This window comes from Artibeus jamaicensis, unplaced genomic scaffold (assembly GCF_021234435.1).
Source record: "Artibeus jamaicensis isolate MK-2021 breed Jamaican fruit bat unplaced genomic scaffold, CSHL_Jam_final scaffold_286, whole genome shotgun sequence".
Lineage (NCBI taxonomy): Eukaryota > Metazoa > Chordata > Mammalia > Chiroptera > Phyllostomidae > Artibeus > Artibeus jamaicensis.
In genome coordinates, this window is record NW_026522034.1 from 3,927,669 (window position 1) to 4,069,453 (window position 141,785).

At 50.1% G+C, this 141,785-nt stretch overlaps 4 protein-coding genes and 1 non-coding gene across 5 annotated transcripts in view; 2 read left to right on the plus strand and 3 right to left on the minus strand.

Moving 5' to 3' along the window:
* Positions 1-442: 442 nt before the first annotated feature.
* Positions 443-47,242, minus strand: PML (PML nuclear body scaffold). Its single transcript, XM_053656810.1, is given in 9 exon segments — positions 443-3,746; positions 4,532-4,682; positions 12,688-12,737; positions 13,728-13,980; positions 19,173-19,243; positions 21,298-21,845; positions 45,203-45,669; positions 46,836-47,101; positions 47,104-47,242. Coding segments are annotated over 9 exon segments (2,724 nt in total). The 3' UTR covers positions 443-2,967.
* Positions 33,990-34,112, plus strand: LOC119041333 (small nucleolar RNA SNORA19). The gene has a single exon (XR_005081025.2). It is a non-coding gene; the product is annotated as a small nucleolar RNA SNORA19 (small nucleolar RNA).
* Positions 47,243-49,181: 1,939 nt separating the features above from the next.
* On the plus strand, positions 49,182-63,456 carry STOML1 (stomatin like 1). Its single transcript, XM_037134534.2, is given in 9 exon segments — positions 49,182-49,365; positions 51,073-51,179; positions 52,419-52,548; positions 52,551-52,567; positions 52,874-53,077; positions 60,727-60,841; positions 60,844-60,897; positions 61,342-61,523; positions 61,526-63,456. Coding segments are annotated over 9 exon segments (1,077 nt in total). The 5' UTR covers positions 49,182-49,232; the 3' UTR covers positions 61,661-63,456.
* Positions 63,457-75,698: 12,242 nt separating this feature from the next.
* LOXL1 (lysyl oxidase like 1) lies at positions 75,699-100,198 on the minus strand. The gene is made up of 7 exons (XM_037134558.2): positions 98,734-100,198; positions 83,887-83,995; positions 81,066-81,203; positions 80,421-80,577; positions 79,732-79,827; positions 78,026-78,141; positions 75,699-76,040 (listed from the first exon to the last, which is right to left on the minus strand). The coding sequence occupies exons 1-7, from the start codon at positions 99,869-99,871 to the stop codon at positions 76,034-76,036; spliced, it is 1,761 nt and encodes a 586-aa protein (XP_036990453.2). The 5' UTR covers positions 99,872-100,198; the 3' UTR covers positions 75,699-76,033.
* Positions 100,199-139,729: 39,531 nt separating this feature from the next.
* The window catches only part of TBC1D21 (TBC1 domain family member 21), a 21,062-nt gene continuing 19,006 nt past the window's right edge, over positions 139,730-141,785 (minus strand). The window contains exons 9-11 of the mRNA XM_037134519.2: positions 141,098-141,214; positions 140,135-140,218; positions 139,730-139,762 (exon numbers count right to left, since the gene is read on the minus strand). Of these exons, the coding sequence (XP_036990414.1) occupies positions 139,730-139,762; positions 140,135-140,218; positions 141,098-141,214 (234 nt within the window). The remainder of the gene's footprint in view (positions 139,763-140,134; positions 140,219-141,097; positions 141,215-141,785) is intronic.

A 141,785-nucleotide genomic window follows, 5' to 3' on the forward strand; every position in this document is an offset into this window, starting at 1 on the left:
GATGGCTCTAGTAGCGCTTAGTTGTTTTTAACTTCTCGTGAAACAATTGTTAGACTGTACTGTGACAGCTGTCCTATCAGCCTGCATTTAAAAAAAAATCAAAATTGGTGAAGTTTTGTGTAGCCATTTTAATATTGAAGATTGAAGAAAATACAGAACATATTTGGCATAATATGCTTTATTATTTCATGGAAGGTGAAAACACAACTGAAACACAAAGATCTGTGCAGCTCATGGAGAAGGTGCTGTGACTGATGGAACGTGTCAAAGTGGTTTGTGAAGTTTTGTGCTGAAGATTTCTTACTGGATGATGCTCCATGATTGGGTAGACAAATGGAAGTTGATAGTGATCGAGACATTAACTGACAAAAATCAATGTTATACCATATAGGAGATAGCCAACATACTGAAGTATCCAAATCGATGAAGTTATTGGTAAGAATGAAAAATGTGTCTTTTATTTTATGGAAAAAAAAACCATCCGGGCTTCTTAACAAATCCAGTATTTTCCCAGACACTTTATCCTCACTGGCTCATGCAGTGTCCTACGAGGTAAGAATGGCCCTCATCCCGCTCAGTCAGAGCCTGAGCCTGGAGCACCAGGCTGGTAGCAGGCCCAGCTCTCACGGTTGGATGGTGCGGGTATTCCTGACAGCATTCAAAGAAGAAGCACAAGTAACACATCTGGACTTGCTCTTGGAGACTGAAAACTCCAGGACTAGAATTTGGGCACCTGGGACAGGGCGATGGGGTTATGGGTGGTGGCAGTGGGCAAATCCTGTTAACTGGCTGTTCGCCCAGGCCAGGGTGGGCCACCTAGTCTGGGCCACAGGAATCCCTGCAGGCACTAGTGTGAACTTCAACTGTGACATCCAAGACAGCAACACATTAGCCACACATCGCTAATAGCCTGGGCCTCCCCTACCTGTCTGGTTAAGGGTCTCGCCACCTGTGGCTTCGGGACACAGACAGGGTACGAGATGACCCATCAGAGGACAGAAGTGAAGTTCCTGCAGACCTGGTGTCTGGCTCCCGTCTCCCTCTGGGGTAATCCTTGAAGCTGGCGCTTCCTTCCCTCCGCATGGTCCTCCCCTTTGGCCTCCAGGCCCACCCTCATTTCCCCACCTGGAATGGGGCGGGAGCGGTTTATATCCCGGAGGCCCTCAGCAGTGGGCCATGAGGGGCTTTTTGCTCAGCCAAGTCCTGGAAGGTACCCACGAAGAATAGCTCGCCATGGCCTGGAAGCGCCCCCTTCACTAGACTGCTTATGGCTCTAGGCAGGTGGCATCAGGTTTTGAAGACTCATGACTTTATTAAAGGCTGTGAAAGTAGAGAGAGGGCAGAACAGCGTTTAAAAGCTTTGATGAACTACATCAGAAGGCGGTAGGCACTGTGGAGCTGGGCTTGAGCTGGGACCACTAGGTGCTGCTCAGTCCAGGCCGGGCCGCCTTGTAGCTGCTAAGACGATGGCCGCCACAGCCCAGCCGAGGCCCCAGTAGCCCTTCTCCGCATCGGCCTATTCCCACCAGGCTTCAGAGGTGGCACCTCCTTTAAGTTGGAACCCTGCTTTAAATGCACTTGAGTTCACTGCTAGAGCTGGCACTCCCACCATAGTAGCAAGATCCTATGTAATCCCTTAGAGGGTTTTCAGGGAGCCCACTGAATGGAGGCTGAGGTGGGGGCACACAGACTTTGCTCCGGTGACAGGTGAGCCCGTAGAGGCTGGGGGTCTGGGCTGCATCCCAGTAGCAACGACCAAGGAACAGGGATGGGAGGAAGGGGTGACTCTGCTATAGTTGGAAGGGTGGCCCTGGCCTGCCAGTGTCCTACTGCTGGCTAGGCCAGGGCTCAAGAATGAAACCTTCTTGTCCACTCCCTCATTGGCCTGTTGTCTGGGTTTTTTTTAAAAGATATTATTTATGTCTTAGAGAGAAGGGAGGGAGAAAGACAGGGAGAGAAACATCAATGTGTGGTTGCCTCTTGTCCCCCCCCCCCACTGGTGACCTGGCCAGCAACCCAGGCATGTGCCCTGACTGGGAATCAAACCCGTGACCCTTTGGTTCATAGGCCAGCACTCAGTCCACTGAGCCACACCAGCCAGGGCCTGTTTGTTGTCTACTCCTAAAACCCTGGAATGGCACAGCTGGGCGGGACTCTGAGATCATCCCTGCCAACCAGCCATTCTATAGGTGGGGACAAGGGGGCTCAGGAAGGGGCCTTTCCCTAGGTCACCTCCGATGCGCAGAGTCGGGGTGAGGCCAGGATTTGCTCTGCTGCTCCGTCCTGCTTCTCCTTTGAGCAGCCATCTACAGGGCAGTGGTTCTGGAGCTCAGCAGACACCAGCATCACCCTGACAGCCTGATGAACTCAGCGGCTTGCTGGGGCCCACCCCCACGAGTCAGATACTGGGTGGAGGCGATGGGGAAGACCAAGGTGTGAGTCCCCGCGCTGCACAGAGCAGCACTGGGCACGAGGACATTCTGTGACAGGGTAGAGGAGGGCAGCGCAGACACAGTGACGGGCCGTGCAGAGAGGAGTCAGTGGCCTGAGGCCCAAAGTGCAAAGCCTTGACTATGGGGAGGTGTTTGTGTGGCCAGGAGGGAGGAAGCAAGTGTGGAGGGCAGTGGGGACAGGCCTGGCGCAGCAGGTTCTGTCCCTGCAGATAGGATGCCCTTCAGAGTTGCAAAGGGTCCAGAGGGAAATGAACAGAGAGCGAGCCTCCAGGGAGGCAGAGGCTGGGGGAACCCCAAGTCATGAGGGGCAGTTTGGTTCGAAAGGCACTTTGGGTAGCTGTGGGGCCTTAGAGAAGGAGAATTTGGTCCTAGAGAAGGAGAACTAGTCTAGACCAAACAAATGCCAGCTGAATATTAGGGACCAGGATCTCGGAATGTCGTGACGGGCAGGCCTGGCTGAGGGACGCCATCCCTCCCTGTCCCCCAGAGATGCCAAGTCAGTCATCCCCTCCTCTCAGCTCTGCTGGGAGGCCCCTTGGGCCAAGCTGTGGCTAGCCAGAGGGCTAGCGACGCCCTCTGCCTGGGCCAAGGCTGGCTCCTCCAACAGGCCTTTGAAGTAGGTGTTCAGAGCTTGCAGGTTGAGAGCAGACTGGGCATGGGGCGATGAGGTGGACTTCAGGTACCGGCTGTACTTCTTCAGGCCCCCCTGTGGATCTTGGCGGTGTGTGGTCAGCAACTCCATGAAGCTCACGTTGCGGAGGGCCAGGAGGCGGGCCTCGGCCCGGGACAGGACGGCCGCCTGCACCAGAGGCTGCAGGGACCCGAAGCACTGCAGGCTGCTGAAGAAGTAGACATGCTGGGCTAGCTGGGGGCCCGGGGAGACCTCGAGGAGGCGGCACAGGTCGCGCATGGCCAGCACGGCGGCCAGGGCACTATGTTCACTCATGTTTCTTGCCAGGTAGGTTTTGGCCAGACTCTTGAGTTTGAAGCTGCTGGCCTGGGGCACACGCTCCTGGATGAGAGGCAGGGTGGCCAGGAAGCCAGAGATGGTCTCCTGGAACTCCCACAGCTTGTTCATGCCCTCTAGGGCCCGGAAGAAGGTGGGGAGGCTGGGCCCCCACAGCTTATAGCAGGCCAGGATGGGGCGGTGCATGGACCTCAGGAAGCGGAGGAAGTGCTGTAGCCCCACCTCCAGGGAGACCGCCTTGGAGTAGATGCTGAAGGCCTCGGGCTGGATGAGCACACGGAACTTGCTCTCCTGGTTCACAGCTGCCAGCTGCCTAATCTCCTGGGCTAGGCAGGAGAGAAGGGTAGGGTAAGGCCCAGGGTCATGGGAGGCACTGGGTAGGATTGGGTGATCTCTAGGGCTGCCAACCCACTAGCCAGAGACTCCACCTTGGGGCCCTCACAGTTTCTACCTAGCCTTCCACTTCCTGCCCTTGGCCTCTAGTACCATCAATCACTTAGCTACAGCTAAGGCTCCCAGCCAGCTGGAGCCTGGGACAGCATACCTGCCCAATCTACTGTGGCCCAGAGCCTACTGTGAGGTCTGCAAGTGACTTCCCTGTCCTGCAGGAATACCTGCTGCTTCTGGCTGGCTGGGCTAGCCCCGAGCCGAGTCTCTGCCACAGGCAGGGCCAGGGAGACTGTTGCTCTCCCTGTGCAGCCCCTTGTGGGTTGGGCCTTGTACTCGGAAACGTGCAGTCACAGCCCAAGGCCTGGCTGAGCTGCTGCTCTCACAGCAACCTCCTGCCCGCTCTGGGTTTCTGTTTGGAGGCATCTCCACATGAGAGAAGTGCCCGTCAGAGGTGAGCTCATCGGGGCTCTGGGCTCATGTTTTCAGGCGCTGGTCAAGGCAGCTGTCCTTATTCAACCAAGCCGTACACCTGGGAGTCCCAGAGGAGACACAGTCCTCTGTCTGCCTCTTTTCCTCTCCTCCCGCCCCCCTGCCCCCCAGGTGCAGTCACTGGCCAGAGGTCAGGGATTTCCTGGGCCTTGCAGATGGCTCTGCCTGCTCTTATCTTGGGGACTTAGAGACCAAGCTAGAAAGGGGCAGGGATGGTCATCAGAGAACCCACTTTCGCTGTCAATCTTGAGGTCAAAGAAAACCAGGGGTCTGTCTTCTGACCGGAGGTCTGAGAAGCTGTCATCCAGGGCCCCGAGGGAGCTGGGGCCCTCCAGCTGCAGGTCACTGGACTCACTGCTGCTGTCGTCTGGCTCCCGGAAGGACTGCAACACAGAAAACCAGCCGGTCAGAGGCCGGAGGTCAAGCGTGTGCTGGCACGTCGTCACGTGTGTGGGAACACGAGCAAGCTGGTATGGCCCGGGCGTCTGCAGGCACACGCCCAAGGGCGTGCTCTTAGGGAAGGAAGGTGCATGTACAGGTCAGTGCACGTGCACAAGGGTGTGTGTACATGTGCACTTGTGCAGGCCGTGTTCCAGACAGTGCACATGCATTAGTGAGGAGGGGTGAAGGGATAAGATCACGTGGGCAAGTGTGTGTGTGCATCTGGGTATGCAAGGGGAGGTGTGAATTTGTGAACCTGTGTTGCCACAAGTGTGCTACCTGCAAGCACACACTTATGAGTGAGTGTGCACAGGGGTGAGTAGCGCTGGGTGTGGAGGCTTGGGGGAGGGGCAGCGCTGTGGAGGGGAAGGCTGGCGGGCCTGCCCTCACTTCATGTCTGAGCATGCTCAGAAGAAACATGAACTGGGGCAGAAGGACAGTCTCAGCTAGAACCCCGTATGTTTCACTGGAAGGGACCAGGAGCCTGGCTTTTGCTGACCCCAAGGCCAGACAAGGTCCCAGTGTCCTACACGAAGGGGAGGGGGCGGTTGCACGGCCTCCAGGACCCACACTGAGGTGGACACAGAGCCCGGCCTGGAAGCAGTGGAGGGGTAGCGCTCGGAGGCCGCCATGCAGCAACCGGAGCCGGCTGCTTAGGAAGCCTGAGGCTCCTCCAGGCTGAGCACCAAGGCAAGAACGATCTGAAAGGCCTCTGCTGTGGGGGAAGGGCCCCAGCCCCCAGGGGGCTGGGCCTACAGAGGCAGATGCAGCCTCTCATAATACAGAGACAGCTGCCAAACCCACATGTCGTCTTTGGTGGCCTGCTCAGAACCTCCTGTGCTTGACACCGGTGAGTATTAGCCAGACACCGGGAAGGAGGGAGGGGCATGGCCTGAGTCCCAGGGCTGGCTGGGACACCACTGGGACACAGCCCAGGGCAGTCCAGTCTTTCCTCCTATGGACTGCTTCTGACTGTTTGATGGCGTTGGTCTCACCTGTCCCTGGACTGGGAGATAAATAGCATATTTTCCTAGGCGCTTCTATTCTCCAGGTGAAACAGTTAATGAACAAAACTTCAGCCCACAGTTAAGTCATTACTAACCACAGATAAAATGTGCTGGATTTTCCTAGGAGTAGCTGAATTTTACGTAGTTTGCATTTCAAAGCCCCAGCTCAGGCTCACCAAGTTCCTCCCAGTCATTGATAGAAACATTCACTAGAAACCCACCTAGAGCTGGTTTAACTCAGACAGGCCTGTGGGCTCCAGGACTTTAGATAGAAGGCCCTAATAAAAGACTTTCTCAAATGCCTTGTGTATCAGCACCCTTGAGCTGGCCATGCCTCCAAGGCTGTTTGCATAACGGGCTCTGACTCTGCTGTGCTGTCCTGGCTTCCTTCCCTGCCTTGAAAGGAGTCTTTTAGAGCATCTTCCTTGAAGTCGACAGCTGGCGCCCCAGAGACTCCACCTTCCCCTGTGGGAGAACCCAGGGCCTCTCTCTGCAGCCGTCCAGAGCTTGTTCCATTCACAAGGCAGCGGTGCTCCCACACTTGGTCTCGTGGAGAGCCGGCTCCCCTTGCTGCGTGCTTGCCTGGGCCTCAGCTCTCTCTCATCAGTGGCCCAAGAGTCATTCCAGTGGCTGAATCCTCTCTGCCACCCACTGACATGGTGCACTGGGCTTTCCAGTCTTCCATCTTCTTTCTGCTCCAAGCCCAAGTGCAAGAGCCCTTGCAGCGGCCCCGGGGGTTCCACCTGTGTCCTTCCTTCTGCGTGTTTCTTTAGGCCTTAGAGCCAGAATCTTCTTTTAGGATAATCTTTTCCACATTACCTCCCTGGAGAGCGGCACAACTGCATCTTCCGGCCAGCCTCCCATCTTTATGCTGGGGTCATTTATGACGGTCACCAGAACTTAGAGCTTCCCATTGTCCTGGGTCATTTTCTTTTATGGTCATGGAAGTGTCCTCTGCCCCATACTTACTGAAGACTGTGGAGGCTCGCTTCATGCAAGGGCACTGCTCCCTTCCCGCTGAGCTTCCCCGCGGAGGGAAGCCACGTCTCCCAGCCCCGATTCCTCATCCTCCCATGTTCCTCTCACCCCTGGGGACTTCCACAAAGTACGGCGTCACTGTGGGGCTGGTCTCACAGGACCATCCTCCACTGAAACCCAGCCACCTGCAACTCGATTTCCTCACCCCGGAAAGTACTGGCACATTAAAAAAAAAGAAGAAGAAGAGGAAGAGAGAAAAAAGAAAAAAAGACTTTTCTAAAGATTTCATTAAAAAAAAAAAAAAAGAAAAGGTTAACAGAAGGGCGATCAGCACACAGAGGGTCTGAAGGATACCTGCACCAAAGCGGTTGTCCTCTGTCCTCTGGAGCGAAACACCCCCCCACCCCGCTCACTGAGGGAAACCCTCCTGTCCCGCCCGCCCCTCCACACCTCAGCTGACTCCACAGTCTGGGTCACCAAGGGGGCAGAGGAGCAGAGGGGGACGGTGCAAGAAACCACAACCCAAGAAGCCAGGAAAGGGCCTTTCCTTGGAAAAACCTGAGGCCTGCCTGGCTGGGAAAGGGGTGGGGGCAGAGGTGGCGTGGGGACAGGTGGGAGTCCCCGTGTGAGGACGGGAGAGCGAGCATCGGGGATGCATTCTGAGGACCTGGGGGAGCCGAAAGCGAGAGAGGAAATTAAGAAGTGCTGCTGAGTTATGAGTTGGGTCCCTTTGAAAGATGCAAGTAACTACTGGAATGTATTTCTTTTCATTATACTTGGCCAATGGACCGTGTTTCTCAGACCCATCAGCGAGGGGATCCAGGACCTTTTTCGGAACACACAGCCGTCTGGCTCACGGGCTGTTTCACTGATTTTCATCACAGGTCGGCTGCATCCCAGCTCAGCCCAGCAGGCCTACCGGCTATGCCAAAGGTCTAGGTGGCGCATCTAGGAAGACCCAGTTCTCTCCTTCCCCTCTGGGCGATATCCCAGGAGGTACGTGTTGCCTCTGTTCAAGGCTAATGCACACGTCTGAGCACCACACCTCTGACACGCCTGTGCCACCGAATCCCTCCAGTTCCTTCAAGGTTCTCTCCTCTGGCTCAGCATGAGTAGCTTGAAGAAGTCGTGATGCCCGGCCCCCACCCCAGACCAATCCAGTTAGGGTCTCTGTGGGTGGGACCTCAGAATCTGCTGTTGGTAAAACCCCAAATGACCGATGTCAGGCAGGGTTGAGACAGACTGACCTAATACTGAGTTAGTCGGTGTTCGGTCATCGGCCGGTCAGAGAGGAGCCCCAAACCTTTGATATTCGGCATCCAGTCACCAGAAGGTCTGTACCTAGTGTCTGACACTATTGCTTACCAAGAGTCCCCAGCTCCTAAGGGACTTTCTCAGCATCTAAGCTTCGGCAACAGCTGGGATCAGTTGGGTTAGATACACACGTTGCTGGGTTTTGCAGATACAAAACCCCAGTGCTTGCTAAGTCTGGAAAGCCCCAGGGATATCTCACCTGTACCTGTGACCAGGCCTGACCTATATCTGTGCACCCGTGGCCCCCCTGCCCCTCTGCAGGTTGCCGCCGCCCTCGGGAGACCCAGCTCCTGTCTTCCCAGCAAGGCACCTTTTTGTCTGACACGCTCGCCAGCATCACTGTCCCTCCCCTGGATCAGCTGCTCCCCACAGGCCTCCCTTCCACTTGTCACCACCGCCACTCTGTCACACCCCCTTGCTAGGCCCCCTCTGCTTGCACTTGGCCTTCCTGCTGCCAGGCCCTGAGGCCAATCATCTGCGGAAAGAGTGGCGAGAACACCTAGTTTTTCCCGCCTTGGGTCCTCACACATGGCCCGCAGCAGACGCACTGCTGACTGCAGGTGTCCACTGCCTGGTCGGGGTCTTGCCTCTCCACTCAGCTACTGCCTCATCGGCTGGGGCCGGAGGTCCCTTACAGAGTGCCCCTCAGGCTCACAGTGTCTCTTCCTGGTCCAGCAGGTCTGCACCAGAGACCCCAGACCGTCTACTTTCCAGCAACTGGCACACCTGCGGCCCCAGCAGGAGGTGGGGGTGCTGTGTGTGCTGGTGCCCTCAGAAAGCACAGGACAGTGTTCTCCAGCTGTCGCCATCGCCGGGAGGTCCGAGAAAGGCCCCAGAGAGGGGAGGACACGGCAATGCCCCCCCTCCCTCCAAGCTGCTTTGAATGCTCCAGGAGCACCTGGGGGACTCGTTTACTTTTAAATTTTTTTTCGGAAAGTTTGGGAGTCTTGTAATCGTTAATTTAAAAATGGTGGGTCTGGAGAATACCTACACAAAAACAGTTGTCCTCTGGCTCTCTCCTGCAGACCTGGTCTCAAACAGGAGCAGCCATTTCTAAATGTTTAACTCTTCATGACCTTCTCACTCCTTCCCTGGTTAACCCCAGGCACCACCTAGCTCTTTGCTGACAGCCAAGCATTAGACGGACCCTCTCACCACCCACCCACACACGGCGGTCAGTTCCTGTGCTTGGCTCTCAGGAAGTCTGGTGGGACCAGTGGTATCCAGTCATTTTCCTTCCCAGGCCTCTACCTCCACTGGGCTAAGTTTTCATTTTATCAAGGTTACGACATGGAAACAGGTGCCCAGATTTCTGAGGAATTCAGAACATGGATAGAAAGGGGGGTGTGTCCTGGGAGGCTCCAAGGTGTCAGCTTGTAGAACTGCACAGATAATGCAGTTCACCAAACACAGCGAGAGCTGAGTCTGAAGTCTCTGTGGGGCATCGGAATGCAGCTGTGGGAGGGCGGCTGGACGGTAAGTGGACACAGGCCTGGCTGAGACCACGGGAGAGTGTCCAGACTGAGGGGGAAGAGGGCCCAGGACCAACACTGCAACGTTTAAGGAACAGAGGCCTTGAAGGAGAGGAGCGGTGCAGGCTGCAGGAGGGAGCCCTCCTGAACCAGGGGAAGCAGCCTCTCAGGAGCGTGAGGTCCTGGTCAAGAGTAACGACGGCAGGTGACCGACTGGAGGCAGGGAGGGTTCACTGGCACAGTGGGGGCGGGAGGGCAGCGAAGTGTGGGGAGCAAGGAGCAGCCAAGGCTGGAATGAACACACAGGGAGGAGAGGAAAAGGCGGCCCTGAGATGGCAACACTTCCTTCAGCATGCTTAGATGCGCCTCCTATGGAAGTGGAGGGATTTGAGGATGCAGATGAGGATGGGGAGACCGGGCAAGCCCCCGCGTGAGCAGGCATGGTGCCGGGGCCAGGACCTGCTGGGGCCGGGACGAGGAGGAGTCCCAGCAGGAGGTGGCTGTCCCTCCACCCTGACAGGACAGGGTGAGTGTGAGGGAGTCAGGTTCATCTGGATGTCAAGATGTCGATAGCTCACTTGTCATCTGAGAGTTCCCACTGTCTACCTAGGACAGAGGGTGCGATAACTGCCAAGAGTGTGGGTGGGGATGAGGACCCAACGCGCAGGCTGTGGAGGTGCAGTGAGCTGGGATGCAGGCTGGGAGTGTGCCTCAGACTGGCTCCAGGTAGCAGTACAGAGGGAAGCTACTGAATCCCTCCAGGGCTTTTTTTTTGAGGGCAGGCTGTTAACAGGAGGCCAGGAGGAGGCAGGGTGCTGAAATCCTGATGAAAGACTGGCTAAAATGGTGGACAGACCTTGCCAGCTGGAGGTGAAGGTGGGAGGAGCTGGGTGGGAGAAAGTGGAGGTCCTGGTCAGTCTTGAGTGGGCCAGTTTAGAAATATGGACAGTTGTAGTGAGGTGAGGGCCCCAGGGTGGCCTTGTGGTGAAGGCCCTTGAGAGGTCAAGGATAAGAGAGGACAGGGTGGTGGATGCTTTATTGTCCCAGGGAGAAGGGAGAGGAACCTTAGGAGGCAGGCGCATGAGTCATCCCTAGGTGGAGTCTGATATGAGCTGGGGAAAGTGGAGTTCACCTCAAAGGCACAGGAGATCTTACCAGACGGTGGGACTGAACCAGCCCATCTGGTAGGCACAGAGGGTGTTGACCGCACCTCCTGCCTCTGACACTCACAGAGTGTGGGGGGAACAGGACATTGTGACCCCACAGGAGAACCGAATTTCAGTGTAGGGAGGTGATAAAAGCCACCTGCAGGAAAGAGCTAAGTCCAGCAGGGAATCTGTTGGTCATGGAGGAAGGGTTTACAAGTGTGGTCTTTCAATAAACATTTATTGAACAGCCATTCACGCCAGGTCCTGGGACTGACACAGTCCCTGCCCTCATGGTCTTAGACCCTGGCAGAGGCCCAGTGGAAAAGCATGGGGTAGACAGGTGGGGCCGTGGGAGGTGCACAGGGCAGGAGAAGCTTCCTTTCCTTGAGCAGAGGCCCAGGTGTGTGAGCAGTGGTGACCTGAACATGCCATGTCCTCTTGGCTGAAGGGGATTGGAGTCTCCCTGCCCAGAGTCAATGCAGTCATTCCTTCCTTGGTTTACACCTTGACCAAGAGATATGAATGCCTACTGTGTGTAGGGTCTTTAGGTGTTTGGGCTGGGCTGGGCAGCAGGAGGGAGAGGGGGCAGTGGAAGCAGGACACGAGTGTCGACCACAAGATGACAAGATGGCCAGCACCTGCACAGGGAGGCACTCGGGGCTCTCAGAGGCTTGTCTGAGGGAGGTCCGGGCTGGTGGAGGGCCGTTCTGGGGAGGGGAGAGGTGGGGATGCATTTTGAAGTGCTTCTGGTATGACCTGGATTTGGGGACTTTCCACAGGGGTCCCGTCAGACTCCTGGGGGGAGACTCCTGCCCCAAGAGTCTGGGATGCCTGGCCTTCTGCCCTTCCCCGCGTGAGAGAGGTGTTAAGCTGGGGAGCCACAGAGGGGAGAGGAAAAGCAAATTTGCTGAGCCACTGAGCTACAGGCAAGGACCCCCGGAGGAAGTGGCCAAGAGACCGCCCTACCCTTCTCGCCAGTCGGGGTTGGCGGACGGCCCTTTGGAAGCAAGCGAGACGCTTCTGGGGACTGGCAGGATGGTTGGGAGGCTCTGTGATGGCCAGGGTGGTGGCCTGGACCATGGGAGAAGCACATGTCCATGTGGGAGCGCAATACACTTTGAATGGCAAGCGGAAGACGTGGTGAAGGCGGGTGGCTCTCCGTGTTCTCCGAGATGGGTAGCTGATCCCACGGTGGACGGCAGCACGCTCCTGTTGTCCAGCTGGCTGGCTGGGAGCCTTGGCATCGAGAGTGGCAGCTCCCTTGGTGGGGTTGTGGGGAGTTCGAATTAGGCGGCAGCGTATGCCTCGGGATACATGGAAGGCCCGGCAGGTGTAGGATGCTCCTGGTGCTCTCAGCGGGGGCTGGGCTGGCAGGGAGTGTGGTGCTGTGGTCTCCATGGGCTCCATGCACTTTCCAATACAGAACCTCAGACTGAGGGCTGGAAGCAACTCACGGGCTACCCAGTCCAACCTTTCACTCTGTTCAGATCCCCTTTGCCTCTGGAGAGGTGACTGCCCAGCCGCCATTAACAAACCTCAGGGACAGAAGGGTCATAACCCACAAGCCACTGTTCCATCATAGCAGTTCTTTCTTACCAAGAGTGAACCTTGCTTGTGTGGGCCCTACGGACTGCTGCCCTGTGCCTTTGCACCCTGCACTGGCCCTCACTGGCGTCTACCTCCCCTGTTGAGGACTTAAGAGGACAGAAAGGCTTAGGGAACTCCCCACAAAGGCAATGGCTAGTCCAGAAAAATAGACAGAGCTCTGGAAGGAAGCACTCTATCAGCATTTCAAAAGAGAATATTCCATTACGGAAGGGCCCTCACCTGGAGGGAGGGCTGGAGCAGTCCCAGCCCACAGCTGGCATTAGGAAACTGTCTTCAGGACAGGCAGCTCAGGACTTACTGCCTTGCTAGAAAATACCCTAGGGGCAAGGCAGGTCTGAAAGTCACCTGCTGTGACTGTGTCCCCTGGGACCTGGAATTGGGGGAGGCACGAGTCCCGGGCCAAACTTCTGGGCCACTCACCGAGTTTTCGACATCTGATTCATCTGAGCTGATCACCACAATGCGCTCCTCTGAAACGAGGCGGGGGAGGCAGCATCAGGCCCTGCTGGGAGTGCCCACTCCCCCCCCAACCAGCGCTCCCACAGAAACCCGTGCATTCCAGTGGCCTGGGTGGGTGACATGTGGCCTGCAAGCGAGGGTGTCAACACTGACCGTGTGTGCCTACATGGACTGTCTGACTACGCACACTGCCTTTCCATGACTGCCTGCCGGGCCTTCTGTGAAAACCTCCTTCAGCTGCTGGGCCCAAGGGCGGAATCTGCACCTGGCAGTGCCACCCGACAAGCACCAGCTGGTCCGGGACCTTGTGCAATGCTAGAGAAGCTCACTGGTGTGCCCCGGTTCTCAGCCCTGTGAGCTGAGATGTTCAAGAGACCCTATTATCTAGGTAGAACGTTTTGATTTACCAATAGCATTTGTGAGTGAGAAATAACAGTTAGGCCTGGTGTGTGAGCAGGGTCAGGGCTCAGGCTAGAGCCTAGAATGAGAACAAACCTGGACTGTCACGAACATTCCAGGATTCTATGGGTTGATCTCAAGTCATGCCCAAGGACTCCCTATCTGACAGTGTCCATAAAAGATGTCTAGGACAAATGAGGTCTTTGAAGAAAAATCTGAGAACTGATGGGTGTGGGTGGTACTCAAGTCCTCTCTGGGAGCATGGTAGGCACCCACCAAACAAACATGTCCTGGGGAGACCCACGCTGTGCAGAGGCATGTTGCTGGGTTCTGTAAGAGTGTGCTGGGGAAGGAGCCACGGAAGTGTGGGCTTCAGCCCCTCCTGCTCCCTGCGCTGGAATTCTAGCAAAGCTGCCATTCTCACCACCCAGGCAAAGTGTGGGCTCTCCCTTGCCCCATCTGGTGGCGGCTGAGAGCAGGACTCAGGGAATGCTGTTGGCTTTGGGCTCCCTGGGTAGGGTCAGAAAGCAGAGGAGGGGCCACACCCAACCCCTGGCGGACAGCATGTAGGCCTCAGCCTCTGTGGCCCCAAACCTCCCTACCTGCCTCTTCAGAGTCACCAGTCTCGTGGTTGCTGTTGAGCAGTAATTCCTCATTTCCTGTGGTGCGGCTCTCATGGGTCCCCTCCTGGGCAGGCGGTGAGACTGCCTTGGAGGTGCTGGGCCTGGGCTGCTCGGGGGAGCCCTGGGCCGACCTGGTCTCCTTCTCTTCCTCAGACTCCATCTTGATAACCTTCCTGGGGCACTCGGTCTGGCAGGACTTCCTCTTCTGTGCTGTGGCTGTGGTGGAGACCTCCTATGCATAGAAGAGTCACAGCACCAGGTCAGGAGCCTCCATGGGCCCCAAGGTGATAGGCAGAGACCCAGAACTGCATGGCAGGGGCCGGTGGCCATCCCCTCTGCTCTCTCCCCATAGAAGGCCCTCCCAGGCTGCCATGCACATTGGCCCTGCCTATTAACCACTGGCCTCTGCAGCCTCTGCCTCCCCTGCACGGGCTCGTAGCTTAGAGCAGAGGGGAACTTCCTGACAAGGCAGCCAAGGGCAAGGAAGAGCATAAAGCAGGTGCCCATTTAGATCTGCATTCTCACCCAGCTCTACCTCTTACTGCCTGGTAGAATCTGAGATCTCAGGATGGGAGGCAGAGACTGGGGAGAACTTACCTGCCTGCAGGAGGGGTCCTTGATGGAGTAGGCATACACTGGCACAGGGTATGTCCCAGGCACTGACTGTACCACGGCCACACGCTGAGCGTCAGCCAGCCCCGGGGCCTGCGCCTGAGCGATCTGTGGCCCCTCTGGCTGCAAAGTCAGGAAAGGAGAATCGGAAATGACTGGGCAGCAGGATAAGGGCTGGGAACCCAGGCTCAGGGTCAGCCCAATCCCCAGGGCCTCACTCAGTCACAGGTACAAGCTGCCAGGTCCAAAGCTCAGAGTTCTTAGGGACCAGGCATCTTCCCCACAACCCAGTGGCTTCACCTCATGACCCCGAGGTGCTGGCATCCTGGAACCACTGCCCAACAACTCCTCAGGGCTTGCCCGGCGTCTAGCCTGCACAGCTCCAGGGACAAGTGCCCGCTGCTGTCAGGACCAGCTCCTCTACAGCAGTGAGGCTGTAACCAGAAGGACACCCTCCCACTGAGCTGCAGCTGGCCTCCCTGCGGCCTTCACTCTGCCTGGGTCCAAATGGCCTTTACGCACCTTAGACAAACCACTTAAAGCTCCTGGGGCCTCTCAGTCCCTCTCTGTACGTGGAAATAATCACATTGTCTAACTCACAGGGCAGTGTGGACGAAGTTCAGTACTAGGTAAAATGCTAGGAAGAGCACCTGGCACTTAGCACCCGATGGTGATGACTGTTTTTATTATTGCTCTGCACCAGGTGCAGTGCCGAGTGCTTCATGTACCCATCCCAGAAATGAAGCAAGAACAGTTCTCCAAAAAGTTACAGAATTTTCATGTGATTCAACAATTCTACTCCTAAGTATGTGCCCAAAGGAACAGAAAACAAGATGTTCAAACCCAAACTTGCACATGAATCTTCACAGCAACACGATTCACAACAGCCAAAAATTGTTTAGCAATAAATGTGCGCACCCATCCAGGGGAGTATTATGCAGCCATAAAAAGGACTGACATTCTGATACGCGCGCGCGCACACACACACACACACACACACACACGGATGAGCCTTGAGCACATGGTGCTGAGTGAAACAAGCTGGCCCTGCCCCGGCCTGGAGGCTCAGTTGGTTGGAGCGTCGTCCCTGCACCGAGGGGTCACGGGTGTGATTCCCAGTCAGTGGCTCGTACAGGGAGGCGGCTGAGCAATGCTTCTCTCGCATTGGTGTTTCTCTCCCTCTCCCCCCCCCCCACTTCCTCTCTCTCTAAATCATCAATAAACATATCCTTGGGTGAGGATTTAAAAAAAGCAAAACAAAACCAATACAACCATAGAAAGAGCCAGCCACAAAAAATGCATACCGTATGTTTCCATTTATGTGAAATAACCCAGAATAACTAGATGCAGAGGCAGACGGCAGTCCGGGGGCTGCCGGGGGCGGGGTGGGCATGAAGGAGAGGGGATGCTTCGTGGGCGCAGGGCTGGTTCCCTCGGGGGTAACGGACACATTCCAAACCGGACAGGTGGGGGGGTGGTACCAGACTGGGAGTGTGCCAAATGTCACCGGCTTTGACATTGTAGTATCATTAAAATAGTGCAAGGGAATAGCCCGGTGACCCACTGCGAGAGGACGAGGCCAGGGATCCGCTGTCCTTATCAGGGCAAGACCTGCCCCTCCTGTGTGGGCAAGGACTTGGTCAGGCCACGCCTGGGCTGGGCTAAGCAGGGAAGGCCCAGCGAGACGGGGCTGTGTGCGGGGTGCGGGGCTCCTTTCCGGGTTCAGTGTTCCGAGCTGGGCTGCGGGCTCCCCCACAGTCTGCCATCATGGACTGATTTCCTTCTTCCCTCCTGCATTCCTCGGTTTCTTTTGCTCAACATCTTTATAAAAAGGGAGGAGAGCTGTCCTGGGATCAGAGAATGAAGCCTGTCTGGGGGCAGGGGAGAGAACTAGAACTCTGACTCCGGACAGCGCGGCCCCACTGAGCGCGCCACACCAGTGGTTTTCACACTGCACACACCGGACCCGTTAGAGCGGGAGAGCAACCAAGCGTGTCGTGACCTGCGTTTTTATGTTACAGAGAACAGAAAACATTAGTGTAATCCCATGTAATAAGTATAATTTGTTCTGCAAAACTGCTATTTTAGCTAGAGGCACGTGTGTGTCCATAGGGCATGGGCTAGATGTAAATACTTTTTTTTTTAACAATGAGTGGTGGTCAAAAAAGTTTAAACGACCTATTTTTAAAAAGTATGGGTGGGAATGTGGAAAAAACTGGAAATCTTGTGTACTGTTGGTAAGAATGTAGAATGGTACGTCCGCTGTGGGACACTGGAGGGCGGTTCCTCCACAAACTAAAAACAGAATCACCATATAATCCAGCAACTCCACTTATAGGTAAACTTTATGTTTACATGTATTTTATCACCATTAAAATTTTTTTTCAGTTGAAAAGCTCCTGTTCTATTCTTTCCTGTCTGGCTCTGCGGCTGTGGGTGTGTGGAAGACTTCACCCTGTGGGCAATGAGCTCCCCAAAGACAGGCCTCGGTTTCTCTGCTTCTCTGCCCTGCCTGACACCCACCCCCAATGTTAATGGGGTCGGGGGGGAGGGTGCGTGGAGGCTCCGTAAAGGGAAAAGTACCATGATGGCTGATTTATAGTTGTTTTATAGCTTAAAATTTTTTTTCATTGAAGTACTGAAACATTATTCTACCCTTGTAGAACCCTAGAACAAAGGAGGGAGAATCTCCAAGCTGCCCCCACACCCACAGCAGCCCTGGGGGAGCCCGTGGGCATGTTTCGTCCTCTCCACCTGAGTGCACGGTTGTAATGAAAGTTAACCGATGGTTTCGACCGGGATGAGTGTTGGTCCCAGAAGCCCAGCTCCTGCCATCTAAGGCAGAGACATGGGTCCAGGAGTTGCCTCCCTCTGGGCTGATGGACTTGGCTCTCCTGGGACGGCCAGCCCATGCCTGCTCACTAGAGCTGCCACATCTGTCCTCTGCACTCAGACTGTTACCCACTTCCTTGCCCCCAGCTCCACCACCTCCTGCCCACCCCCCCACTCCCAGCCTGTTACTTAAACACCACAAAAGGCTCTGCAAAAAAAGCACTTTTCTGATATTCCAATTTCAAACGACTTAGTAGTGGGTAGTGAGAGGTCGTCTCAAGATAAGACCCAGCAAAAGACCTAAACTGTACGTGGACTGCATGGGCTTTCTCGTTGTTCATCAACCAATACCTGGCACCCAGACACAGCTGAGATCTGCGGACCCAGGGCACCTTCCGTTCTTATTCATATGATTTCTTTGGGGACAATTTTCATTCTAGTACTGCATGTAATATGAAATCACTTAAATGTGCATCGACTGAGAATTGGCTAAATAAAGCACACTGTAATCACTCAACAGACTACTATGTAGATGCAAAAATGCACCAGGAAGGAATATTTATTGGGTGAACAATCCAACATTATGAATATGTGGTACCATACTACCTAAATGCAAAAAAACAAGAAAAAGCAAATATCTATAATTGCATTTAATTGTAATTGCATAAAGAAATTCTAGAAGGATATGTAATAAGTTAATAGATAGGTGTGTGGGCATGAGAACTGACAGATGAGGAGTGAAGGTGAGAGTGAGCATTTATCTCTACGTTTTTATTTCTAATCATATATTACCGATCCAAAAATTAAAATGCCACTTTTTAACTTTTGAAGCTAGGTATATGGGGATGCAACACCTCACCCAGAAGTTGGCTTCCAGTCTGGTCCCTCGCTCACCCGGTGGCCGCAGGTGAAGCCACACCCTCTCTCTGGACCTCAGCTTCATCCTCTGTAAAGGATGACTCCGTGCTATCTCCTAGTTCTGAAACTCTCAGATCCAGAATCCTGTGTCCTCCAGGAAGCCTTTCCTGGTTCCTCAGCCTTCAGCAACCTCCCACTCCTATGGGCTATGCCGCAGCCAAGCTGGGAAGGCTTGCCACCCTGACTACCCCCATCAGAAGACCTCCTTTCCATGGATGTCTGATCCTTTCTGGGCCCAGACCCTAGACAGGCAGACACATGCAAACCTGGATGAGCAGGATGGGAAGGAGACCAGATGCCGGGTTCCAGAAAGAACTGAAGAAGCTGACCCTGGTGGAGAGTGCCATGCAGGCAAGCTCCCACGAGGGCAAGTCAGAGGTGTGCCATTGCATGTTTACCCAGGGAAACACTAAGTCAGAGCAGTCCAGAGACGGGAGTGACTGCCTCTGAGAATGAATGAGCTTCCTGATCTAGGAGGTACATGGATGAAAGCGGAACTGCAACTGGTCAGGGGCACTGCAGAGGGAATGCCCACACCCTTCCAACCCTGAGAAACTCTGGTTCTTGGATCTGTGCTGGCCCTGAAATCACACCGATAGAACCCAGGCTTCTGGGTGGAGGCCCCACTCTCCATTCCTCTCCAAGAACCATGTGTGAGGGAAGAAGAGGGAAAGGTCCACGTGTTGACCCCAGGGAAAGTCTCAAATATCTGGGGTGGGGTGCAAGGAAGGGCGAGGTCACCAGGGGCACCTATCAGTGACCACCTCCTTCACCTCCTGTCCACCTCCAAGTCTAACTGGTCCTGAATCCACCAAGAGCTCTTGTCCCATCAAGAGCTACTGTGGCATACAGGAACCCAGAGCAAGCCAGCCCCTTCCTTCCTCCCTCCCACTGAAAGCTCCAGTCCAGTCCCTTGCTATCCATTCCTCAGGCACTCTTGCTGCTCTACTGCCTACATACACAGGACAGCAAGACTCGGTTTCCTTTCTGACACGGGCACTCCCAACCTGCCTGACCCGCTGGACTGTACTGCCTCCCCATCGGCCCTCAAACCCATCTCACCAGATTAATGTCAGAAGGCTTCCTGGGAGTGCTGGTAGCCTCTGGGTTGCTTCTCCTGGGGACAGCTGCATCTGGAGAACACAGAGAAAGGTGTAAGCAGGTCAGGGACATCCCTGGTAAGAGGTGCCCTGGCCTGGGACAGTGGCAGAGAGAAAGGGAGTGTCCCTGTTGCTTTTCCTAGAGACCCATTCCCCAGGGTCTCACCCAGCACTGGAGCAGCTCCACAGAGGGGCTGGCAGTTGGAAGAAAAGCCCCCTGACAGCAGCGGCCTGGCCCCACCCAGATGGGAGAAAGGGGCGGGGCATCAGCGCGCCCTTGCCTGTGGCCCCACACAACAAGTGCACCTCTCGCCACCTCTGGGCCAACGCCAAAGCAAAGTGTGAACAATGCTACAGTGTGTTACTGCTCACTGACTTCTCCGCATACAGTGAGAATTCCATGATACTCTTCTGACCCACAGCCTGGTTTTTATTAAGTCTAGCATAACTCTTTCATGCTTTAGATGAAAACATGTAACTCCTTTCTTTGCCACTGCCCAGTTCCAACACCCTAGGCAAGCTGTTTAAAAGTCTGCGGGGTCATTTCCTGTGTATGGGGTAACATCCACTGCCTAGGTAGAGGAGGGACAAGTCCATGCCCACTCTAGGACTGTACTTTTATGAACCCATGTCCATCAGCTCCAAGGGCAGGAGGGAGGAGTCCTCTGCCACTGACACCTGTCTTGGGGCCTTCAGATTCTTAGCCTCCCTCCCCCTTTTCACACCAGCTGTCTAGAGCTCAGATTCCAGCCTGGAGGTTTCATCAAAAAGCCATCAAAGTCTCCTCACCCTGGAGGTCCTCTTGTGCACGCCCACCCCTCGAAAGTCTCTTTTCAGTCCCCCTGGCGTTTCCAGCTCCGTGGAGCTGCTACAACTCCTGAATTTGGACTGCAGAGCCAAGCACTGTCTCTTTCTCCAGCTACGTGATAGGCCCCCACTTTGCCTTCCCGTTGGAGGGGAGAACTTGAGGTGAGGGACTGGAGGGTGGTTCCCCACCTCCCAAGTGCTCAGTACCAGGCAAGGCCCACACGGCGGCACACATGGCGGGCCACTCTAGGGACAAATGATCTTCTTCACTGAGCCACTGTAAACTTCTGGGAAAGCACCCTAGCACCCCAGGGGGTTTTGTCAGCCCCGTTCTGTACTAACTTCATTTTCTAGTTCACTTTTCTGTTGCTAAATATAGGTAGATGGCTTAAGAGAACTTCCTGGAGTCGTTGGTTCTTCTGGGGCTAAGATGGCATCGGTCTAGTTCTCAGCTTTGTAGCTCCTTAACTTCCCCAAGGGTTGCAAGATCACAGCTAATCCACAGGGTCTTGTAAATTATTGGGTTGGCCAAAAAGTACATTTAGTTTTTTTTTCCCCAAAAGATGCATTTTTCATTTTCACCAATAACTTCATTGATTTGGATATTTTAAGCATGTTGGCTGTCTCCCGCTATTGGCTTCTAGTGGGTAGAGGCCTGGATGCTGCCAAACATCTTTCCATGCATAAGACAGCCCCAGAGCAAAGAATCATTTGGTCAAGAAACTTTATAAACCACTTTTGACAGGTTTGATCAATCACAGAACCTTCTCCATACACTGCACAAATCTTTGTGTGTTTCAATTGTTTTTACTTTTTGTGAAATTTTAATAAAGCATAACATGCCAAAAATGTTGCATATTTTCTTCTATCTTCAATATTAAAATTGCTACACAAAAATTCACAAATTTTGATTTTCTTTGAAATGCATGCTGCTACAACAACTGTTACAATACTATCTAACAAAATTGTTTCAAATGAAGTGAAAGACGAGGAAGCACTACTAGCGCCATTGTACAGAAAACAACAAACGAACTTTTTGGCCAGTCCAAAAGTAGAACATGACCCCTCTGGGTGGCTGCAGCCCCATGTCAGGGCCTCCTTTCCCCCTTATCCTGCACATATTGGAACCTATGATGTGATCGCACCAAAGAGACAATTTTTAAAGCCCCGTTTCCTTTTCTGTCATAAGGAAATGGTATTTTCGCCCCCACCTTCCTCAGAGAGCTGCAGCAAGGCGCAACTCTTAAATGGTGAACAGACCACCCATGCGGGTTGCTCACCTGTGCCCTGGATGATGCAAGAGACAAGGTCCTGCACGCGCACCTTGAAGTCGTTGAAGCTGTCAACGTGCACTGTAGCTTTCAGGCTCTGGGGCTCCTCCCTGCGCAGTGCGTCCAGTGCATTGCGAAGGAAACTGTGCATGTCCAGCACCTCCTGGTCCGAGGCGTAGCGCTTCATCCTCTGCACCAGCACGCTGCCTGTGCGGATGCGCTGCAGTACAGTGTCCAGACGGCTTACCTGGACCTTAATCTTCTCGGACTCACGCTGGAACCGCGTCTTCACCGCCTCCAGCAGCTGGTTCATACCTGCGCGGATCACCTCCTCTGTGTCAGTGCGCATGTTCTCCAGCTGGCTCATGGTTGAACGCATCTGCTCCAGCGCCGAGCCGAAGACGTGGTCCTGCTTCTGCAACACTTGGGTCATGGAGTCCAGCTCTTCCTGCCTCTGGCGGATCTCCTCAGTGATGTCACACTTGAGCTGGCCGTGACTGCTGTCCAGGAGGGCACACGTGCAGCACAGTGGCCTGGCGCACCCTCGGCAGTAGATGCTGCAGACATACAGGGCAGGCCTGAGTTAGGGTTCTCCTGCCTTTTCCCCTTTAAGTTTTTATGAACATCCTCCTAAATAACTGTAAAACTTTGATTCATGGTATGTGTCCAGGTTTGTGCTTTCTCCAGTTCAGTGTTTGTCGTTATGGTGACAGCATCCAAACTAACAGTAAATCATTAGAATATTAAAAAGCTACTGAAGAAACAATGGCTACCCTCCAGCCATGAAACACTGCAAAGATTTTTTTTTTTAAATCAGTCATCTCTTCCCACCACTTCTGAATTTCCTTTCTCCACATCTGCGGTAACCCAGTGACCATCCTTCTTCCACACCCCTCTCCACACAAAGCACCCTCCACAAACACCCAGACTAGGCAGCTGCTTACAGGATCCTAAGGACCTGACACACTTTGTCCTCCCTAGAGCTGGTGAGGGGCGAGTGGCTGTTATCCTCATTTCACAGAAGAAGAGGTTTAAAAATTGGCTCAAGTAAATACAGCAATTTGGTGGTTGATGCTTGTACTTTAATAAAAACCGAGATCATGCTACACCATTACTTTGTAATCCTCCTCTAACTTAACCTTCATTCAGGACATTGTCATACGCCTTTTAAGTATGGAGGTAATGTGTTTTCTTTAATAGCCCATTGTATTACACATGGACCACAACCAATTCAGGCCTTCTCCTGTTAATAGACATTACCGTGATTTCCTCTTTATGCAATTTTTCTCTTTTTTCTTCTTTCTGTTCCTTTTTTGGCCAATATGGACAATGCTTTATGTAGCCAAAGGCATAGATGCTTTTGCTTCTATGAACTACATTACAAAAAGTAAAGTATTGCCAGATCAAAGAATGTGTACCTTTTTACTTAATAGATTTCAGCTAACAATTTCATAGCATTTACTATGTTAGACACTATCATAAACATGACAAACATTAACTCATTGAATCCTCTCCAAAATCCTGTGGAGCAGAAACTCTTATGCCCATTTTAAGGATGGGGAAACTGGACTTCTGGCCAAGACGGAGGTGTAGGTGGAAATACCGTACCTCCTCGCACAACCAAATTTAAGGATAACGAAGATTTAGAAACAAAAACACAACCAAAAGAGACAGAAAATTGAACTGTACCCGAAGTCCGACAACAATGAACCATTCATCCAGACCCGTAAGAGGGGCGGAGTTGGCGGCGGAAGGAGAGCAGTTGTGGCAGGAAAAAGTGGTGGTTACCGGACCCGGTGGGCGGGGGATGAAAACCCAGTGAGGCTGGAAAGGCTGCTGGCGGACCTCGGACACACATTCGCGAGCAGATAAACCAGGCGGGTTGAAAAACAGTGAGACAGACCTCGCAACCCAGGGCCCCAGCAATAGGAAATAAAGCCTAAAAGCACCGATTGGAAAAGCTTTCAGGGGTTGAGGTGCCGGGAGAGGCTCCCAGCCTCACAGGAGAGTTTGCTGGAGAGACCCACAGGGTCCTAGGATGTACACAGGCCTACACACCCGGGAACCATCACCAGAAGGGCCCAATTTGCTTGTGGGAAGTGGCAGAGCGGACCAAAATCCAAGAGAGAGCGGAACAAACCCCTTTGTTCCCTCTCTGATCCTGCCCCCAGTCACAACTCAGCGACTGGGTAGACCCGCCCTGGTGAACACATACACCTCCACCCCTCATACATAACAGGTGAGACCAGACCAAAACATTATGGCTCAAGTAGAAGAACAGTTCAAAGCCCCAGAGCCAATACTTCTAAGCGACAAAGAGATAGCCAACCTATCAGATGCACAGTTCAAAACACTGCTGATCAGGATCCTCACAGAACTGGTTGATTTTAATTGCAAATTAGATGAAAAAATGAAGGCCACACTAAGTGAAATGAAGCAAAATGCACAGGGAACCAGTAGTGATGGAAACAAAACTGGGACTCAAATCAAGGGAGTGGACCAGAAGGAAGAAAGAAACAACCAACCAGAAAAGAATGAAAAAACAAGATTCAAAAAAATGAGGAGAGGCTTAGGAACCTCCAGGACATCTTTAAACGTCCCAACATCCAAATTATAGGAGTACCAGAAAGGGAAGAGGAAGAGAAACAAGTTAAAAAGTTTTTGAATAAATAATATAGGAGAACTTCCCCAGTCTGGCAAAGGAAATAGACTTCTAAGAAATCCAGGAAGCTCAGAGAGTCCCAAAGAAGTTGGACCCAAGGAGGAACACACCAAGTATGTCATAATTACATTAGCCAAGAATAAAATGAAGGAGAGAATCCTAGAAGTAGCAAGAGCTAAGGGGACTGTCATCTACAAAGGAGTTCCCATCAGACTGTCAGCTGATTTCTCAGAAGGGACCTTACAGGCAAGAAGAGGCTGGAAAGAAGTATTCCAAGTCATGAAATCCAGAGACCTACATCCAAGATTGATCTATCCAGCAAAGCTTTCATTTAGAATGGAAGGGCAGATAAAGCGCTTCTCAGATAAGATCAAGTTAAAAGAGTTCATCATCACTAAGCCCTTATTATATGAAGTGTTAAAGAGACTTATCTAAGAAAAAGATTAAAACATGAACAGTGAAAGGATAGCAAACTCACAGTTATTAAGAACCACACCTAAAACAAAAGCAAACTAAGAGGACAGCTAGATCAGGAGCAGAACCATAGAAATGAAGATCACATGGAGGGTTATCAACAGGGGAGTGGGAGGAGGAGAAGGGGGGAGAAGGTACAGAGAAAAAGTAGCATAGATGGTAGGTAGAAAATAGACAGGGGGAGGGCAAGAATAGTATGGGACATATAGAAGCTAAAGAACTTGTGACACATGGATATGAATTAAAGGGGGGAAATGTGGGGGGGGAGGCAGTATGCAGGGTGGAGGGGAATGAAGGGGGGAAATGGGACAACTTTAATGGCATAATCAATAAAATATATTTTTAAAAAAAGGATGGGGGAAACTGAACAAGAGGTCAAACAACCTGTCCAAGGCCACACAATTAAGTAAGTGTTAAGAGTCCAGATGCAAACTGTAGTAGACAGAATAACGGCCTCCATCCATCTACTTATTCCCAGAACCTGTGAATATGTCAGCTTATTAAAAGGGTTTTGTAGGAGTGATTTACATTAAGGACTTTTTAAAAATATATTTTATTGATTGTGCTATTACAGTTGTCCCATCCCCCCCTCATACATTCAGTATCTTGAGATGGGGAGATCATCCTGGATTATCTGGAGGGACCTAATGTGATCACAGGGGCTCTACAGAGGAAAGGGGGGAAAGCAAGAGAGTGAAAAGGAGAAGTGATAACGGAACAGAAGTCGGAGTGACACTATCCTGCTGGTTTTGAAGATGGAAGGAGGCCATGAACCAAGGAATGCAGGCAGCCTCTAGAAGCTGGAAAATGCAAGAAAATCAATTTTCTCCACGAGCCTTTAGAAGGGAAGACAGCCCTGCTGACATCTTGATTTTATCTCAATGAGACCCAGTTCAGACTTCTGATCTCCAGAGCTGCACAGTAATGAATTTGTATTGTTTTAAGCACCCAAGTTTGTGGTGATTTGTTACAACAGCAATAGCAAACTAATATAAAAACACAGGCCATCTGGCTCAGAGTTCATGCTCTTAACCATTGCAACGTTGCTTCAAATATTACTAGGGAAAACAGTGTTAGTTACTGTCTCAGAAATACTGTTATAATTTACTCTCACCAACAATAATACATCGGCCCGAGTAAGGCCAGGAGAAAGGCTCTCCACTGACTACTCGAACTTCAATGACTATGATTAACTTGTCTTGGAACTGCAAGCAGAGAGCCTGAGAGCCAACCTGACTCAAAAGTCAGAGCACTAGACACAGGTCCTCAGCTTTGCTGGCTCTCAACCTTCCCAAGTCACCCGAGAAGTTAAGGTCTCAAGGCTTGATTCTTCTGATCCAGGAGACTTACTCCAGGGTAGCCGAGACCTCATGGAGAGCTCAGAGTGGGAACAGGGACTGGGGGTTGGCACTGGGTCCTGAGCAGGCAGCCGCTCCAGCCTTTGGGCATCTGATCTGAGGAACAGAGACCCATTACCTAGAGACAGGGGCCAGTGACTGCGGTAAGTGGCAGCTGGAACAGAGAAAAGAGCCCGGCAGAGGTGGATGTGCCTCAGCTCCGTGCCCTTGGCAGATCACCTAACCTCGATGCACCTCAGTCTTCTTTGTAAAACTGGGAAATTTCCCATCCCGTATGGGAGTGCTGTAGAGAATCATATCAGAGAAGTCCTCTGTTCTTAACAGAGACTGACTATTATAACTGAATGAAATCCTAGTGCTCACCAGCATCACTATTAAGGAGAAATACTAAGCAATTATGAAAAGAACTAATAACTTTAAGACAGAGGGCAATTAGGTAATATCCATCAAAATCACAAATATAGCCCTGGCTGGAGTGGCTCAGTAGATTTGGGACTGACAACCAGAAAGTCACTGGTTTGATTTCCAGTCAGGGTACATGCCTTGGTTGCGCAGGCCAGCTCCTCAGCTGGGGGTGTGTGAGAGGCAATTGATCGATGTATCTCTCATGCATCAATGTCTCCCTCTTTCTCCTTCCCTTTCCCTCGCTCTAAAAATAAATAAAATCTTTAAAAAAACCCACAAATGTATTTATTCTTTGACCCAGCAATCTCTCTTCTAGGTACCTATTCTGTTGCTCTGTCTGCACATGTAGGAAATGATAATCTGTATAATTCAACACGGCCCATGATAGTACAAAACAGAAACAACCTAGTGGTGAATATACAACACAGTGTACAAATGATGCGTTATGGAATTGCGCACCTGAAACCTGCATAGTTCTGTTAACCAGTGTCACCCCCAGTGAACTCAATAAAGGGGGAAAAAAACCCCTAAGTGCCCATCACTAGCAATGAGTTACATCAATTATGATGTACCCATATAATGAAGTACTAAGAAGCTGTACTTCGTTGTATTAAGGAAGTTCTTTTTTAAAAAATATTTTTAAATATTTTATTTATTTATCTTTAGAGGGGAAGGGAAGGAAAGAGAGAGAAATATCAATGTATGGTTGCCTCTTGTGCATCCCCTGCCGGGAACTGGCCTGCAACCCAGGCATGTGCCCTGAACAGGAATCGAACTGTGATCCTTTGGTTCGCAGGCCTGCACTCGATCCACTGAGCTACACCAGCCAGGGCAGGAAGCTCTTTATATGATAAAATCTCCATGGCAAAATGATGATCATTGGCGTACTAGGAGGATTAAATATAATATGTTTAAAAGGTTAGAACAGTGAATAGCATATGAGTGTTCAATATTTGTATTATGGTGTATGTTTTAGGTAAAAAAAAAACAACCAAAGTGCCAATATGTGTGTATAGGATGCTACCTTTTGTGTTAAGAGTAGAGAAAAATAAAAATACATTTTTTAATAAAGAAATCTTTGAAGGACGCATAAATAATTATGGAGGGGGCAGGGTAGACATGGAGGGAAAGACTTCATTGTATGTCTTCTAGATTGCTTTCATTTTTGAACATTGTGACTATATTACCTATCATTTGAAAATAAATTGAGCGACTTTACAGGACATAGAAATAAAGGAAGGGGAACCAGAGCCAGTCGTCACTGTCCCTGCTTTGGATCTATTGGAAAGGGGCTGAGTCTGAAGTTGGCCTTCCTGGCTTAGAAAAGGCACTCCAAGCCTGGGAGGGGCACAGCTCAGGTGGCCTGGCTGAGGGAGAAGGCTTTCTGGACGGACCACGGCTCCTGTCCAGTTCTATTTCTAGGCCCCTCTGCCCTGAATGGAGCCTCCCTAGGGAAAGGGGTCACCCTCCACCTCTAGATGGAAGTGGACAATCGGCATTAGGTCTCTTGTGGTTGGTTGGCCTAAATCAAACACCCTGGGTCCGAAAGCCCGCAGCCTTCTGATGTGACTGAGGTATAGATCCTGTGTTGGAATGACCCGTTAAGAGATTGTCCTAGGACTAGAAATGACCTTCATGGCCTAGGATGCCTTCACTCTTGCTCAGGGGACACTCACTATACCTACTGCATTCTTAGCATTTTGGGGGAGCCAGAGGTGAGGTGGGCAGCACCCACAGAAGCTCCTTGACTAGAACCCAGACTTAACCAGACAGAATGGAATCACTCTGGAAAGTAAAATGACAGACTTTGCTCCTGGAATACTAACAACAAAAAAAAAAAACAAAAAAAAAACTAGAACACCACAGAATTAATAAGTTGCTCAGCAAAGTGGCTAAATTATCTGAGAATTAGGAGGAGAAAACAACTTAATTCTATCCCAGCAAAGCCAATGAAAAGAAATATGGGGGAAAATCTCCATGCTCCATTCACAACAGCAAGTTTTACAATAAAAAACAAACTAAGTAACTAACAATAAACCCCTCGACATAATTCTAATAAGCAATATGAAGGACTTATATGGAGAAAAGGACAAAAACACCCACCAAGAAAGTCTAAAAAACAGAAAAAGTATATTAAGGTCCCAACTGGAGAGACTAAATATTTTAATGTTATTCTTCCTCAAGTTCATATAGAGGTTTAAAGCGATTAGTCAGATTACAAATGAGATTCTGAAACTTAACCAACTCATCCCAAATTTCACATGACAAAATAAACAGATCAAACAGGTAAGAAATTTCTGCAAAATCAGTGTAAGGAAGGGGACACAAGCTTCCACTATTAAGAGTGTGACACTAACTAGTCTAAAACTCAAGAGAAAAATCACCAGAACACACCACACAGCCCTGGCACCTACAAGGATGCACATTTTATATAATAAAGAAAGCATTCCAAATTGGACATCAGAGGGGTTTTCAACAATTGGGATCATATAAAATGGTGGGGGGAAGAAATCAGGTTAGAGCTTTGCTGCATATACACTCCAAGATACACTTCTGATGGCTCTCAGAGTGAAATATGAAAATATCTCCATAGAGGTACTGTAGTTGACTACCTATTCTCATAATGGTAGAGACCTTATAATCACAAAAGAAATGAAAAAATCACACAGTCAACAGATGCAATTATCTAGTAATTCAAAACGGTCTATTTTTTTGGAAGACATTCATGACTTCCTATAATAAGAAAAGGAAATTGACTTCCGGCCAAGATGGAGGCGTAGGTAGACACGCTGTGCCTCTTCGCACAGCCAAAAAAAAGACAACAATTTACAAACAAAAAGCAACCAAAACTGACAGAAAATCGAACTGTATGGAAGTCCAACAACCAAGGAGTTAAAGAAGACACATTCACCCAGACCAGTAGGAGGGGGAAAAGAGGCAGCCGGGCAGAGAGGACTCATGGCAAGGTGGCAGCTGGCACACCCAGTGAGGTGGCAGATTGTGGAGTGGGGCGCAGCGTGCAAGGCTGCGGTTGGCCGGCAAGGCAGCAGCGGGTACCTGGCAAGGTGGCGGATTGCAGACAGGGAGGTCCCACATTCAGGTGCAGATAAACTGGGAGAAACAACTGGGGAGCAGGACAGAATGCACAACCCAGAGTTCCAGCGCCGGGAAATAAAGCCTCAAACCTCTGATTGAAAACACCTGTGGGGACTGAGGTGCCGGGAGGAACTCCCAGCCTCACAGGAGAGTTCGTTGGAGAGACCCACAGGGTCCTAGAATGTACACAAACCAGCCCACCCAGGAACCAGCACCAGAAGAGTCTAATTTGCCTGTGGGAAGCGGGGGAAGTGACTGAAATCGGCAGCGAGTGCAGCAAGCGCCATTGTTCCTTCTCGGACCCCTGCCCCACATACAGCATCACAACCCAGCCATGTGGGTTGCCCTGCCCTGGTGAACACCTAAGGCTCTGCCTCTCACTACATAACAGGCATGTCAAGACAAAGAAAAATGATACAAATGAAAGAATAGATCAAAGTTCCAGAAAAAATACAACTAAGCGACAAAGAGATAGCCAACCTACCAGATGCACAGTTCAAAACACTGGCGATCAGGATGCTCACAGAATTGGTTGAATTTGGTCATAAACTAGATGAAAAAAATGAACACTATGCTAAATAAAGGCAAATGTACAGGGAACCAACAGTGATGGGAAAGAAACTGGGACTCAAATCAATGGAGTGGACCTGAAGGAAGAAAGAAACATCCAACCAGAAAAGAATGAAGAAACAAGAATTCAAAAAAAAAAAAATGAGGAGAGGTTTAGGAACATCCAGAACATCTTTAAATATTCCAACATCCAAATTATAGGGGTACCAGAAGGGGAAGAGGAAGAGCAAGTAAAAAAGTTTTCGAACAAATAATAAAGGAGAACTTCCTCAATCTGGCAAAGGAAAGACTTCTAGGAAATCCAGGAAGCTCAGAGTCCCAAAGAAGTTGGACCCAAGAAGGAACACACCAAGTACATCATAATTGCATTACCCAAGATAAAAGATAAGGAGAGAATCTTAAAAGCAGCAAGAGAAAAAAAGACAGTTACCTACAAAGGAGTTTCCATCAGACTGTCAGCTGATTTCTCAAATGAGACCTCACAGGCAAGAAGGGGCTGGAAAGAAGTATTCCAAGTCATGAAATCCAAAGACCTACATCCAAAATTGCTCTATACAGCAAAGCTCTCATTTAGAATGGAAGGGCCAATAAAGTGCTTCTCAGATAAGGTCAAGTTCAAGGAATTTCATCATCACCAAGCCCTTATTATATGAAATGTTAAAGGGACTTATCTAAGAAAAAGAAGATAAAAATATGAACAGTAAAAGGATAGCAAACTCACAGTTATTAACAACCACACCTAAAAGAAAAACAAAAGCAAACTAAGCAAATAACTAGAACAGGAACAGAACCACAGAAATGGAGATCACATGGAGCGTTAACAACAGGAGAGTGGGAGGAAGACAAGTGGGGAAAAGGTACAGAGAATAAGTAGCATAAATGGTAGGTAGAAAATAGATAGGGGGGAGGGCAAGAATAGTATAGGAAATGTAGGAGCTAAAGAACTTATATATACAACTCGTGATCATGAACTAAAGGCGGGGAATGTGGGTGAGGGGGTGTGCAGGGCAGAGGGGAGTGAAGGGGGGAAAACAGGACAACTGTAATAGCATAATCAATAAAATGTATTAAAAGAAAAGAAAAGGAAATTATGGGACAACACCTAGGTGTTGTCCATTTTGTCTCAGATGACTACAGAGACAGCAGGAAGGAAAAGAAAATGTCTATATTGATAAGAGTTACCTTTCTCTTTTTCCCTCCCCTTTTTATCCTATTTAGATTTTCCAAAGTTTCCATAAAAAGTTTCAAGCAAAGGAATTTGGATTTTAAATAAAAGCCAATGGGGAGCCCTTAAAGAACATCCATTTAGCAATTCCCACATAGTTCTTTGTCCTCTTCTGTGAGATGTACTGTTTCACTTACCCCCTTTATGACTGTTCAGTGAATTTACTAGTTAATATTTTACTTGAAGCCCTGACATGTTTCCTGGGTTCTCAATCTTCCCATCCTAAAGTTGCCTCTGTCTAAAACATCATGCCAGAACCCACCTGTCAGCAGAAAAGGTATGAGTTCTGGTGAAACACAAACTTGGGCCTGACTCTGGGTTCTCTGAGTCCTAGCTATGATCCCTTGAGTAAGTTACTTTCTTTCTTTGTATCTTAATTCACCCATCTATAAAATGGGGATAAGAATGTCTCTGTCATAGAGTGCTGCAAGAACAAGATGGGCTGGTATGTGTGCAGAGATTGGCATGGTGCCAGGTACACAGTGTACGTTCTGGAGCCATCACGGAAGAGGGGTATCAATTACCCACATACGCATGGGTAGCCCAGCTGTGGCTGGGTGGACATCTCAACCTCAGACAGTAAGGAAACATCACCACTAAGCGTGGTCTCTGAGCTGTCTCTTCCTAGTAGGGGTAAGCCACCCCAGCCTAGCCATACCTCCTGCTGGGATGAGAGCAGCATTCCACTTCTGTTGTCCTAGAAAACAGGGTACCTCAGACACGTAGAAATCCCGTGAAAACAGGACCCACGGAGGACAGCTAACCATAGAACAGGACTCCAGGGCAGGGCCTGGCTTGCCTGAAGGGCAGCTGAAAAACTCTCCACTCAACTTCTCCACCACCCCCACAAGAATGGGCTGGGAGCTCTCCCTTTGGTGGAGTAGCCTTCTTCAGGAAACTGAAATAGTTAACTGGAAGGCATTTAAAGGGACCCATCAGTCATTTACACAATAGTATGAATGTAACTCAGACTGGCTTCCTGCTTTCCCCTGGGCAACACAGTGGAGGAAACAAGATTTCTGAAGCCAGGAGAGGAGATGGGTAATTCTGTAGAGTCTGGGACACTTACAGAGAATGAAAGCATTATTCCTATGGCCTCCTCCTCTTCCAAATATTCACTGGTTGAGAAGAAGGTGGCTGATATGGGACAACCTGAGGGTGCAGAGAGGAAGATACTGGAGATATTAGTTATGATACCAGTTTAAAAAAGCAGCAAGGAAAGGTGAGAGGAGGAAGCCTTGTCTGTTTCACACTATTATCTTACACTGGCCTCACACCTAAGAATGAAGAAGAGAAAGTTTGTACTTTTTTTCCTTCCCCAATCTTCTGCGTGGGTCCCTGCTCCCAGGACAAAGGGCTGGCATATCCACGGTACATAATGTCCTGTTGGGTCACATCACTCATTCAATAGGTAGCAGGAGCACTGCTGTGTGGGTGCCTGATGCTACTGCCCTCTTTACGGCAGTGAATGGCGCTACCTAAAATTCAAAGGCCACTCAAGCCAGAGACCAAGGGGAATTCTAGATTCCTCCCAGTCCTCTACTGCTTCAACAATAATTCATCACTGCCTTGTTGATTCTATCTTCATTTCCAAAAAAACAACAACCCCAAAATTGCTGAGTACCAGCTGTGTGCAGGCATGGAGCTAAGATATAAAGATGATTAAAGCAGAACCCTGGTTCCTAAATTGGTTCCCATGGCTACTCTCTTTGTTTTTGCCCCGGTCATGGCTTATTTCCTGTGGTGCCGTCCCCTAACAGACCTTCCTGCCTCTGGTCTCCCCAGTCAACCCTTCCCAGAGACACTGAGATGCTATTTCTGAAATGTGATTATTGTCATACGCCGAGATGACTGTAACGGTGCCCCTAGGAAGTACAGTCGGAAGAGAATGAAGGGCAAAACATTTTTAAAGTATCATATAAATTATATGTTCATAACGGAGATTCAATTTTTGGAATAGTTAGGGCACTCAGGAAAATTTATTGATTTTATAATAATGCACTACAATTATATAGTATCGAATATTAGCAAACACTAATGCAACATGAATTTACAAGCCAGTAAATGTTATAAGACAATATGATGAAATTTATCACATAGATGAGTATAGTGATTATCAAGCTATTTGAATCTGATCTAATTTCAGAAAATGAAATGGAAAGAAATGGAAATAGCTAAAATAATTGATTAAAGACATAAATAAGAAAAAATGATATTTGATAATTAGGGTAACAATAATTTAACACTATATGAGTTAAGTAACATGGTATAATCAGGCAGTTCTTCTATTTAGTCATACCAATCTCAAAATACTCCACTGACTTTAACAGCTTTGGCAGGATAAATCCAAATTATAAAATATGCCAAAGCAGAAATCTGTTAGAAAATTAAATGACTCAGGTTTCTTTTTTAAAGATTTTATTTATTTTTAGAAAGAGGAAGGAAGAAAGACACAGAGAGAAACATCAGTGTGTGCCTGCCTCTCACGTGCCCCCTACTTGGGACGGGGCCTGCAACCCAGCAAAGCCAGGCATGTGCCCCAACTGGGAATCGAACCCTTTGGCTTGCAGGCTGGCATTCAATACACTGAGCCACACCAGCAGGACTCAAGTTAATAACAGAATAAATGCTAACAGAACCCGGTAACATAAACACAGGGAATCCTATATGACATCAAAAATTTTGATATTCTCAAGTACTTTTATAAAAATGTGCATACAATGATTTTATGTAGCTTTGAATGTATACCATGTTTTGGATCTTTGTTATTCATTCAATAGTCATTAGTTAAGTTCCTCCAAATTGTAGTAATACTGTCAAGATTAGTAATCTTAAAAAAACCTAAAAATAAGTTAAAAATTGTAACACTAATAGTAATAGAGCTAGAACAGAAACATTGGAAGAGTGATGTAAGCAAGTGTCACTGACTGCTTTCTCATATATGTGAGCAGTGTTCTTATGTGCTATACAAGTAGTTGAAGGTTAATTAGCAGTATAACTACATAGTAATGCTGCCAGTCTCCTTCAGACAAATAGTGAAAAAAAAGTCAATGAAATGAATAATGTGGTTAAATTAATAAACTTACTAATAAAGAATGAAAAATATCTTTAGTCATCGAGACAGAAAAGGTATTAACAAATAAACTGTGCCTCAGACCTTTCCTCATGAACACTTGCTACTGGGAGACAATGCAGCCAAGTCTACGAAGTTCTAAACGAAAGAGAGTGACCCAGGTGTACCGGTGCACTCAGCCAAGATTTCATTCAAGGACCCGAGTAGCCAACGAACATCCTCGACACCAGGAAGATTCTAGGAATCCAGGACACAGTTGTCCTTCTGGGAAAAAAAAACCCCTGCTGATTGACGACATCCATCCAACCAAGAGCTGAATCAAAAGGAAAAGTTCATGAAATGGGATGTCAAAGTAAAAGGACCAGTGCTGTCTACTGGAGCCACTGTGGCAAGGACCCAGTACATGGGAGGGGGACCATGCTGACCTTCACAGCAAAGGCTCAGTCACTTCTGTCTAAGATAGAAGCGTTTCATCAAAACCAAACTATAATGCCTGCTACCCCCTAATGTCTTAGCAATTGTTTTGCTTGATCTTAGAGAGCTCTTTCAGGCAAATATTTTAGGATGAAGAAATAGTTCTTTGAAGCTCAGCATATCCAATTTTACTTCAGTTCCTTCTCCTTCCAGTAAAGTCAAGGAAAATTAAATTTTAACATTGGTTAAGTAGCATGCTTCCTTTTGATCATCTAGTTCTAAGGGAAACAAGCGACTTACAGAATCCGTTTTTGCCAGTGGACCCAGTGGTTAGCTGAGTGCCTGAGTGCAGAGGCCGGCACAGCAGGGAAGGAGCACAGGCTGCAGTCAGGAAACCCTGCATCCTGCGTGCCCTGACTCAGGCAGGCTAGCTCTCCCATTTGGGTTAGCTCTCCTCAATGTTCTGGCCTCTTGCCCCATTTATACAAGGGAATTAGTTCTCTCTTCCTCAACAATCTTACAGGAGGCCGTGGGACTTAAGGATCATCCTATGGGAGAAACACCTCAAAAGGTAGGAAAGTGATCTATCGTGTTAACGAGAGGTTGAATCCAGCCAGATATATCCCACGCTCGGACCACACCGGGAAAGGGAAGCTTCCTATTGGAAAGCGGCTGCCAGGCACCAAGGGGCCAGGGGGCTTCACTTGAGGCTCGTGGCATCAGGCCTGTTCCTGCTCCATCGTGTTACACAAATCTGGAATCTTTGCTTTTCTTTGCTTTCGCTTGCAGTGGTTGCTGTTCATTTTGCCAAGACACATGAAGGACACATTCTTCCTTCTTTTTACACCATTCAGAAAATTGGACTTCCCCTTTAGGAAGCCCCATACTCCCTATTTTCAACCCGTGGGGAAAAGAGTCTCACTCTCTGACACTGGACTTGAGGATGAGGGTGTGTAACCTTTGGAGCTGCTGCAATCATCTGGCAGCCAAGAGGGAGAAGCTGTTCCATGCATGGAACCGACCTGGAGGAAAGCCAGGTCATACAAACTACAAAGAACATTGGTCCTGGTGACACAATTTCACTATCTAATAAGGTTAGGCCAGAGGCCAGCTCCACACCTATTCACTTATTCAAGCCACTCACTCAATTTTTGCTTAGGCCACTAAATATCTGTCACTAATTCATACATTTGTTTTAGTTGAAACTCATACACACAAATCTCTAAGGTCGAAGCACAGCTCCAATGTCAACTCTCTTATTTATACCCGATTACCTTTCCAGGGACCCTCCCAATGAAACACAACTTCCCTCTCCTTAAAACTGCACCAGCACCTTATCTGCCTGTCTTCTGACATGTGCAGGTCCCTGCCACAGAGCACGGGGCTGTGCGCACCCACAACATACTGCAGACAGAAATCCTCCATAGACTCGGATTTCAAAGACAGGGATTCTTATTCTTGCAGCAAAAGTAATCACAGTGCCAGGCATGAAATAAATGCTTGATACATGATTAGTCAACGGCTGGCTGGACAGGGGGATGAATGTGGTTCCAGGTAGTTTAATCTTATGAGTTAGGAATCAGTGACAAAGGCCTGCTAATTTCTTAATTCAGACTTACTGTTAAAAATTCTTCTAAAATGTCTAAGGCCTCCAATCCCTGAATAGCAAAGCCCACTGAAGAACGCAGAGACCCGGCCTCAGGAGAATTGAGACAGGGACATTAACACCAACCCTGATGTTAGCCTGGGTTTCTTTAAATTCCTTACTTCTTCCTCCAAAGCATGAAAAGGCACTGGCTAGGGTGGGGTGGGTAGGGAACCCCTTTTACCCACATATTATTCAACCAAATCTACCTTCAAGCTCCCTCATCCCCCACCCCATGAAAGGAAAAGCAGTTGCTCCTGGCTCTGAACCAAGTACTGCAGATGAATTCACAGAAAGACTTGGAAATGCATCATTCGACTGTGCCCTAAGTCCGGGCAGCAGCCAGGATGAGGAGGCCAACCAGACACCTAGGATGCAGACTTTCAGGAGGGCAAGCAAGCTCCTCAGAGTTGGCACCCTTGGTACCTGGCTTTCTTCCCCCAGCCCTGGCCTGAAGAGGGCCCATCAGGATCTGTCTTTTCCATTCCTTCTTCAACCAGCAGCCCTCCCATTCCTTGCCACGAGCTTTGCCACTGCATGATGTCCACCTCTGCCCTAGGACCCTCCCCTGGCCTGCCTGGCGTGCCTCTCCCTGACCTGCTGCCCATTATTCCTGCCTCTGGTCTTGGGAACACTTTCCTCAGTTTATGATCTCATCACACCTTTCAAACTTTATTAATCAGCCTTTTGTTTTCTCCATTCAACTATAATTCAAGCTCTTTCTGTCTATAAACTTTGGTGGTTCTGGATTAACTTCTCTGCCCCATCTGGTCGAGCTTTGGGATATGATACCCACACCTGGGTCTCAGCTCCACCGGCCTCCAAGACCCATATCACTTTTGGACAGTGTCTCCATCACACATGCTGGGAAAGCTGGAAGTCACCTTGACCTGTAGGTCAGACAGGCCTTGACCTTCTTCCCACCCCTTCATCCCCACACTCTCATAGGCCTCACCCCCCACCCCTGCACCATGGCCTCAGTCTCCCACGGGGCTTCCTTCTTCCTGGTCCAGATTATTTTTTTAAAATATTTTATTTATTTATTTATTTTTTAGAGAGAGAGGAGAAAGGAGGGAGAAAGAGAGGGAGAGAAATATCAATTGGTTGCCTCTCACGTACCCCCAAACTGAGGATCTGGCCCACCACCCAGGCATGTGCCCTGACTGGGAATCAAACCTGTGACCTTTCAGTTCACAGGCCTGTGCTCAACCCACTGAACTATACCAGCCTGGGCTGGTCCAGATTCTTTGCTTCAGTTTCTGTTGGGCACATACCCAACAGCATGGTAGGAAATCTCCTCAAATTCTTAATGGAATGAAGTAAAATATAAATAAGCATGAAGCCAAAGAAGCAAACACTGGTCTCCCTGTTCCCACACTCACTTCAATCACAGCAGCACAGTGCAGAGAGGACCTGACCTTTCCACTCTCTGCCTTTACACCCACCAGTGGGTTTCCAACAGAGTCCCTGCTGGGTCCCACACATAGGTGTCCTGTAGGACATTCACTGGTAAAAACAAGAGTAGGCCGCATGAGAAAGGAGCAAGCTGAGAACATTCTATGTCCTGGAAATTGTTGGATAGGGTTCTGACTCCTCCGAGCTCATGTTGTCTGACCCCAGCCCTCTCTTACAGCTCCTGCCTTCATTTCCACCTTGACTTGCAGTTCCTGAAACACGGCAGACTTGATATTGCCTCTGTCTGCTCCTCCCCCTCCATGCCCTTTCTCCTTCCTTATGTCAGCCTGTGTTGACACCCACTTGGAAGCTGCCTTCCCCAGTAGATGCAGGCTTGGCAGATGGCCTTTTCTGAGATCAGTCACCTTTGTGACTGCCTTCCTTCTTCCTTCTGCCCTTTTAAACTGACTGAGCACACACCAGCCAGGTATACTGGCAAGGGAGGATGTAAGCAAGAGGGCAATGTGATAAAGGTGAACCATCAAAGCAGTGACTCACAGCGGTGAATGGGTTTCCTCAGGGCACTCTGCAGCCTTGGCTGTTAATTGCAGATCTGGTTCCTTCACTGGATTATGGCTTCACGGAGGGCAAGGGCTGTATCTGCTCATATTTAAACCCTATGACCTATCAGAGGGTCTGTCACACAGTAGGAAGGTGGGCTAAAAGAATGGATTCCAGAGACCTGGTGATCAAATGCCAATGGTTCCTGTTTAAGAGCAACTCTGGTGCTGCTCTCCAACATGTGTCCGAATCCCCTCAGGGTCAAAGGATAGAGTGATTTATTACTGGGGAAAGTTGTGGGATATTTCTGTCACAGAGGTTTTGTTTAGAAAACACAAGTTGAGTTTTTCTAGTAACTACTGGTAACTTGTAAAACAATGTGAATTGTGTGTGTATGATTCTTAAGCAATCAGGTCATATTTTTTCAGCCATTTGCCATGCTCATGGGTCGGGAATCCTGCCTCCTTGCTGGCTGAACCAGCCTTACCCACTGTACCTGGGGAGAAATCCACCCCTGACCCCCACACTACAGGGGGGGGGCCACTTGTAAGCTACCCCTGTCTGGGGGAGAGGCCCCATCCTCACTGCAGGAGTGGGAGGTGGAGATGGCGGTTTATACACCTCTGCCAGCCCACACCAGCTACTGAAACATTACAGTTTAGATGTCAACATTCACATGTAAGCAGACAACCCAGAATCACAGGACCTATAAAGAGAATCAGCAGCCAAAATGGGGACCGAACTGATTCTCAGCCCACTTAAGAAAGGGCAACCTAGGGAACACAAAACATCTAAAAATCCTCAGTTTGTTTTTCAGGGAAATTCAAGAACATTCTACATAGAGAAAACAAGAACAGGCTGACAACAAAATTCATCCCGAGAACATGAACCTTTTGGCAATGAAGAAACATGATTCTACCTTAAGAAACACAAACACCCCTGACTGGCCTGGCTCAGTCGGTTGAGCACGGTCCTGCAAACCTAAAGGTTACCTGGTTCAATGCCCAGTCAGGGCACATGCCTGGGTTGCAGGTTCAGTCTGGTGGCGGCGTGTGTGAGAGGCAACCGATTAATGTTTTTCTCCACATTGATGTTTCTCTCCTCTTTGCCCCTCCCTTTCCCCCTCCCTAAAAATAAATAAATAAACTCTTAAAGGGGGAAAAAAAGGAGGTTCTGGCCAAGATGGAGGCCTAGGAAGAATCCCCTTGCTTCCTTGCACAACCAAGAGGAGGGTAACAACCAATCTAAAATCAATAAACCACCAGGAGTGCCAGAAAATCAAACTGCTTGGAAGTCTGACAACCAAGGAATTAAAGAAACAGTCAAACAGAACAACCAGACCAGTATGTCAAGACAAAGAAATATGGCCCAAATGAAAGAACAGAGCAAAGCTTTAGGAAGACAACTAAAAGATGAGGAGACAGCCGACTTATCTGACAGAGAATTTAAAGCCCTGGTAATCAAAACGCTCACAGAACTAATTGAGCTTTGCTGAAAAATGAAAAAACAAACAAACAAACAAACAAACAAAAAACAAATGAAAGATACCCAAAATGAAATATAGCAAAATATTCAGGGAACCAACAATGACAGGAAGGAAACCAGGACTCAAAGCAATGATTTCAAACTAAAGGAAGAGATAAACATCCAATTGGAACAGAATGAAGAAACAGAATCAAAAAAAAATGAAGAGAGGCTGAGGAATCTCTGGGACGGCCTGAAACATTCCAAATTATAGGGGTACCAGGAGAAGAACAACAGCAAGAAATCAAAAACTTATTTGGACATATAATAAAGGAGAACTTTCCCAATCTGGCAGAGGAAATAGACTTCCAGGAAGCCCAGAAAGTCCCAAAAAAATTGGACCCAAAGAGGAACACACCAAGGCACATCATCATTAAGTTACCCAAGATTAAAAACAGAGAATCCTAAAAGCAGCAAGAGGAAAGGAGTTACCTACAAAGGAGTGCCCATAAAGCTGTCAGCTGATTTCTCAAAAGAAACTACAGGCAAGAAGGGGCTGCAAAGAAGCATTTAAAGTCATGAAGGGCAAGGACCTACATCTAAGATGACTCTACCCAGCAAAGCTTTCATTTAGAATGGAAGGGCAGATAAAGTGCTTCCCAGATAAGGTCAAGTTAAAGGAGTTCATCATCACCAAGCCCTCATTATATGAAATGTTAAAGGGACTTACCTAAGAAAAAGAAGATAAAAAATATGAGCAGTAAAATGATAACAAAGTCACAACTATCAACAAATGAACCTTAAAGAAAAGACAAACAATGAAAACAAAAACTAAGCAAACAACTAGAACAGGAACAAAATCAGAGAAATGGACATCACACAGAGGGATTTCAGTGGCAGGGGAGGGCGAAAAGAAGAATAGGGAGGAAAAGGTACAGGGAAGAAGAAGCATAATTGGTAGGCATAAAACAGATGGGGAGAGGTCAAAAATGGTACGGGAAACAGAGAACTCAAAGAACTTACATGTACAACCCATGGACATGAACTAAGGTGGGGGGCAAAGGGGGGCAGCTCAGAGGGGGGAGAAATTGAGAAAACTGTGATAGCATAATCAATAAAATATCTATAAAAGAGTTGGTAAATCAGAAAATCAATTCAAAGAACTCTCTGAGAATCTGGAAGAGTAAAAGCAAAGTAACAGAGTTTTTGAAAAAAGTATAAAAGATGTAAAATATTTAGAGTTCCAATATCCATATAATAGTTGAAAAGGAAAAAATACACAAGTGAAGGGAAATCAATATATAAAAAAGCAGAAGACAACACTTTTGAGCTGAAGACTTCCATTTTCAGATCAACAATGTTGTAGAGCAGCATTGGAAAGAGACCTATACCTGATAGAGCCTGACCAATCATTTCAAGAAAAAAGAAAACAATTGTATGAAATCCTGAGCAAACAAAACCTGATTACCCACAAAGAAAAAATAATTAGATAGTAACTGAATTTCTCATCTGCAAGACTGGGGGCCAGTAATTTATGGAGCAATGTTTACATGTTCCAGTATGAAGGAACTGTGTGGTGACCCCAGAGTTTTACACCTAGCTAAACTTTCCTTTATGTGACAGCAAAAGGACATGCAAGTTAAGACACTTAAGGCCTCAGAAAGTAAATTTTCTCTGAACTAACCAAAAAATTACTTGAAGTAGTCCAGCCAAGTGGGAAATTAAAATCTAAAAGATGGCTAACAAGTTATAATGTGATTACGACATTGACTGACTGTGAAGAATGAAGGCTTATAATAAAAAAGGCATAAAAATTTGGTAATAATCTAGAAGTAAAATTTTGTTATTTCACCTAAATCTGGGTATAGGAAAAGTAAAGAAGGGAGAAGAAAAAGGATGCTAACGGCTTTATCTTGGCTAGCAGAATAGTGATAATCTACTCTCAATAAATGTACACACACACACACACAAATATGTTCTAACAATGTTTGTTGAAAATTTAAACAAGAGTATAAAGAGAGAGCTATATAAGATATAATATTTGCATATATATAGGTGTGTGTATATATAGATGTGTGTGCACTCAATAAAGAATACAGATTTTTTTTTTAAGTCCCAGGTATATATTAGTTCAAGGAATATGCCAGACCCCAAAGAAAAACTCAATATACTCTCAGATATAGAACTTTCACATATTAAGTGACTGGACTATAGAAATTAAGATCAAATACAGAAACCAAACATTACATGTTTTGAAAACAAAACATTAATACCAATAAGGACTATAAGGTCAAAAGCTAGTACTTTGAATGGATCACTGAAATAACCACAAATGTAGATTAGAAATAAGACAGGAAATATACTTACAGGCACAGAGATTTTTAAATTTTGAAAGATAACTCAGAATGAACTAAAAAATGTTCCAGAAAATTTGAGTTAAGATCCAAAAGGGATCAATACCATGGAAAAAATAACCTCCTCTTCTTCAAAAAAGGCACCAGTCTCATAGTTTTCCAAGAAACTTCTATAAGCCTTAATTGCTTATGTTCTTTACATTGTTTCAGAGCAGAGAAAGGATAAGAACAGTAAGCTTTTAACATTTATTGTTAACCTGTGCGAGGCATTATGCTAAATAATTTATGGACATTATCACATTAAAAAAAGTTAAGGTTTGCCCTGGCCAGTGTGGTTCAGTTGGTTGGGGTGTCATCCCATGAGCCACAAGGTCATGGGCTCCATTCCTGGTCGGGGCACACGCCTGAGTTGCCGTTAGGTCTGGTTGGGCGGTACACACAGGAGGCAACCACGGGCCATGCCCTCTCGCATCAACGTTTCTCCCTGTCTCTGTCCCTCCCTTCCCTCGTCTCTGAAATCAATGAGCATGTGCTCAGGTGAGGATAAATATAAATAAATAAAAATTTAAAAAAGGAAAACTACAAACTCATTAGTATAAAATGAGTAAGAAAACATGAAAAAGAAATCACACTTATTCATAAAAACTGATCACATCTATAAATGGACATTAGACTAAATAAGATGTTATAAATGGACTCCAGCTATGAATTAATGAGAATTAAAAAATGGTTCAACATAAACTCTTCATATAATTCATTATACTAAAAGGTAAAAGGAAACCCTCACAGCATCCAAGAGTACTTATTCCTGAGCACTTATCAAATATTTTTATTTAAAAATAAAACAACCATAAAATTCTTAGTAAAACAAGAAAAAGGCAACTTTCTTTTTCTTCCTCTTTTTGTTAATGTGAGAGAGAGAGAAACATTGATTAGTTGTGCCATTTACTTATGAATTTATGCATTCATTGGTAGAATCTTGTATGTGCCCTGATCGGGGATTGAACCTGCAACCCTGGCAGATGGGGACGATGCTCTAATCATGAGCTACCAGACCAGAGCCCAAGGCAACTTTCTTAATTTGATTTTTAAAAGCTACCTAAGGAAGTCAATAATAAACACCATACTAAACAAGAAAATATAAGAAAATTTTTCATGAACCATAGGAACAAGATAAAGTTGCTTTTGCTAACTACTGTTATTCAATATTGTTCTGACCAATAAAACAAAACCACAAAGTAATGTATATAAAAGACTAGAAGAAAAAAGATTTTCTTATTTGCAGATGATATGAATGTTTACCTAGAAAATCCAAAAGAATCAACTGAAAAACTTACAAAAATAAAAGAGTTCAATATAACTGGCTAGACGTAATTAACAAATCTAAATTAAGACCATTAGTGAATGATAATGATGATCAATTAGAAATTCTAATGGGAAAAGATTCCATTCACAGCATTATTAAATATTCTAAATTTAACTATAATTTAAAAGTTCAATATGTATGTGAATAAAAATCTAAATGCAAAAGATGAGGCCAATTCTTCCCAGATTTACTGCAATTTTAATAAAAATTCCAATGAATATGTAAATTCTAAAACTGCATAAGAGCAAAAAAAAGCAAATTATTTTTGAAGAATGGGAACTTGTCCTATCAAATATAAAGTTACAGAACCCCTTATAGCAGGGTGGGCATAGGAATAGTCAGATTATTGGCACAAAACAGAGATTTACAAGCATACCCGTGACTACAGGGGCATTGAGTACATAGGAAGGGCAGTTCAGATCAGAGCCAGAGCGCACTATTAAACTCCATCAATAAAAGTTGAGAGAACTGGCTTTCCATTTGGTGAGAAAAGCGAAAGTGAAGGTTTCTGCCATATGTATGCCACACACAAAAATAAATGCCATTTGAATTAAATATCTAATTATAAAAATAAAACCATGAAATCATTAAAATAGACTCTAAGAAAATATTTTTAACATTGGCTTGGGAAGAAAATCTTTCCTAGGATGATTAAAGCCAGACACTACAGAGGAAGAGATTTATGGCCTGGACTACATAAAACTAAAAACTTAAACACTGACACCTCATGTTGTATGAGGTACTATTTGTGCTAATACAGGCTCTTACCCTGAGGGAGATTAATTCCTCCAAGGAGGGAAAAAAAGGCAAAGGACTTAAATTGGCAATTCACAAATGAAGAAAAAAATGCTCAATAAACATGTGCAAAGCAGCTGAACCTCAATCTTAAAAGTAAGCAAAGAAATCCACTGTTGAAGAATGCGGGTGGGGGAGGGAACCAGCAGGAAGTGAGCCACACTCAGGTTGACAGGAACGTGGCTCTGGGTGCACCAGGCCAGCACACGCCTTCCCTTTCCAGGTATGAAGCATGAGCGATCTACTGGGGGAGGGCGTCCCAAAGTTCACTAGGTACACTGCCTTTTTAGGGGTAAAAATAAGTCCTCAAAAGACTGTATGTTCCTATCCCTGTATATATTCACAAAGGAACTCTGGAAACATTCCAAACTCCTGACAGTGGTTACCTGGATGGGGAAGGGAGAAGTGGTGGGAATTAGGCAGATTAGAGAGAGGAACAGGGACTTTGCCCTCTTTACATTGTTTTGTTTGTAACTTTTGAACCATGTAAATGTATTATTTATCAAAAAATGATTTCAAATCTTGTGCTGTTTAATTAAAATAATAACTATAGTGGACTGTTTTTTCCGTACATACATTCCCAGATAACACCGTGTTAGGTTTTAACTTTGAGACAGAAACTACCTGCATCTGTCTCATCCTAGAATCCAGCTACATACCCAGATCCCATGGCAGTGCCTGTGGAAAATTTCACTATAAGAGTTTCTAAACGGCAGTTTGATAATATGTATCAAAATGTAAAATTTTCATACCTAGCAATGGTATTTAAAAAAAATTTATCCTAAAGGAACTACTGAATAGAGTGCAAAGATGATTCTGCAGTATCATTTATTGCAGGTGGAAACTGGAAATCATTATAATCCACTAGCGTTACATAGCACAAATTGTGGTCACTGCCACAGATGCTGCTTGTTTGCAAACCACACTTGGAGTTGGAAGACCCTAGAAGCTCCCTGGCCCACGTTCTCAGCTTTGTGACTCTGGATCTCTGTTCCCCACTCACCCTCTCCCCAGCTTTTTGATGTACCGCCCCACCCTGGCCAGGCCACTGGCTCACCTAGTAAGCATAGGGCTGGGGTGGTTGGGGTTGGAGCAGAAGATGTTGTTGGACTTGCGTGTACCATCCAGGAACTCGCACACCGACTGGCCGCGGAGCTCAGCCAGGGGCCGGGCCTCGTGCTTGAGGAACCATTGGTGCGCCTCAAAGCATTTGGCACAGAGGAGCTGCTCACACTCGAAGCACCAGAAGTCCGCGGTCTCCTTGCAACGGGTACAAACGGCCTGTACATCCACGATCTGCTGGTACACCGACAGGCGCCGCTGCAGACTCTCGAAGAAGACGTTATCCAGGGCGGGCCCACTAGGGCCACGAGATTGATCAGCCTGGCAGATAGGGCACTGCCTGCTCGGGGCCTCCAGGCATCCTGAGCATAGTGTGTGTAGACAAAGCAGTAGCTTAGGGCTCTTGGCTTCGCGCTGGCAGCGCTGGCAGCGCAGGAACCGGAACTCATCCTCCGTGGCTTGCTGGGGGAGCAGAGGGGAGGGGTGAGACCTAAAGTCCCAGAAGCCACCCCCTCCCCCACGTCCAGTCACAGGCTTCTTCTCTTCTTCTCCCCACCCCTCCCCAGCCAGACATCTGCCCCAGTGGCTGGAGGCTGGAGTGGAACTTCATATTCCACTCCCTGGGAGTCACTAGATCATGCAAAACCCAGGCTTATTGGCACCGCACTTACTCAGGCCTACTTCCCATCGGGCACAGTAAAAAGGTTAACAAAGAACTACCTAACATATGATCCAGCAATTCTACTCTAGATCCATACATATATACCCCAAAGAACTGAAAACACTGACCCAAATGGATACTTATATACCCGCATTCATAGTAGCACACTATTCACAACAGCCAAAGGTGGAAACAACCCAAATGTCCATTACTGTGTATATTTTACCACAATTTTTTTAAAAAGTGCTTAATACAGTACATGGCAAATGAGAAGGGCGCATAAATACTAACTAGTAATGTTAATCAATATTATTTCTAGATGTAACTATGCAAGTAATACAAATTACTACAATTGGGCCTGGAAGAACATAGAGCAAAAGTTATAAGTAGTTCCTTTTGCAGGTGGGAAGCTAGGGGTTTGTTCAGAAGACTAAGGCGAAACTTCCCGGAGGAAAACCTAACAAACCCCCTTGGGAACAGGGTCGGGCAGGGAGGGTGCTCCAGGATGCTCAGAGGGAAGGCTTCCTGGAGAAGAAATCACAGGGGCTGTGGGGCCTTAATAGTGATTCATCTCTTTTATCCAGGCCACGGTTTCCCATTCTGATCTGGTTCTTGGGCTTTGTTTTTTCCAACGTTCCTCCCAATCCCCCTCCCCAGTCAAGAGCCATGCTGAGGCAGGGGCAATAAGTAGGGGCAAAGAAGCAAGTCGCCCACACGTGGGACAGAGTCTGGTCCCACGTGCCTCTCTAATCAGTGGAGAATAGCAGCCCAGAGAGGGCTCCCCTACCTCACCCTGATCCCTTTTTCCCCTTGCCCTTACTCCTACTCCAGCCGAGGGGGTCAGGACCCTAGGGTCTGGTCTTCCCTCTGCGTATCTGGTGGTCAAGTTCCTTCTCCCTTCTCGCCTCTCCCTCCACCACAGCGAATTAACAAAGCCTAAACCCCATCTCCCTAAACCAAGTAGTACCTCCGTGGGGCTGTGGTCCGGGCTAGGCTGGTGGTTTTGGGAGGGCTCCGGAGGAGGCATGGTGGGCGCGTGCGGCAGTGCGGAGTCCTGCTGGGACCCCAAAGACCCGGCGGGTACAGGTTCTTGCTGCACGAACCCCCGCGCAGTTTCGATTCTCAGTTTTGATCTAGCAGGACGGGAAAAGCTGAACGAAAATCCTACGTCAGATGGCTGAGTTTCCGGAGCCGACCGAAAGGGGAGGTGCCAGTTCTGGGCCAGTCTCGGAGAGGAAGTGAGACAGGAGCTGGAGGCGGTTCTAGGGGCGGAGAGGCAGACAGTGGGTTTCGAAGACACTCCCAGCTGGGGTAATGGGAAAGTGGGAGAGCTGATGGGGAGGCAGCCCTGGCCCTGGGCTTTGAACCATTCATCAGCCCACAGTGGCACAACTTTGTGCCAGCTCCGAGCTGGGAGCCCCAGACATAGAGATGAGCCACATAGGGCTCTTGCTTTGTAAGAATCCCAGATCTAGTTGGAAGGGCAGTCCCTAAACATGGAGATTTTCACACAGTATTGAGACAGGCTAGAAAGGAGGTCTGTCAGCTGGGACTTGGAAAAGTGGGAATTCACCAGGGATTCAGAGATTGGGAAGGCTATTTAAACACAGAGAACAGTACATACGTGCAAAGGCATGAAGGTATGAAACAGGACAGCCTGTTTAGAAACTAGTTTTGATTATTTTCTGATTTAAGAGGGATCCATGAGCAATGTTGGCTGGAGAGTGGAGTGGGGCAAGATTATAGCTAAGGAGGTGGGCCAGTGTTTTGGACAATAGAGTTGGTTTGGAACCCAGAAAAATGTGATCCACTGTGCATGACAGAAAAGTCACTCTGACAACCTAGGGGTAGGTGGTCTGTTGTAGAATGGGACTGTGGGATACAAGGAGGGATCTGAGTCAGAGGCACTAGGAGGACACTGAGCAGAGAGGAGAACAGGCCGATGCCTTGGGTGATAATTAGAAAGGTGGGTAAAGCTTAGGCCTTGGGGGATAGGAAAGGAAAGAGAAGAGCTGGAGACCAGATATGACGAGTGAGGAGGGAGCAAGTTAGTTCTTGGTCAGCAGAGAAGCATGCCAGACCCCCATTTGGTGAAGGGAGAAAGTACAGCCCCAGGTGGCTTTACTGGGGCCATCCTAACCACTACGCTGACCCTTGTGCACCTATTCCCATGCTCAGTTCCGGCTTAGAACAGACTAGAAGGGGTGGTGACAGGGATCTGCTCTTACAAAGGCTTATACTCTGAAGGAGTGAATGGAGGGGAAGTAGGAGGCAACCAAGTCCCTTGGCAGGGACTGTGCCAAGCCCTCAGGAGCCTGCTCTACCCTCCAGCCTGATCAGGATCCCTAGGGCTTTACAATCAGGCCACCAAACTAGGAAAAGCCAAAGATGGTGAGCAGCCCTCTGCAGCAGGGACCTGGAGCTGGGCTTTTGCTGGGAGGCAGACTGGCATGTGGCTGAGACAAGGAGAGCTTTATTAACCTCTCTGCTCATTTTGGAAGACAGCCTGCCTCAATGCCCTACTGGAAGCTGATGCTTCTCAGGGTAAATTCTCCATTTGCATTTGGGTTTTCTCACACCATGGAGAGACAAGTTACCTCTGGGTAACTGAATCAAGAGGTGTGCTGTCTCCGGACCTATAGGAATGAAGATCTCACCTCTGGACTCTCTGGAGGGTCTGCCCGTGACCACTCTGTGCAAACCCCTCATTCATTACTCTACCGTGCTTCCGGAAGTCTGCACCCGAAATTTCAGTCCTTTTGTGCCAAAGTTCAGGCCTTCCCGCCCCACCTTGACCACAGTGACTTAGTCAGCAAAAAAGTACTGAGATCACTCTGTGCCAGGCCCTTCTTACTAGGCTGTGGGGACACAAAGTGGAATGATTTCCCGACCATGCCCTGGAAAAACCGTAACTCTAAATAATAGCCTTCCCACCCCCAACTCCCCCCCCCCCCACGCCGCCCCATTAGTAATTGAGTTTGGAGAGGGAATGGTACCTTTTCCCTAATTCTAGATAAGATTCGGCTACTGAAAAATCTCTTTCAAAGCCAACTTCCCCTCCCGAAGCTTTGCTAAGGCCAAAGGGCAGCAAGCAGAAGGAGGCAGGGACTCTAGCCGACTTCCGGGAACGCAGACCTCTCTCCCTCCCAGCCCCGCGGCCGCAGTTCGGCCCTCCGGGCGCAGGTGGCGCCGTGAGACGGCGGGAGGCGGGCGGCCCAGCCTCCGGGTCCTGCATCCCGAGCGCCGCTGCTGGCCGCGCAGGGAGAACCGGAAGCGGTGGCGGGCAGGGGCGGGGGCCTGCTGGTCAGTCGGGCGAAGTGCGGGGGCGTGGGATGTGTCCCTTCAACCCCTACAGTCAAGCACCATGGTCCGCAGGTCAGGTTACCGGGCGCTGCCCTGGGGGGACTTTGACCGTTTCCAGCAGTCAAGCTTCGGCTTCTTGGGCTCACCGAAAGACTACTTGTTCTCGGAGCCGGGCAGCGTGGGACCCGGGGCTGGTGAGTGGCCGCCCCCCACTCCCAGCATAGAGGACCCGGGAGGTGGGAGGGCGACCCGGACTCTCTTCCCCTGAGAAGTCAGCTCGTCTGGCATAGTTGCACCCTAGGCGCAGGGGGCGGGAAGGGACTCGATGTCGAGAGGAGCATGTGTAGCGCTGGATGCTAGCGCGGATCTGTCCTTTCTAGCGCCTTGGGGCTGCAGCCCCAGAGTTCTCATCTTCGAGGAACCTCGCCCCTCTCCCTCCTCGGTTCTTATCAGCCCTTTAGGCCGGGGCAGAGGTTTCAAGTTTCCATTTTGACCGAGAAGAAACAAAGGTCTAGGAATAGAAAGAAGGTCATCAGCACGCCAAGGGCACTTGGGCTGCAGAGAAGTGTTAGGATCCTCACTGCCCCTACCCCCATCTCTTAGATTCCCTGAGCTTGAGCACCTGTTTACTGGTGGAGACGTGCAGGCTAGAAAGGCTCTCAGTTGCCTCTGGTCTGCTCTGGCCCTGTCTTGCCCCAAAGCCTTGAGTCCCACATTCCTCAGCCTCACAACCAAATTCTGGAGGAGTCTGTCCCTCCCTGACCCACCTGTAATGACAGCTGCCGTATCCAAGGGTTCCTTTTCTGAAGGGGCCATGTGGATTGGAGCCAGGCAGGAAAGGAGAGTTAGGACCCCGGGGACGCAGGGAACCTAGAGGGCATGTATGGGGTTCCTGGGAAGATGGGGCAGAGGCTCCTGCCCGCTTCCTGTCTAGGGTCGGGAGGGAAAGAGAAGAGAATAACCTCATCCCAGATTCTGAGGTTGGCTCAGCTTCACTCCCATCCTGGGTTCCTGGCTCTCCGGGGGCCAGAACCTCTGACTCAGATGAGCCTCATCTTCCTAGTTCTCCCTCCCCACCTCCTACCCGAAGCTCTTCAAGTGAAGCATGCATTTGGTGGTCCTTAGGGCATTACAGTGGGGGAAAGAATTGTGAGCTAGGAAAGAGCATCTTAGTCCTGCCCTGTGGCTCCTATTTGTGAATGCTTTATTTGTTTAGGCAAAGGACTCCTTGAAAGCAAACTCCTGGGCCTGCTGGGAGAGAGGGGTGTGTTATGCCTGCAGCTTTCAGTTTAACCCAGCCTGCGTTTACAGATTCCCAGGTGCTCCTGGCTCTGTGCCAAGTCTGGGGAGGCAATACATTGTAAATCAGATAAGAAGATTGCTCCTGCTCAGCCCAGTGAGGAGGGCGTCACATGGTTTGCTTCTTTGATACAATGACCATTGTCCAACAGAGAATAATCTTGGGAGGGTTGGTTGGATTTGGGGTAGATTAGTTTTTTGTTTTTCAATCCTCACGTGGGGCTATGTTTATTGATTTGAGAGGAAGGGAGAGGGAGAGAAACATCAATGTGAGAGCAAAACATTGGAAAACATTGATCGGTTGCCTCCCGTACATGCCCTGACTGGATATAGAACTGACAAGCTTTTGGTGTATGGGGTGATGCTCCCACCACCTGAGCTAACGGCCAGGGCCGGACAGATTAGTTTTGTTGTGTGGGAGGAGAGAACAGTCCTTAACTAGCACCTGCCCAAAGATATGGGAATGTCAGGCGAGGAGGCAGTTGAGAGTCCCGAGAAGGAAGGGGGAGGGCAGAAGGCATACTTGACCACATCACTCTGCCTGCAGCTGTGCTGGCAGGTCCAGCTGGTGTCCCTTGGCTGCCTTTGTTCTCTCCTCCCAGATGCACCTCAGACCTGGCCCTCTTGCCTCTGCTGTGTCCTCATTAGTTTCCTGGGGTTCTTGTTGTTGCCGATTACATTCCCCATTTCTGGCTGGTTTGCCCTGAAGGTAAGGCTGACTGGGACAGCCCCGGAGTGGCTGGGCCATACTGAGAGCTTTAGCACTGATGGATGACTTTTCCATCCTCTGCTTCCTTTCCTTAAATATTTGTTATCATACTTCTGTGAAATGGGCTGGGTGAGCACTGTTCATTACCATCTTTCAAATGAGGAAACAGACTCAGATGTGTCCAAAGTCACATGGGAACCAAACTGCCAAGTGATGGGCTCTGGATAATCTCGTTCAGGTGCATACAGATATTTTTGCCAGATCTTCCTACCTTTTTTTATCAGGGGCGTCAAACTCATTTTCACCGGGGGCCACATCAGCCTCGCCGTTGACTTCCAAGGGCTGAATGTAATGTTAGGACTGTATGAATGTCGTTACTCCTTAACTGTTAAGCAAGAGCTTCGCCATGCTGCTAGGTAGAAACAAGGTGCCGGGTCAGATAAAATGAGGTGGAGGGCCTGTGCTTTAGGTTAAGTTAAATTAGAAATAAAAAACACTCAAGTTGTCCAGCAGATAATGAGTGCAAGGAAATCCAGCCTCGTTTTCACAGGGGGCGGTGCAGATGGGAAAAGGGTGAGCTGCAGCTGAGACCCACACGCCAGAGCTGCAGTGAAGTGCCAGCCCAGGCAGGCCTTGCCCTTTGTGTGGCCCTAGGCCACAGTCAGCTCTTCTACAAAGCCTTTGGGTTAGGTGTGGCCTGGAAGGACATCCTTAGAAAGTCCTAAATCCTAGCCCTAAAACTGCCGCTGAAATATTTCTGACCTTGGCAAGTCACTTTGCCTCTCCGGGCCTTCATTTCTCAATTTGGATGTATTTGCTTCTTTGTGGACTCCAGGCACCCGAAGTTGGCAAAGCCTTTTGTTTGGCATTGTGGGTGGAGCAGCCCAGAATTTGCTCCCAGCTAATTCCAGAGCCGACAGTTTCCTGCTGTGAGTCACATCTAGCTTCAGACCACAGACTGAGACGTTTCTCTGAGGATCAAGCTAATGCGGTGTGGTGGTTGAGAGCATTCAGAATTCCATTCAGATCTTGCCTATTTCAGTTAGGGATGTGTGATTTTTGAGCAAGTCACTTAACCCCTCAGAGCCTTGGTCTTCTCATCTGAAAACAGAGAGTTGAAGGATACCTGACACGGCCCGGCCCAGGGAAAGGGGGAAAGAGGGGAGGGACGGCCCTGGGCAGCTGTCATCACCAGCCTGGGCTCCCTGCCCTCAACTCTTCCTTTGCCATTGTGGACAGATTGTGCCCACCTATGAGCAGATGATCGTATTTCGACTGGGCCGGATCTGCACCCCTCAAGGGCCTGGCATGGTTCTTCTCCTGCCCTTCGTTGACTCCTTTCAGAGGGTGGATCTGAGGACACGAGCCTTCATGTCCCTCCTTGCAAGGTGAGGGGCTTCTTGGCTCACCTGGACGGGGGGAGTGGGGCTTATGTAGAGTGTATTCTTGGTGCCAGTACCTTGGCCTATGAGTAGCCATCAGGGACAGGGGAAGGATGATAGAGAGGAGACCAGAAAATTGAGGATGGGGGCTGGGAGCCCATCCTTGCTCCATATACCTTACTCCATGTACTTGGGGTCACCATCTAGTCCACAGGGCACTAGCGACCAGGTGGGTGGATCAAGCTGAGTGGTCTCAGTGACCTCCCTGCAGCTTCCGCCTCTTGTCTCCTCTTTCATGGCCTCTCCCAACAGTTGGCTTTTAAGGATGGGGCTGTGCTGTCTGTGGGGGCTGATGTCCAGTTCCGCATCTGGGACCCAGTGTTGTCAGTGATGACTGTGAAGGACCTGAACACAGACACACGCATGACAGCCCAGAACACCGTGACCAAGGCCCTGCTCAGGAGGCCTCTGCGGAAGACCCAGATGGAGAAGCTCAAGATCAGCGACCAGCTCCTGGTAGGCAGCTTTTCCCGGGGTAGAGTCGGTGGCCGGCTGCTGGGCCTGGCTCTGCCTGCGGGATGCTTGGAACAAAGCAGCAGGTCACTTGGGCCTCAGTTTACCATATGCCTGAAGAGTGTGACAGCCTTCGAAGAGCCAGTGGTGTGGGTGGGACTATGAGTTGAGGAATGCCAGATGGGCACAGGAATCTGGGGCAAAGGAGTCTCCTAAAGCCAAGGGGCATGGCTTGACAGGAATTCCTGGGGTCTGCCTCAGACTGCTGGGGTTTTGCCTTCACTGTTCTGTCGGCATTGCCATGACAACACCGGGCCCCAGGGTCCTTCATTAGACTTGGGGCAGGCAGGTGGATGGAAGGCGTGGGGCCTGCCTGGCCCACTCACCTTCTGGGGAGTTCTCTGCCCCTCAGTGCAGCGTGTGCGTTTTGGGGATTTTGTCTTCCGGCTTCTCACCGAACAAAGGGACACAGGACAGTTGGAACTTTGTCCTGCTTCTCCATGGGTGAGCAGTAGTCTACACTGGAATTCACCTTAAATCCTATGACAAGTTGGGGTAGAAATGAATACACAGGTGGTAGTGTGTCCCCTGACCCCGTGTCCTAACAGGGAGACACAGGTGAATTTGCCCCTCATTCCTCTCAGCTCTACTTTCCCGGTGAACTGGGGTTAGAGGAAAGGAGTGCCAGTCCCAGAGGTCCCAGTCCTTTCTGGAAGTAAATCCGCCACCTCGGTGAAACTCCAGGGAAAACACTACTTGTGATAGTGGCAGTAGCTTTCGTGGGCAGAGCGTTTTATAGTTTATAAGTCCTTTTGCCAGCTCCCCTGTATCCCAGCTTTGCATGTTGCTGCAAGAGGGCTGATGCGGTATTATTTTGGAGGGAGGACACTAAGCCTCAGAAATTATTTTGCATGCCTCTGAGAACCATGGTCAAGGGCAGAGCTGGACCAGAGCCAGAACAACTGCTCCCCCACCTCCCAACCCAGTGCTAGATCATTTTAAAACATTTTTTTAAAATGTTTTTCTATTATAGTTGACATTCAATATTATATTAGTTTCAGGTGTATAGCATACTGGTTAACCATGTATATAACTCATGAAGTGATCCCCCCAATAACACCATGTGTAGTTGTTACAATATTATTGACTGTGTTCTCAGTGCTGTACTTGACATGCTCATTGACTGTTTTGTAGCTGCCAATTTGTACTTACTAATCCCTTCGCCTTTTTCACCTAAACCCCTATCCCTCTTCCCATTCAGCAACCATCAGTCTATTCTCTGTATCTATGAGTATGTTTCTGACTTGTTCATTTATTTCGTTTTTCAGATTCTGGATATAAGTGAAATCATGTGATTTGTCTTTCACTATCTGACTTATTTCACTGAACGTGACACCCTCTAGGTCCATCAGTGTTGTTGCAGATGGGAAGATACCATTCTTTTTTATGGCTGAGTCGTATTCTGTTGTGTCTGTGTAGCACTTTTTCATTATCTGCTTGTGTCTATCTATTGATGGACACTTGGATTGCTTCCATATTGTGGCTATTACTGTAAATAAAGCATCAGTGAACATAGGGGTGCGTATAACATTTTGAATTAATGTTTTGGATTTCTTGGGGTTAATATCCAGAAGTAGGATTGCTGGTTTATAGGGCAGTTCTATTTTTAATTTTCAGGGAAACCTACGCTCTGTTTTCCATAGTGGCTGTGTTAGGTAGGACAAGTGTCTCAAGGTCTGGGTAGTTCTTTCTAAATGCCATTCTTGATTAAGTGTCAAAATGTAGTGCAGCATTTTATTGAAGGAGCCAGAAATAGGATGCATTTGACAGGAACCCAACCTGATTAAGTGTAGCCCAGCTCCAAAGAAGAATCATCACGTAGTTAACCAAGTAGTAAATATAAGCAGTGGCTAAGCCTCCCTTCAGTAACACAGTATTACTGACAGTGATAGCTAAGAATTAGCAGGTTTCCTTCTGAGAGTTTTATGGTCTTGGGTCTTACATTGAAGTCTTTAATCCATTTTGAGTTAATTCTTGGATATGGCGGAAGAAGGTGGTGTAGTTTCATTTTTTTGCATGTATCTGTCCAATTTTCCCTACGCTATTTATTGAGTAGACTGTGTTTACCCCATTGTATGTTCTTGCTTCCTTTGTCAAATATGAATTGACCATAAAGTTGAGTTTGTTTCTGGGCTCTCTGTTCTGTTGCTTTATATGTCTGTTTCTCTGCCAGTGCATTGCGATACCCTCATAGTGTAGTCTGACACCAGGTGGTGTGATAACCTCCGCCTTTGTTCTTCCTTAAGATTGCCTTGGCTATTGGGGGTCTTTTGTGGTTCCAGACAAATTTTAGGATTGTTTGTTTCATTCTGTGAAAAATACCTTTGGTATTTTGATAGAAATTGCACTGAAACTCTAGATTACTTTGGGCCGTATGGGCATTTTAATGGTGTTCATTTTTCCTACCCATGAGCGGGGGTATATGTTTCCATTTATTTATATCTTCAGTTTCTTTCTTCAGCGCCTTACAGTATTCCAGGTACAGGTCTTTTGCCTCCTTGGTTAAGTGTATTCCTAGGTATTTTATTCATTCTGATCCAGTCGTAAATGGGATTTTCTTAATTTCTCTTTCTGGTAGTTTTTTTTTTGTGTGTGTGGAACCTTAAGATTCTATCTGTATAGCATCATGTAATATGCAAATAATGACTTGCATACTCTTTTACTTCTTTCTTTCCAATTTGGATGCCTTTTATTTCTCTTCCTTGTCTGTTGTGTTGACTTCCAATACTATATTGAGTAACAAGTGGTGGTAGTCTTGTTCCTGGTCTTAAGGAGAGTGCTATTAGCTTTCCCCCCTGAGGAGGAGGATAGCTGTGGGTTTGTCATGTATGGCCTTTATTATGTTGAGGTGTGTTCCCTCTATTCCCATTCTGCTGAGAGTTTTTATCATAACTGGATGTTGGCTTTTGTCAAATGCTTTTCTGCATTTATCGCTATGATCATATGATCTTTATCCTTCATTTTGTTTATGTATCACATTTATAGATTTGCAGGTATTGAACCAGCCTTGCTTCCTTAGGAATAAATCTAACTTGATCATGATGTATGATCTTCTTAATGCATTGCTGAATTCAGGTTGCTAATATTTTGTCGAGGATTTTCTTTTTGATTTTTACCAGGGATATTAGTCTATAGCTTTCATTTATACTGTCTTTGGTTTTGGTATCAGGGTAATGCTGGCCTCATAAAATGAGTCTGGGAGCCTTCCTTCTTCTTCAGTTGTTTGGAATAGTTTGAGGAGGGGAGCCATTAATCCTCCTTTGAATGTTTCATAAAATTTACCTCTAAAGCCATCCAGTCCAGGACTTTTGATTGTTGGGAGTTTTTGATTACTGATTTGAATTTGTTAGTAGCTACTAGTCTGTTCACATTTTCTGTTTCTTCTTAAGTCAGCCTTGGAAGATTTTATGTTTCTAGGAATTTATCCACTTTTTTTCTAAGTTGCCCAATTTGTTGTCCAAGTTGTTCATAATATTTTCTTACAATCCTTTGTATTTCTGTGGTGTCAGTTGTCACTACTCTTTTATTTCTGATTTTATTTATTTGGTCCTCTTGCTCTTTTTCTTAATGAATCTGGTTAAAGGTTTATCAACTTTATTTAACTTTTTCTAGTTTCTTTAGATGGAAGGTTAGATTGTTTACTTGAGATTTTTCTTGTTTCTTGAGGTAGGCCTGTAATACCATGAATTTCCCTCTAAGAAACGGTTTGGCTGTGTCCCGTATATTTGGGGTTGTTGTGTTTTCATTTTTGTCTCAATATTTTTTATTTCTTTATTGATCTCATTGTTTACCCATCCATTTTATAGTAACGTGTTACTTGTTCTGTGTGTGTGTGTGTGCTTTCAGTTTTCTTGTAATTCATTTCTAGCTTCATACCATTGTGTTTGGAGAAGATGGTTGATACGATTTAAATCTTATTAAGTTTATTGAAACTTGTTTTGTGACCTAGCATATGGTCTATCCTGGAAAGTGTTCCGTGTGCTCTCGAAAAGAATGTATATTTTGCTGCTTTAAGGTGAAATGTTCTTAAAAATATCTATTAGGTCCTTGCAGGTTTGATTCCCAGTCAGGGCGCATGCCTGGGTTGTCCGCCAGGTCTCCAGTAGGGGGTGCTCAGGAGGCAACCACATATTGATGTTTCTCTCCCTCTCTTTCTCTCTTGCTTTCCCTCTGTCTAAAAATAAATAAAATCTTTAAAAAAATCTATTGGGTCCATTTGGTCTAATGTATCATAGAAGGCTGCTGTTTCCTTGTTGATTTTCTGTCTGGATGATCTGTTTATTGATATCAAAGTCCCCTACTATGACTGTACTACTGTAGATCTCTCTCTTTATATCTGTCAATATTTGCTTTATATATGTAGGTGCTCCCACTATATCCTCTTATGATCTCTTCATCATTATGAAATGTCTTTCTTTGTCCCTTGTTACAGCCTTTGAAGTCTATTTTGTTGGATGTAAGTATAGCTACCCCAGCTTTATTTTTATTACTGTTTGCATGAAATACCTGTTTTCATTACTTTCAGTTTGCATGTGACTTTTTTTTAAGGATGATATATTTCTTTATTTTTCTATGTCTAATTAAATCTGTTCTGAATCTCAACACTGTTTTTTACTTTGTCTTTATTGTTGAGTCCATTTGTGTCTTTTGTTATGAAGTGCGTCCATTGTAGGCAGGGATGTGTGTGTGTCTTGTTTTTTTACCTGTTCAGACAACCTATGTCTTTTGATTGGATAATTTAATCAGTTTACATTTAAAGTGATTATTGATAGGTATGTAGTTATTACCAGTTTCTTATTTGTATTTTTAATTTCTTTTTTCTTCTTCTTAAAGAAATCCCTTTAACATATCTTTTAATAATACTGGTTTGGTGATGATGTACTCCTCTGGCTTTTTCTTGTCTTGCAAACTCTTTCTCTCCCCTTCAATTCTAAATGATAGTCTTGCTGGGTAGAATAATCTTGGCTATAGGTACTTGCTTTTCATCACTTTTAATATTTCTTACCAATTCCTTTTTTCATGCAAGGGTTTTGTTGAGAAATCAGCTGACAGTCTTCTAAGAGCTCTCAGGTAGAGGCTTTTCTCTTGCTGCTTTTAGGATTCTCTCTTTGTCTTTAACCTTTGGCATCTTAATTAAATGTGTCTTGATGTGGGCCTCTTTGGGTTCATCTTGTTTGGGACTCTGCATTTCCTGGATATGTGTGTCTATTTCCTCTGCCAGGTTAGGGAAATTTTCTATAATGATTTATTCAAATAGATTTTCAGTTTTTTGCTTTTTCTCTTCTCCTTCTGGTACCCCCACAATGCAAATGTTTTTATGCTTGATGTCCCAGACGTCCCTTAAACAGTGCTCATTTTTTGAAATTCTTTTTGCTGTTCCACTTGAGTGTTTTTCACTACCTTGTGTTCCAAACCGCTGATTCCATCTGTCTAATCTGCTGTTGATTCCATCAAACGTGTTCTTCATTTCAGTTACTGTAGTCTTCATTTCTGACTGGTTCTTTTTTATGGTCTCCACCTTTTTGTGTAAGTTCTCACTGAGTCTGTTTTTCTCCTAAGTTCACGGTCAGTGTTCAATCTTATACAACCCAGATAATAAATTGATAACAATTTTTGTGTATAGACCCTCATTGCATTTTAATTTGTGTTGAGGAAAAGAAAATTGATCTTGGCCTGTTCCACTTGGCTTTGGTGCCCAAACCCGAGAGAGGAGGTTTGAGAGGAGTCAGTCTCACACCAGGATGTCAGAGTCATTTAGGGCCCAGCCCAGGCTGAGCTGGCTGCTGGTAAAGTGGAGTCGGTGTCTCTGGTTAAAATGAAATCCTGGGAAATCCCACACATCCCCCTAAGTCCCAGTCCTGGCTTACATTTTTCTCTCTTATTTCCCTTTTGCCAGCGTTTCATCTGGAGGGATTGAATACTCCCTGCCTTGCTGGACTCTTCTTAGCTGTTCCAGGCCAGCTGCTTCACCCCTCACTCTCCTGGTTCAGCCTTCCCACTCTCACGCATCACTCTCTGCAGCAGGCCCGGCCTCCTAAAGCTCAGGTGAGAAAAACTCTAGGACAAGAACTCTTTCATCTTCCTCCAGTATCATCCCTGTGGACTCATCAGCATCTGTGCTATTTTTTCTGCCTCATTGGAAACATCTGCTTCCTCTGTCTGAGGCTGCACGGTCCCTGCAACAGCAGTGCTCTGGGCCCAGGACCCTGCTCCCTTTATCCTTTCATTATCCTTTCATCCTCCCTTCTTGCCCTTATACCTCTCTCCTCGTTTCCTTCTTTTCTTCCTGTCCTTAGTCTAGGCTTTTTCAAGGCTCCTAAGACAGACATCACGGTGAACTCCCCCTTGTCAATGCAGAGGGCACTTTTCAGTCCTTCCCCTTCCTCACCTGCTGGCAGCCTTTGACTCTGGGGACCCCTCCTTCTCGTACTCTCGATGGACTGTCTGCTGTTCTGGGCTTGCATTTCTCCACACCCCGGCTTTCCTCCTTCCTTCTGGTTACCGTTGTTATTCCTTGTTGCCCTGCTCTTCAGAGTCCAGGTTTCTGTGAATGGCCTGTTTTCCTCTGTGACCTGGGTGGACCTCATTTACCTGGGGCTTATGCTCCCTCTGGACACTAATTATTCCTACCACTCTGCTCCGGCCCAACTCTCCCCTGCACCCTGGACCCATTTATCCAACTGCCTAGTGGACACTTGGCTGCGCCGTGCACACCTCAGGCTTTAATGCATTAAAATAATGACCCTCCCTCTTCTCCACGTCCCCAGTTCTGCGTCACCCACTGTGTGTCCTCCTTGGCAGGCATCCACACGTACGAGCCACGCCAGAAACCCGAGTTGTCTGGCCTGTCATCACACACCTGGGCAGCCAGCTGGCCCGCTGGTTCTCTTTCTCCAGTGTCCGCTGTAGCTTCACACGGTTCACAGAATTGTCTCCCTCCCCTGGCGTATCTTCTCTCCACGGCCGCCTGTCCGCCCAGCACCAGGTGCACGTCGCTTCCGTGGGCACTTTGAACGACGTCCTGCGCGGTCCCTGTGCCTCCGCCCTCAGCCCTCCAACCCCGTGTCCACACGGCAGCAAGAGAGTCTTCCCAGCAAGCAAGTCTGCTCTGCCAGCTTCCTGCAAACTCCTTCTGGGGCTTCTTGCACCTCAAAATGAGTCCAGGTGAGCGGGAGCAGCCACCCAGACCCCTCAGCTGTCTCCGGTCTCCCAGCCCACACCTGAGTGTCTAACTGAAGGAGCTGTGGTTAGTCACAGTTCCAGAATGTTCCAGGTTCTCCTGTCTGGGTTTGTGCACGTGCTGTTCCCACTGCCTGGAAGGGCCCTCCTTTCCCTCACGCCCCTTCGCCTGGTTAACTCGCTGCCCCATGTCTTTCCTGCCAAAGTAAGCCCTTTGCCTGGGTAAAGTAAGCCCTGGGTGTGTACTGCCAGCAGCCCGCAGCTGGGCTGTAATTGTCTCCTGCCTGTGTGCCCAGGGGGAGACTTGTCGGGGGAGGTCTGGTGCCCCGTGTGCCGCCGTGTCCACGTGTGGTTAACCCAGCCTGCGCAGAGAAGCCGCTCCGGGGTGTGCTCAGCGAGTTCCATTTCTCCAGCTGGAGATCAACGATGTGACCAGGGCCCAGGGGCTCAAGGTGGACCTCGTGGAGCTGGCAGTGGAGGCCGTGCTGCAGCCGCCCCGAGACAGCCCCCTCCAGCAGCCAGCTACCCGGGTCTGGGGGTGGGCGTGACCTCAGTGGCAGGATGTACCCTTTCCCCGGGCCAAGGTGAGGAGCCTCCAGAAAAGGGTGGGGACTCAGCAGGGCACTCAACTTGGTGTCCAGCACAGGCTGAGCTGTCCTACTTGCTCCCTTAACCAAGTATCTTTGTGTCGTCCTTGCCCTGCCTGTCTGTCCAGCTACTGTGATTCTGGTGCTGCCCAGAACTCGGGCAGCGGGAAGAGCCCAGGTGTTTGTGAGTGCATGCAAGGCTTTGGTAGCCTGCGTCATAGCAGGAAGCAGCAACACCCAGAAAAGAGATTTCCATTCGTGACTGGAGTCCCTTAGAAATGGGGTTTGGGAGTTAAGGCAGAAAACTCAAGAGCATCTTCTTAGCCGAGGAGGAAGTTGAATCCGGACCTGAAGGGGATATAAGAAGGAACTGCTGCGAACCAGTGATCCTGACCTTGGCAGCCAACTGATCTCCCCTCTCTGCCTCCCTGCCCACCACAGACACCTTGGAGATGGTGAGTGAAGTGGAGCTGCCTGCCCCTCACATCGGTGCTGGGCCCAGCGTGAAGCAGCCTGTGGCCGAGGGGCTGCTGGCTACTCTGCAGCCCTACCTGTCTGAGACCCTGGTCAGCCAGGTCGGGGCCTGCTGCCAGTCCAAGGTCATCCTGCCCAGTGGCTCCCAGAGAGCATCTACTTCCTGGACCTCACTGCAGGTGCAGCTGCCCTCCCTGCCCTCTCTTTCCCACCCAGGTTGCTGGTAGCCCCGACCCTCTCCCCTGGGTCCTTTTTTAGACTAACGCCGCTCCCGATAGCAGTTTAGGGTGAAGCCATAGCAGTCAGGGGCGCAGACACCATGTGCAGACACTGATTGTCCTGGCTTTTATCTCCCCACCCTGTCCTCACCAGCAGGACAACTCAGATAGCCGAGCTGGCCCCAGGGGCCTACGTGAGTGGGCGGCTAAAGGTGAAGGGCGGCCTAGCAGTGGCCCTGAAACTGGAGGCTGCCCTCAGAACCCTGAAGTCGCAGCCTTGGCTGACCATCTGTAGCCCAGCCCAGGCCTGGCACCAAGCCTGGCACCAAGCCAGGGGCATCTTGAAGGAAGAGGCATTGGGGCTACACCTCTGGGTGTTGAGTCCCTGAGAAGGTTCAGACCCAGCCAGGGGCCGGTGAGTGGAGGTTGAGTCGGGCTGCCCTGCCCTTCCCAGTCCCCTGCCAAGGACCCAGCCCTGAGCTGGGCACACAGCACAGTGACAGGAGCACCAGGCCTGTTCTGCTCCACCGCCTGTCCGATCGGAGGGGCAGGGCCCGCAGAAACAGCCCGATAGCAGCTGGTGTGGTCCCACTGTCAGGGGGCAAAGTATGTGGCTCAGACTCCCAGATCCAGAGTGTGGTTGGGGGAAGGGGGGCATGGAGAGGAAAGTGACCACCAGGAAGAGGTCACTGCAGCCAGAGGGACCTGGGGATCAGACAGGGCCCACGGTCCAGATTGCAGTCCAGGCCCACGGGTCAGGATGGGAGAGAGTGGAGTCTGCTCCTCCCTGGCCCTGAACGCCCCTTGCCTTACCTGACAGCTCGCTCCTACATGCCTGCTGGGCCAGGCTGGGGCCGAGGGCAGCATGAGGGGGGCCCTGCCCTTCCTGTGCTGCCTACCGCAGGTTTGAAAACTCACGTGCGTTGGGGAGCAGTAGGTGTGGTGTTGGGTGATCCCCGGGCTGTTGCCCTCGAGTCAGTGGCCAGGGACCAGGGCCCGACAGGATGACACAAACCTTCACGATGCTCTTGAATTGCCCACGATCCTCTTTGTGCCAAGGGTCTCAAACCCTCTGAGGCAGGAGCTGGCACTCTGTTCCTCCTGATAGAGAGGTGTGCCAGGAAAGGGGGTGTTGGGGCATGAGGCCTGGCGGAGTCACCCCATTCAGGAGAGCAGTCGGGGCTTGTCTGTGCCTCCCCTTCTCTTACACCTCGGCTCACCTTCTCCACCGGATGGAGGGAAGGAAACAAGAAAACCTGTAGAGTCCTGGCCTGGAGACCTGGCCAGGCTTGCTGCTCCACTGATCCAGCCCAGACCCCAGGTGGCCTGGAGGAGGGGTCTTTCACTTCTCCAGTCCTCGACTGAGTCTCACTTCTGGAAGAGGCTTGTGAAAAAGCCCCACAGGAACTTGAGCGCTCCCTTGAGAAACAGCCTCTGGCACCAGGCCTTCCTGTGAGACCTTAAAGGAAACCGAAACTCAGAGTCTCTGGGCATGGAAAGGTCAGGGAAACTGAAACTTCCCCAGTCGTCTGTGGGCCCCGCTGCCGGCCATGAATACCCCTTCCAGGAAATGGAGCGCATGGGCTCAAGGGCCCCTGGGCTTCGAAGGACCAAGCAGAACTTACAGTCCCTACGGGAGGACCAGGGGCTTCCCGAGAGGGTGATGCCTGAGATTTGGAGCTACAGGAGCAGGTATCAGCAGGGAGGAAAGAAAAACAGGGAAGCCCTGGCCGGTAGCTCAGTTGGTTAGAGCGTCCTCCCTGTACGCCAAGGCCGTGGGTTTGATCCCACGGTAGGGCACATACAGGAATCAACCGATGAGTGCATACATAAGTGGACCACACATTGTTTTCCCCCTTTCTCTCTCTAAAAATATCAGTACAATTTTTAAAAAGGGAATGGGGGAAAAGCATTGGACAGAAGGGAAAGCCCTTCTGAGGACACAGAAGGGACCGGGCACTCCGGTACGGAGCACGGGAACGCCGCTGTGAGGAGGGCGAAGGTAGGGGCTGTGCGGGAGGCGCATGCCCGTGGCGGGCGGGACCCTGCCCCTGCCTACACGCCACAACACGGGGTCTGGCGGGAGTAAGACCTGCCCGAGTGTGCTTGGTAGGGTGATAATGTGGGTGGAATAATTTAGTTTTAATTGGAGCATTTCACCCAGAATGTCATTTGGTGTGCTTGAGTGTGATACTATTATGCTGCAGAATTGTATGCTTATGATTTTGTAATAAAAAGGGCATTATTTGTCTAGCCCCTGCAGTTATGATGTTTATATATTGGTATCTAATATGTCTCATGTTAAATTTTGAATAGCTTGTATAATCACATGGTATATCCTTTGCATTTTTTTTACACAAATTGCAACATAGTGAACACATGTTCACTTAACATTAAACCTTGAGGGTTATTTTTTCATATTAATACACAAAGACTTTTTCCATTTGGTTTTGTTAGTTACGTATGATTCCATTGAATGCATGTATCATGATTTATTTCACCTGTCTTACACTTAGATTATGTCTTGGGTTTTGCTATTTCAAGCGATGTTGTACTAATAACCTTTAAATATGCCAGTTAAACTGTATGCGAGTTTATCTTCCAGATAAACTCCTAGAAGGGAAATTGGTAGGTCAAAGCATTTGTGATTTGAATCAAGTATAAAAACCTGCATTCTGAGGTTATAAAAGAATTCCACGTAGTATTATAATTTCATATTTTTACATGTAAATTTTTGACCCATTTGGAACGTAAATGTGAGCGACTAGAGAAAGAAGGGAGCAAACAGGAGGGGATGAAACACGCACCCACTTCCACACAGAGCCGTGGGCTGTGCACCCAAGTGAAGCCCCAGAGGTGCTGACGATAAAATCTTAGTCGCTGGGTCGCTCACATAGGTCTCCCTGGTTAGCCTCTCAGTGGGGCCTTTAACCCAAAAGCTATGAGCTGCCAGTGAGCAGGAGGTGGGGCCTCTGGAAGCCCTTTGTGTGTTGGAGGCCGGGGAAACATTTCTGGCTCTACCTGGTCAATGTTTCTTGATTCCCACCCTAAGCCAAGTGGAGCCCAGCTCACCAGCCAGGGCAAGGAGTCTGTAAGTGAGGCCGATGTAAGGAGAAGCTGGGAGCAGGATTTGAGCCTGCAAAGCCAAGGCCGGGTGGGAGGCAGTCCTGGAGAACCTCAGGATTCCCAGGTGGAAGAGAGCAAATGATGGACCCACACAGCTCATTTCACAGATGGGAAGACCGAGGCCCAGCAGGCCCTGAGACAACCTTCCCATAGGAGTTCGGGGTGGAGCAGGGCCCAGAACCTACGTTCACTACATCGGGATTGGCTTAAAGAGGTTCTCAAGGTCCTGGGGCTCCCTGGTAGGGTAGCTCAGTTGTTTAGAGCAACGTCCCAAAACACCAGGGTTGAGGTTCAATCCCCCCCGTCAGAGCACATATAAGAATCAACCAATGAATGCATAAATAAGAAGAACAGCAAATCTATCTCTAAAAATCAAATTAAAAAATAAGAAAGATCCCAGTGCCTCCTGTAGCTCTGCCAAGCTTGACTCCACTGTATGGGGTTGGGCGAGGGGACAGGGTGCCTACTTCCAGCGCTCTAGCTTCTCTGCCACTCAGCCAGGAGGGGACAGGGGGGAGGCTGAATGGAGGGGCTGCCTTACCACAGGCCTCTGCCCTGGACCGACCTGCGCTCCAGAGCCTGGCAGTGTCTGCCATATCGTAGACAACAGCAACTGCTTATTAAAACCGACTTGCTGAATGAGGTTTGTCGAAGGTGAAAGTAGAGACAGACAGACTGGGAGAGAGAAATGGGGATAGGGAGAGAAATAGGAATAGAGGAAGGCTGAAGGTGGTACAGGAGAGACAAAACAAGGAGATGGGCAGAGGGGGAGTAGGCGGCAAATCCTTGTGTCCGCCAGGGTGGTGCAAACAGAACCATGTGGGTCGCCCTGGAGGGGCTAGAGGCACCTGAGGAGGAGATGCTTGGGGAGGGGTTCTGTGGCTCTTGGCTTCTTGGTCCCAGTCTCCTGACTCCCTAAAGGGAACCCAGAGAAGCCTACTTAGGAGCTTGTGGCACCACCTTGTGGCAATTTTGGGGATAGCTGGTTTTCTCATTCCCGATTTAGCTTTTCAAGGATCCGGAAGGATCGCTGGGACAGTGGAGAGAAAATGAAGAGAGGAAAGGGGCCTTACGCCCAGGCCTCTGAAATGTTAGCTTGCCTGACCATTCCTGTATATATTCACACACACACACACACACACACACACACACACACACACATCCCTGTGTGTGTCCAGGCCGAGGCTGAACTTGGCAGTGATGCAGGGTAGGGAGAGAATGAGGAAGTAGAATGGTGGGTGGGTTTAACCAGAAGGACTTGGGGAAGGTTGACTAGTGTGACCCGGAAAGTGCAGCTCATGGAATTAAATCTGTAAAATGGGGCTAAGTATATCAAAGGCCAACACTCCAAGAATATTTCCGGGAAGAAAGAAAAAAATGCATCATGATAAGCCAAGTTCATGAAGAAGAACAACAGCCTCGTGTGTGCATGCCCTGGGGACATACCCTCAGGGGCACAAATACAGTTACAATTGGTGGAACTGAAGGGTGAAATACAGAGGTACTTCTGTCTCAGCGCGGGACAGGTGAGTGGGCGGGCAGCAGCTCGGTCTGGATGTGGGTGGCATGAACCAGCCCAACCTGATCGACACTGCAGGGCACTACACCCACCAGCAGCAATGCATACGTTCTTTCCAATCCTATGGAACAGCCATAATGCAAAAAATTAAAGATTAAAATCCTATAGATATGGTCTCCCATCATAATGAAGTTAAATTAGAAATCGGTAACTGAAAGTTATCTGGAAAATTCCCAAGTATTTGGAGATTCAACAGCACACTTTAACTCATGATTGAAAGAACCATGAGAATAATTAGACATATTTTTAATTGAATAAAAGTGAAAACACAACATATAATTTGTAGGGCACAATTTACAGCAGCGCTTGGAGGGAAATTGTGGTGTGGCGTGTTTATGCTGAAGAGCACAGGAGGGGCATCAGCGGCTCCTTGATGAGGCCGACAGTGTGATCATGATTGTATTGTTTCCACCAAAATTAAAAAGGAAATAAAAATGCACACCACAAATGGGGAGAAAATATTTATAAAACACATAACCAGTACAGGACTTGAATCCAGAATAGAGATGGAACTCTTCCAACTCAGTAAGACAGACAGACAGGCTAATTAAACATAGGCAAAGGGTTTACACAGAAACATCATCAAAGATGAGATGTGGTGGAAAATGTATACATGAACAGATGCTTAGCGTTATTAGTCACCAGGGAAATGAAAGTTGAAACCACCAAGAAACACCATCACATACCTATAGAATGGATTAAAAAAAATAAAGCAAGCTAGTACAGAGTGACAATAGCCACTTGGCGGAGTCATAGCCACTTTGGGAAACAGTTTGGCAGTTTCTTGTGCAGTCACCCATGTGACTCAGCCACCTGACCCCGAGGTAAATGACCAAGAAAATAAAAGCATATGTCAGTTCAAAGACCTGTAGGTGGAGGTTTGCAGCAGTTTTTTTCATAATGGCCCCAAACTGGAAATGACCCAAATATTTCTTCTCTGATATATGGAAAAATAAATTTTTCCACGTAATGAAGTATTACTTAGCAATAAAAAGGAACAAGCTATGGATGCATACACCATGGATGAATTTCAATAGAAAAACAGTACGTTAAGTGAAAGAAGACAGACACAAAAGGCCACATACCATGTAATTCCATTTCTATCAGACTCTGGAGAAGGCAAAACTAGGGACAGAAAGCACATTGGTGGCTGCCAGGAGCTGGAGGTGGGGAAAGAACTTCGGCTATAAAGGGGCAGGAGAGAACTTTTCAGGGTGGTGAAGATATTTTACATCTTGATTGTGGGTCTTTTTTTTATAGTTGCACATAGTTGTCAAAACTCATCAAACTGTATACGTAAAGTGGGGGACTCCCACTGCATGCAACTTATTCCTTAATGCACTTGGGAAGAGTCAATAGCTATGAGTCAAAAATGAGACGGTCTTTGATGCCACACATGCTGCGCCCCTTCAGGTGGCCTCTGGGTGCAGTGACAGCGTTTCCTGGTTAGGAAGCTCACAGGCTGCTGGGATCCTGTCTCCTGCCTGACACGAGTGCTCTGCCAGCCGGGTCAGGCTCCTTGGGTCCAGGATTCGGTTGCCCGAGTGACCACAGGCAGATCCCGTGCCAAAGTTGTGGCGGGTACGCACACTGCTGCAGTGAAGGAGGGAGTTCCATCAGGATGTGACTGTGTCGATGTGACCAAGCCCAGCAGGGAGATGCAGCGAATGAACACTTAAGAACTTCTCTAAAAGGAAACAAAATGACAAGTTATCTACCCAACAGGGTGTTCCAGCAGAAATTCCGGCCGCTGCCTTTTGTGCTCCGTGAGCGTTGCACTCCCGCTCCAGCTGCCTGGGCCCGGTACCGGGTCCGCGGCTGTGACTGCCGTGCTGCAGACCCGTTGCCGGGTGCCGGAGAGCGAGGCCAGGCCCCGGGGGGTCGGACGGGTGTGGGCCGCGTGGGCTGCGCCAGGCAACACGGTGATACATTCCTTTTGGGAGCCTTTCGCACGGGGCTTTTGTCTCCATTGTCAGAGTAAAATTGGTGTGTGGGTGGGGTAGAGTGGCTTCTTCGTCAGATTTGGTATCAGGATGGTGCTGGCTTCATCAGATCCATTCGGGAGCATGAACTCAATGCCCTGTTCCCACCATATGCTCTGGAAGGATTTTAATGACTCTAGATTCTGTAGAAATGACTGTGCCTGGTGGCTTTTTTAGAGATGACAACTTTTAAACTCTCGTGTGGTTATCAATCTTTCACTCAGTCAGTTCTGGCGATTTACAAGTATGTGCCTAGAATATTATTATTTAATGCTAAAACACTCTAAGTCATAAGCATGCAGTTGTATATACTATTCTCTTAAATTTCCGAAGTCATGTCCATGGCTGTTAATATTCCCTCTTTCTCACCTCATGTTTTGTATGTTTGTTTTTGTTGTCCAGACTCACTGATGGTCGGTGCATTTTAATTTGCCCCTCCCTTCCACTGCCCGCAAACATCAGTCTAAGTATGAACCATGCTTCTCCTGGGAGGAGTCCCGTGTCTCCTCCCCCAGCCTGCATCTGAGCCCCGGTTTCCAGCAGTCGTGATTCCAGAGAGCTGCGAAGGAAGGGGACGAAGGCTGAACAGAGTTCCGGCTGCGCTTCAAAGCACAGGCACGCGGCTGTTTACCCGGTCCCAGAGGCCTTTGAGGATCCGGGGAAGCCTGCCGCCCCCACCCCCCTCCAGAATGCTCCTTTGTTTGAACCCTGGCATGGCGTCTCTATGCCTCCACCCCCCCCCCACCTGCAAACTGGGCATAAAACAGTGTCTCCTTCGCAAGGTCAGTGTGAGGTTTAGCTGGGCTAACCTTTGCAGAGCATGTAGGGCAGAGCCTGGCACGTGGCGAAGTGTGGAAGAGCTTAGCTGCCACCATGGCATGATCAGTATCCTCCTGCCGGGTCTTTTTTCTCCCCACCACACCCCAGAGGTACTTGAATTTCCTGCTCCAGCCCTGCTCCCCCCCCACCCGCCCCCTCCCCGCCCCGGGTCAGGTTTAATGCAGCTCCTGAGAATTGAGGCACAGTGTGGGCCGACGGAACAATGGAACGTCACCCCAAAGAGAAAGAGGGACGATGTGAGGAGTCAAGAAGGACGTGGTGAAAGTGGGCAGAAGAAAGAGTTTGGGAGAGCTGGGTGGTGGGGGCTGGGAGCCCGCTGGCAGCGAGGACAGTGTGCTCGCCCGGCAGCACCCCGGGGTGTGGTGAACTTCCAGGGACACAGCTCCCTGGCGTATTGAGTCCAGGCAGTGCAGACATTGGAGGCGCCGACCTCGGCCTGGGTGCCTCGGCCTGGGTGCCTCGGCCAGTGAGCCGGTGTGAGATACGTAGAGGGGACTGGAGACTGCCGGGCCCCTCTCTGGTTTGCTGGGCCTTCTAAGGCCTTTAGGGTGGGAGAAAACTGACTCGTGACACTCCAGCCTGGGAGCCAGAGGCTTAAAGCAGATTAAATGTGATTTTGAAAAATTAAAGGGAGTTGCTGAGGGGTGGAGAAATACAAGGGGACTAGATGGTAATGAGGGGAAAAAGACAAGATCAAAGTTTAAAAACATAAAGATAATTAAATGGAAAAAAAGAAGAAGAGATGATTTCACATAGTCAGGAAATCCCCATCTGCTTCCCCTGCCTTCCCTATTTTGAGTTGCAACATTACAGTGTTTCCAAGGCCTTCTCGTTCTCAGAAAGTTCTACAGCTTCCAGGGTGACATGTATCGTGAGCATCCTTGGGTGCCAGGTCCTGGCTGCTCTCCGCAGCTGTCTCCACGGGCTTCAGCGAGCCTCCTTCGGCGCAGGCAGCGCCTCTCATGCCCCCAGCCGGGCCTGCCCATGGGCACCTCCTGCATCGATCGGGGGACGCCAAGGGGTTTTGCTGAGAACTGTGCAGTGACCCCTAAACTGCTGGGGCTGCAGTGTGTGCCGGGATGCAGCACGAGTGAGGGGCCCATTCCTGTGTGTGACCAGCAGTCCTCAGAGGCTGTGAGTGGGCAGCAAGGGCACCACGGCCTCTCATCTTGAGCACAAAGTGGAGGAGATGGGTGCTGGCAGCTGGGCAGTAGGCGCCCAGCCCAGGATTGAGGGCAGGTATTGTCACCCTGGTCAGCTGGCATCAGCAGGGCAAGCAGGACCCTCCCTCAGCCGGTGGCCAGACATCACAGGGGTGAGGTGTGCCAGTGGGGGTGCCATGGGACGGGGCCAGGAGACCCAGTGCAGACGGGGCGGTAGGGGCTGGGCCCTGGGCTCCCTCGCTGATGCCAAACTTCAGAGGCTTCGTTTCCATGAAGTCTGTAAATACCCCGACAGCCTCCCACTCCTGGCCAAGCAGTCTGTTAGAGCGTTCTCTGAAAAGTCATTCCAACAGGTTAAGAAGCTCTTCACTCAAACGTCAGGAAGGACATCAGGCAGCTCTGCCAATCCTGCTGTGGCTCTCAGAGGTTTCCAGGATGCAGGCCTAAGTGGCTTCTTTAAAAAGGTGGGATGGTTGGCCCTGGCTGGTGTAGCTCGGTGGATTGAATGCAGACTGCAAACCAAAGGATTGCACTTTGATTCCCAGTCAGGGCACATGTTTGGGTTGAGGGCCAGGTCCCTGGCAGGAGATGCTCAAGAGGCAACCGCACATTGATGTTTCTCTCCCTCTCTCTCCTTCCCTTCCCCTCTCCTCTATCTAAAAATAAATAAATAAACTCTTAAAAAATAAAGTAAAACACTGCTGGTTTGTTACAAAAAAAAAAGTAGGATTTTTGTGGAGAGCCCGATACTTGAGGGTGCCGCTGTCCTGGGGAGCAGGCAGCTATGAGCATCTGGGGCTGCGGTCAGGGGGAGAAGGCCATCTGTGGTCAGGACAGCAGTAAGACCTGGGTCCCCGCTGTCCCCTAAAGTGGTTTTCATCCGCAGTGCTGGCCCCACCCAGCCAGCCACACCCTCCCCTGCAGGGACAGCCTAGCACCCTCTTTGCACCGGAGGCCTTTCTGAAGGTCCAGTCGGGTGTGGTGTCTAGTGGCCCCACATCAGGCCTCTGTCTGCAGGGAACCCTCAGGCTCCCCCAGCTGCAGCCTCTCCGATGGCTGCCCTGCTCTGAGTCCTATAGTCTGTCCCCTGCCTGCCCCACACAGGCCGGGCTTTCCCGTCACCTCTCCTTCCCTTCCCCACCTTCTCTGATGGAGCAGCCCCAGAGATCAAGTGGCCTCTCAGAACACAGGCGGGGAGACTGAGGCCCAGTGGAGGACAGACGCGGGACAGCAGCCAGGTGCCCTGCCTCCTGCATAGCCTCCGTGTACACTTCCTGCTCCCAGCTACGCCCACTCCAATTTTTAGTACTTAGCAAATTCTGTGGCCGTGACTGGGAGGGAGGCCGCTGGAGTCCCATTTCCCCTCCATGTGTTTCTGACAGTAACGAGAGGTGGTGAGGCTCTCAGCACTGGGGCTGAGCAGGCGAGGATGAGGGCTTCGGGGCAGGTGACCGAGAGGCCCTTTGCAGCCCAGGTGGACTCTTGCACATCAGCTGCTGGAGGTGCTGCTGGAGAGCCACTGGGTCTGTGAACTCCAGAGGGAGGGAGGTTCTGGGTTAGGAATGAAGATGACTTGCCCACCAGGCCTCCCTCTTTTTCCCAGGAGGCCCTGCGTGGTGCAGAGTGCCAAGATCGGGTAGGCCCGCAGACACCATCAGGGGCCAGAAGGGACCTGGGTTGGTGCCAAGGTCCCCCCTAACTGGCAAATTTTCTTAGAAATGCACTTGCATAACTAACTGTTTCTTAAAAAAGTGACTTCCAGACAAGATGGAGGTGTAGGTAGACACACAGTTGCCTCCTTGCACAACCAAAAGGAGAACAACAATTTAGAAACAAAAAACAACCAGAACTGACAGAAAATTGGACTGTACAGAAGTCCGACAACCAAGGAGTTAAAGTAGACACATTCATCCAGATGGTAGGAGGGGTGGAGTCGGGCGGCTGGGCAGTGAGGGGTCTCGGCAAAGCAGTGGCTAGTGGACCCTAGGAGCACAGGGTGGCAGCAGGCAGACCCAGCGGGGCTGCGGATTGCAGAGGGGTGCAGCATACCAGGTGGCTGGCAGACGGGTGGACCCACATTTGCACACGATAAACCAGGCAACACAGGGGAGTGAGACAGACCATGCAACCCAGGGCTCCAGCACGGGAAAATAAAGCCTCAAAACACCAATTGAAAGCTCCTGTGGGGGTTGAGGTGCTGGGAGACTCCCAGCCTCACAGGAGAGTTCACTGGAGAAACCCGCAGGGTCCTAGAATGTACACAAACCCACCCACCTGGGAATCAGCACCAGAAGGGCCCAGTTTGCTTAGGGGAAGCCACAGAGGGGACTGAAATCTGGCAGGGAGTGAAGCAAGCGCCATTGTGCCCCACAAATACCATCATGACCCAGCCACGAGGGTTGCCCGGCCCAGGTGAACAACTAAGGCTCCACCCCTCACTATATAACAGGCGCATCAAGACAAAAAAAAAAAGTACAAATGAAAGAACAGATCAAAGCTCCAGAAATAATACAAGGAAGTGACGAAGAGATAGCCAACCTATCAGATGCACAGTTCAAAACACTGGTAATCAGATGCTCACTGAATTGGTTGAATTTGGTCACAAATTAGATGAAAAAATGAAGGCTATGCTAAGTGAAATGAAGGAAAATGTACAGGGAACCAATAGTGATGGGAAGGAAACTGGGACTCAAATCAAGGGAGTGGACCAGAAGGAAGAAAGAAACATCCAACCAGAAAAGAATGAAGAAACAAGAATTCAAAAAAAATGAGGAGAGGTTTAGGAACATCCAGAACATCTTTAAATATTCCAACATCCAAATTATAGGGGTACCAGAAGGGGAAGAGGAAGAGCAAGTAGAAAAGTTTTCAAACAAATAATAAAGGAGAACTTCCTCAATCTGGCAACGGAAATAGACTTCCAGGAAATCCAGGAAGCTCAGAGAGTCCCAAAGACGTTGGACCCAAGAAGGAACACACCAAGGCACATCATAATTACATTACCCAAGATTAAAATGAAGGAGAGAATCCTAGAAGCAGGAAGGGATAAGGAGACAGTCACCTACAAAGGAGTTCCCATCAGACTGTAAGCTGATTTCTCAAAAGAGACCTTACAGGCAAGAAGGGGCTGGAAAGAAGTATTCCAAGTCATGAAATCCAAAGACCTACATCCAAGATTGCTCTATCCAGAAAAGCTTTCATTTAGAATGGAAGGGCAGATAAAGTGCTTCCCAGATGAGGTCAAGTTGAAGGAGTTCATCATCACCAAGCCCTTATTATATGAAATGTTAATGGGACTTGTCTAAGAAAAAGAAGACAAAAAACATGTACAGTAAAATGAGAGCAAACTCATAGTTATTAACAATCACACCTAAAACAAAACCAAAAACAAACTAAGCAAACAACTAGAACAGGAACAGAACCACAGAAAAGGAGATCACATGGAGAGTTAGCAACAGGGGAGTGGGAGGAGGAGAAGGGGAAAGAAGGTACAGAGAATAAGTAGCATAGATGGTAGGTAGAAAATAGGAGGAGGGCAAGAATAGTATGGGAAATGTAGAAGCTAAAGAACTTATGACACATGAACATGAACTAAAGGGGGGAATGTGGGTGGGAGGGGGTGTGCAGGGTGGAGGGAAGTGAAGGGGGGAAAATGGGACAACTATAATAGCATAATCAATAAAATATAGTTAAATTAAAAACAGAAAAAAAATAACTATTTCTTGGTTCAGCCAGGGAAGCTGGTCCTGCTCTTCCTCCTCTCCTCTGCCTCCTTCCAGCTTTCTAGCCTGTCCAGAGCCAGGCCACCCTTCCCCCAGGAACACCGAGTATCCCAGAAGCCTCCTGTGAGCATCAGCTGAGCCTGTGGCCTCAGACAGACTCCAGTTCTGGGCTTCCTTTCTTTCCTGGGAATGGGAACTTTTGATTCCACCTCAAGGGTCCTCAACAGTCTGGAATACGGTGACCTTGTCTGAGCTCTCTCTTGCTCACTTTTGGGGGTACCTAGAATGGAGAGGGGTGGGCTGGAATTAAGAGCATCTCGGAGGCAAACATGGGTGAGGGGTGCAGCAGGATGACGACCCTTGGACCGCAGGCTCTCACCTACTCTCCTGAGGCCTCCGGCCCAGCCCTGGATGGGGAGCGGCAGGGTTGAAGTGCCCTCCCTGTGCCAGGAGAGAGCTGAATCCTGGAGATCCTCAATGAGGGAAGGTGAGAGGGACAACCTGGGCTGGCAGTGCCCCAGGGACTCAGGGGGCTGGGGAGAGGACCCTTCTGGAAGCCTACCATGGCTCCAAGAAGCCCTTCCTGTTCACCCTGTCAGAAGACCTAGTTGCTTGGTACACTGAGGCATGAATTGCATGACAGCCAAAAGGGGGGCTTCCTTCTCCTTTGGGGACTTGGCACAAATAGGTGGTGGGTCCACAGTGATGTGGAGGGTGGGTTCAGCCCCCTGCCACTCACCCAATACTTGTCACTGCAGCAAGAACTCACTGGCTCTCCACTCCAGCATGTGAGCCTGGCAGGAGAGCATGCCCACTTGATGCTGGGGACACCATGGCCTCGGTGTAGCATGACTTGCCCAAAGTTTCACAGCCAGTGAGCAGGACAATCTGCCCTGGGACCGAGCCTTGGTTCTTGGACATGCCTCGCCCCGTTTCACTGGTGTTACTCCACTGGGAAGGCAGGGAGCTGTGGGGGCAGGTGGCTGCAGAGGTATCCTGAGCTCATGGGAGGGGAACAAAGAGGGCAGACACCCCCTTCTGCTTCTTCTGGCCATTACCCAGTGTCCAGAACCTCGGGACACCACCTCCAGGGCAGGAGAGTGAGGGCTTTGGCAGCCGAGGGCCTCCCTCCACCCCTGACTCCCACCCCCATCGGCCTCTGCCAAGGACACCCCTGTGCCTTCCCTTCCTGGGGAGACACTGCCTGCCGCATGAAGACTCCACAGTTCCCCCCAGGGGTTGTCTCACTGGGTGTGGTGTGCACCCATCTCCATCCCCTGTGAGCTGTGAGGACAGGAACTGTATCTGATTCTCCTGTGTGTGCGCAGCCTTAGCACAGCCCAGCATTCAGGAGGCGCTCGCTATGTGAATAAGTGGCTGGCAGAGTGAATGGCTGTGTATGAAAATGAGGAGGGTGGGAGACTGAGGCTCCAGGGGCGGGAGGTGAAGGAGTGGGAGACTGAGCAGAAGCCCCTACACCAGGGGGGTCCTCTTCCCACACAGAGGGCTTGGCTTTGGAGTGAGCCCCTCGGGGCTGCCGCAGCGGGCTTCATGCCCTGTTGTTCAAGCTGTAGTCCCAATGGGGTAGTGGGTGTTCTGAGTTCTGCTAGGAGAAGGAAGAAGCCCCAGGTGGTCCCCTGAGCCCAACCTAAACCTGGCCAGCCTAGCAGGCAGGCCACAGGCGGAACCACAGAGTAGAAAACCCTTGTTTTATTCAGCCCAGGTCTGGGCAATTTTGCTCTGTGGTATGGTCAAAATATAAAAAATAAAAACCAACAACTGACAAAGTAACATTGTAGAGAAAACTTAAGAAGGAAATTGGGCCTGGAGTCCGGAATCCCTGTGGTTTTGGTCCAAGTTCACTCCCTGAGGCCGGCAGGAAGGGATGCCCCTGTGTTCAGCTGCCCCTGCCTGTAGGTGGGGGGCTTGCACCCTTTGCACCAGGTTTTTCCTGGGGGGAGGCTGCCCGGGAAGCAGGACCTGCTTTGGGAAGCGAGGAGATTGGCCATCTGTCCCACCTTCTCGGAGATCAGGATCTAAGGAGAGAAAGAGATGCAGGCTTCTGAGTAAGGCCCCTTTCTCCACTCTCAGCAAGGCTCACACCACCTCCCCAGTGGCAGGCTTCCCTCCACAGCCCGGGCCCCACGTGGATGCCCATCTTCATTCCTCTCAGTAATCTGCGCCTGGGGACAGGGGACCCTCAGCCCACATCCAAGAAAAGGACGTTCGTGGACTCCCTCCCGGGGCACGCCCTGAGCCCCACCCCCTCCCTCTGCCCCGGCCCGACTGTTTCTAGGCAGAGCTCCTACTGTCTGGAAATACTTTCTAACCCAGTACTTTTTTTAAAAAAGGCCACTGTTTCCTCTTCAGAAACAAGATTGAAACCCACAGGCATCAATCCTGTGGCCTTTCTGGGCAAGCTCCTTCCAGCTTCCTGTGCGCTGGGCCAGCCGCCTGACTGCGGTCAGGGTCACGGAGACGCTCTCGCGAGACCCGAGCTGGGCCCTGCCCGTAGGGCCCGAAGCCCCAGGTGCGCACCCGGGGTCAGGGCTGCCTGGCTGCCTGCCCTGTTTCGGGACAGTGCCGTGGTGCCCCGGGAGGGGGAGGCTGTCTTAATCCGCTCTTCCCAACAGCAGGCAGGGCAAGAAGGGGAAGCAGGCTCCCGCCTGCTGCATACCCTTTTTCCTCGTATGCCTCTTTTTTCCTTCCCCCCTCCCCCCTTCCTGCTTCTCCTCTCAGAACTGCTTCCCAGAAAACCTCAACCATTTAGGTGACCCCTGAATCTGCATGGCTGAGGCAAGTCCTGAGGAGTGAGAAAGTGCTGGAAATCCAGGCCTGCAGAAGAGCCCTGTTGCCCAGGACAGGGCAGAACTGAGTCTGTTTCAAACACACTCTGTGAGCTGGATAATTCCGATCTAACACTGCTTACGAGGAACTTAATCTCTGCACAGAACTAGAGGTTGCTATTCTCATTTTTCATATGCATGGTGTGACTGTGTGTGTGTGTATGGACAGTTGTGAACGGCCCACCCAGTGGTGGCAGCCGAGGGTGAAAGTGCTTTCTCTCATTGTGCTCCGTCCCTGCTCACACGCTGGTTACAGGTTCCACCTCCCACACCCAGCAAGCATCAGTTGCACACATTTTTGGGTAAAGAGTCCTCTCTGGGCCTTGGAATCTCTGCCATTCACCCCCCGCCCTCAGCTGATGGACTAAAGCTCTAGGAATGCACTCTCTCTCTCTTTCCAATGGAAGAGTTGCTTTGACCTGATGGAACATTTTAAAGTCACATAGAGTGGGGTGGGGTTTCTTTGTGAACCTGTAAGCAGCAAGTCCCTCTGCAAGGTACTGATGTGGAGAATCAGGAGAGAGGCTGAGGGCAGCCGGCCTGGGGCAGCAGCAGCAGCTGAGGACGGGCCCAGGAGCCATGTGCCAAAGCCCTGGTCCCAGAGTTTGCCAGCTCAGCAGTGGGGCCCATGGACTGATGATGGCTCATTCCAACTAGAATTACTTCTAGCCTGTAGCTGTTTAATCCAATCTACTGGGTAAGGACACGATGACCACAGACACCATTCCCTGAGTGCTGCTGGGAAGGGTTCTCAAACATGCAGACATGATGCCTTTAAACCTTCCTCGCAAGCCTATGTGGGATATACAAAACACCTGTTTTCTATATCCCAGGTGAGAAAGGTGAACAGTTCAGTGTCACAGAGCCTGGGAGTCACAGAACCAGGACTGCAGATCCTGTGAGCCTCCTCCTACCAATGCTGCCGCCTGCTGGTTCCCACTGGAGAAACCCAAGGAAGCCACAGCCCAGACGGGCACCGCGGCCTGAGCCCCACCACCGGCACCCACGGGCCAGGCTCCTGTGCTCAGCCTGCGGGCTGGGCCGACTGCAGCCGTGTTTGGAAGTCAAGGTGACCCAAAGTGCAGGTGTCTCGTGTTCCGTGTGGTGAGCCGGCTTCCCAGGCAGGAAGGGGGCTAGAAGGGGGCTGGGCAGGGAGGGGGTAGGTAAGAACTTACTGGACAATTTTGCAGTTTGTTGTAGAAACATAGCGACCTGTATAGTGGATGTTGCATCTCACCACGTTGTTGGTGAAGTCAGACTCCAAAACAATGTACTTAGGATTCACATGCACCTGCATGGGGAAGAGGGGGAAGAGAGGTCTGGTCGGGAAGCTGCACTTCACCTGGTCACCAGGAAAGGTGGTGGAGAGGCAGACAGGCAGAGGCAGAAGAAGAGAGAGAGGAAGACAGAGAGGTGGAGAAAGACCAGATGAGACCAAGAGACATGGAGACAGACACACCGATGGGGACATGGGGAGATGCACAGACAGAGGGAGGAGACAGCTGTAGTCAAAGAATACATTAGATCACCCTTAGGGGACGAGGGGAAGCGTCCCCAGAGCCAGAGCCCAGGCCAGGGTGGCTCCTGCAGCACAGGGCATCTGGGGCAGGAGAGGCTGAGTCAGTGCCCCAGGGAACACAGCCAGGCGGCCCAGCAGAGATCCCACACCTGGTCTCCTGACTCTGAGGCTTACACCCTTTCACTGCACATGCCCATCTGTAGGAACTGCGCGGACAGCCTGTCTCATGCCAGGCGGCACCTCTGCCTGACACGCAGGGAGATGGTGGTGGCTCAAGCACAACCTACACTTTTTGTCTGAAGAAGAGCCATCCAGACACAAGGAAGCCTTTCACGTGTTGGATTCTTGGTGGGGCGGGGGGCGTTAACTGGCGTAGGCTACCCTAAAACAGAACATTTAAGATCAGATGGAAGCATGTTACTTTTAAATCCTTGTACACTCCTTAAGGGCAGGGACCGCACGCTGCTTATGTGGCTTGAATTCTCAGTGCCGAGCACTCAGAGGGGCCTTTGCACATGTTCAGCAAGTGGATGAAGGAGGGGAGGACAGAATGCCCTTAACAACCCTGGCCCCTGCGTAAGGCGGAGAGAGGCCTGCACAGCCTGCTGAGAGGCGCTTGGGATGGGCTGCTATGTTCTGAAACCCGGCAGCCCCTGCTGATGACTTCATGCAGGCCCGAGCCGCCCCCCAACCCATCTTCACAACTCCTCCTCTGGACTTTGTTGTGGAGCAGTGTGTCCGGGGGGCCTGGCACAATGATCGCGGCCCTCGCTCTGCACCTGTGTGGAAGAGCTGCGATCTGGCCTCCCTGGGGGAGGTCACGACGGCTGGGCCCCGTGCAGGCTGTTCAGGCATACACCACATTGTGCCGTGTGTCCTTAACGTGCTTCTGTGCTCGCCCCTCCCCGCCAACGGAAGGGGTGTCAGAGGGGGCGTGCATGGGAGGTGGGGCTCAGGCTGGAAGGGACACTCGGTCGCATGGGGTCCCTAGCTTTGTAGGGGTCACTGTGAGGGACGGAAGGTGTCTCTCAGAGGGTGGTGTCCTCGCCCAGATGGTCGTCCCTGCCCACAGACCCCATCGCTCTCCGAGTCCTGTCACTTAGGGAAGACAGATCCATCACTTCCTCCACCACCACCACACCTGGCCTGAGGTTCCTTGGTGTCTGTGTGGAAAGAGGCTTATTGCTCGAGGCTGAGACCTTCAGGTAGGAAGTGCAGACCTCTGCAAGATGCCCCAGGGGGCTCCTTCTGCTTAGCTGCTGGGAAGAGGGGAACAGGCCCAGAAGCCAAAGCACATCTCCGAGGTGGGCACACTGAGGTGAGCAACGGGCTAGAGGGGGTGCCCCAGTTGGGGAGGCCCACCTTGAGAATGTAGTTGCCGGGCTGTACATCAGTTATGTCAATCCACTGGCAGTCGATGTCCGCGTTGTAAGTGTCATAGCAGCCTGGGCTCAGGCCCTGAGAAGGGGGACAAGAGTAGAGGGTGGGGTGCCACATGCTCCTCAGAGCCACTCATGCCAACCCAGCAGCCAGGGCCCCTCCTTCCTCTTTGCTTCGCCCCAACCCTGGTCTGGGGCAGCTGTTCAGAGCGGATCTGCCCCTTCCTAAGCCCATGAGGTGGATGGACCAGGAGATGACAGACAGATATAATCACCAGATTAGAGGGATCAGAAAAGGAGGGGCCTGCCTGGGAGAAATGGATGGAGGGCAGATGGCCACTCCGATTTCTGCACAGAAGGACAGACAGAAAGATGGACCTGGGCAGATAGGCGAGTAGAACCGCATGCCGTCCCGGCTCTGCCAGACTGTTCCTTTTCTGACATGAACAGGCACCCTGGGAATGAGGCAGGAAGGGGCCTGGTGGAGGGGGGGTGCCCACGGGGCCCTGTGGTGGCCTGAGCACTGGCAAGAAGACCCCCATTCTGGTTGAGCTGAGTGGCCAGGGGCCATGGCACCAGCCCTTAACCCAGGACCTGGTGCTGTCTACTCCTGCAGCTCCCAGGTCGGGCTGCACCCTGCACCCCCTGCTCCTGCCCCCTCTCTAGCCCAACCTGTGTGTGAGAGGTGCATGCGTAGCGCTTGAGGTTGCCGAAGTCGCAGGTGCTGTCCTCCAGGCAGAAGCTGGCCTTGTGGCCCTCGGCTACCTTCTTGCCTGTGGCCGCATCCAACAGGTCGTAGTGGCTGAACTCATCCATGCTGTGGTAGTGTCTGGAGACAGAGGGCAGGGGGAGAGAGACGGAGGCCTCGCCATCCCGGGCTTCCCATCCCGTCCCCCTTCTGAGAGGGGCCCAGGTGACACAGCCTCCTGAACAGTCTGGGCTCCTGGGTCCCCTGTTTCCCACAGGGCAGCAACTTTCCTGTGCCCACCAGCCAGGCTGTCCTAGAAGGCCCCCCCCCTCAGGACTCCTCACTTCCTCTTCAGCAGCTGTCTGTACGGGCCTCCATGGGCAGTGCCCTGTATTCTACATGTTTCCATTCTTTACCAAGACTGATCCTTCCAAGCCCCCTCTTGCAGCCCAGCTTTTACTAAAGCTGCTTTGAGAAACTCTGGCCTCAGTGACCAATCTTTGGCAGAAAACACCTTGGGGCCCTCCCACCAGCACCTGCTCCCCCAGGAGCACTAGTGGGGGAGGGGAACTGGGGCGCAAGTCCCCCAGCCCTGAGTAAGGGTGGGAGAGGCCACGGGCCCCACTCACTGGTGGCAGCTGTGCCACTCCCAGGTGTGCCGTGGCCGGTTGGGGAGGAAGTCCGCTGTGCCCTGGTTCTTCACACGCTGGGGGAAGCGCAGCAGCACCCGCACGTCGTAGTCGGTGGCCTCGGGGGCGTAGGCTGTGCTGCAGGGGCGGTGGGAAGACAGGAGTGGGGCGGGTACTCCGACACGGAAACCCGGGGTGGGCCGACTTGTCCCCGAGGACCCCTGAGCCGAAGGCTCAGATCTCTCCCCCTCTCTCCATAAGGCCTGACACTGACCCTGAGGGTCTCTGGTGCCTGCAGGTGACTCTCAGCTGGGGACAGCCTCTGGGGGTGGGGTCACATCAAAATCTTTAGAGGTCCTTTAAAAAATGGGCCTATGCAGGAGATTCTGGTAAGTCGTCCCCCCTCAGACAGAGTCCGGACAGGTGCTGAAGTGTGCCATGTCCGGGCTGTGGGCCTAAGGAACAAGCTCAGGTTCTTTGGCATCAAAACCGCTTCACATCCCTGGTCCTGGTTGTCTCCGGCTCCCCCACACTCCCTAGGCCCCAGCTTCAAACACTGATTCTTTTGCTAACCTCAACTTTTGCCCGTGCTGTTTGCTTGACCTAGAACTCACTCAGCCTCCTGGGCCAACTCAGGTCCCCTCCCTCAGGAAGTCTACTCTGACTGCCCCGCTCAGAGAAATCTTGACAGCTTGTGAGCTCTAGCAGTGATCCCGCACACTCCCAGCTCGGTCCAGGTCACTAGGCCACCTCCCCTGGTCGTGCGGCTTCGAGGCCAGAGGCCTGCCCTTTTCTGTTCAGAAGGAACAGGTCTGGTGTGGGCTGCCTGCTCACAGTTCACTTCCTGATCCCCAAGTCTCAGCTGAAACGGCCTGTCCTGGCTGGCCTCAGGGCGACTTCCCTGGCACTTATTAAGGTCTGGGTTCTAAGGCCAAAGGCAGAAGGTGGCCATTTGTGGGAATTAGCTCTCTCTGAGAGGATGTCTGGACAACAGGCAGTACAGATTCCTCTTTGCCAGGACATAAGGCCGTTGGCTGGGGGAGGCTTGGAATCCATCTGTGTCTGGGTTGGAACAAACACCCTCCTTCCCCCTGTTGAGTTCAATGTTGCCCTTCTGTTCGGCTCAGCACACCGTGGGAAACCATCAGTCAAGGTCTAGGGTCTAGGCCCAGTCTGGCCACAAACTGGTGGTAAGACTTGGAGCAAGTCCCTCCCCTTGTCTGGGTCTCGCTGGCCGTCTGCACTCTGGCACCGGCCTGCAGCCCACACTTCCGATCATCTCTGAAGGCTCTGAGCTCCAGTTCTGAGGGTTTTGCAAGGTTTTCTAGGGCTGTCCTCCACCTCCGGCCTCCTCTGATGCCTCTGCCCTTGCCGACCCCTTCCTGTCCGACCTCAAACAGCTCCAGCCTGCAAACTGCTCCTGCTGGTTCTCCTCCCACTCCCTGTTTCCTGCTCTGTCCTTGGGGCACGTCTCTCCAGCTAGACAAGGACAGCACCCCAGGACAGGGCCCAGGTGCCTCCTCGCAGCCCACCCAGGAGCTCCGGGCTAATACTGTGGGATGCTTCAGGAAGATGGAGTGATAGCAGGGTTTTGACTCAAACTCCTCAAAACTCAGCCTTCCTGGGTTGCCACGGAGGCTGTGAGTTCCTCACTGTTGGGGGGATCACAGCAGGAGCGTTTTCACAGCGTCCTCCTCCCAGGAGAGGAGACCAGACCCGAGTGGGCAGGCTGGCCGAGTGGCACTCGGCCTGTGGGCCAGGACTGCTGTCTGTTCACACACTGTTTGCTGCCAGTCTGTAAAGAGATATGGAACTCGCCCAGCATCTAAATCAACTGCATTAGTAATCACAGTGTTACTTTAACTGATCCTTTTTTTGAAGCCGGATTTCCTTGATGAAGGAGACGGTAAGTTGAGCTGCACCCTGGTGAAAGCTCCCTATGGTGGTGCAAGGAGATCACAGGGTGGTCAGCTGCTCTGGGGGTTAGTGGACTCGGAGTTCCACAAGTGAGAAAATATTTAGACTCCAAAGGGCTCCCCAGATACTAAAAAATAAAAGTAAATAAAGAGTCCAAATGTCAAAAAAGCAAGTAATTAAGAAAACAGGGTGCTTCCAGCATAAGAGAAGTAGGTCAATGTAATCCTTAGCTAGTTCTTTATCACAGGGAGATGTCCCCAAAGCATGCACATTGGAACAGAACATTCGCTGTCAATAAAGTCAGAAGGCAGCTCTGCGGGAGGCAGGGTCACCCAGAAATGATGGAGACTTGGCTGCGCTCACCTTTGGGGTCACGTAAACTGGTCTCTTTCCCCTCTCTGTGCCACACATCACAGAGGCCTCTTTGCCGCCTGTGCCCCCTGTGCTGTGACCCAGACAGCCTGGCTCAGCCACAGCCACACCTGTGCCCTGTGGAGATGGCCCTGCACTCTGGATCTCTGTCTTGAGTCTTCCTCACAGGAGCTTGGGAGCCGCGCCCCTGATGAGGAACCTTCTCCAAGGCGGCTGACAGCAGAAACGTTTTAGTTCCTGTCATTGCCCCTCAGGTTCCTGACCGGGCAACACACACCTTCAGGGCTGATGTGAAGATGAAAAGCCCCGGTAAAAGTAAACTTCCTTATGGAGTGGAGTTTTTAGAAACGCTGGCAACAGCTTGTTCCGTACCCGTCCTGACTCCCTTGGGGTGGGCAAGGCACAGAGATGGTGGATGAGGTTCTGAGAGGCTCAGACGCTCGGCCAGGGCCATGTGGCTGGCAGGCAGGTGGGCTCTGGATGACTCCTAGGACTCCCCCAATGCTCCAGGCGTCGTCCCCCAGCTCCTTACCTCGCCAGGCACTTCTCCTCTGCTGCACAGCGCAGGGAATACAGGTGGGCTCTCTGGACATAGGTGGACGCTTGCACATAGTTGGGGTCTGGGACCAAGTCAGGGAGACCTGGGAGTGGGCAGTAGGAGAAAGGGAGGCAGGGGGAAGAGCACGCCATGGAGGAGAGTCAGGCTGGCCGTGGTTAATGCCCAGAGAACAGCCAGCTCTAAACACCCTTTGCCATCTTTCTTCCTCTGCACAGGCTGTCACCTCCTCCAGGAGGCCTCCCAGCCTGAGCTATGGATGCGTTGTCTACCCTCCTCCCTAGGTTCAGGTGTGAGGTCAGGGAGGTCAGGGAGCAGGAGCTCATCTCTGGAGGTCTGTGCTGTGGAAGTGCTGAGACCTCTTGGCAGAGTTAGGATATGAGTAAGAGCCGGAGACGGGGCGGAATGTGGAGATCCGGAGAAGAGGGAAGGGTATTCTTGGTAGGGGAACAGCATGAACAAGGGCCTGGAGGCAAGACTGAATGGACCAAGTAATCTGACCGAGACCCTTTCTTCCATGTCCTTGTCCCCCAGGCCCCCGCGCCAGCCTCCAGACACCCTGTGCTCCTCACACCCAGCATTCCTTATAAACCACCGAGACATCCCTGGGCTTCTGGCCCCAAGTGGGTCCCAGCAGGCTTGTGGGAAGATCCAGGTGAATGTTGGCTGGCAGGAGCGAGGGTGGGCAGGAAGGAGTGGGCTAGAAGGAAAACCTCCCCAGGGCAGGCTGCTGACTGGGCAGGATTCTCAGCCTGGGCCCCCAGCGCGGTCCCCTCCCTCCTGCCATCTGCCCCCAGACAGGCCGATGCTCTCCACCTGCAGCCTCTGGCCTCTAACCTGAGGGAGCCTGGCTCCCTCCCCTGCAGGGCCCAGGGGAAGTGTGGAATCTGCTCCAGCCCCAGTGATTACTTTGTTCCCAGGATATGCTAGAGCCGGGGCCTGTCCATCCTGCCTTCCTTCCTCCTCACTCCTCCCCAAGAACAAATTATTCCTATTGAATTGTATTAGGAATTAGCAAAACCCAAACTCAGGTGTCCAGACCCCGTCTGTATGAAGTAAAGAAGCAACATTCTTGCTGCTGGGAGTGTGGGAGCGGTGGGGCACAGGGTGGAGGGGCAGGTGGGCAAAGGGGCCCCAGAGCCCTGGGCTCCTGCCCAGCCGCTGAGTGAGCCTGCTCAGGGAGTGAGCCCAGGCCTCCATGCCCCTCCCCTCTCAGGCTTCAGGGACTTCCAGGCTTTCAGGGATGAAATGAGGCTGTGAGTTCCTCCTAGCTCCATTCAAGCCCTCTGCTCTTGGGGAACAGGCAAAGTAGGGGACTTGAGTCATGTGGACAGGCTTCCAGCTCCTTCTTCTTGCTGCCAAAACCCTCTTTTCAGCTTTTTGGTCCTGAAAATGAGGTACAGGAGGATTCTGGCTTCTAGGGCTTTCACAGATGGCATGTATCTGCCTGCGTGCCATCCTCTGCTCACCCTGGGGCCTGGCCTCAAGTGGGGACTGGGTCCAGGCAGCCAGCGTGACCTCACCTACTTGGAATGAAGAGAAAATGTGGAGCACAGGGTGGGTGAGGATGAGGTGGCTCCTGGCTGAGGGGCCGTCTTGGCCAGCCTACGTCCCATTACTCAAGCCCCCAGGAATGCCTGCACTCACTTCCCAAGTGGTCCTCAGGTCCTCTGAGCAGGGGCCACCTTGGTGCCCCACCGGTACCCACTTACTGGTTCCTAAAAGCTGGGCGGGGGCAGGTGAGAAAGACAGGAATCGTGCCCTTCCCCAAGATCTTTAAACAACGTGTGGGGGTGGGTCCGCTGGACTTGAGGCCTCAGGAGACCCAGACTTTGGCACCAGAAGCCCGGTTCCAATAAACACTGCACAGATGGCTCCACACGCTTTCCTGGCCCGACCCCTCCTCTGCAGGCCATTCCAGGGGTTAGCTGTGCAGGGAAGTTAGAAGAGCCAGCTGAATAAGAGGCCAGGGCTATTCGGGGCCAGGGAGGGTTCGTGCCACTCCTGACCTCTGAGGCAGTCCTGATCCCGGTCCTCCCCTGAGCCCTGACCCTAGCCACACACTGAGGTCTGACACCTGTCAACAGCTCGGAACCTCAGGGCCACTGCTGTTTGCCCCTCCCCTCCCCCTGCACCCCCATTATAGACTGAAGCAAGGTATTTCGAACAAACAAACAAATAAACAAACCACCTTAAAAGGAGTTCCTTTGACATAATCAACCCTTTGTTATTGTAACTGAGTGTGGTTGGCTTTTAAAAATAACCTCCAGGGCCCCGGGGCTGAGCGGATCTTCAGTGCACCACCCGTGGGTGGGTGGGTGGGCCCCTCTGACTGCCAGTCACAGTCTGGGCCCTGGCCGGGACAGGATCCTCTCCCTCTTACTGTTGAGTGCTCTCAGGTTCAGGTGGGTGCCCCTGCTCCAGGAAGCATTCCATTAGCATAGAAGCTCCACCCCCACCCTGATGTTGCAGGGGTTACCTCTGTCAGTAAGCTTCTTCTTTAATGGTTTGCAGCTTAATAGAGTCGTCCCTCAGTATCTAAGGAGGTCATGTTCCAGGACCACACCCCCAAGGACACCAACATCTGCAGATGCTCAAGTCCCTCTGTCAGCGCTTGGGGTCTGCGCGCTCTGGGTCCAGTTATGGGGGCTGACTGTGCTTACTGTTCCCGCTTTCACAAGCATGCTCCTCACCAGGCGGAGGTGCCAGAGGGAGGTGAGGCTCAGAGAAGGCAATGAATCTACCCACAATTGCACAGCGAGCTGGGGCGGCTCCAGGACTCCTCCTGGACCCCAGATCCTGAACCCCTCCCAGAAGAACAACTCTTGTCATTCCATTTTCTAAAAATGAACACTTCAAAATTTAACCTACACACAGTTGAATGCACAGATTTTAGGTGTGCAGCTGGTAAGTCTTGACAAATGTGTACCCCACGCAGCTGTACCCACCAGCAGTTCGCACTGCGACCATCGTCCAGGAAGTTCCCTCTGGCCCCTCCCAACCCCAGTCATCACTGACCTGCTTTTTCACTGTTAGTTCTGCCTTTTCTAGAACTTACATGGAATCACCATCACCACCTTTATCCTGTCTTCTTTTTGTTCCATACCTCTGGCCATCACTGGGTTCTTCGACTCCCCTAACTGACACCCCCACATGCTCCATCCTCTCACCCTTTCATTGCCCTGGGGGAAGCTCCAGAAAAAAGAGCAGCCTTTAGGCTAAGGATCCCTGCCTCCCCCATACCCTGCCCCAGCCAGGGCCCCCTGCTGAGGTCTCTGGGAGCAGCAGGCCCTCCACCCTCTGCTGGTATGTTTTTTCAGGAGGGAACAAAGCCTCTTTATCTGGCCTGCTCTTCTGGAGGTGCTGCAGCTGCGGCCGGGACCTGCAGGCTCGGGCTCTCAGCCCCTTCACAGGGGCCTGGGCGAGGGGGCGAATTGTGGGATATTGGAAGGGGGGTGCGGGAAAGCTTGAGCAGGGCCTTGTGGATGTGCAGGTAGGGTACCGGTCTGTTGTCTCTGGCTTCTGGGATACAACCAGGCCCTCCAGACGGCTGGCCAGTGCTGGGTGAATTGCAGTTCCAACCAGATCGTGTATTCAACCCCCACCTGATGCCAAGAAATGTGCATTTTAGCCCTGACTGGTGTGGCTCAGTGGGTTGGGTGTCATGCTGCAAAGCTAAAGGTCACTGGTTCAATTCCCCGTCAGGGGACATGCCTGGGTTGTGGGTTTGGTCCCCAGTTGGGGTGGGAATCAGAGGCCACCAATTGATGTTTCTCTCCCTCTCTTTCACCCTCCTTTCCTCCCTTTCTAAAAAAAATTTTTTTAAGTGTGCATTTTAAAGAAAGACCCTGGAGAGGGCAATGCTTAGTCAGAAGGTGGAGATCACCATTAGTCATGGGGACGTAACTTTGAAGAGGGACTGAGATCTCTTATTTAGAAAATAGGGAGTCACCCAGCCCTTGCACATGGCACTGGAGATTCTATTAAGTGGGTTCCAATGAGAACTTTTCCTGGAGACTCCCATTTTTATAAAAGCAGAATGGAATTAATCATAATTTTCACTTCAGAGCACACTAACCATTATCATTGGTCTATGCAAGGCCCCTCTCTTGTGACAAAATTTTTTAACCTTCATTTTCACCCCTGACCCTTAGCTATATCCTGTGATAGGGGAACTCAAGAGTTAAAGGTTTTAGCTTTAGTTATAGTTGATAGGCTTAAGTGATTAATGCAGGTGGAAGGCTGTCATTCCAGGAGGTCAACAAGCAATTCAACCTTGTGCCCCAAGAAGTCATGGAGATGGTACCTGAGCCACTGTGTTCCAGAGAGGGGGACATAAGGCACATAAAGAATTGTTGATCAACAGATAAAGAAGTACTAGGAGAATCTCTGTGGATGGGGCTGCAACTCTTATCCAGTTAATCTTTTTTTCAAACCCCTCACCTGTCCTTTCTTCTCCTAGTAAAAAGGTCGGCTTGAGATGTGATGTTAAAGCGGTTTTTGAGGGCACATTACCCGCCTTCTCGGATCAGTGGCATCCGAATGAAGCGCCCACAGAGTCAGTCCTCGTCTCCAGTTACTGGTTCCAGTAGTGACAGGCAGCAGGAACGCAGACTTCTCTGCTTTCATTTGAACATTTGTATCTCTGTGCAGAAAATCTGCAGTGCTTATGTATTCTTAAAGTATAGAAATAATATTGTCTTATTTCATTCTGATTCTGGAGTTTTCAGTCAGTGTAAACTTTTAAGATCTACCTAGTTCATTGTTGTCATTGTTAAATAGGACTCCACAGTGTGCAACCCCCCCACCCCCACCCCATGGCTAATCTAAATGGTCTCCTGGGACAGACCCCCCAGGGATGCAGCTAACCACCCAAAGGACAGTCTTGCTCAGGCCACCCAGAGAGGCCCTGGTAACCATCAGCATTGGTCTTCTGCTCCCAGGAGGCAGGCAAGAGCCTGGCTTTTTACCCTTTGTCACAGACCTTCTGTATGACCCTGGCCAGGGCTGGCCCCTCTCCAGGCCCGATGGCCTCAATTTCTCCAGATCTAATTGTCCTGTATTCCCCTCATGGCCCGGAGCCCTGAGCCATCCCCCCGTGGGCACCCCTCCATGCTGACCATAGGTTGGCACTTAAGGATTCAGGCTGCTTAGAGCCTGTGCCAGGTGGAGAACATTGAGTCAAAGGGCAGCAAAGGCCCCTGGGGTGGCCACAGCCAGGCTACTTGGCCAGGCAGGGGCTGGGTATAGCTGAATTGGGTCCCAAGGCCATTCCACAAGCAGCTGCTTGCTAGTATAGGGAGCTCTTCAGCCACAGAGGGCCCCAGCAGACCCTCTGTGTTTTTCACGGCAGTGAAAACACAGAGCCAAGGACAAGACCAGCTTTTGCATTCTGGTCCTACCCCTGGAATCTCCTCTGTGGAGGATCCAGAGCCCCTTCATTTATTCTCTGGACCAGCCTGCCTTGCTCCTCCATTGTCCAGGTCCCTTCCCTTTTCATGTGGACAATGGGGAGATTGGACTAACTGGTCTTTGAGCGTAATTTGATGGCTCCATAAACACTTGGAGATTAAAATACTTTTCAGGAGCTGTTCTCCAGCCTTGGCCAAGAGCCCAAGACCTCTCACAACCTCTACAGACGAGCCTTCAGCAGCCAGGAAATTCTCCCACGTCTGACCTAAATTCTTCCTGCTTCGGAGGAGACCTGTTCCCTCCTGCTCAGTGGTTCCTGGAGGCTGCCCAGTGCAGAGGGCCTGTGGTTACATTCCTGCTGCTTGCCCACACCTCACCTGTTTCCCTGCTGGCTTCTCCTTTTCTGTGGGTTCCATCAACCTCGTCTCCTTGGAAATCTTTCCTCCCCGGCCCTCCTCTCACAAGCAGCAGATGAAGGAGAGTAGAAGGCAAAAGAGCCCTAATCTCCTGAGCTCTGGCTGGAGGATAAACAACTCCAGCAGGAAGTGGGCAGTGGGCTGTGAAACACGTGTGCAGCCAGACTCCAGAGGAGCCCCAGGCAGGAGAGCAGACCGCTCGCAGAGAACAGCCTTGAATAAAGATGAGATGAGAGGGCTTCCAGGGCGGGAGCTGGCAGCTCTGTGCCCTAGGAAATGATCATCTAATAATCAGAACATTAGCCCTGGCTGGTGTGGCTCAGTGGATTGAGTGGTGGCCTGCAAACCAAGTGGTCACTGGTTTGATTCCCAGTCAGGGCACATGCCTGGGTTGCAGGCCAGGTCCCCAGTTGGGGGGGAGTGAGAGGCAACAGATCCATATACTTCTTGCACATTGATGTTGCTCTCCTTCTCTCTCTCTCTCCCTTCCCCTGTCTCTGGAAGTAAATAAATAAAATCTTTAAAAAATATATATTTTTGCACCACCCACCCACCCCAAATAAAATCTTTTTAAAAAAAGAACATTAAATTGTCAGCACCGGCCTGACAGTGCCATACCAGGCAAGGTGGTTGCGAGGTCCATGGTGCCCCACCACGAATGGGGAACCACAGCCCAAGCAAAGATGTGATGGCCATGAAGTCAGACCCAGAACCTCCAGCGGCTCCCCACTGCCTACAGAACCGGGCCCAGGCTTCCCAGGCAGCAGCGAGGGCCTCTGTGGCCTCTGGCTATAACCTGACTTTCCAGATCTCTTAACCTGAAGGATCAATACACAGCTCCCTAGCACACCTGACCTTTTCTGCCCTGGCTTCTGACTTCTGACCCTGCGGTGCCCTTGTCTTGGAATTCCCTACTATACACACACACACACACAGACACCACAGGCACAGCTCTGCTCTCACTGGGGTACAGAGTCTGTTGGCCAAAGCCTTCCTTGTCAGTTTTGACCACCCCTCTGCCATCACCCTGTGCCCCTCTTCCAGCTCATGTCTGCTGCCTCCACCAGAGTGGGAGACACAGCCCAGCAGCAGTGACAGCCTCACTCCTCTGCGTGGCAGGGCCCAACTAAGAGAATGGGATCTGTGAGTGTTTGTTCAATTGAGCAAACTGCTGAGGACCTACGGCAGATAGGGAGTGAGCTGGGAGAAGGCTCAGCTTTGGGGAGGTCAACTACGCACCCTTCTGGTGAGCCTTCTGCCTCCTCCCTGTGTACCTCGCTGCCCTCCCACCTGTGCAGGCCCTGCCCGGGGCTCCCCACCCCACCTCCAGAATGCCTCAGGCCCCTGAGTTCCCTCCCTGCCCCTGGGATCCGTCAGAGTGACCTGAAATTTTAAGATTTTATTTGTTTATTTTTAGAGAGGGGAAGGGAAGGAGAAAGAGACAGAGAGAACATTTGCGTGTCGTTGCCTCTTGCACACCCCCTACTTGGGACCTGGCCCACAGCCCAGCAACCCAGGCACATGCTCTGACTGGGAATCAAACCAGGGACTCTTTGGTTCGCAGGCTGGTACTCAATCCACTGAGCCACAGCAGCCAGGGCCACAGTGACTTGAGCCTTTTACCTTTCTTACAAAATCCATTCAGCCCACAGCCTTCCCATCTCAGCTCATAACAACTTCATCCTTCCGGCTGCACAGGCCATAAACCTCTGTGTTATGCCTGACACCTCTCTTTCTCTTACACCTGCATCTATAGTCCATGAGGAAATCCCTTCAACTCTACCTCCAAGATACATCCTGAATCTGACCTCCTACCCCAGGTGGCTCCCACCCTGCCCAGTTGCCGTCACCTCTGCCTGGACCTCTGTACCAGCCTCCTCCCCATCTCCTGTCTACCCCCTCGCCGTCCACCCCCAGCATGGCCGTCAGGGCCTGTTTCATTGTCAAACCCTACAGTAGCTCCTCAATGCATGGAGGATGAAAGCCAAAGTTCTAACAGTGGCCTACGAGGCCCTCCATGGTCTGAGCCTGTTACCTCTCTGACCTCTCTCCTATTATGTCCCCTCTCCCATTATGGTCTGCTCTTACCCACACATGAAAAGCCCAGGGAATCCTGCCACAGGGGTTTCCACTGGCTGTTTCCTCCGTCTGGAATGCTTCCCCAAAGACAGCTGCACAGCTTGCTCATCCCCCTCCGTGTCTCTGCTCAAATGTTGCCTTCGGGACACCCACCCTGACCACGTTTGCAACCTGTCCCCCCATGCTCCGGACCTCCCTTACTTATCTGTATTTTCCCCACGGTACTCGTCACTTTCTATTATTACCTCTTTGTTATATTTATGCATAAACTACAAGGTCCATGAGAGCAAAAATTGTGTCTCTTTCCTTTCTCTAACAGATACCCATCTCTAGACCACTGCTGAGAACATAAGTAAGGCACTCAATAATATTATTATTGAATAGCTGAATGTCCTCATAAAATGATCAGCCAGACAAGAGCCACTGGGGGTCGATGGGGCTCTGCTTTGCCTGCTTCCAGCTTCGGGCCCGGGACTCAGTGCATGGAAGGTCTGGGAACTAGAGACAGGCCAGATGGAGGTGGGCTTGGGCCACTGTATCCTGTGTACCTGGTTTCTTGCTGCTGGGGCTGAGACGTTGGTGAGGACAGGGATGGATGTGAGGCACCCTGGAATTCCCTGCACTCAGCCCAGGATCTGGTACCTGTACACCCGGGTGTACAAGCATGTGAACAAATATCTGCACCCCAAAAAGGGTCTGGTGGCATCTGCCTGTGTGAGCATGGATTTCATCACCAAGCAGAGGCTGGGACTGACTCCCAAATCCTTCCTTTTGAAACAGGAGGTGGTGCCAGCTGTCTCACCAGCAGGAGGAAGGGTGGGTGGTCTCCTGAGGCTTTGACGGCACAGTGCACTTGGGCCGTGCCTTCCCCACCTGAGTCCCTTCCTGCTCTGCTGTTCTGACACCAGTAGCACCCATTTCCCGGTGAAATTGAAATGCCTGATTTGAGTGCCCATCAGTAAGAGGTAGAGGAACCCTGGCCCTGTAATCCTGAATCCAGAAAAAAAGGCCCTCTGGGTCCAGCTGCCTGCCTCCCCCCAGGTCAGGGCAGGAGCGGGGATAAGCCCCAGGCTCTCCTTCCACCCCCCCCCTCGGGAATGCCTGCAGGGGGCCGGCAGGTGTGGGCTGCCTGGGCAGACCATGAGTCTCCGGCCCTTCCCTCTCCTTCTGCCACTCCGGACACTGCCCTGAAGAGCTTCCCATGTGCTCTAGGTGTGGATAAGAGTGGGTGGACTTGAGCTGGGACCGTTGGGGAGCGGTGCCCTTTCAGAGCTGAGAGGACGCTGAGATAGGGGCCCCTTGGGTTAAGAGAGAGGGAGGGAGGGACAAAAGGCCAGAACTCACAGGTCAAGTGCGGCAGTAGCGCGATGCCAGTAGGCCCAAATGACTCTGAACCCTGCTCCACCACCACTGCCAAAAAGCTCTGTGGTGCCTGCAGGTTCAAGGCAAAAATCCAAATGTTGGTTTTCCAGAGGATCTACACCTGAGAGAAACAATGACCGTGGAGACATACCCTTCCCTGAGGGGCAGTTCGGTGGGATAGAGAATCAGCCTGGATGAGTTACTTAACTTCTCTAGCCTCAGTTTTCTGGTCTGTAAAATGGGGGCGATAAAACTATCTGCCTCACAAGATTGCTGGGAGAATTAAATGAGAAAATAAAAAGAAAATACTTGGCATAATGTCTGGTGCGTGATCAGTGTTCAATAAATATCAGCTATTACTATTATTATTATTTAAAATAGGAGCTGTCTTTTCTGGCAGGGGTGGTCCAGTGTGGGATGAGGGGAGAGACCACGTGACCCTGCAACTAGATGGGACGAAGGAGCCAGGAAGCCTGCCTGTGATGAAGCTGTCAGGGCACCGCTTTTCTGTTCCCGCACTGGTGGCATCTGATGGCCAAATAGAGAATGAGGAAGAGGGCCCAGGTCCCTGTCTCCACAGCTCGTGGGACGGTTCACGACAGCTACCTCGGCCCAAAGACCCCACTGCTGTCTGGGAGCACCCAGACAACTCCAGGAAGGAGGGAAGGGTCCTGAGCTGTGATTCTGGCTCTACCAGTTGTCCCAGGATCTTGGGCCCCAGTTCCCTCACCTGCAGATTGTGGATAATAATAATACCTTGGGTTCTTATGAGGATTAAGTGACTGTAATTGTAAAGCTCCCAGAACAGGGTCTGACACCGAGGAAGCACTAGATGAGTGCACGTTAAATAGCGGTCTGGAGGCCGGACAACGGCAAGGCTCTAACGCCGCACGGCTGAGAGGATCTGCACTTCCAGCGCCTTGCCCGCTCCTGTCTCATCTCACCCCGCTACAACCAGTGCCTGCCACACAGCTGACAGTCACATATCTGCTGAATGACCAGTTAAGTGAGCGAATCAATAAAGTGTGCAGGGTAAGCAAGAATACATAAAAATTAAAAAAAATAATGTATGATATTAAGAACTCAGGATGGGGAAGTCATACAGACTCTAATCCTGGTTTCACTTCTAAGAGGCCATGTGACAAATCAGCAAGTGAACCCGCCACCTGACCTGTGACATGGGACGAGTGACAGTGCCTGGCTCATTACTGCTGCAGGAGTTAAGGGGGGTGATGTGCCCAGTGCCAATGGATGCTACTGCAAACGTCTCTCCTGCTGCAGCGTGGGGACTGAGGCCCAGGGAGGAGAGGTGGGTGGAGGAGTCCCCAGTTCTCCCACTGCCTGCATGGTTTGCAGGTGGGGTATTCGTCCTCCTGGGTCATCTGAGCTCAGCATGAACTCTGGCTCAGCCGCACCTAGCTGTGAGACCTCCCCGAGTCCCAGTTTTCTCTTCTGTAGCAGAGGACCATAACCTCCACCTCTCTGGGAGGCTGCGAGGGTGAATAAAATCACACATTTAAACCACTAGGCTCAGTAGCTGTTCTTCAGCAAATGGCCAAGTTGTCAGCATCATTTCTACCTTGGGACTCCACCTCTGGATGCTTGCTGGGGGAGGCTGCTTCTGTCCTTCCCTCCATCCGCTTTAAGTCCTGAGGAAGTGGGTAGGTGATTTGGAGGGACAGGGAGCCAAGGCTGCTCTCAGGGCTAAGAGACCCTGTTTGGCCTCTTGGGTGCAGGGCACGGGATTGAGAGGTGAGCCCCCAGGAACACTTATGTGTGCAGGGAGAGGAAACCTCTAGGCCTAGCTGCAGCACAGTACCCATGGGAGATGCAGAGGCCTAAGAGGAGGAGGAGGAGGAGGAGGGGGATGGGGGAGAAGAAAGAGGTACCAGAAGGTTCTGGAGCATAGGCCAAGGCATTAGATTTTGTCCTGAGGGCGGCTTGGGGAGCCACAGAGTCTTCTCGCACAGGGGAGTAACACGGTCAACACCTCAAGGGTTTATCTGATCCACCTATGGGATGGACTGGTGAGGGAGAGGCAGGGGTCAGGGAGCCACAGCTCCCTCCTAGCCTCTGACTGGCTGTGTGAGGACAGAGCTAGAGGACCCACGCCAGGCCAGGCTGGTGAAGCCGAGAGAGACGTCCTGGGAGGACGGCCAGGGCGGCCTGCTCCGTGTTACTTTCACAGCGTTGCCAGAGCCTGTGAATCAGTCCAGGACTGGGGCGGGGGGGAGCCCTGGGAGAAGAGCTGTAGTCCTCTGGGGCCAGCACTAAGACCACCAGTTCAGAGAAGCCGTGGCTGCGGGGAGGCAGGAGTGGGGGCAAGGAGGCTGGGACAGAGGGGCCTGGCTGTGGCAGAGGGAGAGACACAGTGAAGGAGACGCAGCCAGGCCTGGGGAGCAAGTGGCTACCCTCTAGGCCTCTGAAAGAACGTGCAGAGAGCCAGGAAAAGTACGTTACCCTCTCTGAGCCTCTGTTTCCTACTCTTTTCTCCAATTACATGTTTCAGAGTTGGAGGCCCTCGGGCACCCTCCGCCCAGGGTGGGAGGGAGAAGGTTGAGGCGCCGCAGGAAGAAACTGGGTTCCTCACAGGCGCTTGGAAACCACACAGGCACGGAGGGACGAGGGTGGTGCGCACATGTGTTTAGTGTTGTGGGGATACGTCCACGCCCACACACTCAGGCTGCCAACGCCCAGCCTCAGACCCCTGGGTGTGTGGCCAGGCAGAATGAGGTCAGCTTCAGAGAATCTGCCCTGGACTCCCACACCAAGCCTGGGGGTCTGAGCTAAAGGACAAGACTTGGCCTTCCTTGAACCGGGATTTTTCCATGGTCCAGGCCTAGCAGGGTAGGGAAAAGGACCAGTGATAGGAGAGAAGGTAGTGCCCCCTCTCTGAGGCCCAACTAGCCTGATCTCCCCAAAGTCCCAACCCACACACTGTCCCCTCCCTGACCAGGGAAGGGTGCTGATGGCCATCCCTGCAGCAATGCTTAGGCACCTCCTCTTCAAGGAAGTCCTCCCTGAGTCCCTAGCCCCTGACTGGGGACACTTGTCCTCTGACCTCCCCTAGCCCATCCCCCCGTGCTGGCCCAATCACAGCTCTGAGGTGCCCTCTTTGCTGTACTTCCCAGGGCACGGCCAAATTTGGTGTGTGCCAGCACACTCTGCCCGGCCCTGGCATACCACCTTCAGTGGAGAAATGTCTTTAATCAGATGAATTGTGTGGCTCAGGGGCAAAGGCTAGAGACCCTGCTAAGCAGCAGGCACCTCTATTCTAGACATGGCCTTGCCTTGGCAGGTCCCCTTTGGAACCTTAAGAACTGATAGTCCAAAAAGGGGTCCTAGAAAACCCACTGGCTTGGAGTACAGACATCCAGTCCCAGGCCTGGCTCTGCCAGTAGTACTATGGAATTTGAGGTCTTGGTTTTTTCCTCTGCCCAGAGGTAGGACGCTTTTGGCTGAGCCCCACTCTGTGGTCTTGCATTCTAAGAAAAACCACCATAAAAGCTTAGCACCTTATGGGCAAAACATCTTCTTCTCCAAGGAGCATTAGGAGTAGCTGATGCTTAGGTGCTGCAAGTCCCAGTGAGGACCAGGAGGATGCACCCTTCATCACATCACAGACGTGATCACATCTCAGTCTAGTCTTAGCTCCTGAAGGTTTTTAAGCTGGGAGTCAGCACCCAACTCGACTGCCATGCCTTGGATGTGAGGGAGTGGGTAGTAGCAGTGGGGACACTCCTCTCCCCTAGCCTTGGGTTCCAGTAGCCCCTGGAGGGGTCTGGGAGCCCCCTGGCAGACCCTGGGAGACAGAGCACTGCTACCCACCCCACTCCCCTGCCTCGGCAGCAGCCTCTTGCCCAAGGTTAATATGGCTGCAGACAAGGCAGCAGTCCCTGTGCTCACAGAAGCAGAGAAGGCTGGGGGTGCAGTACCTGAGTCCCTGGGCCCAAAGACCTCAGCCCTCACCTGGGATTCTGGCACACCAACCTCGGCGAGGAGCAGTTAATCCACCTTGGTGTGTAGACAGGCACTGATGACAGCCTGACAGAGGTGGGGTAGGGGTGGACCACATAGGCGTTGAGGACTGAATGGAAATCCTTGACCAAAGCAGATTTGGAACTTGCATACACAGAAGCAGGAAGGAGAATTCTAAGACAGCAGAGGATGGGACCAGTAGCCGGCCAGCCCTGGCCAGACCACTAGTGGGTCCTCGGCACAGAAGCCCACCTGCTAACAGCACAGGTGGAGTGGTCCATGTGAAGAAGACAGGCTGCCCCTGCACTGTGTCCTTGTGTGCAGATGGCTCGGGCCTTGCCGGGTCATGTCTTCACCCTGCCACCCCAAAAATCCAGAGAGAGGTCCAACCACGGAGGCCTCCTGAGACGCTCTCCCAGGGCCGGGACTGGGATGAGCCAGCTGAGCGAAGTGAGTGAGGCACTGGCCTAGTGTGCAAAATTTAACGGGGCACCAAAAGACTCAGTAACCAAGATGAGTAATATTCGACGAAATATTTTTTAAATTCAAAATCAATACTAAAAAACACCTGTGATGAAAAACATGTCAAGATTTCTAATAAAGACAGCATCAGGATTGCTGATTTGTCAGTTTGCCTTAGGCTCCAACACGGCTTGGCTTGGCACCATTTCTGATTCTATTTAAAATTGGGATATTTTGCCTGGCTGGTGTAGTTCAGTGGATTGAGCACAGGCCTGTAAAGCAAAGCATCGCAGGTTCGATTCCCAGTCAGGGCACATGCCTGGGTTGCAGACCAGGTCCCCAGTAAGGGACACATGAGAGGCAACCACACATTAATGTTTCTCTCCCACTCTTTCTCCTTCCCTCCCCTCTCTCTAAAAATAAATTAAAAATTGGGGTATTTTATTCATCACGGAATTTTTTTGCATTATTTAGATCTAAAAATACATGAAATTACCATTTATCTCAATTACTGAGTTACTGGCAGCCCCCGACATTTTGTGCTTCCCTAGTGTCCCCGAGGGAATTTTTGTCATCTAGTTTGGATTCCTGCCTGGGGCAAGAGCTTCTCCTCTAACCTCCAGTCACTGGGCCAAGCTCCCAGTGACTGGGAACTTGCCACACCTCCAGGAAGGCATCCCTCAAGGCCTTTCTGACCCTCTTGTTCCCTGCTTCACCCTGTGAGGCTGGCACAGGCGCGTCTCCAAGGAGGGAGGACATGCCCTGATGGGAAGGAGGAAGAGTCAGGGAGAAGGGCCTCTTCCCTTCGTCCTCAGATGACCCAAGCCAGGTCTGGGAGGTGCCTCCTCCCAAAGCCTGGCCGGTCCCCCCCACCTCCTGCCCCTCAAGCCTGGGTCAGAGCCCAGGCCTGCCTGGCCAAACGCTGGCACCGATGATGTATGGAAGCGGGAGCTGGGAGTGGGATGCACCGGGGCTGGCGATTCGGTAGTGGGGCTTGGGGCCCTTACTTAACTCAGGGAGGGCCTTTGGTAAAGCACGGAGGAGGGTCTAGGCGCGCGGAGAGGTTCACCAGGGACCTGGAGGACAAAGCACTGGGCGTGGGGACCGTACTCACCGCGGCCGTTCTGGGTGGGCCGGTACACGCTTCCCACGCTGAGGCGGCCCTGCTGCGCACCGCTGCGCTCCGCCACGGGCGGGGGCGCGTCCGAGCTGCGCACCGGCAGGTAGGGCGGCTCCAGCACGCGGAACGGGGGCTGCGGCTCCACCGCCCTCGGCGGGACGTAGGCCTCGGGAGGGACGTTGGCGTAGGGCGGGTACCAGCCGAGGCGGGGGTCGCCCCCGTAAGCGCCCCCCGTGGCCTGCGCCGCCTCGGATCCCGGGCCGGGGTCGGGGCGGGCCTGCTCGGAGCCCGCGGCGCCCTCGTGGTACAGGCTGTGCGAGTAGCGGCGGTCCAGGCCGTCGGCGGGCGGCGGCGGCGGCGCGTAGGGCCTCTCCGGGGCGGGGTAGAAGCCCTGCGGCGAGTACTCCGGCTGCTCCTCGCCGCCGCCGCCGTACTCCTCGTAGCGCGCCCGCGGCTGGAACGGATAGAGGACCCCCGCGGAGGCCACGGCCGCAGCCCCGGCGCCCACGCCGCCTCCCGCGGCGCGGTAGTACACGTAGCCCTGGTCGTAGGTCCGCGCCGCCGGGTCGTAGTTCTCGTACTGGCTGACGAAGGGCGCCTGCGGGTAGGGGAACTGCTGCGGGAAGGAGGGCTGCTGGCGGTAGGTGGAGGCGAAGGCCGAGGCCGAGACCGAGGAGGAGCCCCCTTGGTGGGACACCGAGGTGCGAGCCCGGGCCATGCCTGTGCTGTCCCCGACGGCCACCTCTCGCCAGTTGTCGGGCACCTGGCCGAAGCCGAACGGGTGCCGCGCTTGGCCGCGCACAGTGTCCGAGCCCACGCGCCCGGGCAGGGGCAGGGACGGGGCCTGCCGCCGCCGGGGGCCTCCTTGGCTTCGCCGCTGCGGGGTCTGGGGGGCGCCTGCCAACAGCACCCGGGAGCTGCCCTCGGCCCTCTGAGTCCCGGCGGGCACGTACTCGGAGCCCGAGTTGAGCAGGCTGTAGAGCTGCCCGTTGTTCTCCCACTGGATCAGCTGCCGCCAGCGCCCCGGGTCCGGGCCCTGCCCTGGCTGGGCCTGTTGCCCCTGCACCGGGACGCAGAGGCAGATGCCCCACACCAGAGCCCACACCTGCCAGCCGGCTCGGGCCAGAGCCATGGTGGCCCCCTCTGCAGAGGCCTGGTGGACCGAGAGGCTCTCAGGAGTGGCCCCCTGTGCGTGCTTCTCTTCCCACGGCCTCGAGGACAGGATGGCTCCTTGCCTGCCTCAGCTCTAGCTTTGTCCATCCTGGCCTTGGTCCGAGCGGGACGGCTCCTCCGATGACAACATTTCGAGGCCAAGGGGTCAGGGCAGGGCTGGGGTGGTGCCCAGGGCTGCACGAGACTCTCTGCAGGTCGCTGGGCAGGACCGCCTGGGGGCCTTAGATGGGCAGCCCTGCACTGGCTGGCCTCGGGGCTGGCGCTTTCCCACTCTGAATGAATAAGCAACAGGCTGAGAGTATTAGGAGGTTTTGGGCAGCCTGGTCTGCCTGCTGGGGTCTCCTCCGCAGGGCCCTATGGCCCGCCGGGTTTTAGCTATGTGGCCTGTCCCACAGCTGCTCTGCTCCCGCAGTCCCTGGAGCTCCCAGCCAAGCCACAGACCTGCCTCTGAGGAAGGGAGTGAAACCTGGAGTAGGAGAGGGCCTCTGGGGACTCGGGCCTGCTAAGTGGGGCCCAGGCAGGCAGGAAAGGGCTGTAGGGTCAGCAGCATTTTGGCCATTTCTCTCTGCTTTGGACACAGACCCCTGGTCTTTTACTGCTTCTTGTGAGGGCTTGAATGAGCCCCTGACTCCTGGCCACTCCAGCCTCTCACCAGGACTCCCCGGGCTCCCCCTCCCCAAACCCGGTGCCAGGAGACTCCTTCCTTGTTCGTGGGCTTTCTTGGGTAGATTGTGAATCCCAGCTAAACCAGCCTCTAATTCTGACCCCAGCTACACCTCACTTCCTGGTCCTGAGTGCACTGGGGCTGGAGCTTCAGCTCTCTGTCTCTTGGTATACCTCTGGGTCTTACCCTCCTGGACACATGCCCCTGTTTTGAATAGAACTTGTGAAATCATGAGAGAGAGCAACGTTCTACGTGTTATGTGTGGTTTCTATGCTGTATCTCTTGAGTCAACATAGCCTGGAAGTATCCTGAGTGGATACAATGAAACCCAGGGCTATCTGCAATGGGATGGGGTCGTTCGAAGCATTGTGTGCTATAACATACAACAGAAGAATGGGGGATTCAGGAGCATGGACCTAGTCCTGTTGGAATGCTTCGGCGTCCAAGAAATCCCACTCTGAATGCCTCCCCTGAGCTGCCTTCTGCCTTCCAACCTTTCTCCTGGGAACTGGAGAGCAAACATCCCCCTCTGGTGCTTATAAACCAGGTAGGAAGACCCTGCCTTCAACCCGGCCCATGCAGATTGCTCTTCTACTTTGGGAACTCCTGGAGTCCACCTTGGGGGGAGATAGCCAGAATGGACATTCCTTGGGACCCTGAGCCCTCACTCTCCACCCCCACAGCCAGCATTTGTTCACCCATCACACTGTGCTTTAGGATAAGGGCTGGTTCAGGTGACACAAGGTATCTATCTGCCCTTTAAATGCTCATAACCAGCAACATTCGACACTGGTCCCTCAGCTCCCCAGTGTGGGATTTGGTTTCAGACTCTAGACAGGACTCCTGCAAGGAACAACTAGCTTGGCTCAGGATACCAAGCCAGATGCAAAGCCAGTTTACAGAGGACTACTGGGACCTGGAGGGTTAAACAGCGTCACCACCACCCCCTTCACTCTCTGCCCCCTGCAGTGCTGGCCTCAGCTGCTTGGAATCCCTGGGGTCTGTTAGGGCCCTGCTGCCAGATGGGCAGCCGCTCCAGGAGAGGAGGTGAAGTGGAAACAGGCCTCAGGGTACCCCAGGCAGGAGGGGAAGAGGAGGAACGGAAGGAGGTAGGGGAGTCTCACTGGCCTCAAGTGGAGACGGCTGAACCCCACTTCTCAAGCCAGGCAGGCGGCAGGGCTGCCTCAGGACTTTCCAGCAGTGAAGAGAGCCGGGCATGGGCCATTGTGCTCAGCAGGCCTCTAACTCCGAGCCAACTCTTGGCATGAAACCCTACCCTATGCTGGCTCCTGCTCCTCTTTCTTTTTTCTTAATAAGGTTGAATCAGAATGAGTCAGAGAAGCCAAGTTTCCTGTTAGTCTCTGTTTGAATAAACTGCTCTGGACATAGCTTGGGCCTCTGCTCAGGCTCCCAGAGCCAGGGCTGCATCCCTGCCAGCCCCTCCTGAGACTGCAGGCCTGGGGTCCTGGTCTGGCTGGGCCTCTGCCCTGGGGAAACCAGGTGAGCTGTCAGAGCTTCAGAGTCTGCATTTGTAACCTGGGGGTAATACCTTTATGGGGGCATATTTGGGAGAATAAATGAGAGGATTATGAAAAGTACCCAATAATCGTGCCGGGCATGTGGCCACCATTTTCTTTCTTTCCTCTGGACTGTGAGAGAAGGGAGGGAGGGCTTCATCTGCCAAGGGTGCCCCCCTGTCCATTTTTACTGTCTCTTCCCTGTTTTCACCTGTTCCGCATCCTTCCTTGCCCAGGGTGAACCTTGTGCAAGGCAGGCACCTCTCCTGGGGCCTGTCCTCTTCCCTCCTCCCCAACCCCTCCCTCTGACTTCCTTCTTCCTCCAGTCTGGGCCTCCTGCTGTGACTGACAGGGCCCAGCAGCCCTGCCAGTGCAGGGGAGTCTTTAATTTCACCTCTCCAGGAAGGGCAAGGCCTCGCCTCCCTCCATGGCTTGAGGTGTCCTGGCATCATTTGATTGAGGCCTGAAAGAGACCTGAGTAGGCTGTAGAGGGTGCAGAGCTTGGGTCAAATGAGGGCTTCGAGTTCCCAGGCTGGGCTGTGCCTGCGCTGTCTGGGGGTGAAGCAGGCAGGCAGCTTGTCCCTACAGGCCAGGATTCACACCCACGTTTTTAAGACCCAGCCATGCGGTCGAGGCTTGCTGCCAGTCCCTGGCACCAGGAACCAATCTCAAGGGAACTTGGAGGGGGCTGAAAGAGCTCGTTGATTGTGCATGACTCTGTTAAGCACCTACTGTGTGCTGAGCTCTGGACTAGGCTGCACTGTTGCTGGGGTTCCCATGGAGCAGCCAATGTCTCTAGTCCATGTGATGGAAAATTTTCCAGGCTCTGGAACATCTGTGGGGGAGCAAGGAGGCATTAGGCCTGACCAGCAGATGGTTTGGGAGCAGAGAAGAGGTGGGAGCCATGACCTACCTCACTGCTTTGCAGGGGAGAGGACCAAGAGACCCTTAGTTTCTGGATGTTTCTGTGGTCAGGAAGGCGTGAGGCAGGCTCTAGCACCCCTGCCCACTGTCTCACACTGGGCAGGGATGGGCAGCCTCCTCCTCCCATGATCACTGACTGCTGAACCCAGGCCCTGGCACCTGGGTGGACAGCTCAGGAAAGACCGTGCATCGCGTTTGTGCAGAATTGGGAACGGAAGTCCCAGCTGCTATGGAAAGTGGGCTGGAGGAAGTGCTGAGTGTGGAGGCCTGGCAGCTGGCACAGAATCTGCTGACTCGGCAGGAAGAGGACCACCGAGTGACCACTGCCAGCTGGACCCTGTGCTCACCCCTCCTCTGCAGCCACATCTGGTGCAGTGGTGGGGGAGGGAGGGGGGCTTCAGTCCCCGAAGCCTAGGCAGCCTGGAGGGCTCCTGGTGGGGGCTGGGGCCCCTTGGCTTGGAGGTGTCTCTCCTCAGGGTTGGAACTTTGGAGAAGCCTGGAAGTGGGGCAGTTGAGGTCTGAGACAGATGGGGTGAGAAGGGAGGGAGGGAAGGAACCCACCCTTCTCTAGGACCCAGGGGAATTTGGTGACTCTGGCCACCTCCCACTCAGTTTTTCTTCCCTGCCAGGGCCTCTCTGGGCCCCTCCCCCATGGTTCTTGGGGAATTTGAAGCACTGTTGCTGATATAACAGTCTGGGCATCAAGGCAAGGCTCTGTGGAGGCAGGAGGTCCCCTTGGTCCCCTCAGCACAGACCAGCCAGCTTCTCCCCTTCTGACTTTCTGTCCCTCCCAAGAGGCAGCGGTGGTGCTGGGGTCTGCTGAATGGTATGTTTCTTGTTCCAAACCCTACCCCCTCCAGCCTCCAGGGGCTGGGGAGGGTCATCCTCGCAGGGTAGAGGAGAGGGCATCTCATCCTGGGCTCTTCCTTGGTGGAAGCATTTGGCCAAAGCTGTTGTCTGGAGCCTCCTAGGTGGAAGAGCCCCTATGTCAAAGGGGCAGGGTGGACCTCAGCCAATATGCAGTTGGGAGAAGGAGGTAACTGAGTCCCCTGCCCAAAGGAGAGTGCTGGCAAGACCAAGCACAGTGCCCGGTCCCTTAGGCTGCAGCTGGGCTAACCCTGGAGAACTAACTGGGGGACTGAGGCAGGAACCATCTGGTTCTGACTAAGGGAAGGCTCCTCTCTTCATTCTCTCCCCACGCCCCTCTCATCTTTGTTTTCCTGCCTCTGTATCTAAATTTCTTTCTGGTTCTCTCCAGTTTTTTGTTTGTTTCTGTTTTCACTATTCTCTGCTTTCTGTGGGACACATGCAGTTTGCTTCTTTCCCTCTGGTGGAGGTGTTACAGAACAGACACACGGGCGGGGGGGGGGGGGACACTGACTCAGGAGGGTGGTATACTAATACCATCCGGACCACCTACTGGGCTCGATTGTCCGTCACCAATTGGAAAGACATCTCTCAATGCCAGAGATTTGTGAAAAGGAAACGAAATGTTTATTTAATGCTATATAGACTTAAAGTAGTAACCTAACATCTTCATTAAAATATCAAAGTCCTTTAGGATATCCACCTACGCACGCAGCGCTCCCTTCTTCTTCTGACCCAATTCAGGGTACTGCAATTCAGGAAAAGAGCACACATCTGTGTTTCCAGGCTGCTGGCACCATCAGCTGTGTCGCCGTCCAGGAAGGATCTCCGATTAATCCAAAGTCATGTGGCACCTTCTCACAGTCCACTGGCAAGAGTTCTTTGTACCCATTTTTCCAGGCAAAGTCTCTCCTGCTTCCCAGGCCACGTGGCCAAAAGGGAGCACCCCAAAGCTGTGTGGGCCTCCTCTACCAAAGCTGCAGGGGTCTGTACTCCGCCAAAAGGGCGTGGCTTTCTTCTTCAACTGGCTGCAGGGGTCCCCACTCCAGCAAAACCACGTGGCTCTCCCTTCACCTGGCCAAGAGGAGGCCCTCACTCTACCAAAACTGCATGGCTGTTTCTCAATGGCTGCCGTGTCTGGGTTTAAATCCCTGTGCCAATCTTCCTCTGTACCCCCATTTCTGATTCCTCCCACAAACTGTTACACCTGCCCGTATTTCTGTATTATTGCAAGTTTACTGAGCTGCCATCGTGAGTCTAAGCAGATATGGCCCCATGTCCTGGAGCCAATATTCTCCAAGTTCCCACACAGGTACTGTAACTCAAGGGACCTGCCCCCCAGTTACATCTTGGGGGGAAGTGACTTCATTCCCCTGGCTCCAAGCCTGGCCACAGCCATTTAACATATCCAAGTGACCCACCAAAGGCTATAGATATGTTAAATGACCATGCCATGGATTAGCTGCAAGGCTGTGGCTGTACAAAACAGCCCTGCATGTTCCTGCTCCATGTGTCCCTTTCCCCAACTCACACCTGTGGGGGGAAGGGGTGAGGACATCTTATATGTCTCTCCAATAATTCCTAGACGCCTTGAGTTCTGGACCCCATTCCAAATCCCTTTTTGGGGCACCTTCAGAGGGGCAGGTGGTCTGGGTGAGGGTGGTGGTGGCCAGTGCTGACAGCTGTGCCTGCCACGGCTGGGGACACGACTGCCTTCCCAGGATGCAGCTGCGCCCCAGGACTCCGTTCCAGCGAACTTCTGAGGCCCTGAGTCTGACACTGGGATTCTATTCAAACGGTGTTTCTTTCAAGGCAGTTCTTCATGACATGAGTTGAGGGTCGTGGGTATGGACTAAGCTCTGACTGTATGCCACAGGACTAAACACAGTAAGGTTCTTTCCTGTACCAGACTAGAGGGACCCTAGAGGTTTTTCTGACCCCAGAAGAAAACTCTACTCCACAGGCATTTTTTATGTTCCCCTAAAATGAAAAGCCTCTGGCAACTTACATTTTAAAAAGTAAGTTAAGCCCTGATTGGAGTGGCTCAGTGGTTGGATGTTGTCCTGCAAAGTGAAAGGTCGCTGGTTCGATTCCGTCAGGGCATGTGCCTGGGATGAGGCGTGGTCCCTGGTTGGGGTGCCTACGAGAGGAAACCGATGCATGCTTCTCTCTCACATCTGTGCTTTGCTCCCTCTCTTCCCTTCTCTAATAAATAACTAAATATTTTTTAAAATAACAAACTTTACTGTAACATACACACAGAGAAGTACACAAAGTGCACAGCTTGATGAATACACCTGTTGACCTAGCACCTGGATGAACAGGTGGAACATAACAGCTGCTGGCACCTTCTAATGGAAGCTCCTCGAAGTTCTGCTACAGGTATCAGCACCTGGCTACATACACACTTCTTCTTCAACAAGATTTTAAATGACTGAGTTATGTGCATAAATCATGATTTACTTAAAACCTGCCTTTGATTTCATTTTACTTTCTTTGCTCTTATAAATGAGGCTATCGTGAACCCCCTTCGACACAGATCTTCATGTCTATCCCTGCTACATAGCAGCCTCAGAGGGCCTGGGTTTGGTTCCAGCCCTTATTTGTGAGCTTTGTGACTCACTGTGCTTTTTTTTTTTCTGTAAAATGGGAATAATGATAAGGATTTTTTTAAAGATTTTATTTTTTTTAGAGTGAGGGGAAGGGAGGGAAAGAAACATTGATGGGTTGCCACACCCCCAGCTGGGGACCTGACCTGCAACCCGGGCAGGTGCCCTGACTGGGAATTGACCCAATAACATTTAAGTTCCCAGGAGAGTGCTCAGTCCACTGAGCCACACCAGCCAGGGTAAATAATGAATAAGGATTTAAATGAGGTGACATACTAGTATATTTAGTATATAGTCTGGTACATACAAACACTCAATAAACACCAGTCATTATTAGTCCCTTATATTAATTTATTGGAAGTTGGATTTCTGATGAAAGGGTCTGAATGTTTCTGAGGTTTTGACAAGGTTACCCAGCTACCCCCCCAAAAAGTGGTCTCAATTTACCTGCCTGGTATGCCCTTGCCCTTATCAACATGGGTGTTATCTTCTTAAAAGGGCATTAAACATTGCATAGGTTAAAAACAAGTTAATACCTTTTTCAAAGTAGCATATCTTTGATTACTTGTGAAGTAATCAAAGGGAGCACTTAGTTTTGTGTTCATTGACCTCCCAAATGTTTTTCCTGCTTCTAGGTTTGTACACAAGAAGTCTGTTGTAAGAAAGTGGCCAGAATGATCCTTTCAAGACTCAAGTCAACATTTTATTCTTCGGCTCCAAACCTACCAATGGTTTCCCATGTCACTGGGAGTAAAAGCCAAAGCCTTCTCATGGACTGCAGGGTCCCTGCCAGGTGACCCCTTGCTCTGCCTGCTGCAGCCACACTGGCTGGCCTCCAATCACTTCAGTGCAGTATAGCTGTCGCACCTCCCTCTCCACCATGGCCAGCTCCTTGAACTTGATCAAGGCTTTGTTCACATGTCACCTTCTCAATGAGATTCCCCCTCCACTCTTCACTCCTGATCTCCTTACTTAATCTTCTCCTTTTACCAATAGTATTTATCGCCTTCTAAAATACTCCATAATTTACTTATTTATTAAGATCTGTCCCTCCCCACTAATATGTAAGGCCAAGGGCAGCACAGCCCTGTCTTGCTCACTGCTGTGCCACAGTACCTAGAATTGTCTGGCAGGTAAGAGCCATCCCAGTGAAGGAAGGAAGAACTCCTTGTTAATATTTGTTGACTATTTTTTAATGTTCATCTGTTTGGTATTGATTTATCAGAGGTACTATATTTATTAGTGCCATTTTATATATCACTTTGTTACATTATTGGGCAATTAATTTTTTGTCAATTACAGTTGACGTTCGGTATTATTCTATGTTAATTTCAGGTGTACAACATAGTGATTAGACATCTACAGGGTGGGACAAAAGTAGGTTTACAGTTGTTTGTATGGAAGAGAACATAATAATTTAAAAAACAATAGTATAAAAATAAACTGCGTTTCATGTACTCACAACCATAAACATACTTTTGCCTCACCTTGTATATAATTTATGAAGTAGTCCTGCTAATACATCTAGTACTTACTGCCTATGCTGTACTTTCCACTCCCATGATTATTTTGTGGCTCCTAGTCTGTACTTCTTAATCCCTCTAGCTTTTCACCCAGCTCCCCACCTCCCTCTCATCTGGCAACCGTCAGTTTGTTCTCTGTATCTATGAGTCTGATTGTGGGTTTTTTTTAAATTATTTTATTTTTATATATTTTTATATTTTAAATTATATTTTATTGATTATGCTATTACAGTTGTCCATATTCTTCCCCTCTGCTGCCCTCCACCCAGCACCCCCCACCATCATTCCCGACACCATTGTTCATGTCCACGGGTCATGTATATAAGTTCTTTGGCTACTTCATTTCCTATACTGTACTTTACATCCCTGTGGCTATTCTGTAACTACCTATTTGTACTTCTTAATCCCTTCATCTCTTCACTCATTCCGCCACACACCCCTCCCATCTGACAACCATCAAAACGCTCTCTGTATCCTTGATTCTGTCTCTATTCTTCTTGTTTGCTTAGTGTGTTTTTTCGATTCAATTGTTAATAGATACATGGGGTGTTTTTTTACCATTTTTTTGTTCATGGTCTTAATCTTCTTTTTCTTAAGTCCCTTTAACATTTCATATACTAATAGCTTGGTGATGATGAACTCTTTTAGCTTTTTCTTGTCTGGGAAGCACTTTATCTGCCATTTCATTCTAAATGATATCTTCGGTGGGTAGGGCAGTCTTTCTATAGGTCCCTGCTTTTCACAACATTGAATATTTTTTGCCAAACCCTTCTAGTTTGCAAAGTTTATGTTGAGAAATCAGCTGACAGTCTTATGGGAACTCCCCTGGAGGTAACTAACTGCTTTTCTCTTGCTGCTTTTAAGATTTTCACTTTATCTTTAACCTTTGGCATTTTAATTATCATGATTCTTGGAGTGAACCTGTTTCCATCCATCTTGTTTGGGACTCTCTGTGCTTCCTGGATGTATATGTCTATTTCCTTCACCAAATTAGCGAAGTTTTCTTTCATTTTTTTCCAAATAAATTTCCGATTTCTTGCTTTCTCTTCCTCTGGTACACCTTATGATGTGAATGTTGGACCTCTTGAAGTTGTCACAGAGGCTGCTTACACTGTCTTTATTTTTTGAACTCTTTTCTTCTTCTTCTTGTTTTGATTGGTTGTTTTTTACTTCCTTATGTTTAAAATCATTGATTTGACTCTTGGCTTCATCCATTCTATTGTTGTTTCCCTGTAAATTCAATTTATTTCAATTTGTGTATCCTTTATTTCTGACTGGATCTTTTTTATGCTGTTGAGGTCCTCACTAAGTTCCTTGAGCATCCTTTTGAACTCTGCATCTGATAGATTGTTTATCTCCATTTTGTCCAGCTCTTTTTCTGGAGTTTGGATCTATTCTTTCATTAGGGCCATGTTTATTTGTCTCCTCATTTTGGCAGCCTCTCTTAGTTTGTTTTTACGTATTAGGTAGATCTGCTTTGGCTTTGTGTCTCGGTAGTGTGGCCTAATGTAGTAGGTGTCCTGTAGGGTCCAGTGGCACAGCCTCCCCTATCACCCAGGCTGGGTACGTAAGATGTTCCTTCCATGTGGTCTGAGTACACCCTCCTCTGGTAGTTGGTACCTGGTTGTTTTTGGCAGATCAATGGGAAGGATTTACCCAGGCCAGTCAGCTGTAAGGATTGGCTGTGACCACTGACCACCAACCTCCACTCTCCGTGAAGGGTCAGCTGTGCAGGGGCAGGGTTGTGGTGCTCAGACGTGGTCTGTAGCTGTCCACTGGGTGCACTGGCCCTGGGTTTTCCTGGGTGGTACCGGCCAAGGTCAGCCCTCACCTGAGTTTAGCCCAGGGCCACCCTGCCTGAGCTATGAAGCAATCTAAGGCTGCTACTTGTGCTGGGCTTGGAGATTCTGAGGTGAAGCCAAGCTGTGAATCTAGGCTGGCTGCTACTGGTACCAGGCCTGGGGCTCATCGAGGCCAGCTGTTGCTTGTTTGATAGGAATTAGGAAGTTTTGAAGTATGAGCCAAGGTCAGCCATTCATATGGAAAAGTATCTTTGGCGGCTAAGTTGGATGGGGAGGAGTCTCTGAAGATCTCCAAGGTAGGTCACACAGTGTTAGCCAGGTTGATGGAGTCTCAGATATGGCACCAGCATGCTGGCTTTGTGGGGGGAGGGTTTAGAGAAGGGTTAATGGTCTCTGCTTGCTTTGATGCTAGATACTTCAGTTTCTCTGTCTATGTCACTTGTTCCTTTCAAGCTGCTACCCTGGTGCTGGAGCTCAGAGGGAGTGAGTCTGAGTAGATGAGTCCATGTTTGGATTCTTTAAGAGGAACTGCTTGGGGCTCCATCAGTTTCTTCCACTGAATCAATACCTGCTGATTTTTGCAGCTAGAAATTGTACTTTTCTTTTTGGCACTGGCCTGGCTAGAGGCCTGGTGTGAGGCTAGGATTCCTCACTCCTGGAATATCCCTCCCAGATTTTTATCCAGCACTGATGGGTGTGGGAGTAGCCCATTCTGTGTCTGCTGTCCTCCAGCCAGTCTGGATGAATGGTTTCTTTAATTCTGTAGTTGTCAGACGTCCATTCATCTCGATTTCTAATGGTTCTGAGAGATGGTTTTTCTATATTTTAGTTGTAATTTTGATGTGGTTTATGAAGAGGTGAGCTGTGTCTGCCTACATTGCCATCTTGACTGGAAGTTGTTTATTATGTTTTTAGATTCCACATGTAAATGAAGTCCTGTGGTGTTGACTTTCTTATCCTGACTTATTTCACTTAGCATAGTACTCTCTAGGTCCATCCCTGTTGTTGCAAATGGAAAGATTTTATTCTTTTTCACAGCCAAGTAATATTCCACTATATATGAGTATATGTCCCACTTCTTTAATTCATCTATTGATTGACAGTAGGTTGCTTCTATATCTTGGCTATTATGATGCTGCAATGAAGTGAGGGGTGCATATATCTTTTTGAATTAGTGTTCTAGATTTCTTTGTGTAAATACTCAGAATTGGGATTATTGGGTCAAATGGTCAAATAGTAGTTCTATTTTTAATTTTTTTGAGGAAACTTCATACTGTTTTCCATAGTGGTTACCCCAATATGCATTCCCACAAACATTGCTTGAGGTTTTCTTTTCTCCACATCTTCGTGAACACTTGTTTGTTGATTTATTGGTGTTAGCCATGTGACAGGTGGTTTTATGCCAGTTTCATGCTGTTTTGACTACTATAACTTTGTACTATAGTTTGATATCAGGTAGAGTGATACCTCCAACTTTGTTCTTCTTTCTCAGGATTGCTGTGGCTATTCAGGGTGCTTTATAGTTCAATATAAATTTTAAGATTATTTGTTTTAGTTCTGTGAAAAGTGCCCTTGGTGTTTTGATAGGGATTGCATTAAATCTATAGATTGTTTTGAGTATTATGAATGTTTTAACAATAGTAATTCCTTCTATCCATGAGCACAATATGTGCTTTCATTTATTTGTGTCTTCTTCAAACTCTCTTCAATGCCTTATAATTCTTTATTGACACTAACTTTAGTTGAATTCTAATAATCCACTACCATCAGACCAGCCAAGTCTTATAATTTTTTCTAATCTTATAATTTTTAAAATACAACTCTTTTACCTCCTTGATTAAATTTACTCCTAGGTTTCTTTTTTAATATATTTTTAGTATATATTTTATTGATTATGCTATTTAGTTGTCCTCAATTTTTTCCCACTTTCCCCCCTCCACCAAGTACCTCCCTTCCCTCCCACAGTCCTTCCCATAGTTCCTGTCCATGAGTCATGTGTGTAAGTTCTTCAGCTTCTCCGTTTCCTATGCTATTCTTAATTTCCCCATATCTATTTTGTACCTACCATTTATGCTTCTTATTCCCTGTACCTTTTCAGCCATTCTCCCCTTCACTCTCCCCACTAATAACCATCCATGTGATCTCCATTTCTATGATTTCTTTCCTCTTCTAGATGTTTGCTTAGTTTATATTGTTTTGTTTTTTTAGATTCAGTTGTTGATAGTTGTGAGTTTGTTGTCATTGTACTGTTCATGGTTTTGATCTTTTTCTTAGATAAGCCCCTTTAATATTTCATATTAATATTTCATATAATAAGGGTGTGATGGTAATTCCTTTTGCTTTACCTTGTCTGGGAAGCACTTTATCTGCCCTTCTATTCTAAATGATAGCTTAGAATAGAAGTAATAGAGTAATTGCTGAATAGAGTAATCTTGGATGTAGGTCCTTGATTTTCATCACTTTTAATATTTCTTACCAGGCTCTTCTTAACTGCAAGGTTTCTTTTGAGAAATCAGCTGACAGTCTTGTGGGAACTCCTTTGTAGGTAACTCTCGGCTTTTCTCTTACTGCTTTTAAGATTCTCTCTTTATGTCTAACCTTTGGCATTTTAGTTATGATGTGTCTTGGTGTGGCCCTCTTTGGGTCCATCTTTTTTGGAACTCTCTGAGCTTCCTGGATTTGTATGTCTATTTCCTTCACCAAATTGAGGTTTTCTTCCATTATTTTTTGAAAAGAAATTTCATTTCTTCCTCTTCCTCTTCTAATGGCAACCCTATGATTTGGATGTTAGTTTATTTAAAGTTGTCCCAGAGGTTCTTAAGCCTTTCCTCATTTTTTCAAATTCTTGTTTCTACTTTTTGTTCCAGGTGAATATTTATTTCTTCCTTTTGTTCCAAATCATTGATTTGAATTTCAGCTTCCTTCCCTTCACTGTTGGTTCCCTGTATATATTTCTTTATTTCACTTTGTATAGCCTTCACTTCTTCCTTTATTTGGTGGCTGTACTCAGTCATTTCTCTGAGCATCCTGATCACCAGTGTTTTGAACTCTGCATCTGAAAGGTTGGCTATGTCTGTGTTGCTTAGTTCTTTTTCTGGAGTTTGATCTGTTCTTTCATTTGGGCCATGTTTTTTGTTTGTTTGTTTCTTCAATTTAGCAGCCTCCCTGCATTGCTGTGTATTATGTAGAGCTGCTTTGACTCCCTGTGTTGGAACACATGCTATTTGTAAGGGGTGGAGCCTTTGGTAATCACCAGGGTGGGCCAACCCGCTTTGCTGCTTTGTGGTGCTATATATGGGTGAGGGTGTCAGAAAGGAAACAATGCTACTTGCTTGGCTCTTGTCCTGTTTCCAGTCTTTTCCCCCTCCCTGTAAGTGACTGGCATTCTTCTAGCTGCTGCCCTGGTGCTGATTCCCCAAGTGGGTGGGTTTGTATATGTTTTAGGGTCCTGTGGGCATTTTAAATGGGCTTTCTTGAGAGACTATCAGTTTATTGTGTTGCCCCAACCTCCACTGGTTTTTACAGCCAGAGGTTAGGCTTTATTTACCCACCACTGGAACCCTGGGCTGCATGGTCTTGCCTGTGGCTGGGAACACTCACTCTCCAGGTATACACTCTTGTTCTGGTTTTTATCTGCCACATGTATATGTGGGAACATCTGTTCCACCATCCGCCACTATGTCTGCCCTCACCACCACTGCCTTGCCATGCCACACCATGTCCTCTCTGTCTTGGCTGCCTGTCTCTGCTTATCCTACCTATCTGGGTGAATGTTCCTTCTTGAAATCTTTGGTTGTCAACTTCCATACAGTTCGATTTTCTGGCAGTTCTGGTTGTTTTTTGTTTTTAGATTATTTGTTATGCTTCTTATGGTTGGGCAAGGATGCAAAGTGTGTCTCCCTATGCCTCCATCTTGATCAGAGGTCCTTTTTCTGGGGTTTTGTTCTGTTCTTTTATTTGGGCCATTTTTCTTTGTCTCCTCAATTTAGCAGCCTCCCTGCATTTGTTTCTGTATATTTTCTAGAGCTGCTTTTACTCCTTGTCTTAGTAGTATGGCCTATGTAGAAAAGGCATCTCTAGATTGTGTGGGGTGGAGCCTTAGGTAATTGCCTGGACAGAGCAGCCCACTTTACCACATGTGGCTGTGTAGAGAGGACTCCAAGAGTGGACAATGCTGCCACCTGGCTTTTGGCTGTTTGCCTGGTGTTCTCCCTCTTTCTAGTCACTTCACCCCCTTCTCTTGTGTGACTGGTACCCTTTCAGCTGCTGCCTCAGTGGTGAATCCCAGAGTGGGTGGGTTTTCATATGTTCTATGACTGTGCTGACCCTTTAAGTGGTAAAAATCTGGCAGTTTCTTCCACTGCCCCAACCCCCAGTTTTGTTTTGTTTTTTTACAGCCAGAGATAATGGGAATCTATCTTCCCAATGTTGGAGCCCTGGGCTGTGGACTGGGATTGGGATTGATCACCCCTCCCATCTGTCCCACCACCGATGCTGCCATCTCTTTGCACCACATCACCTCTCCGCCCACCTCCATGACTCTGTCCCTCCTACCTTTCTGGACAAATATGTCTTCTTTAAATCCTTGGTTGTCAGTTCAATTTTCTGATGGTTCTGGTGTTATTAGTTTTGAGATCTGGTTGTAATTGTTTCTTTGGTTGTGCGTGGAGGTGAAGTGTGTCTACCTATGACTCCATCTTGATCGGAAATCCTCCCAAAATATTTTTTTAAATAAAATTATAAAAGGAATTGCTTTCATAATTTCTTTTTCTGATAGTTCTTTATTGGTGTGTAAAAATGCTACTGTGCCCGGACAAGTGTGGCTAAGTGGTTGGGCATCATTCTGCAAAACAAAAGGTTGCTGGTTCTATTCCTGGTCGGGCACATGCCTGGGTTGTAGGTTCAGTCCCCGGTGGGGCTGTGTGCAAGAGGCAACTAATTGATATTTCCCTGTCCAACTGATGTTTCTCTCTCTGTCATTCTCCCTCCTTTCCTCCTCTCTGAAAATAAATAAATAAAATATTTTAAAATGCAACTGATTTTTAAATATTAATTTTATGTCCTGCTATTTTACTGAATTACTTTACCAGTTCTATTTTTTGGTGGACTTTTTAGGGTTCCCTCTATATAGTATCTTGTCATCTGCAAATAATGACAGTTTTACTTCTTCCTTTCTAATATCTTTTACTTGTCTGATTGCTGTGGCTAGAATTTCCAATACTATGTTGAATACATGTGGTGAAAGTGGCCCTGGCCACTTTATGGCTCAGTTGGTTGGGCACTGTCCCACAAAGCAAAAGGTCTCAGGTTGGATTCCCTGTCAGGGCACAGGCCTGGGCTGCAGGTTCAATCCCCTGTTTGGGATATGTGAGAGGCAACCAATTGATGATTCTCTCTCATACTGATATTTCTCTCCCTCCCTTCCCATGTCTCTAAAAAATAAATAAATAAAATATTTTTAGAAATGTTTTCCTATTTTAAAAACAAGTGGTGAAAGTGGACAACTCCATCTTATTCCTGATCTTAAGGAAAACCTTTTTAGCTTTTCCTCATTGTGTGTGATGTTAGCTGTGGGTTTGTCATATATGACCTTTATTAGGTTTAGCATGTTCCTTCTATTACCACTCTGCTGAGAGTTTTTATCATAAATGGGTGCTGGGTTTTGTCAAATGCTTTTCTGCATTTACTGATATAATCATATGATTTTATTTTTCATTTTGTTTATGTGGTGTATCATGTTGATTGATTTGCAGACATTGAATCAACCTTGCATTCCAGGAATAAATTCCACTTGATCATGGTGTGATTTTTTTTTAATGTATTGTTGAATTCTCTTTGCTAGTATTTTGTTGAGCATTTTTGCATCTATGTTCATTAGGAATATTGGCCTATAATTTTTTATTCATGCAATCCATTTTTAGAATTTCTTATTTGCACCAATATTTTATGCTTCCTTAATGTACCAAAGTACTTTATATTTAAGCTTTCAAATTGTTAGTTTTTAAATGATCTCAGACTCTTGTTGTGTGCCTTTTGCCTTCACCAGGAATATATGCATTATCAATGAAAACTTCTTTCATGATTTTATTATTTAATTTCACTTTTTAATTTAACTATTTTATCTTCAAGTGTGAGGAGAGATAAGAACATAACAGAAACAAATTAGGCAGCTATCTCAACATGAATCATAAAGGAATGAATTATTTCTGAATGTCCATTTTATCATACGCTGAATATTTTTAAGTGTTTGGGTGTTCTATTCTGTTCCATTGGCCTGCAGATACTTGTACACTGGTATTGTACTATTTTATTACTGTGAGAAGTCCCCTTTATAAAAAAAATTTTTGCTGTTGTCATGTACATGAACTCTAGAATTTTCTTTTCTATACTAAACAGAAATGAAAGAAAAGCACTGACAGGTGTGGCTCCGTTTGCTGGGTGTCATCCCTAAAGTGAGAAGTTCTCACTGTTTCCACTTCTGGTCAGGGCACGTGCATGGGTTGCAGGTTCAGTCCCCCGTTGGTGCATATCAGGCAACCGATGGATGTTTCTCTGCATCTCTTTCTCTGTCCCTAACCTTCTTCCTAAAAAATTAATTAATTAAAATAAATAAAAAAAGGAAACATCCCTGGCTGGTGTAGCTCAGTGGATTGAGCATGGGCCTGTGAAGCAAAGGGTCACTGGTTTGATTCCTAGTCAGGGCACATGCCTGGGTTGTGGGCCAGGTCCCCCAGTAGGGGACACATGAGAGACAACCACACATCGATATTTCTCTCTCACTCTTTCTCCTTCCCTTCCCCTCTCTCTAAAAATAAATAAGTAAAATATTTTTAAAAAAGGAAACAAAAAAACCCCTCTGGAAATTGGAATGGATTACATTTGTAGATTAACGTGATAATCAACTTGTTTGCAACATTGAATATTTTCATTTAGGATCATGGCATATCTTTCTATTTTTAAGTTTGTTTGTTTTTTTTTAAATCCTCACCCACGGACATTCTTTCATTGCTTTTAGAGAGAGTGGAAGGGAGAGACCAAGGAAGACAAACATCACACGAGAGAAAACATTGTCTCCTATACACTCCCAGGCTGAGGATCATCTACGCCCTGACCAGGGTTCAAACCCGCGACCTATGGATGTGCCCCAACTAGAGATTGAACTCACAACCTTTCAGTGACAGGATGATACTCCATCCAACTGAGCCACATTGACAGGGCTCTATTTTTAAGGTTTTTTTTTATCCTTGTTCTTCCATGCAGTTTTATTTCATAGATGAATATATGTGTTTGGAGCTCCTTAGCGTGAAATGGAGCGATAGTATCTATGGCGGGCAGCCTCTGAGTGGCTCCCAAAGATCCCTGATAGGCAGCACCTAGTGTTATCCCCTCCCTTTTTGTGTGGGCTGGACCTGGTGACTCCCTTCTCATGAGTAGAATGTGGCAAAAAGTGACAGAATGTTACTTCTGAGATTAGGTGGTAAGGGACTATGACTTCTGTCACCACAGCCTTGGTGAACAACATTGCACCTTGTGAGAGACCCTAAGACAGAGAACCCAGCTAAGTCACACCCAGTTCCTGACCACAGAAACTGTGAGATAAGAAATGTTGTTTTAAACTGATGGGAGAACTCAAGAGTTGGAAAATTTTAGTTTTAGGTAATAGTGAGCCTAATAGTTAATGCATGTGAAAAGCTACTGTTTCAGGAACTGCAGGTACGGCCCACCCTGACTCCAGGAGACCACAAGCGATTGGCCTTTGTGCTCCAGGAGAGACTATAAGCAGCCACGGTGGTATCTGAGCCACTGTGTTCCAGGGAGAGATGGTCTGCCCCCCAGGACACAGATGAAGAAAATTGCCTAGGACACAGATAAAGAAAATGACGGGTCAGCGGATGAAAGGACATTAGGGAAATTGCCAGACTGCAGCTTTATCTGATTAACCTCTTTCCTGAGTCCCAAATCCCTTACCTATGCTTTCTTCCCCTTGAATTCCAGACCCATTACCTACACTTTTTTTTTTTTTTCCTTATAAAAAAGGCTGGATTGAAAGGAAATTAAGAAGGTCTGTTAGGGTGCAACAGACGCCAATTTTTCTGGTTTCAAAGCTACTGAAGTTTTGGGTTAATTTGTCATTCAGCAGTACATAACTAATACCTCACCTTTTAAAAAAGTCATGTTGTCTAACATGTTATTAGCAAATAGAAAAGATACTAGTTTTTCTTTAATCATTTTACAACTGGCTACTTTATGAAAGACTTCTATTCTGATAATTTTGTATTTCTTTTCCTAGTTTTTCTAAGAAGATAGTTATATTCCAAAATAATTATAGCTTGTTCTCCTCTTTTATATTTTTTTCTGTCTAGTTTCCTTAGCTAAGATCTTTAAAACAATGTTGAATAGCAGACATAGGAATCTGTGTCTTGTCCTGTGTTTAATGAGGGTGCCTCTGGCATTTCATTCTTTTGGTTTTCGATGTGAGTTTGAGAGTCAAGTTTTTTAATCATGTGAAATAAATATACTTACACTTCCAGTTCACTAGAGCTTTTTAAAAGAAAATCAGTCATGGTTGTTGACATTTACCAGTCAGCGACTCAGCATGTAAAATGCTCTTGAGAAAAAGAGCATTGGGCCTGTGGCTGTGTTAGTCAGTTCGCTGCAGTTTTGCTACAGCGTCATCCATGCATTCCAGGAATGTCTGCTCATGGTGTGTTCTTTTAATACATCGTTGGACTTACTTCGGACTTCATCCGATTAAATTTGTTTTAGGACTTTACATCTATATAAATGAGACTAGTGTATGAGTCATTCATTCATTCATTCCATCTTTCTTTGTGCCTTTAGTCAGGTTGTAGTGTCAAGGTTATTCTGGCTTTACAATAAGAATTGGAAAGTGTGTGAGTCAGAGACCTGGCAAGAAACACTCACCCGAGATGGTTTAAATAAAGAGGCTTTAATGAGGATCTACTCAGAGAAGTGCAGACAAGGTGAAGGGTGATGGTGCAGTGCAGGGACCGGCAAAAACCAGGAGCTGTTACCCTTCCCAGAGCTGCAGGGACAAGGGAGGCACCACTGTGACTGGAGCCCAGAGAGAGCTGGAACTTTGGAGAAGAGGTCCAGGTGAGAGCTGAGGTTGGGCAGACTGCCACTGCCCTCTTCAGAGAGAGGGCACTCAAGCGGGGAGGGAGCAGGAAGGATACACCAACTTTTCCCTCCTCCCAGCCTTCATCTTCAGCCCAGCACTCCGCCACGAAGCCAGGGGGATGAGTGTGGCCTGTGCGGGCAGCCTCCTGGGGCAGGGGCTGGGCAGGGAAGGGTGTGGATTCTGGTGTCATGTCTAACAGGTTTTAAACATACACTTCCAGGTCTTTTATTACAACAACTTCCCTGTACTGATTTTTTGTTTACTATGATTTTGCTCATTTCAATTCTTTCCTGCTTGCTGAGATGCCTCTCTGAGCGTTTTCCCTCCATGAAAGGGGGAGCCGCTCTGGGCACGTGTGTGTCATACGTTCTGTGGTTAGGAAAGTCTCTCTGTTGTCTTTATGCCTGAACGCCCTTGCAGGTTGTTGAAATTTTAGGTTAGACCGTGGTCTCTCAAAATTCAGCAGAGGACTGGCTCCCAAACTGTTTTCCACTGAGTGCTCTGTGAAGAGAGAACCACACAGATGGAAAAGGGTTTCACCATCAGATAAATTTGGAAACCTATGCTTGCTAAGATCACTAATTTAACAATATGCACAGACACTTTAAAAGCCCTGAAAAAGCCTCAGTATAAGATCTTGTCCTTTGGGGTTTTTTTTTTTTCCATCATTCAGCATTTCTCAAGTTGGTTTTATGACAGAAGTTTTTTTCTCCAACATAAGCACTGCCCACCATTCCATGGAATCTCTCTTCCAATTACACATTTTCAGAATTGTAGATTTCCCTTTCTGCGTGGGAGCCTAGAGAATCACTTCTTTACCCTTAAAATGGACAAAATCCTGCATGGTATTTCTAAGCATTTCTTTTCTTTTTTATTAACTGACTTAGATAAAAAAGGAAGCTGTCAACTTTACAGGCCCAGGGTTTTCACCAGCCCAGAAGTACTGTGCCCTCCCTTTTTCTGTGAGTCTTGTTTTGCTTCATTGGTTTGGTGCTTAGTTGGGCCTTGATGTCTGCTGTGCTCCCTCCCTTAGCTTTTTCCTCTGGGTTTTCCCTTTACATTCTGTCCTCCACCTACAGGTCAGCTTTCTGCAGTTTGCATCCTGCTCTTCGCCATCACAAAGCGATGTTACATTTGCAGCTGCATTTTCAGTTTCCTGGCAGCCTTTCTTCCTTTGACATGGTTTGCCATTGAGTTCTACCTGCTGCTTAGCCAACCATGCCGTTACATTCTCTCTGCCTTGTTTTTCAGTTCTCCTGCTTCGAGTTCACATTTTAATGAAATGAAGTGAACCCGAAGGAGATGTGGTCTGAAAGTTATTTGCGTTGCCACGATCAATCCTTTTCAAAGGAGCTGTCCCCCTCTGCCCTCTCGGGGACACGTTCTTCTCTTTTTATGACACAGTCTTTTCAAAGGCCCCATGTGTTTGCACACGTATGTGTGTGTTTTTTATTACTCTTAAAAAATGGATGTTTGTAAATATTATTATCCCCAAGTGGGTTCTCTTCGGCTCACCTCTACCTGGATGTTTTTCCGATTGTCTGGTTGTGTTATAGGCCGAAGGACTGGTTAACACAAACTCATGCCACCGGTTGGCTGCAGACATAAATGACCTATGCTGTGGAGCCCCACTCATCTGCAGAGTGGACTCGTGGGCCTGGCTCGCTGCAGGGCGTGTGTGTGTGTGTGTGTGCGCATGCGCGCGTGCACACGCAGTGTGTGCCTATGTGCTGTTCCTTCTCCCCCAAGTAGAGCCTTCCAGTGCCATGACCAACTCGAGGATCTAGTTGGGGGATCAAGCTGGGGGCAGGCCCAGCGGGGACCCTGTCTCTGCACCAGGGGCCAGCTATATGCCAGGTTAATTCTCTAGGTAGCAGGTGTAGTTATGACGAGACTTGTGCCCACCCTACTGATAATAGAGAGAGGCGGAGTCAGGGAGAAGCTGAGTCAGACACAGCTTTTCCCCAGTTATGTGCTTGCTTAGTGACCATGTGCACCCCAAGCCCTCCCCATGAGCTCCCTCCACACGCTGTTGATTCACAGCATTGACGGGACTTCCAGATGGCACATTCTCTGCAAGCTTGTGTCCCGCCCCTGCCCTCCAGATTTGGGGGCAGTAGGCAAATGCTGCCGGGATTTTGTCTACTTGCTTTTCCTGGCAGTGTTGGTTTCTCAGAAACTGGACTTGCGAGTCAGCCCTGGACTCTTCCTCTGATCTGGATCCCGCACATTTCCCACAGATTCCCAGCATGCCCTTCGCTTCGGTGAGCTTGGCTGGGTTCAAGGAGGAGGAGAGCCCGGGACACATAACAGGATGTTGGTGACACTTTTTCTCCTGTTCTGCAAAGCAGCTAACCCCCAACACTGAGAAAAAGACATTGGGGCCCCTGTGTCCCTTCCACAGGGCTTGCAGGGGGCTGCACTGGTCTCCCCTCACAGCTAGCCCTAGGGACGTGGGGTGGGGGCGTGCAGCAGGAAGCATGTGGGGAGAAGGGGGTGCTTTTCCTCCCTGAAGCCACAGGGAATTTCTTCTAAGGCAAGACAAGCACGGTGGGTGTCTGCCTCACCTGTGGATGCGGTGGTAAACCTTGAGCTGCCTGAGCAGGGCAAGGGAGTGGGAGGCAGGGACCCCGGAGGGAGCGCTGTGTAAGGGAGCTGGGCTCTGCCTGGATGCTGGTGCCCACCGGGATGGCTTCAGTCCCGGGCTTCAGAGAGTGCACAGGCCCTCCGGAGGGCTCAGCTTTTGAAGACAGGACAGTAGGAGTAGCCAGAAAAGCAGGGACAATCCACCCAGGAGAGGACAGTCTCATGAGAACCCAGCCACCTGCATCTCCAGTCCTGGAGACCCATAGGAGAGAGTTGGGTGGGAAGGCCACAGCTCTGAGCAGAAGTGGGCTTGACTGGAGGAGGGGAACAGGAAGAGTCTTTTTTTTTTTTTAAAGATTTTTAGATTTTATTTATTTACTTATTTTTAGAGAGAGGGGAAGGGAGGGAGAAAGAGAGGGAGGGAAACATTGATAAGTTGCCTCTTGCATGCCCCCAGGCATGTGCCCTGACTGGAATAGAACCAGTGACCTTTCGGTTTGCAGGCCAGTGCTCAATCCACTGAGCCACACCAGCCAGGGACCGGCAGAGTCTTAACTGTTGGCACGAAGCTGTTCTCACAGATGGGAATGGCGGGGACTGTGCAGTGCAGACATGATGTCATGGAGAGCCCCGTCGCCCAGTTGGGTGAGAGGGAAGTTGCTAGAAACCAAGTTCACATTTCTACCCTGACAAACAGACTCTACAAGAAATGTGTTACACTTGAGAAAACATTTCTTAAAAATAAAAGGAAAAAATCCATTTTGGAACTTTTTAGGGGTGGGGAACGGACAAAAGTGTGGAACGGGAACATCTATGTCTTCATCTATGAGTGAAGACAAAGAGAGGAGACCGGGGGCCAAAGAATTGAGGAACCCGTTCTTGCCCCTTTGCTTGCAAGAGACAGAATTCCAGCTCATACAGATGTCAGAAGTAGGGGCTTATTGGGGGATCCTGGAGTGCCTCACAGAGTCTAAGGAGAAGTCTTCTAAGCAGTTCAGCCAGAGGAGACACAGGCAGGCATGAGCGACGCCTGGGCTTGTGGACCATGAAAGCCTCCTCAAGCCCTCATTTTCTGCTCCCGCTGCCCGTCAGCCTCATTCTTTCCTCTCACCGCAGGCTGGTTTGGTCCACAAGACAGCTACTATGGCCACACAGAGCTTCCAAGCGTAACGTGGAGGTTTTGCCACGAGACAGAACTGGCTCCCAGTGGCTCTAAGTCTAAATATCCCAGAGAAGGGCCTCGCTGTCCACACCCTGCACAGTCTGCCTGGTCCGAGAGGGCAGCTCCTCAGGGGGGCAGGGAGGAGCCATCCCAGGAGAAAGAGGGTCAGTGCCCGGCAGGCAGCCTTGACCCTTGTTTCGGGCAGGAAGCTGACCGACTGACCCTGTGGCCTTCTGCAAAGCCGGGACTCTGGTGACCCCAACATCCCTCCACCTACCAGGATGCCGTGCAAGCTGCAGAGGTTCTGACCACACCGTGCCCTTCAGCTCTCACGATGCCCATGGCAAGGGAGACAACAGCAGGAGTGATAATAGCTGCATCTGTTGTGCGCCTGTTGTTGTGCACCTGTGCTGCCCTCTGTGCACATTTTTAATTTAATCCTCACGGCAACTGTATTCTTTCCATCAATTCTGAGGAAAAGAATGCAGAGGCTTGGAGAGATTAGGAATCCAACATCACATGACTCCTAGGGGCAGTACTGGCATTTCCCAGGTCTGTCTGGCTTCCAAGTTCATGTTTTTTATCATCAAGTTCTCCCGCTTCTATCTCTGGCCTTGGCATTTCCAGCAAAGGTAGAAAAATCTTCCTGGCCCAGGGTAAGTTCTGTTGTGTGAACTTACAGGCATCACAGGCAGAGTGTGGGGACCCCTGGGGCCTGGCTGTAGTGCTGTGAGTTCTTCAGAGAGTTGACAGGAACATCTGAGGCAATTCGTCTGTAAGCAGTGGCTGTGCTTGGAGGGGATGCATGGCTGGGTCCTCCATCCTGGTGGCTCTGAAAACTGAAGGGGATCTTGGACACTCCCCCCGCCCTCCCACCCATCTCCTTTCCCTTCCTTCTAGTTTTCTTTCTTCCCACAGTAGAAGGAGGAGAGGCCCCCAGGCCCCCAGTGCTTGCTACACAAGCTCTAGCAAGTTGAACGTGGGCTACAGGCAGTGCTGTCGTCAGCAGAGGGCGCCAAAGCCTCTTCACTTGCCCAGGGCCCAGGTCTGGCCCGAAGGGCAGACGGAGAGGCAAGCTGGCAGAGAGGGGGTGGGAGTGGGGGAGGCGCCGCATGCTCCCTGCCTACTCATCCTGCCCCAGGTGGCTGTGGCCTATGCCCTGCACCCTAAGCCCACAGATGCCCTCCTTTGTGTGTGTGTGTGTGGTTCCCCAGGAAGCACATCTGGTAGCCCCATGATGGCAAAAAAGGAGGTCAGGGTCAAGAGATAGGGACAGACACTCTGTCCATAACAAACTGCTGATTTTACAGATCGTAAAAGCATTTTCTGGGCAGGCATTATAATTTTCCCACTTCTCTTCTACTGTGGGACAAGCAAAGAATGTGTGATGGGAGGGGGTGAACAGTTACCCACTCCCCCTCTGTGCCGGGTCTTGGCAAGAAGCTTGTATCTATTACCACGTTTGACCATGTCAGCAGGTCCGTGAGCTGCACAGTGGTGGCCCCACTGTGCTGTTGAGGACAAGGGGGCTCAGGGGGTCAGGTGACTTGCTTGAGGTCACATAGCTGGGAAGTGGTGAAGCTAAGATTTGAACCCTAGTCTCTCTGATTCCAAGGTCCATGCTGGTTTCACATCTTCTGGTCCCCTCAAACTGCTTTCCTCAACACAGACCGCCCCCAAAATGGGCTGGAGAGCCACCCAGTGAGGTTCCAGAACAGCAGATGGTCTGTGCCTGGAACGACACAGCTGAGGAAGTGGATGGACAGTTTGCAACTGGTTTTTAGGTATAAGGGACTATATGAAAGGGGACTCAACCACCCCCCCCTGAATTTATTTATAAAAAATTGTGTATTTATTCTTATGTGTTTCAACTTCAGTCAGCTTCAAAGTACTCTCCCTCTGACGCAACACACCTATCCAGATGTCTTTTCCATTGCTCAAAATAGTTTTCTAACTCATTGATTTGGGTATCTTTTAGTGATTCTGCTGTCTTTTGTTTCACCTCTTCCACATTGAAAAAATGGTTCCCTTTGAGGACCTTTTCATCCAGGGAAGCAATAAAAAAAGGCATTTGGGGTGAGACTGGATGAATAGGGAGGATGCGGCAAGGGGTTCACTCCAGTTTTAGTCAAAAACTGCTGAACACTCAGTGAGGTGTGGGCAGGTGCGCTTGTCAGTCACCCATCATGAAATGGATAAATGTGTTGAGTCTTCAAAAAAAAATTCACTAAAGCTGAACGCTACCTCTCACAACAAGCCTGGGTTTGCAGCAGTGGCCAATCAGCTGGTTCAGTGATACAGATGGGTTCCTGGAACACTCGCCTAGTGGGGGAAGCCTGTATGATAAGGGGCCCGCCCTCCGGAAAATAGTTCTGTTTTTTTGCCTGCCCACCTTGTATTTAGCTATTTGCTGTGGGCTAGTGGGTTGATAGGGAGTGAGGCCCCAGATCTGAGGGAGGAGGAGGAGGAGAGAGAGAGAGAGGTTGGGGTGGAGATTAAGAAGATGAGGTGCCCAGCTGCCTGGCCAGGGTCTTTGCCCTCGAAATTGGGTCTCTGGTGCCTGCTTTGCATGGAACCATGGCTGGTTGGGGTCTCTCTCTGAAGGGAAGGCCTGGCCATATCACCAGACTGGTGGGACAGAGAACAAACCTTGCAGAGTAGAATCATTGAAGCCTGAGCATGTCCTCTCCACATAGGTAAGTTGGTTTATAAGCCACTGCAGCTTTGGTGCTGAGGTGCTGAGGCTTTGCAGACCAGCAGTTGGCACAGCTCAGATCCAAGGAACAGTCTCTCACAAATACACCCCAGATGGGGGCAGGGGGCTAGGTCTGTCTCTTTGATTTACTTGCTCTGTTGCCCCTCCTCATGGGCCAGGACATAACTCTTCCTTCTCATAAGGGGAAATGGAAGCACTTGCTCTGGACGCGCCCTGGGCGTGGTTTGCCCCAGCAGTCCCCGTCCTGAGGAACAGGTGAGCTCCTCCTTTCCCCTCATATGGAGACCTGCCCACAGCAATACTTGAAATGCTTTTTTGACGTGTCTCTCCAGCCTGTCTCTACCTTCTCTCCACTGAGGTCTCTCACCTCCCTGTCCTCCCAACCCCCAATCTGCCTACCCAAACCCTTCAAGTTGGGCAACACAAAGGGTCACTAGGCACTAGAACTCAGCTTCTGGAGAAGGTAGTAGAGTTATAAATAACAACAAAACCTTTCTGTTTGTGGAAGTAGCACAACAGATTTTCTGGGACTCTGAGTCTGAGCAGCCTAGGCCAGCAGAGAAGCCACTAAGCTGGAGACCTGCCTGGCCCGTCCCACCTGTGTTGCTGGTGATTGAGAACCAGCCACTTTTCTTGCTGGGCCTGGGTTTCCTTGTCTGGCATTCAGGCCAGTACCTTTCCCTCCAGACCACACTGCCTAGAGGGAAGGGCACGAGGACTCCTCGCACAGAGCCAGGGACGGGCTGCAGCTCCTGTTTGGGTGCCACGCTGCCCATGTGACCACCCCCTGGTGGGTTTGGCTCTGCCCCTTGGGGAAGGGCGGCCTGCAGCTGGACCTGGTGCAAATGCTGTAAACCCACAGATGTGCTCAGGGGCCAGCCCCCTTGGAAGCCACAGATTGGTGGGGGTGGGGGAGGTGAGTGAAGGCACTCGCCTAAAGGTAAAAAAAAGCCTGGGTTTGCAGCAGTTGCCAATTTCCATAATGTAAGGACTACCCCCATGGTGAATTTCAAGCAACCAACATGATGCCACTGATTGCAGAGTTAGAAAAAATGTGCAAAAACATTTTTTCCCCGCTAGTACAAGTCGACTTCAGTGAGTCTCCAGGCAAGGGGAAGGGTGCACATCCAAGCGCCCAACCCCAAGCATGAGCAGAATCCAGCCAGGAGAGCCACCAGGCAGACTCCAATCTGCGTGTCCTTTCCGCTGTTGACTAACAAGGGAGAATGAAAAACTCAAGGGAATGTTAGGAGGGAATTCCTTTCACAGACAATCAAATTGCTTAGCAATTGCCTAAATATTTTTTACCTAATTTAAAATTGCTCGTCATGTGAATAATTGGGCAACACATTATTGCATTACTGAGGCATTTAGTGCCTAAATTGTGGAAGCAGTCAAACATTTGCATCTTTGAGTCTGGTAGATGATTATCATCTTAGGAGGTATTCCCACTGTGGCTGGTGGCTGGGATTTGGGGGAGGCCTGGCTCTCGGGCCCCTTGCAAGCTGCCCCATGCGCCATGAGCCTGCATGTTGGGGAAGCAGGTTTAGCTGTCAGCTAGGCACGGGCCTGGTCATTTCCCAGGCCGCCTCATGCTGCTGTCTGTCTTTGTTCATCCCTCCCCAGTTTTTACTTTTGTCACGGAATTCTTCCTTTTGCCCTCGGCTTTTGCTTTTCCTGTATTTCTCTCCCATTCTCAAGCTGCCTTTCTCTTCATTTCTGCCTGTTTGTTTGCTTTATTTCTCCATGTTTTTCTTTCTCTTATCTCCTTGTATCTCCCTTGCTCTCTTTTCTGCGTGCATGCATCACACACACACACACACACACACACACACACACACACACACACACACACACACACACTGTTCTTCCAGTTCTTCCTGCTCTGGTTTCCACTTCACCCAGCTGCACTCCAGTCTCTGGCTCTGGTCCACATCTATCTTGGCACCGTGCTGCCCAGTCAACACCCTTCCCACACTCTGACTCTGTCCTGATTCTTGAGGGAAGCTCAGAGCCGCGACCTGTTGTATCAACTCACATACACGGTGGGGATTTCATCACACCCAGAGCCACAGGTTGTGGGAGGCAGGGATGTGGACAAAGGCAGTAGTGGCTCTTTGAGGAAAACTAAATCCCTGACTCGTAACATTTGCCAATTTCCATGGTGTAAATATTCTCACCATGGCTGATTTCAAGCTACCAACTTGATGTCACGAAGGCAGAGTTGGGGAGATACTCAGTTTTCTTTCTTTCCAGCCAGTTGTAAACAATAATATAAATGAAGCCACTTTAAAATGGAACTCAATACCTCAAACCTTGGAACGTTAAAACAGGGCAAAACCACCTTTCAACTGGGCCTAGGGAAACACTGTGTCCAAGAAAACTTTGCAAAAACAAGTTATGACTATCTGACTAACGACTGCTGGACCAAAGTACAACAACGTTGTTTAGAATTATCATCACTATGTAATCTGCACCCAAAAAATGTCTTCCTCCTACTGATGCAATTGTCCCCCGTCACCTCTCCTAAACACCTGTTGTTCCCCACCACCTCTCCTAAACACCCATTTCCTAATCAGAGCACTATTTGGGCTTCTGCTGGTTTTGTGCATCTCAGAATAGCTATTCGTACTGATGGCAGATAAACACTTTTTCACCTTTCACTTTGACAGTCTTTTTTTTTTTTAGGTTAACACAGTGCAAGCTGCTCTCTGGGCAAGGGGAAGGGGCTTCCTTCCTGCCTGCAGGGCCTTGGAGGGTTGGGGGCTGCTGACTAGGCTGGCCACCCCGGGGCCCACAGCAGCTTCCCCAGGGCAACGTCTCACTGGCCTGGTGGGGCTTGACTCTGGGACCACAGCCTGCTGCTCCCTGGCGGCCTCTTCCTCGTAGCTGGCTTCGTGGTATGCTCACTTTAGGCTGGGCAGGAAGCCTAAGGATTGCCCTCCCTAGTCACAAAGGAAGGCTGCCAAGATGAAATGCCCGGATGAGCATGGAGCAGAAAGGTGCTGGGGGTGGCAGGGCATTCCAGACGCAGGGCAGGAGCCAGAATGTGTGTGCTGGACATAGCTGCTGCTGCTGGTGGTGCTGGTGACCCCTCAGCTGCAAAGAGCAGAGAGGCAGACTTGGGTGAGGACCACCCAGGGCCCTGGAGACTGAGCAAAGGAGCCCGGTCAGCAATAACAAGAGGAATGTGAATGAGGAGTTTGGTTTCCACAATAACAGGTGTTTTGACAAGGATTTGGGTGAAGTCACTTGTTCCAGGAGGCAGGTGAGGGAGTAGGGAAGTAAGACAGGATTGAGAGGCAAGTCAAAAAAAAGGTGTGTTAATGAGTAGACCATGGTTGTGGGCAACTACTGGCCCAGTCCCAGTGGGGACCCCCTGATGTACAAAACATGCCTCAGAACTATCCCACGAAGAAGCAAGGATGCAATAATTATCCACCAGCTATCATCCCTGGTTGGTTGTGGGTTCCTACAGTGTTCACGCCCCTAGCACTCTAGTCAGACCCAGGTCGGGGCCACGTACAATCCAGGGCCACAGAATGGCCTTATGAAGAGGCCGAAGAGCCAAGGGTACGAGGAGGGTGGGGAGCAGTGGAGAGCTTGGCTTTGGTCGGAGCCTTTGGATTGGGCAACACCAAGGTTGTTCGTGACTCTGGGGAGGGCAGTGTTGTGGGAGAAAGGGGCAGAAGCCAGAGAAGACTGACTCCTGGGAGAATGAGAGGTAATACACAGGATGTAAACTACTCTGAAAAGTATGGAAAATGGGAAAAGCCGTTGGAAGGGACCTGGGGCTGGGGAAAGGGGAGCTGTGAGCAGACTGGGGAGTTGCTCAGAGCCAGGGAGAGCCATTCCTTCAGCTGCCAGACCTAGACAGATGAAAGTGTAGGTGGGCCCCCTGGGGCACCGCAGCCTGCACCCTTCAGACCGAACAGCCAGGGCACTGGGCTGACACCTTGCACTCCCGTCTTTCTCTCCTTGGGAGTCATACATTAGCTCAGCATGACCCAGTTCTGCAAGCATTTGATTGATTGGGAGCAGACAAGGCTTCTGCTCTGCAGGGGCACAGGCCCCATGGTGGGCATCAAAGAGGGGAGAAAATGAGACAGGCCTAGACTCATGTCCTAGGGCAGTTACAGATGCATGCATCAGGCTGGGGGTGGTCAGTGGCGGGGACACCAGGGAGCGGGATGGAGGCCAAAGAGCAGCAGGAAGCTGTTCTGTGTGGGCTGGAGCAGCCAGGCCTTCAAAAATGAGGAACACTTAGGGGCAGAGAAAAGAAGGGACAGGCATTCCTGGATTTCAAAGACTTCTTGGCCTGCTTAAGCCTTCCGGGCAGCTGCATATCACACAACCTATAGCCAGACCCATCCCACTGTTCTTGGGTGGAATCAGACTGCCCTTGATGGAGTGTCAAAAAGAGTAAACTTGGAAGGAGATGAGCACTGTCACCGGGCCTCCAGCTTAAGGAAGAAGGCTACTTTCTTTGGTTTAGCTCCTTGGTGTAGTAAACTGAAAAGCCCCCTCTCCCCATCCCTTTAAAATGTTCACATTCTAATCCCCAGAACCTGGGATGTTAGCTTATGTGCATATGTGATTAGGGATTTTGAGATGGAGAGATTATTTTGGATGATTCAGATGAGCTCTAAATGTAGCCACAGGGCCCTTCAAGAGGGAGACAAGAATTTCAGAGGAGGAAGTAGGAGATAAAGCACTGGAAGCAGAGGTTGGAGCAATGCAAGAAAGAGGCCATGAGCCAAGGAATGCAGGAGGCTCCCAGAAGCTGGAAAAGGTGAGGAGACAGATGATGCCTTAGAGCCAAAGGAACTGGCCCTGCCGACGCCTTGATTTCAGCCCACCGCTGACTGAGACTGCTTCCAGACTTCTGGCCTCCAGAACTGGAAGACAATAAATAAGTGCAATTTTAAGCCACAAAGTGCATGTGTGCTGATTTGTTACAGCAGCCAGAGGAAACAAATACATCTGGGAAGCACTCAGGGATGGAATGGGCACTGCCCCTCACCTTTGGGCAGGAAAGGAGGCAGGAGGGGCAGAGGGGCAGCCGCACTGCCATGAAGGCACCGATGACTCTGCACAGCCCTGCAGAGCTGCCTCAGGGTGGCGAGAGATCTTGGCTCACAGCCCACACTGAGTCAGGCGGGGCTGCCCTGGGCAGGGCACGTGGCCTTGCGTGGGGGCCCTGAGCACTCCCTGCTCACCCTGGTCCTGAAGGGGGCCAGGGCACAGCTCCGCCTCCCCACTCCCTTCCGGTCTGTGGAGGGTGCACCTTCCGAGCTTTCTTCTTTTTGTCTGCAGGCCTGGTGCTTTGACAACTCTGTAACATCCTGGACCTCCTCATCGATTGTGGACCTTTTACAGTATGTCCACATCTCTCCCTGAGCAAGAAATTGGAGTCTTATTCCCAGTTTCTATAACTGTCACTAAGCACTTTCCATGCTGTCTTTAATCCTGGAAAGATTCCTAGTTATCTCCAGTTTACGCATGAGCAAACTGACACGAAGGTGAAAGGAACGCCAAGGTCAGGGCCAGGACACTCCGTAGATCTGCCTGGTGCCTCTTCTCTGCCCTGTGACTCCGCTTCTCATCTGATCCACCACGTTGTTACTAGCCATTCCATCTTGAGGTCCCTTAGACTCTTTTAGCTTTTTTTTTTTTAATGGGACTCTACTCTCTGTCCCATCTCTCTCCTAGAGCTGTGTTCACTTGGCTCCGAGGAGACAAGAGGCAGCAGGCTTTGTACCTATCACCCTGCTGCCCTGATTGCCTGGGCCCAGCAAGTTCACCCTGCTGTGCCTCCCCACCATCCAGTGCCCTTGAAGCCCATCTGGAGGAGCTGGGAAAGGTCTCACTGTGTTTTCAGGTGTGACTTGCGACCTTTGCAGTTTCCCTCCACACTGGGAATCATGCAGGATTACTATGTGTAGTCCTATGGTTTACGTGGTGGGTCTCAGCCACAGGAGAGGTGGGGGCATAATCGGCACAAGGCATTATCTGCCAAGGAGCCGCATCTTTCCAGAGGTGCAGCCTTCTAAAATTCTCCCCAAAGCCCCATCTAGGTCTGTAGTGGTTGGGAGTTTGCTGGCTTTGCAGAAATCCAGGGCTCACAGCTTTGCCCTCAGACCTTGGAGTCCAGAGTACAGGAGTGTGAGAAGCAAAACCCCACCCAACTGATAGTCACAGCAGCTGCTGGAATCCCTCGGTGGGAACTGTCAAACCCTCCCAGAGACACACAGTGGGAGCCTGGAAACTTAAGCCCTTCAGCCTCTTTACCTCTGCAGACCTCGGCACAGAGGCCCCAACCCAGGCTGAGTTCCCTGGAGCCAACCACAGGAAGTCACAAGTGCTCTTCATTCTTGTCCACACGTATAATCACCCCAGAGCGGGTTACTTTCTGACTCAGCCCTTCCTTTCTGGTCCTTTTTGTGGGGCTCCTGTTAACATGCCCCCAGTGCATGTCGGTCCCCTTATACCCCCTCCCTCCAGCAATCACCACACTGTTGTTCACATCCATGAGTCCTTTATCCTTTTTCTTCAAGCCAAGTTCTCTTGAGAAGACATTTGTCAATGTCTTTCAAGCCCTGTTACCATGACGCTCTGTTCCTGACACTCCCCGCTTCTTCCCCACCTCCCACAGGCAGCTTCATCCCACTGCACGTGAGCAGTGGGTCACCCACAGGGACCTCTGTGGACAAGGGCCCTGCTGCCCCAGAGAGAACAAACTCACCCATTCACTCTTTTTTCATACTTCCATTTCATAGAGGGGAAAAACCGAGGCCCAGTGGCTCTGATTTCTCCAACACTGGATAACCCCACTGGCCACTTGCAGACCTCAGGCCTGCCACCTGCACTGAGTAGAACTGGAGTGTGTAGCTGAGACACTCCTAAAGAGAAGCCAGAAGTTGTCTCTGAACTTCTGTTAGGCCTGTGGTTGGGGGCCTCATCCTCCTCCTGCCCTGTCACGTCCATCAGACCTTATGTCTCCTCTTCAGATTCCTTCCCCTTTTCTCGTTGCTTTTGTTATGATGGTTCTCTAACATCTTCCTCTAGTGAAGCCTAAGAATTTGAGAACCCATCTTTACCAGACCCCACTCATCATCTCCACCTTCCTGGTCAATTCTCCATCACCCTCACCTCTTACCCGTCACCACAGTGACCTTCGTACCCCCGAATTTCTGCCACTGCCCATTCTCTTCCTCCTCCTAACTCCCACCTCCGCACCTCCTTACCACCCTTTCCACCATGACTGACGTTAGCATTACCTCTGTATCTCGCTTCATTCACAACATCACATTTGATGTCACCTCCGCCATGACCACCACCACCACCACCAGTGCCATGACCTGCGTTGTACTTACCTTCACCACCATGCTACCAACTCCCCTGAATCCATTTTCACCCCTGTGGTCACTACCCGTACCAGGGACTTCCCTACTCTCATCTCCACCTCTGCCTTTTTCTCAGCTATTTCTAACTCTATCACTTCCACATCCTCCCCCTCAGAGCACAGTGCCTGCCATTGAACCTGGGACTTGGGCAAGGAGCCCAGTTAGAGAACATTCTCCTTCCTGACAGACACCCCTCCTAGGATTCTCAGAAGAGACCATCAGCAAGGCAGGAGTCAGAAGGACCCTTCTCTTTACCCTTCCTCGAGATGCATTTGACAGAGGGCAGCTCAGCCCTCCGTGTCAGCCATGCTTATACCTAAAAAGATAGCTGCTGTCTGATTGAGGATCGAGACCATTAATCTGGTGCTGCCCTTATTTGCATAACGATTGCATATATTTGCATGGCCTTTGCTCCCACCTTCTGAGCGCTGCAATGTGGGTGTTCAGGTACATTTGCATATCACTTCAGGGGAGGGTCTGGCCTTTGAGACTTGGGCACTTATTAATTTCCTCAAGACACTCTTTTCTGAAAAGAAAAGAACTCAGAATGCTTAATTCTAGAGTCATTCAGGTGAAAGCTCAAGGTGGGGAGGTGGGGAGGTCCAGTTAAGAACTGGCGGGGAGAGGGCAATCCCACACTTTGGCATGGTCCAGGGCGGAACCGATGAGTGAGAGGTTGGTTGCAGTGATGAACTCTGGTCCTCAGTATCAGTTCAGAACAGTGGTCTGCACAGCCACTTCTGTCCTCTCCAGGCCACAGTCCTTTTGCTGTGTGACCTTGGGCAAGGCCTGCCCATCCTGTGCAAAAGAAGTGAGCTAACCCACTAGTACCTGTCCATCAGGTGCCTGCTCCGAGTACAGAGGTTCTCATCCCTGACTGCACATTGGAATCATCTGGGGAGATTTTTAAAAAAGATTTTATTTATTTATTTTTAGAGAGAGGGCAAAGGAAGGAGAAAGAGAGGGAGAGAAACATTAAAGTGTGGTTGCTTCTCATGTGCCCCCTACCAGGCACCTGGCCAGCAACCCGGGTATGGGCCCGAACTGGGAATTGAACCAGTGACCCTTTGGTTTGTAGGCCGGCACTCAATCTACTGAGCCACATCAACCAGGGTAGCTGGGGAGCTTTTTAACAGTACCAGTGTCCTGCTCTGACCATTGTGGCTCAGCTGGTGGGCCTCCTCCTCCAAAGCGAAAGGTCAACCAGTTCCATTCCCAGTCAGGTCACATGTCTGCTTTGCAGGTTTGGTCCCCTGCCTGGTGTGTAAAAGATGCAACCCATGAGTGTTTCTCTCCTTCTCTTTCCTCCCTCCCTTCCCCTCTCTCTAAAAATAATAAATAAAATCTTAAAAAATAAATAATGAAAGTACCAGTACGCTGTCCCACCCCCTAGAGATTATTTCATCAGTGGGCCTTGGGCCTAGGTTGTTTTTTTAAATTCTGTGGTGATTCAAATGTGCAGCTGAGATTAAAAAGCTACTGCTGTGACTCCATCTTCCCGCCCTGATGCCGCTTCCCTCATCTTTTTAGCCCTGTAGGCTCACCTGGCCCCAGGGACTGGCAGGAGTTTGGATACTAGTACTTTTGGTGCAGTCTCAGAAAGAAATCCTTTCCTCTCTTGGGCCGTGTGGGTGACGGCCCGCATTCAGCAGCACAGCACTTGGCACTGATGGGGAGTTTTCCTGTCTCTGCTTTGGTCTTACTCCACCCCATCTCCCCGCCTGGAGCTGGTGCAGAGAGGGTTCTGCAGGGGCAGGGATGGGGAGGATCTATTCCTGTGCAGCCATCCTCTACCCTTCCTCTCCCATTCCAGCCCCCCAGCTTCACTGCTCCCCTTTCCGAGCTTGGCAGTGAGACCTGGTAGCCCTCCTGGACTCCTTACTCCCACCTCTGTGCACTGACTTCCTTCCTAGAGCCCCAGACCAGCCCCCATTCTGAAGAAGGAATGTCCAGAGCAGCCTGAACTTTGTTTCAAAACCAGACATCGTAAACTTGGCTATAATTTGGCCTGACCCAAACTTACTGCGGTTACTGCGGTCATAACAGGCATAGGGCAGGACAAGGGAAGTGGGATGAAACCCACAGCACACCTCCAGGTAGTCCAGCCCTGGACATCTCAGCCCACCTGTGGGTCCTCAGTTGCCAAGGTCAGGGGCCTGTGAGATGGTCTGCCCTGCAGAGGACCAGACAGGGGACTTGGCTGCGCACCGTGGGCGATATGGCAGACTGAGCTAGGCTGTGGGCAGCAGTGAGGTGAACACTGGAGCTGCCCCAGAGCTAACCCTGGTTAGTTCTTAACCCAGGTCAAGAGTGGGGGCTCTGGCGTTCACCAGGCAGCATTCAAATTCTGGCTTGGCCATCACTGGGTGTGTGTCCCAGTGACTCAGTTTCCTCACCAGTAAAAAGAGAGTAAAGACAGCACCCATCTTCTGAATTTGAGGATTATAGCATAGAAAGCCTATGAGGTGCAGGGCTTGGAACATAGCAATTATTCAGCAAATGCAGCTATAATTATTGTGAGAGCTGGGACCACAGTGACACTGCTCATGACCTCCTGGAGCTCCAGCCCTCTCCTTATTGTCACAGTCCCCTCCTTCAGGTCCCTGAGGAGCTAGCGGGAGAGTGGGATTGGGGAAGACTTGCTGCCTTGCCCTTTGGGGTGGGGGATGCAGCTTCAGATTCTGAGCCCGAGGGGTCTTACTGGGGTTGGTAGTGACAGGAGCAGGAGCCTGGGTAGCCCCCTTCAAATGGTGTCGCTAAGGAGGGAGCTCCAGCCCCAGTGCTAATGAGCTCTGGACTTGCAGAGCCTGGCCATGTCTGCCTGGAGACAGAGGTTGGAGGGCAGGGTTGAGCCACCCTCCCACCCTCAGCAGCCAAAGAACTGGACAAATGGTCTATGTAGGGGTAGAACTGACAGGACTTGGTGACAGATTCAAGCATGTGCATGTGTGTGTGAGTGTGTCTGAGTGTGTGTGTGGAATGCAGTAAGAAAAGAGTAGATAGGTCTCTTTGGTCTAAATGGATCTGAACATCCTGACTGCTCTCAAAGGCAGACAAAAAGATCTCTTTAACATAGTTATATCTCAGTCAGATTAACAGAAATAAAAACCTTCCAGGGATGGCCCAAGCTGCCGTGTGAGTGTTCAGAGTGTGTCTGTGCACATGTGTCTGTGTGGGATTGGGGAGAAGAAGGGTGGTTGGGGACATTCGTTAGTGGGAAGCGTCAGCCCTGAGGGTCAGTGCACAAATGCCACTCTTCTCTCCGTTGTGTCCAGCCAGCACTGGTACTCTGCTGAGATGTCCCTCATATGAGGGATGGCCTTTAGTTAGCTGAGGAAGAGAGCTCACAATCCTTCCTAGTTCACTGCCTCCCCCAATTTTCTAAAACTTACTATTTTACTTCCTTCACTTGTTTGTTTTTTGTTTTTTTTTAAATCAACCTCTTCCTTTCTCCCTTGTCCTTTTGAGAGGCCAGCGCTCCTACTTCAAGTTTGGTCACATCAGTGGGGTGGGGCCTGGGCAGTGCAAGCCTTTCCTGCTGGCTGTGTCCTTCCCCCGACAGGTAGGAAGAGTCCTTCCCTCACTGGACAAAGGTCTGGCTGGACCAAGGATGAGCGCAGAGACTACTTCTTTTGTCCCTCTCTGAGTCTAAAACGCAGACTCTGGGGCCCAGAGGTCTTTGATCTTTATACAAGCCACCTCTGTGAAGCTGTTAGTGGGTAGAAAACCATTATCCTGCATCCAGGAACAAAGAGTGAGCCTGGTGTCATTCAAGGTGGCCAGAGAAGAGGGAATAAGTGACCCCCAGGGAAGAGGCTTGGGACAAAAGTGAAAGTAGGGTGAGGTCATGGAAGGGACACAGACTATTCAAGCTTTTCCCTCAGGCTCAGGACCAGGTTTTAGAAAGCTTAGATAAGGCTTGAGTGCTTCTATTTTCTTTATCTCTATGCTCGTGGCCGCTATGACTTATTTAAAAATATCATATTAAAAGTGTGTGGGCACTCATTTTTCCAGAATGAACTTATTACTGTTTTCATCTCTACCATGACTGCCATCACCACCAACATCATTGTCAATGTCAATACAGACGGGGCCAGGGTAGATACTCAGTGTTTGTTGACTGAATGAAAGCACCACTACCGTCTTCATCACCAAAATCCATATCACACCCTCTGCCACTGGCACTACCACTGCCATCACCTTGACTACCACCCCCACCATCAGCAATTACATCACACCTCCGCCACAACCCCATGACACCAGTGACACCAGCACCAATGGCCACCATTATCACCGATATTGCAGCTGCTTCTAACACCATCACACATCACACCTCTGCAACCAACCCTACTGTGCCATTGACACTAACATCACTGATAACCACCGACCTCACTGACATCCCCACCACCAAAACTTACATTGCCATCTCTGCCACCAACACCACACCATTGCTGAAGTCACTATTAGCATCATCACCACCAACACAATTGATGTTTCTGCTATTCTCACTGATGTCGTGATGTCATTACCACAATCATCCATCGATGTCATTATTGACGTCATAATTCTTCTCACCCACCATCATCAGTGTCACTGCCACCACCACTAACTGCTATCTCCTCTCCTAGAACTATGTTTCTGTCCTTTGGAGCACAAATTAGATTTGTAATTACACACACTTCAACTCTAAGTTGAAGTGGTCCTCACTCAACTCTAAGCGTCACATGAACAGGGATTGTGTCTCTTTTCCCCACTGCTGAGTTCTCAGTGCCTGGAGAGTGGGCAGTTCTCAGTAAGGACTCAATCAACGGGTGTGAAATTAGCATGTCATTTAAACCAGCACAGCCCCTACATTAAAGGGAACTTGGGCTTTAGGATTTCAATGCTTCCCATAGTTGTATCTCTTGACTGGACCTACAAAAATAGTACTGGGTAGCATAAGTGATAAACAAACAAGGAGAAGCCTGTGTTGGCTCTGTGATGTGCTTAGACGCACAGTGGAAAGGTCGTGACCTACAGTCTTGGGCCAGGAGCGCTGCAGATGAGCTCAGAGAACTCCAGCTCTTCTAAGATCTTTACGTCCATCACTACATCACCTGGAATTTATCTGAGCCTGGATCACTTCTATGTCGAGACTAATCCAGTACATTTAAAGACCAACAGATGTTTTCAGATGTGCTTCTAGTAGGACCGAGGTTCCTTGGAGCTACATAGGGAATGATGTGAGGTTTGTGGAGGCGTCTGATGGGGATCCCAGAGAGGAGGGCTCTGGGATCCCCACCCCAACTTCAACCACTGGGCTTCCAGGAAAGACTTGTGTTACAATGGGGAGCCAGTAATTTTAAAAACAGGGTTGAAAACCATTGGCCTAGAAGTTGAGTGCTTGAATTTTTTAGTTTTGGAAGAGATGTTTGGCATTATTTTATGGTCCCAACCAAAAACCACAGGCCAACAAATGCCACAAAGTTAAAAGAAGCACTAGAAAATGCATATCGGATGTTTCTGTGAATTCTTCTGTTCCCAAGACCACAGGCGGCTCACCAAGATGTCTTTCACTCTGGCTCTTTGGTAGAATAAAGACAGTTTTGTTCTTGGAGCACTGTATTCCATTCAGGAATCCTTATTTAAGTCAACTGTCTTGGGAACATAAACCTGAGGGGAAGTGCAGTGTAGGAATCCACCCAGTGAACGCTGGCTCTTTAGTCAAGCAGGAAAGACTCACACTGGGGGACAGGCCCTACTCTTCAACAGAGGCACAACATCCAACAGACTCAGAGCCAGCTATAGATGGGAGATTGTCACCTGAGGGAAAAGAGACCAGACATAATTGATGACATAGTGCCTTTCCAGTGATGGCCACGGAGAGTGACAGGGTGGGAACAGAAGGGTGGGGCACTTGGCTTAAGAATGGGAAGAATGATTATGCCTCACCCCCTAAGGGCCAGGGTCCACAGCAAAACCAACAGGTCCCCCCTACTCCTCCACCAGCCCCCCTGTGAAACTGTAGATGGGCAGGGCTGTGTGTGCGTGTATGCACGCAGGTACACACACTTACTGAGCAGCTATGGGGGCACCGGCCAGCCCAGCCCCTTCTGGCCAATCTTTGTGTCTGCCCTCAGGTAACCCTCAGAGTGTGGGCAGGTAGGGCAGGAGCACAGGGCTGCAGCCTAGCCTGGGGAGAGCAGTGGCCTGAGCCTCTGCCTCAGGGAGAGGTTGAACTGCCCCAATGAGGGAAAAGATGTCATTCTCCGGATAGACTAAGACTGAAAAAGATGAATTTGAGGAGACATTGGCAGGCTGAGAAGTGAAGGAGCAATTGTGCAGGAGGCTTCGAAACCAGGAGTGGAATCACCTGCTACCCAGAGATGTGGGCTGCGTCCTTCTGCAGGATGCTGGGGAAGCTCTGCAGAAACAACTTCATGTGTGACGGCTGTGTTGGAAGTAAAGGGAGGAGCAGGGATACTGACCTCTGGGGTCAGACCCTCTCTCAGGACTGAGTCCAGTGGATTGAGCAAGCCTATGAGACCACTCAATTCTGTCTTCCACAGGAGGTGGTAAGGCCACAGAGTCAGTTACACCCTCAGTTATGTGCTTCCTGGTGCAGAACCACTGCAGCCTTGGAAAACCCCCAGTGACGGAAGAGCTCCCAACCAGACTCTCCCCGGCATTTACTCTTCTCCCCGACCAGGCCTTTCTTCTTCCTGGACAAGTCTGTCTCTGCCCTCAGTGCCCCTGGGACACACTGCCCACCACAAACTGTGACTCCAGAAGGCTCTTTGTATTGCAGCTGTATTAACTATGCCCTCACCCTAACGTCCCAGTGGACTTGATCCTGACCTCACGGCTGAAGCACCACCTTTGTCCTGTCCACTGAAGGTATCTGTCCACTGTGAATGTCCTCAGAGAAAGAAATCCTTTAATGGCTGAGGAACCTAGGAAGACAAGGGTCCAGCAGGTTGAAGGGGACAGACATCGGTCTGCTGCTCTCACTCCTCAGTTCATCCAGCTAGTGACATTCTCCTCAGTCCCGGGGTGCTCAGCTCTGTGCCCAGATCCACTGGGATGGACATGGGGAATGGTGGATGGGGGGTGAGTGTCTGGGAAGCGCAGTCTGCTCGAGGAGGTATGAGTTACATGTGCAAATAGCAGAAAGACCATGCACAGAACCCCTATGGGCTGGTGCCAGAGAATGTAGCACAAATGTCTCTGAAGCTGAATACACCTGCTGCGGGCTGGGCTTGGGAGATCAGGGCAGGCTTCTTGGAAGGGGAAGAGGAAGAGGACAAATAATTGGGGCAACTTACATCCTTCTGAATGAGCTCTGCATAAACCAGGCAGGCAGCGGAGATCAGCTCGTCCGCATCGAGGTCGACCAGCTTGTTGCAGGCCTGTTGCAGGGAGACAGCAGAGGAGGCAGGGCACAGGCTGAGCAAGCAGAACTGCTGCTCGGGGCTGTCGCTGGGGCCCCTGGTCTTTTCCCAACCCACCTGGCACAGTGCCTGAAGTGTCAACACTGGAATTTTATATTTTGGGGAGATGGTAAGTGTAGTTCTCTTTTCTTTTTGTTTGTAGAGATTTAATTTATTCCCATTTGAGGACATGTTGTTCATTGATTTTTAGAGACAGGGGGAAGGGGGAGAGAGAGAAACATCAATGTGAGAGAGAAATATTGATCAGCTGCCTCCAAAACATGCCCTGTCTGGGGACCAGAAATGGGATCAGTGACTTCCAGTGCATGGGACACTCCTGCACCGGCCAAGCTACACGAGGGCAGTGATTGTGGTTTTGCAGCCCCTTCCTGTACTGTACGGGAGTCCTGGGCTTCCACTGAGGTCTCATGGACTTCTAAGGTGGACTTGTTTTATAATTAGGGTGCCACCTGATATGTTTTTGAATAAGGACTTCAGCTACCCTTTAGAAATTTTGGAGAACTTTAGGCCTTTTGCCATAGGCAAACACTAGGGCCAAGGGATTAACTGTGAGGCAGTCAAGTCTAGTGGTTAGGAACCATTCAAGGTCTCAGTGTCCTCCTGTGCTAATAGGGATGAAGGTGACGATGGTCATCATTCTCTGAGTCAGGCTTGCTGTGAAGCTTAAATGAGCACCTACAAAGCACTCAGCGGGTGCTCAGGACATGTCAACTCCTATTATGCTTCCTGCCTGGGGGCAAAGAGAGCTCTGAAGCCCAGCACCCCACAAGCCTGAGGCCTTCAAAAGGGATGCTGTGGGGGGTCATGGGACTGGGCTTGGCTGAAGGGGACTCTCACCAGGAGGATGTCATCACCAGCCATGCCCTCTTCCAGGACCTGCTCACGCACCATCTGCAACAAGCTGTAGGCCACCAGCACCTGGAAGTTTCTGCAGGGCTTCCCAGTCAGCAGAACCTGCACAGGCGGGCAAATCTTGGTCTGTGCCCTGTGGCCTGAGGCTGCTCTCCTCTTAAGATGGTGAGGTACCCACCAACCACATGCCCAGGGTCAGACATTCCTGGGCCTCGCTGCTGACTTACTCATTCACTCACTCAGGCAAGTGTTCACAGCTACCTCTGGGGTTCTAGGCATAGTGATGGCTACTGGGGGAATCAGAGAAAAAGCCTTCAGGAATTCATTAGGTGGAGGGAGGAGGAAGAGAGAATGACAAAGGTAAAAAAAAGAAGGAAGGAAGGGAGGGAGGAAGGCCAGCAGAGAGAGAAAGGAAGAGGTAAGAGGGTGTGAGGTAGAGTGCAGAGAACAACCTGGTAACTGCGTGTAACATTTGAGTGGAGCTTCAGCAAAGCAGCTGTTGATGTCCACAATACAGGGAGTCACCAAAGTCCTGGGGGTCCTCATGGACTTGAGCATGGAGACCCACAGGTCAGGGGGGAGGGGAGAGGCAGGAGTGACTCATAGGGCTGAACATTCCAGGTCCTACCTGTAGTGGAAGCCACTGGGCAGGGCAGTGATAAGTGGTGGATGT

Bases quoted from the DNA above. Each gene is read 5' to 3' on its own strand.
- LOXL1 (XM_037134558.2), bottom strand. From the start codon at position 99,871: ATGGCTCTGGCCCGAGCCGGCTGGCAGGTGTGGGCTCTGGTGTGGGGC. The intron at 80,578-81,065 runs GTGAGTGGGGCC...CTCTGTCTCCAG, and splicing joins GAGTGGCACAGCTGCCACCA to ACACTACCACAGCATGGATG. The intron at 79,828-80,420 runs GTTGGGCTAGAG...CCCCCTTCTCAG, and splicing joins CATGCACCTCTCACACACAG to GGCCTGAGCCCAGGCTGCTA.